Consider the following 144,179-nt stretch of genomic DNA (forward strand, 5'->3'; position numbering starts at 1 on the left):
GTAGCAATAAAAGGATTCTTTAAGGTAGACAATGCCTCAAAGTTCTTTGAAAAGCTTCTTCTTTCGGAACCATGACAGTGTACAGTATATAGATAATGATTGGAATGACAAAAGTGATTGAAAATCATTGCTTTTTATAGTCATTAGTGTTTTCCAGGACTAATGAATTGCAGCTGTTGAACACAGGTTCCCCCTCCAATGCAGTACCAGTATAACAAAATATTACCAGAGCCCTGGTGGCACAGTGAAGAAAATACAGTATTGAAGGCTAACTCTGCCCACAGCTTGGAGTTTGATCTTGATGGCTCAAGATTGACTCAGCCTTCCATCATTCCAAGGTCGGTAAAACGACCTAGATTGTTGGGGGCACCCTGCAGACATTGTAAACTTCTCAGAGAGACTGGAAAGCACTATGAAGAAGTATATAAATTTAAATGCTATTGTTATTGCTATTATTATGGTATCTGCAAAGGCTAAGTTAGGGCTACCATATCTGGACTGCCAAAATGGACAATAATGGTACATCAAAAAGGAAATAGAAAAAAAATGTGGATTTTTTTCAAACTAGCTGTGAAAAGAAACACTAGTAAGGACTTCCAGCATTAAGTTATTTGTGAAAGTTTTCAGAAGAGGCTATCCTGGAAACACTTGCTTCTGTCTGAAAAAATGCTTCTACTCTAGTGAAATTTTCAGGACTGCTGACTTACACATAATGAAATGAATCCTCCCCCACCCATCCCACAAAAGCATAAGGATAAATTGTTAATAAGGTAAAATATTTGGGGGTGATATTATCTGTTTCTAATGCAAAATTATTTAAAAATAATTATGAAAGGTTGTGGGTTAGGGTACAGAGAGATTTGAAGAATTGGGAAAAGTTGCAATTATCCCTTATGGGAAGAATTGCAGTGATAAAAATGAATATTCTACCCAAGTTTCTCTTTTTGTTCCAAATGATACTGATTTTGAAGAATGAGATCAATTTAACTGAGTGGCAGAAAGGCCTTAATAAATTTATTTGGGCAGGGAAAAAGCCAAGGGTTAAGTTTAAAATTATGCAAGATTTCCGTGAGAGGGGAGGACTCAAGGTGACGAATTTGAAATTATATTATGATGCGGTGGTTTTAACATTAGTTAGTGACTGGGTAAATTTGACAAACTCTGATATACTTCACCTAGAGGGATGGAATCTAATTTTTGGGTGGCATGCCTATTTAATATTTAATAAAAAAATGGATTGGGCTTTTAAATCTCATATCTTAAGAACTTCTTTACTTAGGGTTTGGAGAAAATATTATAAAAGTGATTTTAAAGTACCATTATGGGCTATACCTTGGCATGCAAGAGAAGGAATAAAAAGAGGGGTTAAAATGGATACGGTGTCTTACAGACAGTTACTTAAATGGGATGGTCAAAACTGGCAGTTAAAATCACGGGAAGAGTTAGCACAAGAAAATATTATTTATTCTTGGTTCCAATATAGGCAATTATTAGATAGATGGAAGATGGATTGTAAGGTGGGTTTTCTCAGAGAAGATGAAAATCTTATCAAGCAAGTGAAGGATCCAAGACAAACCCATATTAAGAGAATTTATGGGGTTTTAGTTGAATTGGATTCAGAAACGGAACTAATTAAAGATTGTATGATTAGATGGGCGCAGAATTTTGGCGAGCCAGTTCCATTGGATACCTGGGAAACTATTTGGGTGAGAAATGTCAAATTTACACAAGCACAGAATTTAAGGGAGAATTTTTATAAAATGTTTTATAGATGGCACCTTGATCCACAAAAAATGTCTTTTATGTAACCCGACTTACAACCTAAATGTTGGAGATGTGGTTGTATGGATGCTACTTATTATCATATTTGGTGGTCGTGTAGAGAGATAAAAGCATTTTGGATTAAGATATGGTTGAATATCCAGAGAATTTTTAAAAGGAGGGTAAAATTTACTCCACAATTATTTTTGTTAGGTATAGTTATTGATTGTGATACAAAGGAGGTTATATTGATGTTAAATTTGATTACAGCTGCGAGGCTGTTAGTAGAACAATATTGGAAGAAGGAATCTTTGCCTACATTGCAGGAATGGTTTCTTAAAGTGTCTCATTTGGCGGAAATGGCAAAGATTTCGGATTTCTTAAAGGGACAAACGCAAGAGAAATTTCTTGCTGTTTGGGATAAATGGATAAAATTCATACAATTTAAACTTGATATAAAAAATATTATATAGTTTCTCATAATTTTTAATTATATATACATATATTTTTCATTTTATATTCTTTTTTTTTAAATATAAATTTTTTTTAATTTTTTTTAATTAAGCCTATATTCTGCTCTGGGAGGCCCTGGGGGGGGGAAGGGGGGGTTTGGGTAGGGGTGGGGGAAGGGGGGGTTTTGTTGGGTAATGTTTGTTTTTTATTTGTATATGTTGTTTTTTTGTTTCTGTATTGTCTTTTATTTTCTGTAAAATTTATAAAACTTTTTAATAAAAAAAAAAAGGATAAGGAAGAATGTACTAATATTATATGTATCCACTCAGAAATAATCAGTGTAATTTAAATAAAAATACAACATGTCAGTGAACTGGGGAAGGACAGACCAGTTGAGCTTGCTAACTCTAGTGTCAATAATCAACTTCCACATTCTGCTTGTCCGTTTTATAGAGTCCTTTGTTGTTATTTATTATTAAATAAGCATACGTACCTTAAGTTACTACTGAAAATAATTTAACCAGGTAGCAGTAATCTCTGCTGAAGGACTGTTAGCTGGATCATTTATTTTATTTTTCAAAATAGAAAGGTATAGAATTGAAAGTATGAAATAGACCTTACAGATTTGACCTATAAAAATCTGGAGTTGTTCAGGACCATGTGAAACATCCTTAATTAACACTAGCATTCAGCAAAGGTTTTAATGTTTAGATTCATTGCAGCAGTCTTTTCTGCTGAAAATATCAAAAGCATCTTTTGAAATAAACCTTTGTACTGAACACTGCATACTGTTAAAAACAAACAGATTCATTTCTTGTTATAATTAAAGTAGTATTTAACAACTTGTACTCAATCCAATCCAGCCTTGGGTTGTGACAATCTGTAACGATTTCAGTATAGGATGTCTTATATATCTATGCATGCCTCTCCCTTCTGCTTAAGATTCTGACAAAGTAATTATATATTATATATTATGAAGTTGTAAATTCATGACATCACAGGATGGCACAGAAATGCAGATACAGCTTCAAACAACTGAAAAGACAGCAGCACAAGTATTGTTTGGGCAACTACTTGCAGGCTCCTGATATCAGAGCAATGGACTGGGCAGCTTTTCAAGGCAGGATCTGCATCAGTGAATGCCACATGGTTCAAAAGCCACATGATATAATTATAGCCTAAATGCTGAGGGAAGGCCATCTGTTTTGCGCAATATAAAGTTATTCCCAGAATTTGCCAAATCATACATCATTAGCTAAATCACACATGCACAGATCACCAAAAAGCTCCTTACCAAACAAAGATTGATAATCTTAAAATGGTAATGGTAATCACTGCGAAAGCTATTCCAGATATTTCTGTAGAGCAAGCTAGGCAGCATCCTGCACCCTATTACTATTTTTCTCAGGGCTCCCTGAATCAACGTCCTGAAATCTGTCTTAATTAACTCTGTGTTGTGCCAACTTGACAAATAACACAGAATGCTAAGTAGCCAGGACTACTTAAGGCTCACAGGCAAACTGCATACATGGCTAGCATCAAAATTCATTGTTAGACATGCTGATGTTTAAGACTCCCCACAACCATCTAAAGCACAAATGAAATAAACATTTGAAAATGAAATGAAAGACAACAAAACTGAAGAATACAGTATAAGATCCAAAACTTCAGCTATGCTAAACCATCAGTCTATTCAAATTTAAGCGACACACCGAGATACAGATGTACTGTATGTGCACACACACACACACACACACACACACGCTATACTGGACATTAATATTATACTGGACATTAGATTTCATGCAAATTAGATGCTTACAAGTACAGTGTGTACTGCCTACCTATTCTTAAACCGATTGTGTCTTTATCAAGAGTGCCTGTCAACTGAGCAGGCCTGAAATGGTATGGTGGGGGTGGTATAAAAAGTCATAAGTTAAATCTTTGTTACTTTTATAGACCTACGTAAGCAATGTGGGATACAAAATATTAATATTTTTTTAAAAAACTAAACAATATTAAAACAAAGATTACACAAAATTAAAAAAACAAAAATACATGTGTGTGTGTGCAAACGAATCTAAAATTCTATAGGGAGGGATAAAAACATTAGATAAATACAAAAAAATAGTATGTGGCTAACTAGGTTCTACAGTACAATACAAAACACTCTTAACTAACAATTTAAATACTGTACTCATTAAGATTAGTTGGAAGCACATGTCATCGTCTGAGCAGAACCTGACCTGTTGTGATATAATTACAAGCAAATGAGAAATATAAAAACAATCTGTGCATTTATACAGTAATGGTGAAATGAGGCTAGCACATATGTTTCTGTAATACAGGCACTGAAAAAAACCTACACATGCTCTGTTATTTCTGTCTGTTCAGAGTCACACTGTCTCTCTAGGAAATTTTCCTGTATTGGCCTTCAGGAGAGCTGTGAGGAGGGCATGACATCTTGCCAGTGTAAAGGTCCTCCAGTAGTTAGATATTTTGATTTTGGTTAAGTATGTCATGGGAGAGGAAGAGTACCTGTTGGATTCACTGGCAATAAAGGTTGGGGGCCTGGCTAGGTCCATTCGGGGCTATGTGTCTGCTCTATGATATTTAATAAGAGCCTTGACCTGATCATATCTCATGCTGAATAGAAGATCCAGAGAGAGGCCAAGGATGAGAGAATATCATATTATATTCTGTGAAATATAGTCCCCACTAAATTGAATAGTCCTTCAGGTTTTTTTTTCATCCTTTCAATTATGTCCAATTCTCAGAGATTGCCTAGACCAGAGGTCCCCAACCTTTTGGGCACCAGGGACCAGTTCCATGGAGAAAGGTTTTTCTGTGGACCGGAGAGTATGCATCCCGTAGATGGGGCTTTACTTGTTTGTGCAAACCAGTTGCTGACCAGCCCGGTACTGGTCCACAGATCAGGAGTTGGGGATCTCTGGCTAGACAACTCCCTGCAGTTTTCTTGGCAAAGTTTTTCAGAAATGGTTTGCCCTTGCCTCCTTCCTAGGGCAAAGATAAACTGACTGGCCCACAGTGACCTAGTTGGTTTTATGTCAAAGGTGGAGCTAGAATTTACAGCCTCCCTATCATATTGATATTTAAGAAAAAAACATAATCCTGTATAAAGTAGACTGCATATCATTGTTTTGGGCTGAGCTTCAGTTTATCTTCCTTCTCCAGTCCATTCCTGGTTTCTTGGTATGGTATAGCTCACGGGTGTCAAACTCGATCGCATCACGTGACATATTGTGACATATTGCAATGTTTTTTGCCTTTGCTAAGCCAGGGTGGGCATGGCCTGCGTATGACACATCCGGCCTGTTGGCCACCAGTTGGACACCACTAGTATAGCTATATCTACAACTGGTTCATATTTATAAACTAAACAGGTTAGCAAGGCTTTACTGTAGCACTGAGTATACCACTAGTGCTGTTCCCTAGATAGTCCCACTTTTTCATTCATTTTAAATATTAGGTGAAGTTAAGTTGTTTGTAAAACCAGCTGACTTAAGTTGATCTCAGGAAAACTAAGTAGGGTTAATAAGACTCAATTAGTATTTGATGGGAAACAACCAGGTATAGGCGAAATAAGAAAGTTGAAAAAACATCCCCAGAGAAGCAACTATCAAATAATCAATCATGAAGTCAGCAGGAATCAAACTCAAGTTTCTACCTTTAATATTATTGTAGGTATACCCCCCCCCCTTTATGGATTACTGCCTTGTCGTGGCGAAGGGGCTTGTGTAACTCAATGAAGCTATAAGCTATGCCGTGCAGGGCCACCCAAGACGGACAGGTCATAGCAGAGAGTTCTGACAAAATGTGATCCATTGGAGAAGGAAATGGCAAACCACTCCAGTATCTTTGCCATGAAAACCCCATGGACAGTACTAAAAGGAGGCAATGCCAAAGAATGTTCAAACTATCGCACCATTGCACTCATTTCACATGCTAGTAAAGTTATGCTTAAAATCCTACAAGCTAGACTCCAGCAGTATGTGGATCGAGAACTACCAGAAGTACAGGCAGGATTTCGAAGAGGCAGAGGAACTAGAGATCAAATTGCCAACATACGCTGGATAATGGAGAAAGCTAGGGAGTTCCAGAAAAACATCTACTTCTGCTTCATTGACTATGCTAAAGCCTTTGATTGTGTGGATCACAACAAATTGGGGCAAGTTCTTAAAGAGATGGGAATACCAGATCATCTTATTTGTCTCTTGAGAAACCTATATGCGGGTCAAGAAGCAACAGTGAGAACTGGACACGGAACCACTGATTGGTTCAAAATTGGAAAAGGAGTCTGGCAAGGCTGTACACTGTCGCCCTACCTATTTAACTTATATGCAGAGCACATCATGAGAAAGACAAGGCTAGATGAAATAAAAGTTGGAATTAAGATTGCCAGGAGAAATATCAACAACCTAAGATATGCAGATGATACCACTCTAATGGCAGAAAGTGAAGAGGAACTAAAGAGCCTCTTGATGCGGGTGAAGAAGGAGAGTGCAAAAGTTGGCTTGAAACTAAACATTAAGAAAACCAAAATCATGGCATCCGGCCCTCTCAATTCCTGGCAAATAGATGGGGAAGAAATGGAGGTAGTGACAGATTTTATTGTTCTGGGCTCCAAGATCACCTCAGATGGGGACTGCAGCCAAGAAATTAAAAGACGCTTGCTCCTGGGGAGGAAAGCTATGGCAAATCTAGACAGCATACTAAAGAGCAGAGACATCACCCTGCCAACAAAAGTGCGTATAGTCCAGGCCATGGTTTTCCCAGTTGCAATGTATGGCTGTAAAAGTTGGACCATAAGAGAGGCTGAGCGCCAAAGAATTGAGGCCTTTGAACTATGGTGCTGGAGAAGACTCCTGCGAGTCCCTTGGACTGCAAGGCATTCAAACCGGTCAGTCCTAGAAGAGATCAACCCCGACTGGTCTTTAGAAGGCCAGATCCTGAAGTTGAAACTCAAATACTTTGGCCACCTAATGAGAAGGAAGAACTCACTGGAGAAGGGCCTAATGCTGGGAAAGATTGAGGGCAATAGAAGAACGGGACGACAGAGAATGAGATGGCTGGATGGAGTCACTGAAGCAGTAGGTGTGAACTTAAATGGACTCCAGAAGATGGTAGAGGACAGGAAGACCTGGAGGAACGTTGTCCATGGGGTCGCGATGGGTCAGACACGACTTCGCAATTAACAACAACAAGGTATACCCCACTGGGGGAGGGGTGTTGAAAGGTACAGCTTGGAAATCACATATATCCTTTGGGCTATGGATTGATTGGGGGAAAATATTTTAGCTCAGCATAGAGTACATGATTTGAAACAGACATTCCTAAGTTTGATTTTTGCCAACTCCTCTCTAAAATCATGGACAATTGCTGCCAATCTCTGTAAAGAATTATAGGTAATTTCTGGCCTTTGGCCTAATTTCAGATGCTTTCTGGGAGCAATCAATTCAGATTTGTGGCAAGTAAGATCATCTTATTTCCAGTGATCTGCTGCACAGAGAAAGATGAGTGTGCTAATAAGAAAAAGAAATGGGATACTGGAAAAAGGAAATTTTATTATCCAAGATGTACTTAAGTTCCATCTATAATTGGCATATGGTTCCTGAAAGATTATTCCTATAGGGTGCAGCTGTCAACAGAAAAAGCTTGAAGAGAGCTTATACATTTGTATAAGTTTCTATAAATTAGATAGATGAAAATTCATTAGACTTCATATTTGTGAAAAATTATAACATTAAGTTTTTTGTATGTTGATTGAGAATCTGAAAATATGCTTCTTTTTATTATGGAAAGAAAGTTCCAGTAGTTAAACAAATTTTATCCTGAGGGTCCCTGAGAATCAAGCTTGTTATGATGACAAAATTGTGGACCAGAGGAATGTTGTGGATATAATTTACTTGGACTTCAGTAAGGCATTTGATAAAGTAGATCACAACCTATTACTTGATAAGATAGAAAAATGTGGATTAGACAGCATCACCACCAGATGGATCCATAGCAAGCTGACCGGCCATACTCAGCGTGTGGTCCTCAATGGAAGGCCATACTCAGCGTGTGGTCCTCAATGGAACTGCATCTACATGGAGGGAAGTGTGTAATGGGGTGCCTCAGGACTCTGAGCAACAGAAAAAATTAGCTACCGGTTCTGCCGAACTGGTGCAAACCAGCTGAATCCCACCACTGGCTAAAACATATAAAGAATGGTCGCTGGAATTGGGTATGTCTAGTCTAATGAAGAGAAGGACGAGGGGGGACATGATAGCAGTGTTCCAATATCTCAGGGGTTCTCACGAAGAAGAGGGAGTCAAGCTATTCTCCAAAGCAACTGAAAGGAGGACAAGAATTAATCAAGGAGAGAAGCAATCTAGAACTAAGGAGAAATTTCCTGACAATTAGAACAATTAATCAGTGGAACAATGCTCCAATACTGGAGGTTTTTAAGAAGAGACTGGACAACCATTTGTCTGAAATGGTATTGCCTGAGCAGCGGGTTGGACTAGATGACTCCAAGGTCTCTTTCAACTCAATGATGATGATGTTGATAATGATGATGATGATGATACATGGGTAACAGGCCATATCTCATCTTGTTTGAATCATTTAGAAGCTTGGAGCTTCTTCCAGGTACTAAAAATGACTAGAAATTACATTTCTTTCCACCTGGCATCCAAATATCTGAAATTTTAATCTCCCATATTTCATTTACATCTCATTTGAGAAAAAAGTCTTTTTTACCTATCTCTTTTTCTCTGGGCCTGGGGTTTGCCCTGTAAATGAATAAGCACTACCCAGAACAAGTTTTTACAAGAAACTAAATTGCCCTAAAAGTACTGCAGAAGTTTATGCAGCATACAGTAATTCATTTCCGATATACTTAAACAGAAAATAACTGATTTAGTTAAACAAAAGTGATACAGTATGTATATATTTAGATATCTTTCCTTGTATTTATAAGCCGCATATTAGGATGTACTGTGGGAAGATTCATTCTAATGCTTGTGAGAATAGTGTAATGTTTCCTACTTTCTTGTTATTCATAGCTCTTTCAAACTCTCCATATGTAGCCTTAAATATGTTGCATCTCAATTATTTCAAGTGGAGGATGGAATTAATTTAATAAAAACTACCTCTACCAATTTTGACTATTGAAAAATAAAAAAATAGTACTATTTATCCATGGGGGGGAGGGAATCCACCAGTGATGTCTTTCATATTATAAGAAAGTCTAAAAGCATTTTAAATAAATAACTTAGAACTGCTGATAACATTTTATTTTATTTTATAAGGTAAATAATAAGAGCATATTGTCATAAAATTGACTTCAAGCCATTCAAAACAGAGTTTTCCAACAGTTTTTATTATTATTATTCTTGTGTTACCTGGACAAAAAGCAAAGCAAGCGTGCAACTAAGCTTAATTAGTTATACTTGTCTAATTTCAAAGTTATCTTACTACAATAAGCTATGTCCATCAAGGCTACTCAGGTTACTATAGCCAACAACAATATTCAAATACCTATGGCCAACAAGGTTATTCAGATTACTATGCTCAACAAGGCTACTCAAATTTCTGTTAAGTATTGTTGCCCAGCCACACTTTCACTATATCCAACAAGAGTATTCAAATACCTATGGCCAACAAGGCTATTCAGGTTACTATGCTCAACAAGGCTACTCAAATTGCTGTTAAGTATTGTTGCCCAGCTACACTCACATACACTCTCAACACAGGTGATCAGGCTGTGTTATAGTGGGCTGGGAAGCAGACTCAGGGCATCCCCTGCTCCAACAAGAGTCACCTTATACTTTGGGGTCTGGGTTCAATCCAGGCTTCTCTTTATACCCAGCTTCTTTACTCAGAATCCATGTATATGGTACATCTTGCCCCAGTCACGTCGGGAGCTTCACATTCTTATTCCCTGTTTCCTGATTCCATGAAAAATGCAAATCCCTGCATTCCTTGCACCCACTAATATTCCACCTGGTGTCATCAGCAATAATTCACTCATACACGCATCCAAGATCTCCTGTTACCAGTTTTACACATATTCCAGCAACGTGAGTTTCCCAATGGGTTCATGAAAAGGCTAGCTGAGGATGTACTATAAGCCTACTACTATACACATTCTAATTATTCTAATATATTATACATTATGTATCATATTTTGTAATATATTAATAGCATATAACATATAATAAGTAACAATGTGTTACCAGTGAAATGTATTTTTGAAGATTTTGCTCCCCTTATTGTTAATCAGTCCACCCAGGGACCATTATATACAATTGATAGGATTCCAAGTGGCCAACAAATGAAATTAATTAAATTAATTTCAACTCTTAAGTAGAAAATACATCTCCTGTGAATCACTGAAGAATTGGGACTCATGAATAAAATCTGAGCCAAAATTCCTATGATGGATTCAGAAAGAGATTTAAAAAATAACAGAATAAGAGTTGGAAGGGACTTTGGAGGTTTTCTAGTCTAACCCTCTGCTCAAGCAAAAGACCCTACACCATTCTGTACAAATGGCTGTCCAGTCTCTTCTTAAAGGCCTCCAGGGATGAAGCACCCAAAACTTCTGAGGGAAGCCATTCCACTGGTTAATTTTTCTCACTGTCAGGAAATTTCCCCTTAGTTCTAGGCTGGTTCTCTGCTTGATTAGTTTCCATCCATTATTTCTTGCCTTGCCTTCTGGTGCTTTGAAAAACAGGTTGAACCCCTGTCCTAGGGTATTCTACATCAACGATGCTTCGTTTCTTTTAGTGCATCTTTTCAACTAACAGAATCCCAGTCTGTATAATTTACAATGCATTCTTACCATATTTAATGGCACTTACTCCTAAGCCTGTATATTTAGCCGTGGGCAGAGCTTTAATAAACCATTGACTGGATTTCACCAGTATGGCAAGAATTGATGTTCACTCATATTAATGTATTTGTCTTTGAGAAGAGAAGGTCAAGGAAGGTTATTATAACAGCTTCCAAAAACCTGAGATGTTACACAAAAGATGGCCAGTCTCTTCTATATTATTCCAGAGTGCAAGATATGAAATAAAAGATTTCAGTTACAGGAAAACACATTTTGTTTGATTGTTAGAAAAATATCTTTCTAACAGTAAGATCAGTTCAACAATAACAAAGACTATCCATTGTATTGGTAATAGGCTCTCTTTCACTGGGTAGGTTCAGGAGGAAACTAGTTGGAAGGATGCTCTAATTCACATTCCTGCAGCGAGCAGAATATTGGGTTCAATGGCCACATGACCCTTTCTCAGTTTGTGATTCTATGTAATATGATACAATAAAAAAAACCACCGAGTCTAACTTTCATTGTTTGGCTAGTATTCATTGCTAAGGTATTTTTCGTCAAGCTGTTCTTAAAAAAGAAGTGGCTAGCAGGTTTGCACCAAGAATTTCCCCCAAAGGAGAGAAATAATAATAGCTGTTCAAGCTAAAGTCCTCGTTAAAGAGAGAAAAGGGAAGGCATTGTCATCTTTAACCCCTTGCCTTGCACTGTCATCTTCATAGCCATTTCCTTTGCCATCTCCTAGCGCTGTCCCTGCACTCCAAAAATTTGATGTTTTGTCTGTTGTGAGAAAGTTGTATAAAAAGAACCTTTTGACGCCTTTCCAATTGCAGCACTATCTTCCCTTGGACTTTACCCTTCCAAAAATGTTTGTAACAAATTCTCTGCCATTGTAAATGTACAAAATGCTGATTAACAAGAAAGAAATAGCACTCTTTAAAAACAAATGGGAAAGGACAGCTGGGATTTCTCAAGAAAGACAAAATATTGATAATTAAATATGGAGACCTTAAAACACATTTGCTTAACTTTTGCTCAAATTCTGTCAAGGAATGATGGTTCTTAAACTAGATCAACATTGTCACCTAGTGGCCATTTAAGTACTCTGATCAGGGAAAAAATGTGCAGTTGCTGCTCCCCCCCCCCTTCCTAAAATATAAATGCAGGAGATCACAGGGATTTTTCTTTTTAACTTTGTGGACAACTCATTTCAAAATGTTGATAGTTTATTTAGCCAGCATTGACATTACATAGCTGTGCCATGGATAAAAGATAAAGCTAGTCAGGTAACATTTAGATATAGGTACATACTGGGAAAAATTGGAAAGGTGATTAATGAGCATTTTTTTAAAAAATCTGGATGAGATTCTGATCAGTGGTGCCTTTTTAGTTTCATCCAGCACTTGAAGGACAAAAGGAGACAAACATCTTCTCTCCTTGGAATGTATGAAAGATCAAAAGAAATGTTTTACCCCTTTGGAGAGACTCAACAGCTTTTGCTACATAGGGGCGGAACAAAGAGAATTTTGAAGATCCACCTTTATCAGTTGAATGCCTCAAATCTGTATTAACTGAATCATATTTTAATATCTACCACTGGCTGGTATCCTGCATCTGTCAGTGCATTGTACATACAGTACCTAGCTGCTAGGTTGCAGGTAATGATATGTTTCTTCTTCACAGGAAATACTAAAAAATGTGGCCTAATTGTGTTGTGATTGGACATTAAACCATGCTTAAATTATGTTTTTTTTATTAATTATTTTAGACATTTTCTAAAGTTAGTCCAAAAAGAACTTTTAAAAAGCCACAATGGATAGTTAACATATACAGTAATACAGGGTAACTAATGGCTTAGAGAAGGCAACATTTTTTTTTGTTTCAGCTCTATTTTATTATACATGCAAATTATAGTATTGTGCTCAAATTGCATAGCTTCTTATATAGTTACTCATGTAGCTTTTTGCACCTGCAAAGGAGAGCTATATTAACCCAGAGAACTATATAAATGCAAAAACAGATAAACAAATCCACAGCAGAGCTTACTTGTCAAAAGTTTTGTTTCTGTCTCCCAGCTGGCAACACCACTTTACATAAAAATATGAAAACTGTTTAGCATTCATACATTTTAAAACAGCTGCTCACAAAATGTATGCGATAGAAGGAATAAAAAGAGGGGTTAAAATGGATATGGTGTCTTACAGACAGTTACTTAAATGGGATGGACAAAACTGGCAATTAAAATCACGGGAAGAATTAGCACAAGAAAATTTTACTTATTCTTGGTTCCAATATAGGCAACTACTAGATAGATGGAAGATGGATTGTAAGGTGGGTTTTCTTAGAGAAGATGAAAATCTTATTAAGCAACTGAGGGATCAAAGACAAACCCACATTAAGAGAATTTATGGGGTTTTAGTTGAATTGGACTCAGAAACGGAACTAATTAAAGATTGTATGATTAGATGGGCGCAGAACTTTGGTGAGCCAGTTTCATTGGACACCTGGGAAACTATTTGGGTGAGAAATGTCAAATTTACTCAAGCACAGAATCTAAGGGAGAATTTTTATAAAATGTTTTATAGATGGCACCTTGATCCACAAAAAATGTCTTACATGTACCCTGACGTGCAACCTAAATGTTGGAGATGTGGTTATAAGGAGGCTTCCTATTATCATATTTGGTGGTCATGTAGAGAGATAAAAGCATTTTGGATCAAAATATGGTGGAATATCCAGAGAATTTTTAGAAGGAGGGTAAAATTTACTCCGCAATTATTTTTGTTAGGTATTGTTACAGATTGTGATACAAAGGAGGTTGTATTGATGTTAAACTTGATCACAGCCGCGAGGCTGTTAATTGGACAATATTGGAAGAAGGAATCTTTGCCTACATTGCAGGAATGGTTTTTTAAAGTAGCTTATCTGGCAGAAATGGCAAAGATTTCGGCTTTCTTAAAGCAACAAACGCAAGAGAAGTTTTTTGCTATCTGGGACAAATGGATAAAATTTATACAATTTAGATTGGGTATACAAAAATATTATATAGCTTTTTCATAAGTTTTATTTTTATATATATTATAGATATCTTTTTTATATATATAAATATAAAGTTTTTAATTTAATTTTTATTTTTATTTTTTTTTTTTATTATTATTATTTCTTAAGCCTATATTCTGCTCTGGGAAGCTCAGGGGGGGGGAAGGGAGGGTTTTTGGGAGGGGTGTGGGGTGGGGGTTTTTTTTATATGTATTGTTTAATTTTTTTTTCTTTTGTATATGTTGTTTTTTGTTCTGTATTGTTCTTGTTTTTTTTTTGTAAAATTTATAAAACTTTTAATAAAAAAAAAAAAAAAAAAAAAAAAAAAAAAAAAAAAATAATATAATAAAAAAAAAAAAAAATCTGGATGAGATTCTGATCAGTGGTGCCTTTTTAGTTTCATCCAGCACTTGAAGGACAAAAGGAGACAAACATCTTCTCTCCTTGGAATGTATGAAAGATCAAAAGAAATGTTTTACCCCTTTGGAGAGACTCAACAGCTTTTGCTACATAGGGGCGGAACAAAGAGAATTTTGAAGATCCACCTTTATCAGTTGAATGCCTCAAATCTGTATTAACTGAATCATATTTTAATATCTACCACTGGCTGGTATCCTGCATCTGTCAGTGCATTGTACATACAGTACCTAGCTGCTAGGTTGCAGGTAATGATATGTTTCTTCTTCACAGGAAATACTAAAAAATGTGGCCTAATTGTGTTGTGATTGGACATTAAACCATGCTTAAATTATGTTTTTTTTATTAATTATTTTAGACATTTTCTAAAGTTAGTCCAAAAAGAACTTTTAAAAAGCCACAATGGATAGTTAACATATACAGTAATACAGGGTAACTAATGGCTTAGAGAAGGCAACATTTTTTTTTGTTTCAGCTCTATTTTATTATACATGCAAATTATAGTATTGTGCTCAAATTGCATAGCTTCTTATATAGTTACTCATGTAGCTTTTTGCACCTGCAAAGGAGAGCTATATTAACCCAGAGAACTATATAAATGCAAAAACAGATAAACAAATCCACAGCAGAGCTTACTTGTCAAAAGTTTTGTTTCTGTCTCCCAGCTGGCAACACCACTTTACATAAAAATATGAAAACTGTTTAGCATTCATACATTTTAAAACAGCTGCTCACAAAATGTATATTATAGAAATACACTATGCGCTTTTAGAACTAAAAGAATCTCGTTCCCTCATTTTGTGAAACAACAAATGAGAGAAAGCATAAAAATAATTGAGAACATCATTTTCAGGAAATCTGTTATTAGTATCTGACACTTATTTTATTGAAAAACTATAGCAACAATACAAGATGTTAGGGTAAGAACTTTGATGAACAATCTATTCCAAATAGGAGATACATGTTATTATTTATGGTATACTTTCATAACAAATCAATGATGGATCAACTCTCTGTACTAAAGCTCAACTTTTTCATTAAATGCTTCTACACAATTAGAGTGGCAGTCACTCAGTCCTGCAATAGTAAGTCAATTTTTTTGTTTTTGTTTTTTTGCTTCAGAATCTAATAGTCTTATTAGTACTTCTCACTGCAATAAAATACAATGATATTAAATTAATTGCTTAATAGTTCAGTGTTTTACCTGAGACAGATTCCTTAGTTTAGCAAATTATACTACTAGGCCAACTGCAGTTTAATTTGTGCCAAGAATAAATGTTTCAATGTACTATCAAAACCAGGGCTTAATCCTGAAGAGTGTGAAATAAAACAAAGATGGATTAACATATGCAAAACAGAACTCCCTAATCAAGTAACCAAAACAGTTCCAGGCCTTCTTTGACTATAATTATAAGTTAAATTTATTGGCTTCCCAACTCCTTCTTGATTCTGGACAGCATACAATATAAACCACATAACATAATGCAAATTAAAACAATGCCATGTGGCAATGCATCTGGAAAAATAATATATGCCAATCATATTTAGAAAATATAGTTCAGAAAATGGTGCCTTAAATCACTAGGACTGAAAAACACTTCTCTTTTCACTTAACTACATAGTCATGCGACTATCATACCACAGCTGTGCTCTTGACAGGGGCAATGCAATATAAGGTAAAGGAGGAGTATATTATTTCTTTTCACTGGGTGAAAATAACTGCTGGAGTTGAGAAAGATGAAAAATGCCTGTGATTAATTTAGAGTTTAAGTAGAATGGCATTTCAATGATCAAAAAAAAAAAGGAAGAAGAATTAAGCCAATGGACTTTCCAGTTAAAGCAATGGCTGTAAAACTTGGATATTGAGTAAGAGTGAGAGACAGAAGATACATGTGTTCAAATTATAAATTTGGGGACAGCCATTAGGAATGCTAATAGTTAATAGATAGAATGCTAATACTAATAGATAGAAAGGGGAAAAAATCAATCAGCCCTAAACTAAATAAAACTGCTCCCTTGAGACAATAATCAGCAATCAGAAATTCACATCTTTGGGGTATGTGATACAGGCAGATAATGGATGAGGAAAAATTAATATGCTTGGCAAGGCTTCAGGGAAATAAAGAAAGGCAACAGACTGCACTGCTTGGGAGAAAAATCTTAGTTAAATTATAGAATACTTCATTTATTAGTACAATACAACCCTATTAAATGTTATGATGAGGTCACAGAGAGGCATATAGGTCTGCTTTATTCAAAAAGATAAAACTAATGATCTACTGGTTTTCAATATATTTTTTTCAATCCAACTAAAATCCATTTAACTGTGCTTCATTTTCTTTTGTATTTTAAGTCCTTTTTAAAATATAGGCTCAAAGCACTTAATATTTGAAAATGAAATACTTCAGGAAATATGGGCATTTTTTTGCATATTCTCCAGAGAATGACAAATTCTGTGTATATAAAATATGAAGTCTAAAAGGCAACATTTATCAGCCCTTTGGGAACTGTAGCTGCAATACAAAAATCACAATATTCTGTCAAATACAGGTATGTCTTCAGTAATCAAAAGGATATTGGCTATTACTTCAAAATCCCAATATAAATATACATACTGTACTCATTCCTATTTTCATTCAATACTTAACATTTTAGAATGTTAAATAGTCCCTAATCCATATTTTAAATATATAGAGCAGATGGTCTAGATCAGTGGTGGCGAACCTATGGCACAAGTCTCTGTGGGCATGCGAGCCATTGCCCCAGTCCTAGGCCTTCAGCTGGGTTTTATAAAACCTTTTCGCTTTAGGCCTCTGCTGCCGTGTGCAAAAAAAAAAAGGTTCAATCAATCAGTCAATTTCAACTTCTCGCGGGAAAAAAAAGATCTTGCGGAGTTGGAATTGATTGAACTTTTTAGTCCCACCCAGTCTGCTGTTACCACTGCAGCCACGCCCACCCAATGAGCCATGCCCTTCCAATTGGCCACACCCACCCAGCACCCAACGAGGCATAAGTAGGTTTTGGGTTGCAGTTTGAGCACTCGGTCTCTAAAAGGTTTGCCATCACTGATCTAGATTTTACACACTCACATACCCATTTCTGACTTTCCTTTGGAGATGTTCATATATTATTAAGATCACAATTCCTTGGACGGTTTTCATTTCATTCAACTACAGTATTACAAATCATACTAACCAAACTCTCAAGGATTGAGAAGCCACGCCCAAGCCCATTGTTTTTCTTATGTCAATTTTATAAAGCTTGAAGAGAGCTTATACATTTGTAATCACTAATCTTACATAACATACAAGTCAATAGTTTATTGACAGTATGCATAAAATGAACACTGTGCATGGAACCGGCATAATTATATGGCCATATAAATGGTACATGCACTGAATGGAATGTGTGAACGTATTTATTAATGTCTACAGCTATACTTCAGGTTTACTTTTAGAGTTAACTGCAAAACATTTGTAATAAACAATAGTGGCAAATGTTCACACCAGGGAAAACTGCAAATTTGTTTTAATTAATAATGATTAATTTGAAGAATAATCCTATAAAAACTGACAAGAAAAAAATACACCTAACTTTCCACTCAAGAAAGGTTGGCAGCCATAGATGTATTTCTTGTTGAGTAATGTGGCTTTGAGATTTGGATATTGTCATTTTACAAGGAAAATGTAAGATAATTTGCAGCACAATACACTGTATAGCGGAATCAGTATTTTTCCCTTTTATTGATAACTTTGCATTCTTGGCTAGGCACTGTTTCTGAAATTAGTATTTTAATCAAATTTTAATCAAGTTCAAAGCTCATGGATACTGTATTTGCACTCAAAATCCAAACTATTACTAGAGCTATGCAAGAGATACAGAAAAGTCCTGGCTGCTTTCTAGTGGTAGTCCAGAGTTTTGTAGTCCAAATATGGCCATTCGCACATATATATGTAAATAGGCAGATACACAGACACACATATCTGGTTTTCCATACTGAGAGGAGGAAGAGTGCACTCCAATAAACAATAGCAGCATACAATACAAATAGAGTACAGATCTTGTGATGCTAGCAAAGGTCCTATCTGTGACAGAAAGAACAGCTGACCAACCTGAAGCAACAGGCATCTCCTGTGAGAAGCTGGAAGAAACTACTACTAGACCAGGGTTGTCCAACCTTGGCAACTTAAGGTTTTGTGGATCAACTCCCAGAATGCTGATTGGGGAATTATGGGAGTTGAACTCCACAAGTCTTAGCCACTCCTGTACTACACTTTTACAAAGGTAGAGTCTAACCTCAGACACAGGCCTTGATAGTGTCAACAAGCCTGCAGAGGATTAGCTTCGAACTCCCTTATTAAAGCTTTGGAAACAAACATACTTGTAAAGAAAGATAAAATTATTGAACTATCCATCTTAGTGATGGAGAGGCATATAGAGAAATACAGATATTACCATGTAACATTTTTCCAATTTGTGAAATTTATAGCTCTGGTACAAATTTTGGCTCAGGACTCAAGTGACTCTGGAAAATATTTTACATTCTAAACCAGCCACCTGTTCCTCCTGTCCTGTGGAATGCTAACCTTTGTATCAGAGCTTCGCTAAAAATGACTGAAAACTAATACGCAAATGCATTCAGCATTATTGTATTCCCTGTACGCAAAGGGACAGCTTGTATAAAGCATGTGCTCCTTATTTATTCCAAAACTGCAAATAAAGATCGATTATAAATGACTAAGTGAATCTAATAATTAGTTGCAGGGTTGCACGTTTCCTCACTTCCGCAAGTGCTGCAGGGAGCTCATCCAGAGTATTAGAACTTATTTTATCATCAGTTTTTACACATGTTGGACTGGCCACCCTCACTATGACTGATTACATAATTTGTTTTGCCGCACCCTAAAGACAAATATATTTATCTTTGCCTCCAAGGAACTCAGTTTTGTTTACTTCGGCTATTCTTCTGGCAACCGTTACTGTTCAAAGTGTGCAACAGGTAAACCATTGCATGTAAAACAAGCATTACGTCCAATTCTAGGGAATTTAGCCATTCAAGGGTCAAGGTGCACTGCCTACACCACGCAGGTGAGCGTAGGGAGTTTCTCTAGCCGCGCTTCCTGCTCTGGGCGACCACAGAGAGATAACGTAACACGGAAATCCGGCCATCGTAATGGGCGAGCTCAGCCTCTAGCCAGGGGCAAGTCTTTCCTCCACTAAGCCCTCCCACTAAGCGCCAGGGGAATCCTGCCCTGCTCCTTTGCCCCACCCTCGACGCCTGGCTCGTGGGGGGGCGGGTGGGGGGGGAGGAAGGAAGGACGCAGGCTCCCGCCGCGCATGCCCACTGCCTCGGCCTGGTAGGGGAAGGCAGGCGGGGAAGGATGCTGAGGCCGGCGCTGCGGCTGCCAAACGGGAGCGAGGGGACCTGCGGCGGGCAGCCGTGGGAGCAGCGCCGCGGTCATGCCCAGCTCCCCGTCGGCGCCGCCCGGGCCGGACCCAGAGGAGCACTACGACTTCCTCTTCAAGCTGGTGCTGATCGGCGATGCCAGCGTGGGCAAGACGTGCCTGGTGCAGCGCTTCAAGACCGGGGCCTTCTCTGAGCGCCAGGGCAACACCATCGGCGTGGACTTCACCATGAAGAGCCTGGAGATCCAGGGCAAGCGGGTCAAGGTGGGCAGCGGGGGGCGAGGGAGGGGAGGAGCCTCGCGGCAGTCCCGTCTTATCTCCCTTCGAGGCGCGGGCCGGGCAGGTAACAGGTGTGCAGACAGAACAACAGCTACGGTCGGGGGAGAAGAAGCTGGCATGGCAACGTCCTTTTCCCGGGAGACCGAAGGGCGCCCAGCGTCTTTACCAGTCGATCTGCTGACATCCGTGGCTGGGCCGAGAATTCATCGCCAAGCCAGAATTTGCCGAAGAGTTTGTGCTTACATGGTTGCCGCTCGGATACCTTTTTGAAAAATGAAAAGAAGTAGAATTTGCCTTCCACCCTCAGTCCCCTCCCCCCTTTTGCTAAGTTCAGAAGGTAAAAGCATCAGGTACAGCATGTAAAAAAAAAAAAAAAGCCTAAATATTCTTTGCCTTTCTGGAGGTGCTCAACAATGTTTGAAAAGCCTCTAAGCTTCTTGGAGAACCTTCCAGACCTATTAAAATAAAACTCCCCAAGGAACTTTTTGGTAATGTTTGAAATTAATATGACATTACTAGTTCTTTTGTAATTTGAGTATGTCGATACATAGTTCATGAACTTGGTTTGGAGCATAAAAACTTACAACAAACTTTGAGACAAACTTCTTTACTTACTTAGGAGATGGCATCACATCTCCTAAGTTTTAAGATTTGGTTGGTATTGTATAGAAATTAGGTTGTAATCCCTGTGTGAGTAGTTTTGTCATGACATGGCCTGTAACTCATGTGAATATCCTGCTTGTGTGCTAAAGCATAAGTGGGCAGTCTGGTTTAAGTATGATTCCAGAACAGAATAACAAAGTTAGAAGGGACCTCGGAAGTCTTCAAATCCAACCCCATGCTTGGGCAGGAAACCGTATATCATTCCAGCTCTGTGGAGCACTATAAAATTAACTGGGATGGGGGGGTGGGCAGTTTTTTTGTAATATTTTAAATCAGGCTAATTTGGATTTTTTAAAAAATCTTCCTTTTTTCATATCTATAGGTATGTATATATTGTAGACATCTAGATCTGAATACATTAAATCAGTGGTTCTCAACCTGTGGGTCGGGACCCCATTTGGGGTCGAACGACCATTTCACGGGGGTCGCCAAACAACGCAGTCCGCCATTTTTTCCCCTTTTCCTTAGCTGTGCTACTCCCTTTTATTCTATTGGCTTTTGAAAGCCAATAGAATAGAGTCTAATTCTATTGGCTTTCAAAAGCCAACAGGAATTGTCCAGGCTGTCTCTGCCCTGCTGAGCCCGCCAAAAGTCCCATTCTGCAAATGGTGCTGCACCAGTTGAGTAGTGCTCGACTTACAACCGGTTGAGTAGTCCTCGACTTACGACCGGTTGGGGTCGCGGCATTAAAAAGGTTGAGAATCACTGCACTAAATATACCCCCTTCATTATTAAGGGTAGATTTTATTAAAATGGCACACTTCAGGAAAGTATTAGCATTTGCCCTCAGTACAATAAACGTGTGTTATTATAGAGAACATGAATTCAATGTACACTTATATTTAAAATAATTGTCATCTGGATCAACAACATCTCATTTACATAAATAAAGGGGAGGAACTAAGGTATCTCATAGGATTTTGTAATTTGACCTGGAAAAGTTATTGGCAGTGTGTCAAGGAGTTTTAGGATTTTAATCAACTTGAACAAACACATTGTGCAATTCCTTTATTATATAACACAGTGTACCAAAGAGGGCTATAAACCTGTTCACAGTACGGGAAAGTAAATAGAAAGCTTTTCCAGGCCTTTTGAAAGTAATCAAGAAATTTTCCAAAGACAATGTGTGCAATATCTTATAATTAGTTATTGCTTAACTCTCTTTGATTCCTGTCCTAATGTTGTAATAAGATATATAGATATTAAATATATATTTAAAAGGAAGTAGCCTTTAAATATGCTGATTTAATAACAAAATATTGAAAGGCTCAGTGTTAAAAAGGTTCACTTAAACTATTGAATCCATCCTTATTCTGAACAGGAATCCAAACTGAAATATCCATGACATCTGCTTGAATATATATTTTGAAGGAAAGTTCATCTTTTGGAATTCTGCTTTTGAATTATCACCCCGCATTTCCCTTCTCCGTTCTCAAAATGGCAGCCCTGTTTCCTGCCGCTTCTCCTCTCAGTGCTGCTATAGAGCTTGGTGCACCATTGCCCAGCTCAGACCTTCCAACTTCTCGTGAAAAAAAAAAAAGAACTCGCAAAGTTGGAAGATCTGACTGAACTTTTTCTAGTCTCACGAATTCTGTTTTCTGGCAGAACTAAGGTATTTCCAAGTCTGTATACAGGTACATCTTGCTTAACAACTGCATTTAATGACCATTTGAAGTTCCAAAGGTGCTTAAAAAGTAACTTTACTACCAGTCCTCACATTTATGGTTATCATAACATCCCTCTAGTCACGTGAATGACATTTGGGCACTTCGCAAATAGTAGACATCTGTGATCATCACAGTATCCTGTGTTCACATGATTGCAGTTTGACTGCCTCACAGCTAACTTCACTGTCCCAATTGCAGTCAGTAAATAAAGACTACCTATGCTCATTCATAATTACATGGGCTGTTGTTAATAAGAATGTTAAGCAAGACTTTAAATGTAACTGGTTATCAATGTGTACAGTCTCCAACGGATGGAAACTAATCAAGGAGAGAAGCAACCTAGAAATAAGGAGTTAGAACAATTAACTGTTAGAGTTCTAACAGTTAGAACAATTAACCAGTGGAACAACCTCCCTCCAGAAGCGGTGAATGCTCCAACACTGGAAGTTTTTAAGAAGAGACTGGACAGCCATTTGTCTGAAATGATATAGGGTTTCTTGCCTGAGCAGGGGGTTGGACTAGATGACTTCCAAGGTCCCTTCCAACATCATCATTATTGTTGTTATTATTTGCTTTATTATTTTTATAAACTATTCATTCCAGAGGCTCTAGATAGTATACAGATAAGTTAATAATATAATAGAAATAATAATCCAATAAAATACAAATCAAGCTATAACAAATCCAGTATCTCTAGTGGCAAACATATTACTGCTAATCTTGATTCCTATTCTATTTCAACACAATCCGCATTGTCGAAATATTTCACTCAGTTCATACAAACACAAGGCAGTGTTTTCCAAGGCCAGTCCTAAAGTAAATCTTACAAAAATCTAAAGCAATACCTTTGTTTAAGTGTTTTTAAGCCCTTTTTATTCATGGCTTGAATAAAGTATATTTCAGGGGTATGGGGTGCTTCAGAGCTTGTGGGAGTGCACACATAACATGGCAACTTTGAAACCAAATGTATCTTCCAGGCATTCTAATAGTACTGCAGCTGTGAAGAGCAGCTCTGTGATATATAAAAAAGAAATACAACTGCACTTGTGTGTCAGAGGTCAGCTCTCTGTACATCACAGTTATAATTGCCCTAGCCTTCCTGCATTGTGGTAGTCAGTAATGTTGGAAAGTCATGGCTGCTTATTCACCATTGCCCTCTTAAACTTGCTGCTACACTTTCCTTTGCCAAATGGATTGGGCATATTGGCTATGGCTATCCAGTGATAATGTAATTCAACTGGGTGTGAACTTATTTTGCGCTGTGTTTAGATTTTTTTTCAATCAATATGCATAAGAAAAGATCATCTGATAAGTACAATCAGCAACTTGTGATTGAAGAACTTACTGACTTCCTTCTTTTTTACTTCCTTTAGTTACAGATCTGGGACACGGCTGGTCAAGAAAGGTTTCGGACTATAACCCAGAGTTACTATCGAAGCGCCAATGGAGCTATTCTAGCCTATGACATTAGTAAGAGAGGCTCTTTCCAATCCATTCCTCGCTGGATCGAGGATGTGAGGAAATATGCAGGCTCCAATATAGTACAGTTGCTGATCGGTGAGTGTGGAAAGGTCTATTTGGTAAGCCAGAAACAAAAAGAATTATGCCTATGCATTAGGACACAATAGCAACTTCTGCAAAGGCATTTCTTCGTTTCAAAAAATAAAAACATGTCTTCCTCATTTTGGATTGGGTTGAATTACCGCATAATAATTGATGAAGCAGGAAAAATTACTTTCAAGCTCCTCTACAGTTTACTTTGTTTTCTTCAGCCTTTTATGGTTGTCTCAGTATTCCATGCTGTAAGGATCCTTATTTAACAGTATATTTTGAACAAGTCAAGCCACAAGTAAGCCTGTGTTTTCCTATCTGTTGGGATGTGTTCCACGCTTATGCCATGTTGTCCTATAGGGTATTAAGATGTTGAAAAAAATGCATGATATTGGCATTCAGATTATTCAGAATGAGATCCTCTTGGCTAGTATGCAACCGATATCGGATTCTTTAAATTAAATTTGAACTTTTTCATCTGTTGGATATCTCTGTCCCTTCTGGGCAGGTTTCTGATGTAACGACTGTCAGAAAGTGAACAAATGTAATATAAAAAATTCATTGTCATTACTTCCAGAGATAACTAAATACAAAATAAGTAATATCCTGTTAAGACAGGAATGTCTAGGTTAGAAGGGGTATAAAGCTCATTTCTTGAGCTTGAAGTATTATGTTGAAATGCAGGGTTTGTCAACATCAAAGTGGGATAGAATTATAAATCCAATATTCCCCAAAAATTAATGTTATACTTTACAGTGGCTCAGATTTATCTATTTATTTATTTTATATTTTCATCTCTTTAACCTGCTATTTTGTTAGTTTTGACTGCTACCTGTTTTTGTCATCTCCAAGGCAGCGGTAGTTATCTGATCTCTAGGCTGATTATTTGCATCACTTTTGAGGTCCTTCAACAGTTTTACCTATCCCTGCCATTGTCTTTTTCCCTAGGCCCCCCCAACCGAACATTTCCCCTAATCTCCAGAATAATATTAAAAAAATAATCTTCTCAACAATTATATTTTCTGCTAGGAAACAAGTCTGACCTAAGTGACCTTCGGGAGGTTCAGCTAGAAGAGGCTCAGAGTCTGGCGGAACAGTACGATATCAGCTGTGCCATAGAGACTTCTGCAAAGGACTCCAATAACGTGGAGGAAGCTTTTGTGAAGATGGCCACAGAGCTAATGATGAGACATGGAGGCCCCATGTTCAGTGAGAAAAATACTGACAGCATCAAACTTGACAGCAAGGATGTGGTAGAAGGGTGGGGCTGTAGCTGCTGATCATACAATTTCTCTAATTGTTACTGGAATTTAGAGCATACCTTCCCTTCTTCATTCTGGGTCTCCTCTATACATAGACACTTTGCACAAACCTTTGTGTTTTGTAAGTTAAGGGATTAACATTTTCAGCATGTTTTTAATATGAAGGAACTTTCTTGTGTAGATCTGAAACTGGCAGTCGTTCCGTAGCAATTTCTACTAGATTTTTTTTTTTAGAGGAATTAGTGCAATTTGGCAGTAAGTTGCACAGAATGAAGCTACTTCATACAAAATGGTCTGAGTGCAAAACTGCTATTCTACCATTCACTGACATCTCCATAAGGGAATTTATCAACTTGGATGACATTTAATGCTTTTATGGCCACAAGTTTTCAGACTGCCTGTTTAAACTCTTCACATTCCAGGAAAAAAAAATAAACTTACACAGGGTGACGTAAATTTTGTAATGATGTTTTAAGTATGAAATGTTAGGTTTTCTGCAAAGGATATAGCAGCTGAACCTCCTAAATTATGAAATTGTGTTTTTCTGGATACTAATGTTGCTGGTACAAGATGTGTAAAATAAGCATTTTTCTCTCTCTTTTTTTTTTTAAATAGAGAAAGCAGTAGGTATAACACTGAGCAATTGTATAATATATAGAGGTTTGGTTTGGTTTCGTTTCATATTCACCTCAGAAGACTTGATCCTGAACACATTTCAGTGGATAATAGTTCCACGGGTTTCAGTGAACTTTCTGGGAAGTAAATGCCTTTGAAAATGTATAGGGCTTTATTTTAAATAGGCTGAAAATTATAAGTTAAGATAGATTTAATAGTTTATTTTGCACAATTAATATAGATTCCGTAGTTAATATTATAGATTGCTGATTCTTGTCTTCATTAATTTCAATATGGTTAGCATACTTCAGAGAAGCAGATTATTTGAATACCTTTCCCTTCAATCTTGGCTTCTTCTTGTTTCATTACTATTGAGCATATTATAAATTATTCCAGCTAGAGGATTTTTTTTTTCATTTTTTGGTACTTTCAACAATTACCGAGTTGGCTGTTTTTGAACTTTCTCTGGTCAGTGGTATTAAGAAGTTGTTGATTCATATATGGTAAATGTTGACTTAGGTGTAGGAGATCATTGGTCATTTTCCTAAACCAGGGGTCTTCAAACTTGGCCCTTTTATGACTTGTGGACTTCAACTTCCAGAATTCCTCAGCCAGTGTGCCTGGCTAAGGAATTCTGGGAGTTGAAGTCCACAAGTCATAAAAGGGCCAAGTTTGCAGACCCCTGTCCTAAACTGAACGCTCATGGTACGGAGCTCTAAAAATCATCAAACAGTTGCTTTGTATTGTAAGACAAAATGGCTCAGGAATTCTCATTATAAGGCATATTTGCTAATTTATAAGATACTTCTTTTATATCATAGGCCCTGGGTTTCCTATTGTTCCCTCCTTACCCATTTCTTTTGCCCCTGATTTCTTCCATTATGCTACAGCACAATCTTCAAATTAGCTTCACACTATTTTTTTTTTTAGGACAAATCAATAGCATATAGAAAAAGTCTGCAATCTATTAGTCAGAAACTGCTGAATTATTTCTGCTTTGTTAATTTAAGATAAATATCCTTGTTTACATTGGCCAGTGTAAGATATTAATAACAATTGCCTTTTTTTGAGCACCTTAAACTAAGAAATGAAGAATAATTGTAATGACTGCAAATCTTCCAAGTCAATTTTTCAGTGTCCAACATTATTTCTAATGGGCCATATGCACCTGTCTGAGAATCAAAAATTTTGAATGAAATCCTTGCAGTCAATTATGTTAAAACGGGTTTGATACAATGGTACTATTATGGCAATGATTACCTCCCTGAGTAGCTATAGGCTTTCTAACAAATCTGACTTTTTTTTTAAAGATTTCTTATTTTTAAAAGATCAAATGTGAAACTAACATAATATGCTCTCAAACTTGTGAATATGCCCAATGCATTTGTCTAATCTATTTTAGGAAAATACTTAGCATTTTATGATTGGAAACAAGTTTCAGTTTAGTTAGCAGAGATTAGGATAACACTAGTTTCGGAGATTGTTTTTGTAGAATGTCAGTATGAAAAAGTTAAAACATTTAATCTGTTTTAATTTTTCCAGTATAAAGTGTCTGGCTGTGTAATTTAGCTTACTACTCAAATTTTGATTCCAATGATTATCCTGATGAATGTTTTATTGTAATTTCAGAATAGTAGCTTTAAAGGTGAATGTTTTGTAAGGTGTAGACAAGAAAGGGGCCTTAAATTCAGTTAGATGTAGTTTTGTAATTATGGTTCCATAGAAAAGAGACATGCCTGAGAGATGCTGCTTCTAAATTTTATACCAGATTTCTTCAGGTTTATTGTATTCAGCCTTTAATTCCTAAGCAGTAACTAACAATGTTTATTAACAGAACATTGGCATTAAATAGAAATGGTTGATTGTGTATTGTGAATCCAATACTATAAGCATTACTTATGAAACTGAATAGAGGCTCAGGGTGATTAATTGAACCAAACATAGATCCTAAATTCATCTCTTCATATAGTAGCTTTTATGTCAGGCATCATCAAGCCATAGGCAAGTCCTTTTCAAAATGCTGAGGTTTTGGCAAAATCCTGCACAAGTTTTTTTTTAATTGGGTTTCAGAGATAACCTTTAGGAATTTGATGGGTGCTACCTTTTAATCATTTCTATATGAGAGAGGGCTTTTTAAGACTAGTCCCTGCCATGTCTTACGCATATGTAGAAGGACAAATTTGATTTTTCAAGAGTTCTTTTGATTTCCATGAGCGTTAGATGAGAGAGTATACTCAACTCAGTAAATAAAACAAAGTTCAAGACAAAAGAACTATATCAGCTCCATTTCCAGTTGTTAAAACATCAAAAAATTGAAATAAGTTTCTTTTAAAATAAAATGTGGCATAAAATTTGACGTCATTCATCATTTGCATTCTTTTTTTTATTATTATTATTAAAAAAATTTAAGATTTTACAATAAAATTCCCTTCCCCAAACCCTCCCAACCCACCCCAATACCCTCCCCCAATCTTCCCAGAGCTGAATACAGGCTTAATTAAAACTTAAAAGAAAAAATTTAAACACCAATAAACCATAAACAAATTTGATTATAGTCATTAAACAAATTATAAAATACTTTAACACCAATATATATAGAAAACAGAAAGAGGAAGAAAAAAAGGAACAAGAAGAAGAAAAAAAAGAAAAAAGGTAATAATAATTATACTTCTAATTATACTTCTAAATAATATCTTAAACTTTAAATATAAATTATTCAAAAACTAAATAATATTGTTTTATATCGTACTTATATTGTATCATTTGCATTCTTAAGAATATTTTTTTTCAGAACAAGGAGGCCTATAGGGTTTCACTATAGCAAGTTCATCAGAAAGGATTTAAAAAATCAACAAAACAAATATATATTTTAACAAAAACTGAGCAATTACCAAAGAGGGAAATGCAAACTGACCAATATCTGTGATGATATGTTCATTTGATGAATCCTGCACCTAGTACTTCAGCATCAGTCTGATTCCAAGTGGGAAGGAAGTCAGCCTTGGGTGGACGATTTAATGGACGTGTTGGTTTAGAAATGGTTAGGCAAGTTCTTTGTTCAGGAGCTCAGTTTGGCAGAAAGGGAGAAAAGCTTTGCTTGCCAAGGGCTGCAAAGATCTCGGTCTATCAGTGACCGAAGGAATTGATGCTACTGTATTTCAAGCCAATCTGATATAAAGGGGTGCCAATAATGATTTTTTTTTTTTTAAAAAAAAGAGAATTCTGTGAATGGATATCTTTTGGGTTTTTTTGTTACATTGTTTATATAAATGTGTTTAAGTAAGTGAGCAGACTGCTTTCATACTGTTTTTGTAGGGCTATAGTTCGGTATACATTCCCAAAAGTAATTGAGAGCACACAGTTGTTGCAGAATTAACTTGCTGCGTCATATTGCTAATATGCATTTTAGCAGCTAAGATTCTTCAGTATTTTATAATGTGATGTACACTGCTTATTTATTCCCAGATTGGAAAACAATAGCTTTGCTCATAATTATGAGCTGCGTCATATTGCTAATATGCATTTTAGCAGCTAAGATTCTTCAGTATTTTATAATGTGATGTACACTGCTTATTTATTCCCAGATTGGAAAACAACAGCTTTGCTCATAATTATGAGCTGTTATGATGAGGTTGCATAGTATTGACAGTACTACCAGTTTAGATCTTTCTCCATACATACTGTACTTCAGTAATTATTATACAAAGATTAGCTCTTGCTTCAATTATTCATTGCAAGGATAAGAAAATTAAAGACCAGATTTTAGAGAACGTTACAAATCTCTCTTGGATTACTTCTGTTGAATTTCTGGTAAAAGTACAAATTGGTAACAGAATAGTGCAAGATTGTCTCGGCCACTACAAACGTTTCTGTATTTTGCAGATTTTTGTGAAAAAGGTGGCAATGATATTGCAAATGCAAATTCCAATTAAAAGTTAATCTGTTGGTCTTCTCTTTATATAAGGAGTTGAATAGGATGCCTCTCCAGGTGGTAAGGCTATGCATATGGATTCATTACAATCTTCTCCTGGGAAAGGTAGAAGGAAAAAGACAATCATCGTCATGTAATGACAAATAAAAACTTAGCTGATGTAAAGTGTGACAACCTTGGGGTTGTGGAAACGCTTGAGGATGAACCTGTGTGAGGTAGAGGCCTGAGCATAAATTTTAAAGGAGGAAATTGTCAAAACATTTAGGGACCCCATTATCAGCAGGAAAAATTCAATCAACATTGTTTTTCTTTAGTCTTTTGAGTAGAATGGACGTATTGCATGGAGAAACCTGTTTGGAAAAGTCATATTTCAAATGGATTTTTCCAGTAAAATATAAAAATAGCTACATATCATAAGGAGTGGGAAATATTTATTTACTTGCAGCAAAAATATGAATTTAAACTCCATGCCTGTTTCTTTAATGACACTTGGCTCTTCACAGCACCTTTATGTGCTGGAGTGTTGATCACTTTTTGACTATTCCAATAATGCTAAAAAAAACCTCATTGTTTTGTCATGTGGTTAGATAATACAGAAATGGCAAAGAAAATTGGCCTTTCAACATAATGTAGATCAGTGGTTCTCAACCTTTTTAATGCTGCGACCCCCCAACCGGTCGTAAGTCGAGGACTACTCAACCAGTCGTAAGTCGAGGACTACTCAACTGGTGCAGCACCGTTTGCAGAATGGGACTTTTGGCGGGCTCAGCAGGGCAGAGACAGCCTGGACAATTCCTATTGGCTTTTGAAAGCAATAGAATTAGACTCTATTCAAGAGAGTCTATTCTATTGGCTTTCAAAAGCCAATAGAATAAAAGGGAGTAGCACAGCTAAGGAAAAGGGGGAAAAAATGGCGGACTGCGTTGTTTGGCGACCCGCGTGAAATGGTTGTTCGACTCCAAATGGGGTCCTGACCCACAGGTTGAGAACCACTGATATAGATGATCTGTAGAATTAATTATGTTTATAAAGATTCATTATTTTGCCTAAATCTGTTTTTTTAACGTAATATTATAAAATAATGGCAAATTAGAGAAGCACAGTTGTCTGTTCTGATATAAATGCTACATATTTACATTCTAAATACACAGCACACACAAATACATAGGGGCGTGCATGTGCACGCACACACATAGACACATACCATCGATTTATATTTATCTGGCACCGTCTAGCATAAAACAATATGCAGGTTTCAAGTACATCAAATGAAGCATATGAAACATGCCAGATTCAGTTTGAGATATTAAATGCTTAATAATTTTACTGAAAACCATTCTCAAATTTTTAAGCATTTCAGATGATTACTTTTGTTACACAGATAGCAAACTTTATGGTCTATTTTTTGCATAAAACACAGGGGAATATGCTGTAGAAATACGACTGTAATTGATAGCATTACATATGTATCATGCAGTGTAAAACAGACTGCTTTTTCTGACAGTTTGAAAAATAAAATATACTAAATTGTGTCTAAAATTGGTTCCAGCTTTTCCAAAATAATACCTTTGAAGTCTTATGATAGAAATGTGCAGACACAATTTATGGCTTAAAATTTATAACATTTTCCGATCAATCTGAATACTAAGAAAATTCTTTAATACAACTATTGAGAGAATTAAAAATTATATAGTTTATATCCAGGTTATTCCAGACTTTATATGTTATTTTTAATTAACGATTTTATTTTCAATATACTATGATTGATTGGCAGATTAGGTGCATCATTCAATTGGTGTTGACTCTTTGTGACCCAATGGATCAGTGATTCTCAACCTTTCTAATGCCGTGACCCCATAATACAGTTCCCCAAGTGGGTGTGGCCCCCAAGTGGGTGTGGCCACCAATAAGAGGGAGTAGGACAGCTAGGGAAAAGGGGAAAAAATGGTGGACAGCATGGTTTGGCGACCTCCGTGAAATGGTCATTCGACCCCAAATGGGGTCCCGACCCACAGGTTGAGAACCACTGCAATGGATAGATCTTCTCCAGGTCTCCAATCTGGCCTTTTAGCGCTTCCAACTCTGCAGGTCTTGCTGAGTCAATTCACCTTGCCATCTGTCTTCTTGTTCCTTTCACCTTTACCACCATTATGGACTTCAAAAGATCTCAGTCTTTTCATAATGCACCCCAAAATGATAAATTGAGCCTGGTCATTTCTACCCTGCTTTCTCACCATCCAACTTTTACTTCCACAGAGCATCACCAGAAAAGGTATTTCTTGCAAGGTTCTGATGACATATGTTATCTTTGTAGATATATGTCTGAATATCTTTTCCAAAGTTTTCATTGCTACCCTACCATTGCTAGTCTTGGAATATTTCTTAACCACTGCTTCCAGCACTCTTGATAAGTCAATCCTAAAAGGCAGAAACTACTACTTCATTATTCTCATTATCAGTTTTAGCACTAGTTACTCGAGCTGTTCTCATTAGTTTTATTATTCTCATGTCTTTCAGTGTACTTGTTGACTTTCATTGTAGATCATTTACATTTTAACCTATCAGTAATGTCATCAGCATAGGGCGGGTTTGGGAGATTTCTTTCTCCGGTTTTAAAATCACATTGTAAAATCTAACCTACCTCATTATATGTGAAACATACTAGATTGAATGAATACAAAGAAAGTAAATAACCCTGTATTACTCCTTTGCCAACACAAAAACAGTTTGTTTCATCATATTATGTCTGGACTGTGTTATGTATAGGGTTTTTTTATGAGAGCAATGAGATATTCTGAGGTTCCTATTTATTTTAAACACATTTCATAGCATAATATAGTTGACATAAGTGAGAGCCTTTTTATATGCAAAATAAAAGCACATGTTTATTTTGGTTTGGTATTCCTTGGATTTTTCTACTTCCAGCTTCAGTATCTTTACCAATTATCTTTGTAAACCTATTCTTTATCTCTTTGAATGGTTCTCTGAAATTCTTTGTTAAGTTGTCCCAAATGTGCGTTTTCAAAAGGTAACTGGACTTTCTTTGTTTTTCCTTGAAGACATTTATTTTTTTCATTCAAAAAGCTTCTTCAGTCCACTGGATGAGAAGCAAAACATCTTCAAGGAAAAACAAAGAAAATCCAGTTACCTTTTGAAAAAGCACCTCTGGGATAACCTGACCTGGATGACTGAGAATCTCCATAAACATCTTTGTTAAGTTTGTTCTGGAAAATTTATCTTTCTTGACTTGGGCTTCTCTTCCCTTTTTGGAAATTTCCAATATGCATTCTGATGGTAGGTTTCTTCTGTTGGTGTTTTGAATACTATGTAAGCAATGACTGATAAGTCATTCTTTTGTTTCATTCAGTTTCCTAGGTCATATAGTACAACTACATTTTCTGCTTTACTATTTCCAGCTTTGGCATCTTAGTTTCCAGCCACAGCTGACACATTTTGTTTGCATATTCTATCAAATTCATATTGAACTTGACCATAACATCCATCAACCCCCTCCTGTTTTGCATTAGTGATTGGAGTATAATTTGGATGTCATTTTAAATGTCTACAAATCTGACTGATATTATTTGGTCATTAATTGGATTGTACCTAGGTAACTGATTGAAAAACTGTGCAGTTACAGTCTATCTTAGTCTGCTGATGCTTAAGGTGTTAAAAGTGTAAAGATTAACTTCATTTTTCATTATGTTGAGCTTTCCTGTGTTCGTATTTATTTCCATTGTTCCTATCATAATTCTGTCTTATATTTTTATATTTTTTATATTTTCTTTTTCTGCATGGAAGCACCTACAAATAGATGCCCCCAGATTTTTAATTCTTTCATAAATACCATTAAACATTAGCAATGCTAAATAGCTCTTTCTCAGTCATATGTTGAATGCCATCCAATCTGAGAGATCAACCATCATTCAGCACTTTATATTGTCTATCCATATGGCTTCCTTGGTAAAGTACAAGGCTGGCTTACTATTGCTTTCTCTTGTGCACTGTGAAACTCTGAATTTGCTCTTGGCACTAAAGTGATCATCCAACTCCAGCCTCTTGCTCTATCATTGTTGCTTGATATAGTTGCCTTCTCTCATTAGCTAGACAGTTGGATGGCCTTCATGCCTTGAATTAGTGTTCTTCGCTCACCCTTCTCGGAATACACCACTGCTACCACCATCACGAGGTCAGGAGAAAACATATATTACAGAAAATGTACACTTACATCTTAATTTAATTGTTTATAGGATGACATCTAGACTTGGCAATACAGGAAAAAAATAGAATCAACAAGTATTGGGGTTTTTTTGTTCTATGAAAGATAATTTATTTATAAAAATATTAAAATTTCAGTTAATTTAAAAGATACTGAATTTAAAAAAGACAGCTGCATTATGTATTTATTTATAATACTGTACAAAGTTACTTTAATGGAAAAATGTTAAAATTTGAAAAATGTATTTCCTCTAGCCCTTTCCCTTTGGGCTTTACAAAATGTCTGGAATGTGGAAATATCAGAAGTACATAAGTACACATGTCTAGTTATGTCTGCAACATCACTACTGCAACAGATTAAAAGAGCGTATCAGATGACATAGCAGATGATCTAATCTACATACAACCAATTATGCAATCTCAGTTTTCATGTTACATACAAGCATGTAGAACAGAAGAGACTTCTGCACACCTCTTCGCACACCTGTAAAATGTTGAGAGAAATCATATGCTTCTCATGGAGCAAGGGAAAAGAAAGAACTTTGTCCTATTTCTCCTTTTCTAATGTACAATGTCTTTTCACATCTTTGACAAAGATTTAAAAATGTAAATATAGTCAGATTATGCACCAATTTCTCTAAAGTCCTTTCAAACTAACCAGCAGAATTTATGTCTGCCTATCTTCAACCTTCCTTGGATTTCCTGACCTAGATATGATAATGGCATTGGTTCTGTGCATTGATTTCTAGTTTACATAATTATGGAGGTGACATCATCCTTTATTCTGAGTTTCAGACTTGAAGATCAGTTCCTTTTAAATCATTTGACATTTTTTGTGAATATAACAAAGTATAAGATCATAATCTGCCTCCCTCATGGTGCTTGAAATCCTAAATTCCAATTTATCTTATAGCTAGGATAGATATTTACAGTGTCATAAATACTGAGGCAATCTGGAATATTTGTGGTTACATAAAATGCTTATTAGATCATAACTTACCTCTTCCGTTGCATTTTGGAAAATAAAGGTCATGTATAATTCACAGGCATGCTTTTAATGTATCGATCACAGCGAATGGCTGTACTAAAAAATTAACATAGGATCTTCAGGTATTTGAAATATGATAAAGTGTAGAGAAGCTTGTCCTATTTCTTCTCCCAGAAATAATGTTTGAGTGATCCTGGGTTTTTAAGGTCTGCCTATTTTCTCAAGTTCTCAAATTGTTAGGTTTGTTTACTCAGTTAATAAACAGTCTTCAACTGAGGATAACCCCTGCCCTAAATTCTATAAATTAAATGTATGTGTTGGATCAAACCTTCTTTCACAGATTTATTTGTTGAATCAGAAGCTACACGGAGAATTCGTGACCAAATGTGCATCTTCATAGAGATGAACGTTCAAAGCTGATAGTGATCTTGCAGTGCAGATAAAATACAAACCTCCAGCCACTCTCAGACATCAGAGAACACATCTGTCTCTGGATTAGGATAGGATATGTAGGCTGCTGGCATTTTTTTTTATCTGGCCAACCTAGTGTCTAACTCAAAAATACAAAAAAATATGTTCTGTGGAGAAATGTAGTGAGCTTTACTTTAAATAGGGAGTTTGTGCCTTATAAATAGTTCTGCCTAAAAATGAAAGGCCACGTGTAAAATATACATTTTGTTTGCATGCCCACACACACACCAGAGTTTAACAAAGATTGGGCACATTTGCAATTGACTGATTTCTGCCATGATCAATAAGGTACAAGTTCCTTAAGATTGGTATTATTATGCATGTTTAAATACAAGAGCCAGTACTGGTGGTGTGACTGGGGCAATCCTAGTAGCATCCCTAGTTGAGTTTACATATCCTGGCTAATCTGACCTCTAACGCTGTCAGAACCTACGAGTGATAAAGGAGAGGAAGAAAGTAACTGGGTTACTCTTTATCTTGCTGTCTCTCTCTGCTCTGAAATGCTCTTCCTTTCTCAATTACTTTCCTACTTCTGAAAAGACGATTTGGAAACATATTGATGTTAGCTGTTTTACTAAGAATAAGATTTCAGCATTTATGTGTCTATTATCGCCTCATTGCTTTTAAGCTAAGCTATAACTCGATGGCAGAATCTGTGGAAAGGTGTAATAGGACAGGTGCAAGTATTGCTAGGATGGGTTCTAATGGTAGAGATTTGTGTCGATAAATATAGCATTGGCTGAAGTCTGATAGAGCACCTGACAATTTTGGAAGTGAGGGCTGTTTTTTTAGAGAAAACTTTTAATGAGGTGGGCTAATAAAGGTCCATCATACGCTCTGTGCAGTAATTGTGCCTAACTAACTGGTATAGCCTGACTTTTAAAATCTCTTGTCCTAAGGACAGGCAGCTTTTCTACTAGCTGGTTCATACACTTAGTAAGATAAAGCACCAATTCATATTGAATTCACTACTTCATTTCCAAAGGGTTTGAAGAATTCTGATATTATTGAATTGTTCTCCATTTTTTGAAAACAGTTTTATTGCTTGTAATAAGGCTTCTGGGAACAAACATAGAGGCCCATCTATCTTGTTTTCCCTTACACAGTTTACTAGAAGAGGTGAAAATAAGGTTACAAGGGAACAGAGTATCAATGTTGACATTTTACTGGCACCTATTTATGGATTTATTAAAAAAAATATTTTTAAAAACTATGAAATTACTTTTGGTAAAATATAGCAAAATCTGTAGCAAATACATTGTACTGTGTATAATTAAAATGATCATTTGGCTATTACATTGTGTCTTTCTTAATTAACCACCACCTCCACCTCGGGTTATTTAGTTCAATCAGCAAAGCAAATAAATATTGAAATCAAAAGAATTACAAGAATTTCATTCTTCCCCCGCCACCCAAAAAACCTTCTGTCCATTGGGAAAGAGGATGGATCAAGCCATGGCCACAGTGATAAATATCTTCATCACTTCCCAGCTGATTGCAGCAATAATGACTATGTCCACACATATTCTGTCAAGGATCACAGCTTTTAATAATTTGGAGGAAAACAAAATCCACAGTTGGCAGACTGAATTTTGTACAGCATTTTTATGTTTTGTTTTTAACAGTAGTAATGTGATTTTCAGCAGTCAAGAAATATGCCATGGACTAGTACTTGGTTGAATAGCAATGAAGGCCTTGGAAAAGTTGTCCATAAGTTGTCTATATTACTAAGTGTAGAATAAATCAGGTAGTAGTTTTCCTTGTGACTTTCTATGGGTGCAAAAGTAGGACTTTGAAAAAAGCGGATAGAATGAATATTGACATTTTTTAACTTCAGTATTGGAAAAGATTACTGACAGTCCCGTGCATAGCCAAGAAAATAAATGGCTAATCGAACAGATCAACCCAGAGAATTTATTTGAGGCACAAATGACACAAATCACATTTTGGACATATACAAAAATGTAGCTTTCTGCAGGAGTCTATAACACAGAGAAAAGGGATGGCAGCAAAAGGTGGCTGGACTCAATTATAACAGCAATCAGTGCACAGTTGGAAGACTGGAAGAATCAGATTGGAGAGAGATCTCCCCTGGAGAAAATCTATTTAACATGGTCACTAAGAATCAACACCAACTTGATGGCATATAATCAAAACTATTCTACAATTTATAAAAGCAAAACATAATTTTTCTATATTTCCTTTCTTATATTGGAAAATTGCTGCCAATTTTCAGCAGTCACAACTTTAAATTCAGTAATGCAACCAGGAGAGCTTTCAACACCTCAGAAAGACGGGGGGGGGGAGTGTTAAAGGCTACAAGTCTTGGGGTTGTAGCTTGCATATCCTTGATCTATGCTTTGTCATTAATCTATAAAACCCAATGGTTCTTATAAACATTAAGCCAAAACTAAACCTGAGTATGATGCAGCATGCTAATAAGCTGTTTAACGGGGGTGCTATTAAAGAATAGAGTATGTCTAAACTTGTAAATACAAAACTTGGTAGATTACTTTTTCGTATCCACCTCAGGTAAATATTTCAGATAATACTATCAATTGCCCTCATTATGATTTGTATCAGTGCTTCCCCATGAGGCACAGGATACTGGAAAAAGATGACCATCTCCATATTCAGTTGCACTATACATTGTGATAAGCCCCATATTTGATGCCATTTAAATAGCCAACACAATTGCCAACTTATTCTAATGTTTTTATTTATTTTTAAGTAGTATTTGGTTTGATATTTGTTTTCTTTAATTCTGCTGGGGGTGGGGAGAATTTTGTTTGTTTTCCAACGTTCCTTTTGGCTCTTAAAAAAATAGCTGCTAAAGTACATTACAAATATTAAATTTTACTTTGCAGGCTTCAGTTTACCTAAGAAGGAAAAATAAGATATAAGAGGTTTTATCAAAGAGGTTTGGGGCATTTCAGATATTGTTTGATAGAGCTTTAAATTCCTACTTCCCCCTGTGCATCTTGCTCTCTCACTCATTTTTTAATTGTAATTGTAATTTTACTTTTTACTGTAATTGTAGGTTATTGTTTTTAGAAATATTTATGTTTTACAGCTTTATAGCTTTTAATAAGATGCCCAGAGTCACCTTGACATGAGATGGGCAATCAATCAATAAATGGGCAACCATGTTTTCTAAGGTATCATCTTGATGTGAAAGTTGAAGTGATACTACTTATTCTGCCACTTTATAAAAATGGGAAGTTTCTAGAGTAACACATCTGCAAACTGTTTGTCCAAAATGATTGTGTATCAATAAAAGTGGATGAGAATGAAAGGACTCAGAGACCAATTTTAGAATCTACTTTTTTAATCCTATTTTTCAGATTAGTCGGTCTGAAAAAAATTGAATTTTTCATTATTCATTATCTTTGGGTGATAATGAGTAAAGCTATAAAATTGTATAGCTAAGGAAAAAGGCAGATCTCTTGTCAATTGAATAACATGCTTTCAGACAGCAGTTGCAGGAAAACAATGAGGGAGAAAAAGGTATTTCTGCTTGGCCGTGCCCAAATATAATGTGATTGTTCTTGATATCAGGACAATTTTCAATCTGAAATTTTGTATAGGAACAGAAACTAATACTCTTTTGGATTCAGGAGCTGAACTTGTACATTTAGAGACAATCCTATTAAAGCAGAGAAATTGCTTTCTCTGAACCTCTTATCTGGCACCTGGACAGTTTCATTTGGAATGTGCTTTTTTGAATAATTCATGTTTTATTGACATTAATAACATTAAGAATACCTTTAGTTCCAAATCATCGCTCCAAATATACATGTTTGTACTTAAAGAATTGTGGGTCAATTGCTTTTTATAGCTGTGGCTGAATTTCAAGCCTTAGAACACTGGAGCTGACTGACAATTGCTGTGTACTCTTCGTGACAACTATTTATAGCTGGGTTCATGTACACTACGTGGAAACCCAGTTTCTTAAGAAATCTACAAGGCTTGGAAGAATGGGATGAAGTGGACTAGATCAAGAAGGATAGGTTCAATTATGACAGCAATGAGTACACCACAGAGAAGCTTAAAATGCTGAGGTGAAGACAGATCATCCTATAAAGAATCTACCAATATTGACCTCTAATGATCAACATCATTCTGATAGCCCTTAATCAATCAATCAATGTAATACACTCATGTACACTAAAAGCAAGATTCTAATATAAAAGTATTGTTTTTAAAAAGTCAAAGCATTCAACCAATGCTTCTGGTTAAAATGATAAATCTGATCTCCCGCCTTCTAAAATAGCTTGCTGGCAGTAGGCCTCTTCAGCCCCTGAGCCCTTAATATTTAGTGACAATTGTGTGTATTCCATATTGCTACCGTGACTATAAGACACTTTTGCCTTCAACAACCTGTACAAAGCTTTGCTATACTTGTCCCCATTCTCCTGGAAAGGATGCAAGTGATGAAAACCCTTTCTAAGTGTTTTACAATTTTGTGTATATTTCTTTTTGAATTTGGTTAATTTAAAAAAGTGTGAAAATATGCTTGCAAGACTAGAAAAAAGTTCCTGGAAATAGCCTGTTTCTTCCTGTTTACCTGTGATAAACTCTTAAAGACTATAAAATATGCTTAATTCTGTTAAAATCCCTATTTTAAAAAATAGAACAGTGTCATTTTTTCCCACTCCTATAGCTATTGTCTACTCAAAAGTTAAATGTGGACACTCCCATTCAAAAAAGAAATCCATTTTATTCATAGTCACTGTGCGATTAAAAAACTAAATCACATTAAATACATTAAGTTCTAAATCACTATATAACCATTATTATTATAGCTGGGGATCAGTTGCCTCTTAAGTTTGGTTTTCAGTTCATTTTTGGCTTTTAGTTCAGATCACAGACTAATTCAGAAATTGCTTAGTCTGTAAGATCTTACAATCCAATCTACACTATGTCAGGATATCTACTGTACTTCAATGCTTTTCCCAGGGATAAAATTACTCACTTTCTTAAATTACATTGTTAGCTCATGAATAAAATGATCCATTTATCTTGTTCATTCAAAAAGAAGGGCAAACACCTTGAAAAGTGTTTGTTGAATAAAAATCCTGGTCCTATATATGATAGGAGGTAGGCTTCTTTCTCTAGTGTTCTCTAGTGTTTCACACCAAATTTAATCCTAAATACACTGCTTACAAAGCTGAGTTTGTGACCAATTACTTATTCAGCATTGTTGACAAACAGTTGTAGTGATAGTCTCCTTGAAAGATTCCTCTTGATGTTAATCTCTTCCAGACTATCGACCAGCAAGTGTGTCTTCCATTGTTCCACTGATCTTTGCACAAAGCTTCTGATGTTCCTGCTGATTTCTGTTATTTCTAGGCATTTGATTATCCAGTTATATATCAGAGTCAAGTACCAACTAACGAATACAGGAAGGTAGCAAACTCAGCTTCATTCAGGTTGGACTTCCTTCTCTTCTTTTTTCATATTCATCTATCTTATTTGGTCTCTGAACTTCTGAAGGCCCAAAGTTTTTCTATTCCCTCTACATGTAATATTATGTATATAGTCTGTGATTGCTCACTGGTTTTATTTCTTAGCTCTGTGTCCATCAAGGTTTGCATCCATCCAGCTTCAAAAAATTGCGGTTGTCTTTTGTTGATTGCCACATACCACCAGTCTTACTTCTTTGATATTTGATACCATCAGGTTCTCCACTCAGTTAGTTCTATACTCCTGCACACAAGATGCCATCCCTGTCTCTTCTATATACTACTATTTCCAACTTCCAGATCTTGTAAATCAGCATGCCAATTTCTGAAAATTGTGGGAGCTGACAGTATAGAGTTAGGTAAAACAAACTGCATTTAAGAGGCGAGTGTTGAACTGGAATGAAGTATAATCAGATGAATTTCTGTCCCATTGCTTTATTTAGTCTAGGACTCCGTAGACTCAGTTTTGTAAAGATAAATCATCAGAACAGTAATGATTGACCAAGTGATTAAATGATCTCTTCCTTGTAGTCATGTGAACATGCTACTGCTTAATGCAATAGTTTGTGGCAGTGATCTGCAGAAGACCTGGTAGTTTATTTGGAGAACATAATATCTTTCCTACAGTTACTCATATGGAGACTGTCAAGCAGTAGTAATTTCAATTGCCAATTAAAACGCTGAATTTTCTTTTTTTTTCTTTTTTAACAAGATTTTGGAAAGTTTAGCCATCTGTATACATTTCCCAGTTGTTGTTTTTTAATGAAAAAAGTAAGGGTTAAGAAAGGTTAAAAGAAAAATTGAAAGTCCAATTTTCTCCAGAATGCTTGAACATTTTCTATACTGTAAAGTTGGAAATTCAGATTCTTTTCCTGACCTGCAGCATATATACTATCACCAAGTCCGTAACTATGCCAGCATGGAAAGCAGGAGGTTTAAAAAACAAAAAAAAAAGCAGCTAAGTCTTACCCAGGTGAAACAAAAAAGACCTGAAATTTTGAAAAAGGAAATAAAAAAGAAACTAATATGAAAAGCATACAAACATACAGCTCCATGTATGTATGCCTTAAAATCACCAGAAAATTGGAAGAGTATCTGAAATAAATTAGATGAATGTGTGAAGGAGAAGAAAAACATGATGTCCAAATGAATTTCTTTGCATCTGTGTTCTTAGCAAAACACAAATCTTCAGTAGGGAGTTCCTGAAAAAGTTATATTCTTTATTATACAAACCAATGTATAAATTGATTAAATACTGATGATATTCAAAACCGGGGCAAGTAAAGATTTGCATGAAAGAGTAAACGATCGCTGTAACAATATTTAATAAGGGGACAAAGGCCATTTTAACAACAATGTATAAATAGGATTTGAAAAAAACATGCAGAAAAGGGACTAGCAGGATTTCCTATTAAAACTTAAGAGTGACACATATAAAAATATTTGGGTGAAAAGATGTACTTGCATTATAAAAGTTTGATAAAGTTCCTTGACGCAGATTCATAGCAAAAGTAAACAGGGTAAGAAAGCATGTATAGGGACTTTAATTGTCTCAAGAACAAAATGAAGAAATTATAAATAATGTTTTTTCTACTATACAGTATAATGATAGCTGCCAACTAAAAAAAACTTTAAAAGGGGATTAGAACACTGAATAAAAAATTGTGCTTTTTAAAATAGAACATATTTTACTGGACAGACTGCTGCAGTTAACAAAGTTTCATAGAATAGGACATAAAATTTACAGTTTACATTTATGAGATACATCGTCTTTAAAAATTAAAAATGTAACATTTAGTAGCAGAAGGAAGAGAAAACATTATCTTATCAGTACCTGATTGCCTTTGTGGAGTTTCAAGTTGAAACTAAAAGATCAAGGAAGGAACTGCTAAATTCTGCTGTTCAATGCAGCAAAAATACCAGGATGATTAATAATAAAACCCAAAGGGCAAAGTCTGACAGTAAACAATTTTAGGAAGCTTATTCAAAGTGGGATTTGAGCAAAATTCTATATGCTGTCCTGCAAACCCCATTCATTTTAATGGATTATGTGTATACCTGCCTTGGCAAAACCTTTCTGTTCACTTATGAATTCTGTCCTTTAATCTCAAACCGAATACACAAGAAAAGCATCAACATGCAGCTTTTGCGGTTCACACAGAGCATTGATCCAAGGGAAGGAGATGGAATAAAGAAAAAAGTTGGATAGTACAGATAGGCACATTTTAATTCCTTGGAAGAGGATACATTCAGTGCAATGTATGGAGCTTAATAGTGTGTTGTTTTACAATTTTGACTGCCAAACACATGTAATGTTTGACATCAATGATCAAATCTGGAAACTGGAATCTCTGAACTAGGAGTGAAGTCAGTATGTAGAAGACAATTCATTGAAAAGTACAATTCACAACAGTGTTGGTCACTAAAATAAATCAGGGTACAGAAAGGAGATATATGGGATATACTGTCCTGTTTTTTAGAAATGTAATAGAAACGTTACTTATACAAACATTAGTATGTTAGAGAGTGTTTGATATTAAGCACCCATCTAGATTTTTCAGAAGGAAAAGGAATCTAACAGTATCCCAAAGCCATTAGGAAGTCTTGCAGTTTTCATGTGGTGCAAAGTTTTCCAGTTGGAAGATGAGATCAACAGCAGCTTCAACATCTAACACTATGTGGTTTGGTTCTACTAAAGCAGGATCAAATCTAAAATCTCTGTGCCCATGGAAGACAGTCTCAGTAACCCTTGTATCAGAAGGCACCTCTGTGTGAGGGTTGTAAACTCCGGTGCAAACAAGAACAGAGCTACATCTTGTGGCAGTAGCTGATGCAAGTTCATTTTCCCAAGCATTCTCAATCTCCTCTTCCTGAGAAACTGTGGCAGACCTCGTGCCCCCCAGCGCTTTGGCCTGGATATGAGCCTTAGAACTTCTTCTAGAGATCTTCTCTTCAAGGTAGCGGTTGTAAAGATTAGCACCATAAATATCTGTCATCAGGTTATCCCTAGAAAGCCAGGAAAGTTGCATCAGAACCAAAATATAGGAGGTACATATATGATTATTAGGGTAGCAGAGTTCATTTTATTAAAAGTTTGCAATTTCAGTCATTTGTCTACCTCCAAGTTACAATTTGGAGAGCTTTTTGGAATGAGACATAGACCACTTTTTGTATAATGTGCCATCCCCTCTTCATGGGAAACTATACGTGTCAGAGCTCTCTTTGTGGGAATTTTACTTTTGATCCAGCACCTTTGTAAACTCAAGTCCTACTGCATGGCATTGCACGGGGCTTCTTATTCTTTTGAAGAAATAAAGTTTAAGCTATTATCATGGAATATTTGAAGAGTTACAGATAGTCTTTGGATAATGATGGTAATTGGGACTGTAATTGGGAATGTGGACAGAGGAAACAATTTGGAATGTGGGTATGGATGTGTGTGTTGCAGGTGGGCATGTGCTGTGAAATCTCTGTAGCAGGCTCCTTAGAAGAAAAAGTGGCAGAATTGACTTAAAGGAGTGATTTTTAGCCTTTCCCTGTCAGCTTCCCATTGACTTTGCTTGTGGGAAGTTAATAGGGAAGGTTGCAAATGGTGATCAGGTGACTGCAGTCACATGACTGTGATGCTGCAGCTGTCATAAGTGTGAGCAGGTTGCCATGCATTGTAATAGCAATCATGTGATTGTGGGGTGCTGTGATGGCTGGAACATTGAGGACTGCTTATAAGCCCCTGTCAAAACTTTGAATGGCTGCTGAACGAGTGATAGTTAACTGAGAACTGCCTGTATTATTTTAAGCATTTAAAATAATAAGTTTTAAAAACCTGTAATTTTTTTAAGGCTGCAAGGGTGAATACATTACAACCATCTTTTCTAATCTATTGCCAGTGGAATGTCATCTTGAAGTCATCTTCCAATTTCCTCCGTAGGGGATGACAGAAACTTTAGTTCAGCGCAAGCAGAAAACCTTGTTTTGAAGATGAGCATGTTATAGTCTCACAAGCGTTCTCAACTTGCAGCATTTCATGCATATCCCAATATCAAATTGATACACCCAAACTTTCAGATGACAATTAAATTAAAAAAAATTGACATCCCAGAATTTTAACTTTCAATTGAAAGGGTTTCTTTTCAAGCTGTTTCTCATGAGCATGAATAAAATCTGAAATGCACAAGCAGGATACGGCACAGGGCAAGCTTCTTTAATGTAACATGCTGGGATTATTACAGCTCTGCGAATTCCCAGTAAGTGGGATAGAGAAATAGATGATAAAGGAAGCTGCTGGATCATTTTAGCAGTCCTTGTCACTTAATAGGCTGCTTTTTTATTGGCAGCCATGCAATGGCATTTCATGCTAAATAGTCTCATTTTACAATAGGCAGGATTATATTGCAATGAAATTACTTCCAAAATCAATTTGAAGCTTAGTTGAAACTGTACAATTACATGAATAACCAATGATTCAAACATTCTCTCACATAGCTTTTCCAAAGTGAAATCTGTAGCGTTTGAACTGAAATTTCAAGCATGACATCCATAAACTACAAGGCAACTTTACCTGGTGCTGGGGACCAATCAATTCTATTAAGAAAACATGCACAAGACTAGACTGTAACACTTAAGCACACAAGAGCAAGTAATTTCTTTGTTAGAGGCAGCGTGAGATCTTAAAACAGCGGTTCTCAACCTGTGGGTCGGGACCCCATTTGGGGTCGAACGACCATTTCACGGGGGTCGCCAAACAACGCAGTCCACCATTTCCCCCCCCCTTTTCCTTAGCTATGCTACTCCCTTTTATTCTATTGGCTTTTGAAAGCCAATAGACTCTCTTGATTAGAATATAATTCTATTGGCTTTCAAAAGCCAATAGGAATTGTCCAGGCTGTCTCTGCCCTGCTGAGCCTGCCAAAAGTCCCATTCTGCAAACGGTGCTGCACCAGTTGAGTAGTCCTCGACTTACGATCGGTTGAGTAGTCCTCGACTTACGACCGGTTGGGGGTCGCGGCATTAAAAAGGTTGAGAACCACTGTCTTAAAAGGTTTCAAATTAAATCGCAGATTGGGTAGTGCTATGTAGAAATACGGGACAGATTTTGCTATTGACTTGGCTGTCTAGCCTGTCTCCCAAGTTAGAAAGAGCAAGAGTGAATTGGTACCCTGAAAAACATTTAGTTTAGAGATCAACGCATCCTCAGGGGCCTATTCAATACTCTTTTCAATTGTCTACCGCCATTTAACTTGGAACAACAGCTTGCCTGAAATTTAACTTTTTTTTCTGGAGAGGAAATGAGAGGGAAGAAAAGAAATCTCCTACCCAATGGCATACAATGTTTCAATAGGGCTCGTCCACTGCTTTGCAGATGCTTGAGTCCTAATGAGGTACTCTGCATAGTGGTAAGTCACTTCACTAGGCTTTCCCATCAATACTTCATATTTCAATTCTTTTCCAGTGATTTTCTTATAAATATTTTCCAAACAAACCATAAATGTTCCATGCCCAAATCTGAAACACAGAAATAAGATTTGGTCAATAAAGTTATATAATTGGCTAGGATAAAAACAATGTATTACACCAAAAGGAAAAATTTAATGTATACTACTTATCCAAATCCTTAGCTTCTCTTCTATGAATTTATAAGGCAAGATTGCTTTGATTCACTTATTCTTCTGCCTACATAATTCCCGACAGTCACTTAAAAGTTGAAGAAACTTGCCAAAACATTTGTAATTGTGTAGAAAAAAGCCCATCTGGGCAAGATAGCCTCCACAAAACATTTACAAGGCTGAATTAAATTAAGTTTACTGTGAGAACATTATCTTGATGCTTTTGCAGGACCATCAAAAAATGCTATGATCAGAATCAGACAAAAATAGCAGCTTAATTTCAAGAGAGAAAAACATTAACTCAAAAGCACAAGTTACATATCAACATCTCCACCAGATGGATCTGTAGCTGGCTAACAAACAATACTCAATGAGTAGTCCTCAATGACACTATATCCACATGGAAAGAAGTAAGCAGTGGGTACCACAAGGTTCTGTCTTAGGCCCAGTTCTCTTCAATATCTTCATAAATGACTTAGATGAGGGAATTGAAGGGGAACTCATCAAATTTGCAGATGACACCAAACTGACAGGAGCCAACACCCCAGAAGACAAACTCAGGATCCAAAAAGATCCCTATCCAACAAAATGAGTTTCAATGTTGAGAAAAGCAAAGTCTTAACATTTAGGCAGGAAAAACCAAAAGTACAAATACAGATTGGGCAAGATCTGGCTTAAAATCAGTAACTGTGAGAAAGACCTTGGAGTCCTAGTGGACGATCATTTGACTATGAGCCAGCAGTATGTAGCAGCAACCAAAAAAGTTAATACGATCCTGGATTGCATAAACAGAGGCATAGAATCAAGATCACACAAAGTATTATTACTGCTTTATAAATCCCTAGTAAGACCACATCTGGAATACTGCAGCCAATTTTGGTCACCTTGTCACAAAAAAGATGTTAAGAGTTTGGAAAAAATTCAGAGAAGAGCAGCTAAGCCGATCAAAGGCCTGAAGACTAAAACATACGAAGAACGGCTACGGGACTTGGCTTTGGCTAGTCTAAAGAAAAGAAGAAATAGGGGAGACATGATAGCAGTGTTCCAGTATTTGAGGGGCTGCCATAAGGGCCAGGTTGTTCACCAAAGCACCAAAGGGAAGGACGAGAAACAATGGTTGGAAACTGATCAAAGAGAGAAGCAACCTGGAACTAAGGAGAAACTGACAGTGAGGACAATGAAACAATGGAACAGCTTATCCCCAGAAACCGTGGGCACTCCATCACTGGAGATTTTTAAGAAGAGACTGGACATTCACCTGTCTGAGATAGTATAGATCAGTGGTGGCAAACCTATGGCACGTGTGCCAGAGGCGGCACTCAGAGCCCTCTCTGTCAGCATGCATGCCATGCCTTGGAGATGGCAACTATCCCTCTTCAACCAGCCACCTGCTAACTCACCAAGGTCCCACGTGGCCAGATGCATCCCGGCACGTCTGGTTTCCCTCCCCCCTGTCCCATCCCTCCTGGCCTCGCATGCTCTCCTTTTTCCGGGCATGACCCACTGCATCGCCTCCTCAGCTGTCAGCCAGCCATCCCCCTCAGAGGTGGCTTCTTGAACTGCTGGCAGGCTGCAGAGCCCCAGAGTGCACTGGTTGAGGGGCCAGCAGGTTGTAGTTGCTGATGGACACCATCAGCCCCCATGCACTCACTGGCCTTTGTGTCCAGGGGCTGATGGTGTCAGGCAGCATCCGCCCCAGCCCTTGCCTTGTCCCATGGCAATGGCACCCCACCCTGCCTCACCTCACTCTGCAGAACAAGCCTCCTGTCTACTGCCCCACCTGCCAGAGACCCCTGGATCTCCAACCCTGCCCACCCCCCATAGGTGTCCCTCCCCACGAGCAACATTGAAGTGACCACGCCTACCTTGGCCACACCCACCCAATCTGCCACAACCACCACAGCCACGCCCACTCAGTGGGCCACGCCCACCTGGCACCCCACAATAAATAAGTGGGTTTTGGGTTGCAGTTTGGGCACTTGGTCTCTAAAAGGTTCACCATCACTGGTATAGGTTCTCCTGCTTGAGCAGGGGGCTGGACTAGAAGACCTCCAAGGTCTCTTCCAGCTCTATTCTATTCTATTCTATTCTATTCTATTCTATTCTATTCCATTCCATTCCATTCCACTCCATTCTATTCTATTATTCTATTCATATACTGTATGTAGTAGCAGTCAACTACTATAACAGTTGCAATGGTAGTCTAATTGGCAATTCAGTTAGGTTTGACAATCTGAGCTATTCATTTACTATAAATAAAACAATTAACTTTATTATGTCTATACTTGCACACAAAAACAAGCATTCATGTGTTTCCAATGATGCTTCTAATGCATCTGAAAGTAGTATTTCCAGCCAAGCTCCTTCCCACTAAAGAAAAACACCTTCAGAGCAACTAGCATCTTTGCCTTACCTTGGGGATTGAGCTTCAGCTGCCCACATCAAATCCATATTACAAGCCAATACAGGAATATGTGGATAAGTTCTCTGATAAGGATTTCCAGGATAGCCATTTGTCAAAAGAACATCTATTATCAACTGTAAGTTGGTTTCCCACCTCACTGGCTCACCAAACAAAATAACTGCTGTTAAGATACGCACAATATCAATGTGTTACATGCGCATGATTGTAAACTATTTCCTAATGCAAAATAACAAACACACCACCTTCTGCCTTTCATGCACACTATAACAAGAATAGGCAAACTATGGTCTCAGGCTGCATTTGGTCATTGAATCTATTTTTAATCAGCCCATAAAGGCTGCTGTGATCATGTCATCAGAATTTAGCAGCAAATAAATAAATTAGCCAATGAGCTTAGCACATCTTAAAGTGCAGAAATCGTTTTTAAAGTATCACAAAAACCACTTGAGGTAGCATTAAATTGCTTTGTCCACTGATATCTAAAAGAAAATAATTACTTTGTACTTAAAGTACGTCAGTCCTTTTTCCTTTTAGAAACAGAAAAAAACACAAGAAAAAATCATAAACTGTACAAAACCCAAATTTTTATATAAACTTGGATGATTCAGTGCCAGTGGAATATAATTACAAACCTCAACAGAACTTCTGAAGATACTACTGTATTTTAAAATTCACATTACTAGTTTTTTATTAGTTTTTAAACTGCATATGAAATAGAAACTATAAGAATGAGGTTTAGCAAAGAACTAGAAACTTCACAGCTTAACATTAATGGCAGATTTATAAAGAGTGCAGATAGTAGAAAAATCAAAGAAACAAAAATGGACAACCTGTCAGTATCATTATAAACTGATATATACTATATATTGTATATGATTACTATCACATTCTTGTTCAGATATATCAGAAAAAGCTAGGAAAAATTAGCAAAATACTTTGAGAGCTATCACAAAGCAGTCCATTTTACTTGGAGTAAATTTCAGAATTAGACATAAATCTTCACATACTAACCTTCAATTTTGGGAAATTCCATTGTGGGTAAGTGCTACAAATTAAAAACAAGTTACATTTACTAAGAAAAGTATCCTTTATTAGCACAAAGAAGAAACCCAGTAAATAAGCCTCTGAACATTATGGGCGCACCCTATGTTCTGATTAAATTTCCTACACCTCTAAAAAATTAAAAATTATCATCGCAACTGTAAGGAGATGAGATACTGCCCATTTATACTTGCCTCTTAGATCTTGAATTGCCTTTTAAAAAAGCACTTTTGAGACAAATGACCTGGATGACTAAGAATCTCCATAAATATTTATCTCATAATCTTGCTGTAAGAGAAGCTCATATAATTGCTAATGTGTCTCAGAAATGACACTCCTGGGTTTATAACATAGAATCCCCTCTAATATACATTCATATTTTTTAGGCCTAATTCAATCTGCCACCAGAACTTATTCCTCCACTGTCTGACTGTATACCTGTGATTATCTGTAAATTCTTACTATTAACCCCATGTCATTTCCACATTTTCAACTGCAGCTCACTTTAGTCTGTAGAAGTTGCATTATGTTCAACAGCACAATATCACAAACATGAAGATGAAATCCATATTCATCCATTCTTGTATATGTTTTTATAATATACACATTCATTGACTTAACAAATGATGTTGAATTTCAGCTTCACAGTTAAAATTTACAATCTAAAAGGAGGAGAAGGCTAATTCAGGGTCAGGCTGATTGGGGATTATGGAACATCATATGAAAGGCTGTGGATAACTTCAGTTGTTTTACTTGGCAAGTAAATTTAACTAGCCTTCCCTCAAGACAATGCTTTCAAATTTAAATAATCATGGGAAAAGACTGGGACACCTGAAGTAAACTACTGTATATCCTAAAATTGGCTGACCAGATCAATTACTTTCAATAACCTACTGAATTAAATTATTTCTCTGATTCACAGCTTTTCTTTAGCTATATGTGCACTTGCTGCAAAATAGTGTATCAGCAACATCCATATTATAGTGTGCTTATAGTAAAGGAAAGGAACTATATAGTAAAGGAAAAGAGCAAAGAAAAGGAACAAAAAAAACCCCCCTGCATCACAAATTAACAATTACGGTACTCCTTTCTGCAAGACAAGCAAGCTATGTATCTAATTAGAGAGCTAACCATACATTGATCTGAACTCCAGATGTCAGGAGAGATTGAATTGAACAAAGCTGGTTCTGTCCAATGTTGCTGCCCTCTTTACCCTCTTGCCTACTACAATACTTGAGCCTTTGTGTTATTAGTCATCAGTAGCATTTCCTCAGTTGCTCTCTTAGCTGCTACCAAATCTGTTCTAGGATCAGTCAACATTGAGAAACTCTAAGAAAAAAAATGCAATCTTTTAAATGCTATGAATGATGTGAAGAAAGTTACTTTAAATGCATCCTTTGTGTACACAATGTGTAATTTTTGACAATCAAATTACTAGTACATGTTGCATCAAGGAAACAATAAGACTTGAACAATCAGACTTTCACCACTACATTATTGTTTTTAATTTGTGCATGTAGGGAAATATTTATCCACTCTATGTTATAATCCGAACTAGAACTAAAACCCACCTTCATATGTTGCTACTGGCAGACAAATGAACTACTAACAGGATATCAAAAAAGTAATATAATTATAACATAGAACATCAATACCCATCTGTTCCTGGTATGAATGTTGGAAATATGTCTCTCGGCACATTTTAATGCACGTTTTGTTTTTATTGAATATTGTTTTATATTAACTTGTACTTATTTTATTGTACTTCATACCACTGTATGAAAGGTCATCTGACTAGGTAGAGTGAAGTCTCCTTTTAGTCAAGCTTAATTATTGACAGTTGATGTATCCATTTGGTTTTCTTAACAGGGAAAGAGTGTTGTTGCTAAATCTTCCTGGTGTTTTTCAACTTCCTGGTCTGGACTACTTTACTGGTAGTTCCTGGTCATTTCTTACTCAATTAGTAATCTGAATTGACACTGTTTACTTTCTGAGTCTAGAAAAGGTAAGTGATACTGCCACTTTCCAAAATCTGTTCAGGAACGTATTTAGCATTTGAAAGGTCACATTTTTCTCTGTCACACTCAAGCCCCATCTTCAAAATCGGTTAAGATCCTGCACATGCACAGATGAAGCTTCGCTTGCTTGCCTGCCAGCACGGCCCAGTTCCTAACAAGCCGTGCACCAATACCTAATCCATGGCTCTGGGATTGGAGACCCCTGATTTACATGACAAGCAGCCCAATAGGCTACTGTAATTACAGACAATGTAAAAAATGTGGAAGGAATTATTAAAGAGTAAAAAGCAATAAAGTACAGTACACTTACCAAAACTTTAGGTTTTCTGTCATGATCTACCATGTCTAATAAGGGATAAGTTTCTCGCAACCTGTCAATTGTAATAGGCCGACAAAATCCAAGACTAATGACATATTGGTTATGGATAGCAATGCATCTATGATTTAATGAAAAGCATATTTGTTTTACATTCTCCAAACAAATAATACATATTCTAAGTAAAGGAAATGTTTCCATATCCTCTGGGAGAGTACATACAATATAGGGAGAGAGATAAACACAATCTTTGTTCACTCAGAACTTTATATTTAGGATTCTTACAAAAGCTATTTTTTATTCAGAAGTACAACAATGTCCAAGAATGTTTCTTATTAACTCATTATAATTTACGGTACATTCCAATTTGAAACATTTATGAGAGTTCCTAATAAATGGCCTCAAATTGATTTCTAGGAATTTTACTTTGAAAATCTTTAACTCTGCTCAGAGAAAGAAGAATTTTGAATCAATGGAATTGATTCAAGGAGTCAAGAGGCAAAGGAGATCTACTCCCCTTTCTTAGTCTGGCTATCTTTTTACATTCTGTATCATCCCATTTGAGATTTCCTAAATTCACAGAGTTCATGGGAGACATTTTTTGCTTTCCCTACAAAATGTATCTTTGGATCTTGAGAAAAAACGATACACACCACATGCTTAACTCTAGCACATTCCCCTATCGTGCACCTTCAGCCCAATGCAGAATGAACCCAGCATTTTCTAAGGATACTGCTCAGCGATGTCAAGGAGCGGGCCTTGTCCTGATACAAGAACACATTTGTCATGGTAACGTTTGAACATTTGCAAAGGACTGTGGGACATCATAACTTGGTCTTTGGAAATCTAGGACAAAGAAAAAGTGGATAATCTGTTTTCATTCTTGTACAGATGGCACATGAATTACGACCATTCGTTCAGTGACTGTTTAAAATTACAATGGTGCTGAAAAAAATGGACTTTCGACCCATGGCCAAAGTTATAGCCGTTGCATCACCCTTGTAGCCACATGAACAAAATTCAGGTACTTGGCAGCCTGTCCACACTTACGAACACAGGGGTGCTGCAATTCCCCCCACCTGCCTCTATCCTCCTGATCTATGCCCTTTTGTCCACCCTGAACAGGGTACTTGATGGCGGCAGCAGTGCTGGGGCCGAAAGCAAGTCCCAAGGCCTTCAACAATGTCAACCAGATGCCACCTAAAGGCCCAAAGCTGTCCTACTCTGTCAGCACCATTCCATAAAGCCCCAATTCCCCCTGCTACCCTGTGCTCTATAGGAATTGTCACACCCTACTTTTGCTATTTTTCTCCAGCTGCTGACAGGCATATCCAGCATATGTGGCAAAGCTGCTGCCCGTGCCAGGTCTTCTTACCAAAGCTGCCTTGTGCCATTTTCCAAGCTGGCATTTCATTATTACGATGCTTCAGAAGTTTTATTCCCTAAACTGCACGATTTGGGGACTAAGGCTTCCGAAGGTTCAAAAGAATGGAGGCCACTCTTGTGGTGCTTTGGAAACCTCATTCTGCCAGATTGCTTCCAAAAGAAACAGGAAATGTAGAACAATTTTAATAAAGCATGGCAAGACTTGTAATGAAGCTTAAGAAGCTGCCTCTATCAGTTGAAGGCAAAATCCTAAACGATACATCAGGGGTCTTCAAACTTGGCCCTTCTGGACTTCAACTCCCAGAATACCTCAGCCAGCGTGATTGGCTGAAGAATTCTGGGAGTTGAAGTCCACAAGTCATAAAAGGGCCAAGTTTGAAGACCCCTGCTATAGATAAATATATGACAATTCTAATTCACGTACTGCAGAGAAGAAAGAAAATGACAAACATTCCAATAGATGACAATGTTACTTACTGGAATTTCAAGAAGATGTGACAGCTGGTCTGCTTTCTTCTGACAAAGACAATTTCCTGCATTAGTAACAAATACTACAGGCACCAAAAGTTGTCCCTGAGAATTAAGTAGTTTTTGAAAGGCTTTTCGGGCAGCAGGAATTGGGGTCTTTCCTCGTACCAATACTCCATCGATATCAAACAGTATGCCAAAGGTAGGTTGTACACCTAGCTGAAATGGAAGAGAGGAATAAGAAAATTCTTGTTATCAACCAGACATCTTGCAATTTAGAGTCATAACATCCTTGTACAGAATTATTCTCCTTTGTTTTAAGCAACTTCATATAAATCCTCCTCCCTTTCACTGCTTATTCATAACAATTATGTGAAATTGCTGGAAGTGGTTAGTATTATCTTAATAATCCTGTGAAAGTGTTTACACCAAGGAGTATGCTCGGCTCAAGGCTATATAGTGAACTTTATAACAGAATTGGGATTTTAATTCTATTCCAGGAAACTCTTTTTCGCAATTGTAACTTCTATACTCAAGCAAGATCACCAACAGATTGCCATATTACAAATTATTATTATTACAAATTAAGTGTGGCATCTCCCAGCTCCCTTTCCCGCCAAAGGGACCCTTAGAAAATAAAATCGTGGGTGGCTGCAGCTCAGCACTTTCTTTGCCTTCAGGCATGTGTGTGTTTAGGGACTGACCACATTCAGCCTTTTGTAGGCAAGTTGATCACTTATTCTCCAATCCCACATGTACCTACCAGCTCAAAGGTGTGATGTCACTTGAAGAATGATTCTTGCCCAGAAGCATATTTCCAGCAGTTGGAAACACAACCTACAAAAAATTATTGCCCTATGCAGTTTCTTGTTTATACGTACAAAGAACTCTAATGACTGGCTTCACATATTGCTCAATAATAATGTGGGTTGTCTGGTTTAATGTGGTATGCAAACCCAGTCAACTGTAGTTTATTTGTCAAATCAAGAGTGAAAAAGGAAGAACCATCTTATTTGTAAAAATTATTGATGAATTGAATACGTGAACTCTACAAAGAAATAGCATGTGATAATACAGTCAGTTGAAGTGAAGAAAATGCTTCTGGAAAGAGAGGAACAATGTATTTGACAGAAAACCTCCCACATTCCTTTGTTGGGTATCTAGTAATACAATGTCAATGAACTCTAGACTATAAAATGTAAGATGCCAAAGTCATTAATTTGTTGTGAGCCCCAGACAGCAGACTTGTAGAAAGCAATAGGGCAGAAGCTCTTCAAATTCGAAAAGCATAATTTTACCTATATTAATCTATTTCACGGGTGTCAAACTTGCTATGTCATGTGACATGTCATGATGTATTGCGACTTTTCCCCCATTGCCGGCAATGGGGTGGGCACAGTTTTGGCATGACGCATCCAGCCCGTGGGCCAGCAGTATGACAACCCTGATCTATTTAATACAACTTGGCAAAAAAGATAAATAATGACAGTGTTATCTCCAACTATCCGTCCAAGACTATTTGTCCATTATGAGACATAAGATATTAACTAAATAACTGAATTAGAAAAAGGGATCAGATGGAGAGGAATTTTAACTACTGGAAAAAGTAAACATATTTCTTATGTTTTTGACTCAGATATGCTTGATAAACCATTTTTTCTATACAGTAAATCTTATTAGGGATTGGATTATATTAATATTTTGGCCTGTTTTAACTTACAAAACTCTTATTTTACTAAAAAGAAATATACTCTTTCAGAGAAAAATAAAAACATTTAAAACATCTGAAAATACATATTCCAGAGAACATGAATATGCAATTCAAATGTTCCAACTGGAAGCTGATGGTATAGCTAATAGAAGAATCAGCTTTTTCGGTGTATAACAATTGTACAATTACCAAAATTGATCAAGCATAAACAATTAGAAACTTCTACTGGACAAACCCTTCCATGCATGCAGGCACATGGTCAAGAGGATCATTAAAATCATAATTTGCAGTGTGCAACATTTATATTTACATATAAAGGCTGAGTCTTCCCACTGTATTAAGAGATCCCACAACCGTATTTTTTATGATTAGATATTTAAATAGTTAGTTTAGAGAATTAAAAGTTTATTTATGCCAAGTTATATACTGGTACTTACATGCCCAATTACGGCATAATTTCACTATACATTTGCCCACAAGGTGTATGGAGATTGTAATAACATGTTAGTCATTTTAGTTTATCTTTGCCCAGAAATCAGAAAGAAATTGTTGGCATAATGTCTGCATTCCATTTGCCATAACACTGATGGGAAAAAAAATCAACAGCAGTTTGAAAGGTAGAATTGATTATGTATCAAGATGGTATCAATTTTTAACAAAACCATGTACTGTAGATAGATTATCTCCAGAAGAATATGTCCCCAACCTGGTTCTTCAGGCTTTCAATGACACGCCTATTACTGCTATCAATGAATCTATTATCTTACATCTTTCCCAGCATTACTGACTTGTCCAGATAAGTAGGTCTTAGCATGTGTCCATAATATGATAAATTCAGTCTGGTCATTTGTGCCATTAGTGAGATCTCTGCTTTGATTTGTTTGATGACCTATTTGTTGTCTTGATATTCTCAGGTCTTCTCTAACACCAAACCTGAAAAGAGTCAGTACTCTTTCTATCCTGCTTCTTTAAAGTCCAACTTCCGTACAGTGTTTCAGAAAAAAACAACTTCCTGCACAATTTTGATCTTTTGAAAGGTAGAAACCTATTGCTAAAATAAGTAAAACTGAAAACAGGAGCCTAAAAGAATAGAAAAATTTCAGCAATCTAATTTTTAAATGATCACCTTGAATGTAATGATGGCTCAGATTTGTAAATGGCTGCAAGTATAAACACAATCCCAAATTTTATCTTTGGGATTATCTTTGTATATGAAAACAAACTAAATGAATAAATATTGTAAAATAAACCCATTGCAAAAGGAAACCATATAGCCATCTGATATAGCTCATTATGACTTATAATTCAAACAATGAAATGTTTCTGAAAAAAACTGAAAGTTCATGCTTTTTGCAATATTGCAACCCATCATCTTCATTAATATCAAATTTGCAGCCCAAGTTGATTTGCTCTTATTTGTGGCTTCCTTTTCAACAAGAGTGTCTAGTTTCAAACATTACTGTATTTTTCATGTACGCCAGGGGTCTTCAAACTTGGCCCTTTTTTTAATTATAAATTTTTACAATTTTACAATAAAAAACCCCTTCCCCAATCCCTCCCAACCCTCCCCAAAACCCTCCCCCCTTCTTCCCAGAGCTGAATACAGGGTTAACTAGAACTTAAAAGGAAAAACTTTTAAACTCAAATAAACCTCAAACAAATATAATTACATTCAATAAACAAATTATTAAATACTTTAACTCCATTATGTATGAAAAACAGAAAGAGAAAGAAAAAAAAGAAAAAAAACACCCTTCTTCCAATACTATCCTATTAACAACCATACCGCTATAATTAAATTTAACATTAAGATAATTTCTTTGTCGTTACAATCCTACCAATTTACCATTATAATTTATTTTATCTATAATTCACAACTTCTGTTTCTTTCACAATTAATAAACCAATCATCTCCCTAACTTAATAACATTACAAAATATCATATTTCATATAAAGTAAATTAATTGGAATCTAATCCACCATTAAGATATTATAAACTTTAAGTATAAATTATTCAAAAAAACTAAACAATATTTTCTAATATCATACTTATGTTATATAAAGTTTATCCGTCTTTCTTTATCATCACAATCAAAAACACACACATAAGTGTTACTTATACCATTGAAATTCCCTTATACATATTTAAAACAAAATATTCCTTTAAATGCTCCTTAACAAACTTGGCCCTTTTATGACTTGTGGACTTCAACTTCCAGAATTCCTCAGCCAGCATGCCTGGCTGAGGAATTCTGGGAGTTGAAGTCCACAAGTCATAAAAGGGCCAAGTTTGAAGACCCCTGATGTATGCTGACTTTCTCTACAGAAACATAAACATCCCTGGGATTAAAATAATCTAGGAAAAAGTATGTAAAGGAACCAGGATCCTCTCTGATTGTCAGCTGGATACTTCCATAAAGATACAATGATACCAAATTTGGTGTGGTAGTGCAGTTGGAAAACAAAAAGAAAATTAAAAATGGGGAAGATCAGGGCCGCAGAAAAAATAGTGCTACCCTATGAAAGAAGCAGTAGGACAACAGCTTCTAATGTTGCCAGCTGTTCCATTCTAATCCCCACCATCATGTGACTAAAAGTGCAGCATATGTAGCCTTCCATGTTCCTACACATGGAGAGCAAAAACACAGAGGTGCAATTTATTATTTTGTTACTTGAAACAGATGTTTCCAATGATCACTGCCTCTAAAAGGGCTTAAATGATTTCCACATTTTGCATATTCTTCTGATTTTGTCTTTATCCTACTTTTGCAGCAAATGTTTATCAACTAATCATTCTCAGCTTATTCCTTCCTGCATATGGATATTGATAGGATTAATGCTAGTTTGTGAATCTTAATATTTAGCTAACTCTGAATATGATCCTCCTCTAAACTTAAAGATAATGTAATTTATGTACTCTTTCCCCCAGAACTGTGGCACCCAGTATACAGTTCCTCACTTAAGGAACTACAGCAGTAGTGATGATTATAAAAAGGAGTGCTACTAGTTCAGACAGGTTACTTGAGCCCAAAAAACTGTGCTTCAATTTCAAATGTTAAGAGGATTTATATTCAACTCCTAGCCTAAAGGCTTTCTCCAGCTAGCAAACAAAGAATTCCTGTTTGGTTAACTCAGTGATGACTAACTAAAAAGATAGCACATGTTTGAAAACCAGAGTGTTTAGAAAGAAAACATTAGCAATCTTTATCATTTAAAACAAACTCTTCTCTGTATGAATTGTTTAAAACCAGGGTTAAAATGAACTGAGAATGTACAGCAAATATTTTGGAATGCAAATTCTTGATCACCCAAATCTGAGTAAGCATGTTAGCAGTTAGGTGTAACTTCTAAACAACTCATTAAATACAAGTTTTACACTACCCACGAGTACCATCTCATTATTTGGTCAGGAATGTAGACTTTTCCTGCAGCAAAAGTCAAGCCAGCTGATGTTGAATGAACAACAGTGTAAGAAAACTGACAGCAGAAGCAATCATCCGTAACCAATTTGACAGGAACACAAAGGCTGCTCCTGAGCAAAAAGTAAAAAACAGGGTCCCCAAACCCATTGCTGGCTGCTTGAAAAAGGCGTGAAGCCCCTTTTCTGAGAAAGCCACAGCTGGAAAGTAACAAATTCGGCCTTCCCTCACTGACCCGTTTCCTCCAAAATGGGGAGGCAGTAAGCGAGGAAATGAACACGACAAGAAAAGTTCTCCAACGGGAAGACCTTCGGTGTTTTAGGGTTTCTTTCCCCCCCCCCCCATACCCGGCATTCAGACTAATGAAAGCGCGCGAAGCGCTCATCAAAGCAGTACTGCCCGCGCACGGCAGAGTCTTCTGAAAGCAGATGACGCCAGGGTTTTCTCCTGCCCCCTCCCCCTCTACTCGGGTTTGAAAGAAACCCCAGTACGGAGCGAAAGAGCTCCTGCTATACGTTACAGTAACTCTCGGGGCTTGCTTGGGTTGGGGATGTCGGGGTTCAAGAGAGCGACAGGGGAAAGAGCTTCGCAAGGCTCTCCCTCACCGCATCCCGGGGCGAGAAAAGCGGGCAGCCCCTCTTACCTGGGCGCTGCCTTTGCTCCCTCCGGAAGCTGCGGGAGCCGGAGCCTCATGGCAAAGCCTGACCCTCCCCGGAGCTCCCGCAGCCAGGGCTCTCTGAAGACGCCGGCAGAGGAGGGGCAGCAGGCCTTGCATAGCGCCCGTTCCTGGCGCCGGCTCGCCGACGACCCAGGCAGCCCTCCTGCCTAGGGCTCAGAAGAACAACTAGCACCTCATTGTCATCACGGCCAGAAAACCGACGCCGGCTTCTCTTAATGCTTTTCTCCGGGCCCGCCCCTTTTGCTACGTCATCCAAGAGGTGGAGCCTGCCAGGCACCGACTTGCTTCATTCGCGTAGATACCTTCGTAGCCTCTGGCGTGTTTACTGGGATCGCTGAGAGAGAGAGCGAGAAATCGCCTGGGCAGCCGTAGAGCTCCCCGCCCGCTTCGCTTTACACATGGTTACACAACTAGTCGCCTTTCTTTTTTCGGGTGGGGGTGGACAGTTTGTATAAAGGGGCTTGTCATTTTCTCCTCTTTGCAATTTTGCCCCCGTTGGTCGGAAAAGCAAAAGAAGGAATCCTGGATTTTGGCTAAAAAGGTAGAGAGCAAGGCTATTTTACCTAAATTAGATAAAATTGTTAATAAAATAAGTATATGGAAATCTGACTCACTACCTGAAAGCAGAAATTGCAGTAAAGAAAGATTCTGTTAACTTCATTAACAATTGGCCAAACGATTTTTATATCAGAAAATCAGAGATTTTTCACAAAAATGAATGCTTGTGTTGAATCCATTTTAGAACCTGAATCAAATTAACACCAATTGATTTTTTATATATATATTACCCCTGGCTTGGAAAAAATGGGTTAGCATTTCTTATCAAGTGTGGGTAATTTTAAATCAGAAAGCCGAAAGGAAGTAAACACTTGTTCATAGCAAAGTAGTTGGGGGGGAAAAGAGAGACATAATGAAAATAGGAAGTAGAAGAAAGTGGGAGGTGGATGTTGCCAGATGGGAGACAGATGTTGAATAAAGCAATAGCTAGGACACAGAAGCAGCCACTGAAGGGAGGGATGGTTGATACTTTTCTATGGTTATGGTTGGTTAATATATGATATGTAAACAAATACATAAAATGCTCTATAACATCTAGTGGTGAGGCTATTTCAATGCATTCAAGTTGATTTTAAATTACCTCAGGTGGGAAATTATAAACTAATGACATGTTTATAAAGAATTAGATACTGGGGCTGTTTTCTGCTTTGTCTTTTTTCAGGAAGCAAGGATTGTTAGCCCAGACACCTCCATTGGAGTTTGCTGTCCACAAGTTTTAGCCTGGTGATTGGGTCCTGATAGAAAGCTGGTATGAAGAAAAACTTACTTCAGCCTGGGGTCATCCCTACCAAGTCCTCCTAACAACTGAAATAGCAGTTTGAAAGAAAGAAAAAGGGTGGAGCCAAAAGAGTGGAAAATAATTTCTGGAGAAGACCCACTGTGAATAAAAATTACCAAAAATTGATGTGGTCATTGTGGGGGTGAAGAAATAATAGCCTGGGTTTGTTTGTGATTTTTCTCATTGCAGGAGTAGCAGCTTTTTGGCTGTTTTGATCTGAGTGGTGACCTATGTTATTCCATCCAAGGATTCCAGAAGAAGCTGTGGACCTCCACATTCTACAAACTTCTACATCAGTGTTTCTCAACCTTGACAATTTTAAGGCATATGGACTTCAACTCCCAGAATTCCACAGCCAGCAATGCTGGCTGTGGAATTCTGGGAGTTGAAGTCCACATGCCTTAAAATTGTCAAGGTTGAGAAACACTGTTCTACATAATGTGTTGGTTCTGTGATTGCAATTGAGTTACTGAATGTTGTTGTTGTTATCACTGTTGTGATTGTGGACCAGTCTGTCCCTGTGTGAAGGACCTTGTAACATCGTAATAGTGGAGGATTGGTTAAAAATATGTAAAGGTCTGACATCAACAGAGACTCTTTATCCCACATACCCAATTATAGGAGAAATTGAAATTTAGACAGCTGAAACACAACCTGACCTAAATTCAGTTACATTGGGAGATAGTGATATTCAAATTCCACGGGATGTAGAATGGATAGATTTAAGGTGTATACAGGCTAATCAAACATACAAATCGAATGGCCTGGGAGAACCGATTAGCATTAGAGATGTTGTTAGCAGAGAAAGGTGTTTCTGTAATGGTAGGAGAAAAAGGATGCTGTACTTTCATTCCTAATAACACAGCTCCTGATGGAACTATAACTGGGGCTTTGCAAGGGTTAACTATTTTATCAGAAGAATTGGCTACCAACTCTGGAGCGGACACTTCAATAACAGGAATATTAGAATCATGGTTTGGGAAATGGAAGAATATACTGGTGCCACATCACTTCTTTTATTGCCCTTTTTGGAGTTTTAGTAGCCTTGGGCTGCTGCATAATCCCCTGTATAAGAGGACTGGTACAGAGATTAATAGAAATTGCCATTACTAAAAGAATGCCTTTAGGAGAACCCCCACCATATAAAAATGAGGAAATGATGTGTCTGAGGGATAATGATGACGAAGACCAACAGGAAAGTCAGATACTGGAAAGTCACAGAGAAGTAGAACAAGAACTATCAGAGTGGATGTAAACTCCTTTATAAGTGGGATCACTATAGCTTAGGCTTGCTTGCCAACTTATTAGTATAAATTGTAACCCATATATGCAAAGTGTATTCTTGAATAGCGTTTGCATATTAAAGTCTTTGCCCATCTTTCCAAGTTACACAATTTCATTTACTATTTTTATCATTTATATAAAACTGGTAATCACTGTTTTTCTCTCATTTCTCTTTATATTGTATTATTTTTGAAATTTATGCTCCTCATTGTATCATACAATACTAATATATGTTCAGTTTCTCAGTCAACAACCTGGTATTATCTGCATACAAAGTACACTTATAGACCGAATCAATGCATATCTATTGTCACTATAAGCATCTCTGGTACATTTATCTATAAATACATTCAGCAAGTAATGAACATCACACATCCTTGTTTTATTCCCTGCCTAGAGTTGAACAAGTCATTAACCATTTTATTTATTTACATATATGTTGTTGTAGGACTGGCAGACTGGGGGAGGGGTAAAAAGAGGGATCAGTTTAGATGTAGCCATAAATGAACTAAGTCCCACCCTACCTTGATTGCTATCGAACCTTATCTAGTTCTAACCAAGTGTTGACTGTTACTTGGAAAGACTCTTCTTCATAAATTGTACCTTCATGTGTAGATGTTTTTTTCTCCGTTCCTGACATACTTCCATCATGTACTGTTATTATATTTAGCAAACAACCACAAACTCCGCTCATCTCATATCTCTGCAAAATCAACATAGATACATTTTCTTTCATTCTTCAGGCTCTAAATAACCCATTTCTTTTGTACCTGTTTCACCTACACCTACCCATTCATTTCAGCTAGCAATATAATGTTTCTCTGGATTGCATTTATTTAGAATACCATAGTTTTTCCCAAAACTCGTATCTGGTTCTCCCATTATCACCATTCACACTAGAAAGTAAACCCAAAGATGCTTTTTCACTCGGCAACTGGACTTCAGTGAAAAACATTGAAGACATTTCACTTCTTATCCAAGAAGCTTCTTCAGCTCTGACTGGATGGTGGGGAATGGAAGGGTTTTTATTCCTTGCAGACAGCTGGTCATTTGCATTTTTTAGAGTCGTTGAGGCCACCTGAAGCTTTATGTATGTCATCAGAGTCACCTGAGTAGAGCAAATGGGTGTGGAGCCTGCTTGAAACTGTTGGAGATAGATGATGTTGTATCCCTCCCCCTTTGTTGAGGAGGGCTGTTTAATTTTGACATAGATGGCCTTTTTGACCCCTCTTTCAAACCAGCAGTCCTGTCAAAAATGTGGACTTTGCTGTCTTCGAAAGAGTGGCCTTGTCTTTTAAATGCAGATGGACTGCTGAATCTTGTCTTGATGGGTTTGCTTTCCTATGTTGTGCCGTGCGTTTATAGAGTGGTTGTTTTCTTTCCCCAATGTACAGATCTGCACATGGCTCACTGCACTGTACTGCATATACCATGTTGCTCAGTTTGTGTCTGGATGCTTTATCCTTGGAGTGGACAAGTTTCTGTCTTAGTGTATTCTTGGGTTTGAAGTGTGCACATATGCTGTGTTGCCTGAAGATCCTCCTGAGCTTTTCCAATATTCTTGCAATATAGGAGGGGGTGAGACCAAGGTGGGCGCCAGGGCCTAATCTACCGGAGGAGCTTCACCAACCCTCCCAGGCCATGTAGGGCCCCCTCGAATGGCACAGGCTGCCTGGGGCCTTGGGGGCCAGGCACCTGGCCCAGTCCTCAAGTTCCCAGAGCCCCTGGCCTTGCCTAGCCCTGCTTTCCTGGGCGGCTGCCCAGCGCATCCAGCGGGCCAAATGGTGTGCCTCCCCTCCTGCGCCTCTGCCTGTTACTTGGAGGGTCGGCCGAGCAGCCACAGCACTCAGATCCACCTGGCAGGCTGCGGCTGCTGCTGGGCATCGCATGTTCACCACCTCCTGTGCGTGTGCCCACTCTGGCTGGGGTGGGCCGGAGCTGGTCCTTCACCATCCCCGGGCTGGCCCCATGGGCCACATCTGGCCCACAGGCCTTGAGTTTGACATGTCTGCTCTAGTGCATCTAATTCTCAGAGTCAATCTCACTTACTATGGTGGAAAGGGTTTAAACCTTAAAGAATTAGCTTTGCCAATAATGTCTGCTTTGCCAGTAATAGGTGCATTTGCATAAAACTATAATATTATATTATTTTTCTCTCATTCCAAGTATTGAAATTTTGCTTCAAGTTTATATATAGCTGGATACTATGCTGATTGTATAAAGTATATTTTAAAATTCCATTCTTGTCAGTACGATATAAAGTATATTAAGACAGATTTGACTGGTATTTAAAAATATTTTGTTTTGTCTTACAATTGCTAAATATTAGCATCCATACTTGTTGGTTTGATAGTAAAAAATGGGTCACATGATATAAATTGCATGTTGCTGTATGACTTGGACTAATTATATAATAATGTACTGTAGTTGTATATCATTGTAAAAAGCCTATGATAAAAACACTCATAAACCTCTGTTCCTAGAAAATTAATTTTTTGTACACATACACACAAAATTTTACATAGAATGTGTGATTTTTTTTGTTTCAGTTATTCATCTTGTTAATATTCATATATTCCTAGAATTCATACTATTTATAAATTACTATATTCACAGCGACAAATTTTAGTATTTTTAACAAAAGCAAAGAACAATTAAATGTGCATAAAGTTTTACTAAAAAATGAGAGATTTTATAAACAGTATTTACAATTTTACTTGCTGAAATATTCAGCATTTCAAAACCCAACCAAGTGAGTATTTTCTCCATTATCATAACACTTAGTTCCATATTAACTATATAGAACATTTCAGTTTTCTTGAAAATTCAAAATTAAATACCGTTACTAGATACGTTGTTACTAAGGTAAAATTAAAAAAAAAAAAACAAAGAGGAAAGTAGGTAGACAAAGATAAATTCAAAGCAGGCTGGCTATTTAGAACTCAAAGGGGGAAGCTAAAAATGAATAAACTCCCATAAATTAGGATAGTGAAAATGTGTAATAAAATGTATTTTGGAAAAAAAAAACCTCTTTCATTCTAGAACTTGCGAAGTCTTATTTCAGTAGAATCAAGAAGATACTGATTCTGTAGAATCAAGATTATCTGTGGTTTTAAGATAGACTATCAAAAATAGAAGGAGCAATTACTATAATCCTAGAAGTCTTTTAGCTTCTTCACTTTGAGCCAGAAGAGCTTCACTGGCGTATTTTTGAAGAAGTTCCATCTTCTTTCTTCGGACGAGAGCTTCCTCAATCTGTTAAGTGAGCAACATTCAATTTGAAAACTTGCAAATTGGAAATTCTTTAGTAAAAGTAACTTAAGAAAATGACAGCATGATAACAGAATTAATTACTTAGATCAAAAATTACTTTGCCCATAGAACCTAGAACCTCATTTAGTAAAAACAATGCAAGTTACAATACTATTTTTTCAGAAATGAGTATAAAAATTAGTAAATTGTTCAACTGCAGCACCTTGCAAACACACTTACAAAAAGTGTTCATACTATGCAAACAATCAAAACATAACTTGCCAATTAGATAACCTACATTTTAATTGTTTGCATTGTATGAATACATTTTAAAGGTTCTAATTTCCTCACTAATACACTAGTGAGCCTAAAGATTATACAGATCTATCCTTGTAATGGCAAATCAAGTTTTCATATCAAAGGAAAGAAGGAAGGAAGGAAGGAAGGAAGGAAGGAAGGAAGGAAGGAAGGAAGGAAGGAAGGAAGATAATGACAATGAGGGAGGGAAGGAAAACATAATGAGGAAGCCAACAGCAGGAAGTTAGACGTTCATTCTACTCTCATGGTCATTCTGTTTTCTATATTTAGGAAAAAGACGATCTTTAAAAGAAAGACCCAACAGGGCAGAGGTTGTCTAGTAATGAATTAAATTCCTAATGAAGAAAGTGGCATTTTTACCATCTCTCCCTTTATTTCCAAGCGTACGTGAATACCCAACTATCAACAGGAATAGCATTTAGCAATAGCTCTTAGACTTATACCGCTTCACAGTGCTTTACAGTCCTCTCTAAGTGGTTTACAGAGTCATCATCTTGCCCCCCAACAAACTGGGTCCTCATTTTACTGACTTGGGAAGGATGGGTAAGCCTTGAGCTGGTGAGAATTGAACTGCCGAACTGCTGGCAGCCAGCAGAAGTACCTGAGTACTGCATTCTAACCACTGCACCACCAACGCTCTATTATAGTATATTCTGAGGAAATCCTCTTACTTCGAAATGTACTAATTGTTTTGCTGCAACTAGTGCACAAATCTACTTCTTTCAAAGTTAAACTTCTTGTATATCCTTTCTTCCTTCCTCATTAATTCCTCTCTCTTTCTTTATCCTTCCCTTTCACTTTTTTTTCCTCCCTCCCTCCCCCACCTTTCAAAGTTATGCTTCCTGTATTCCCTTCATGTGCAAGTCCTTACCTCCTGTTGTGATGGTACTGGGACGTGAGCAATAAACTTCTGCTGACTATCCTCACCATCGGTTTTCGTTCCATTTTCTTCATCAGACTGCAAAGCGTTGAGAAAATGTTGAATTAAAAGTTTGCTTAGCAAATCATTAGAACTTTGTCTCAAAATAAATAATTACTTGCTCCCCTGACTGCACTTCAGCCAGAGTCCAGCCAGAAATCAGAATTAATTATATTCATGGTGTATAACAGTGTTTCCCAAACGTGACAATTTTAAGGCATGTGGACTTCAACTCCCAGAATTCCACAGCCAGCGTTGCTGGCTGTGGAATTCTGGGAGTTGAAGTCCACATGCCTTAAAATTGTCAAGTTTGGGAAACACTGGTGTATAAGGTAGCATTGAAAAATGCAGGTGTGTCCAATTGTGAATATGTAGCTGCACATTTATAATTAATGTTTTTTTATCACTCACGTAGCTGCACATTGTTAATTGTTAATCTTTTTATCACTCACTCTGTTAAGTATATAGTGCAGTGTTTCTCAACCTTGACAATTTTAAGGCATGTGGAATTCTGGGAGTTGAAGTCCACATGCCTTAAAATTGTCAAGGTTGAGAAACACTGATATAGTGCAATATATAGTTTACTATGCGTACTATATAATATATAGTATAAAATTGGAAACATATAATACCTCGTTGTCATTTACTGCATAGATGTTTTCTTCCTCCTCCTCCTCCTCTTCCTTGTCACCTCTTGCGAGATGTGCTGCTTTCTCTGCCTTCCACCTTTCCACTGCTTCTGCAATAACTGGGAAAGCAAAATAGCCACATTTGAAAGTTGTATCGAAAACCGCAAACTACTAAGATATAGCACAGTGATGGCGAACCTTTTAGAGACCAAGTGCCCCAAAACTGGCCCCACCCCTGCCATGCCCAACCCCACTCTGTCCCAGCCCCTGCCCCGCCCACCCAGCCACCCACCACTTCCATGGCCCGCCGCAGATCGTTCAGGCAGTCCAGCAGAACCATGGCAGCCATGCCCTCCGTCCGTACCCCACAGCATCATCTGCGTGCAATGGGGCACGAGGGCAGAGTCTTGTCCCTGCTGCCTGGCCGCCATGTCCTTGGCTGTGCGGCTCCGTGTGGGCCGTGCTTGGGGGTGAATCTCCTCCAGGGGGGGCTGCTGGTGAGGAGGGGGCTGCAGGGGGAGGCAGGGCTGGGGTGATGGTGCGCATGCTCACAGAGAGGGCTTTGAGTGCCGCCTCTGGCACGCGTGCCATAGGTTCGCCACCACTGATATAGCAACTACTCATCATTATAGTGGACATTCTGTTTATCTCTTTAGGATAAGTAAATATTGACTTGTTATTGAAGTTTGTTTGCTACCTTAATTATTTTTCTATGTATGATATATATATGCTTTGTAGATGATTATGGGAATATTTAATATTCACTCTGGTCATATCAGAGTGTACCAACTTTCTTTCAAAAGATGACCCAGCGCGTCACAGGGTTGCTTAGTTTTATATTTACCCCCTAAAATATAAGCAATTGTGCAACTCAAAACTTATAAAAGGGAAAAGATCAATACTGTGGTGGTTGGAGAAAAAGACATTTGTAAGCTGTAAAAAAAAGGGGGGGTGTTTATAATTTTATTTGTAATTAAGACTTATATAGTTGTTCAATTCAACACAGACTCTGGGTGACATATACATTTAAAAGCAAATGCTTATACTGAACAAAAAGTAAATGTGATAATAAATCTAACTCTAACATACCCAACCCAAAACATAAACTAGATCGGTACGCCAATGCCAGAATTTGGAGAAAAAAATGTAAGTTTTCAGAGATCATTTAAAGCCTTGCAGAGCTAGAAGAGTTTCTCTTAATAGGACCTATTAAACAAATCAGTGAATATCTGAAAGAACATAATATACCAAATGAACAAGAACTTTTAATAAAAGAAGGAAAATATGATATACTGGGTATAATTGAGACCCAATAAAGTAACAGTTGAAAGGTACATAATTGGCATTATGTACCTTTTTTTTTTCAAAAGGAAGAGAAACAGCAGAAATGGAGGAGTTGCACTGAATATTAAAAATACCCATGTCTGCTTAGAAATCCAAATTAATTAACTTGATGAAACAGTACAATGCATCTTGGTTAAAATTAGAGAAGGAGCATCTATACAGGCTTAAGCATTTTAGATTTGAAGACAAAAAGATTATTTGGAAGATGTGGGAACATGAATCTAGCACCATTTTTCAATTCCTTAGGCCAAATGTTTTATTGTCTAAGATCAGGTAGCAGATAAAGAGGGCAGCCATGTGGTCCCAGGAAAAGGTGCTGCTGCTTTAAGGAGTTGAAGACAGGTGTTCGCACCCTTTTGCTCTTTATTCTAGCAAAAGCTGCTAGATTCAATGACACTGAAGCATAATAGCAGGTTGAATCTGTCTGCGTTACCTTCAGATAGTACTTCTGATTGCTAATGTCTGGTTTAGGAGACAACATATCCCTATTTTTAAGAAACAAACAAAAAAAAAAGATGAGTGGGGCGAGATCCATGAAATTATAAATCAGTCTCACATGAGGACCTCGGAAGACTCTTGCATGAATTATAAGGAGACTGACCCATATGCATCTGAAAAAGCAACGATCTTGGATTTATCTTAAACAAGTCTCACCAGGTTAGTCTTATCTCATGTTCTAATTGGGTAACTTCCTTAGTAAACTGTGTAAATTCAACAGACATAGTTTCTTGATTTCAGCAAAAAATTTAACAAAGTATCCTCTGACACCATAACTAACAAACTAGTTATACTGGGCTGGATGGCATGAAATAATATACATAGCTGGAGTGAAAACTGTACTCAGAGCTTTCTAATGTTTCCTCATCATACTGCAGTGAGGTATTCAGTAGTGTTCGGTCCTGCCTCAAATGGTACTAATAGGTTTAAAGAAATGGACTGCAGGAAATTAAATGAAATTTAACAAAAACAAATGCCAATTTCTTTGCTGAAGAATACATATGCACACAAAGGTATTTGCATAGATGTGAAAAGAACCTTAGAATAATAGTTAATTGCAAAATGAATTTATTAGATCTAATTCTGAGTTCCACACTATGAAGGATTAGACTGAAAGACAACGAGCATGATCCAGGAACGAGAAATTAGTTCCTATGAAAGGAAATGGTAACATATAGCCTTGACAAGACTGGGTACAAGCAAAACCTGCTCTCTATCAATCCGAAAGTCAAAATATAATAATAATAGTAGTAGTAAAGTTGGAAGGGACTTTGGAGGTTATCTAGTCCAACCCCCTGCTCAGGCAGGAAACCCTACACCATTTCGGACAAATGGCTGTCCAGTCTCTTCTTAAAAACTTCCAGTGTTGGAGCATTTACTGCTTCTGGAGGCAGGCTGTTCCACTGATTAATTGTTCTCACTGTCAGGAAGTTTCTCCTTAGTTATAGGTTGCTTCTCTCCTTGATTAGTTTCCACCCGTTGCTTCTTGTCCTGCCTTCAGGTGCTTTGGAAAATAGCTTAATTCCCTCTTCTTTATGGCAGCCCCTGAGATATTGGAATACTGCTATCATGTCCCCCTTGTCCTTCTCTTCGTTAAACTAGACATACCCAATTCTCGCAACCGTTCCTTATATGTTTTAGCCTCCAGTCCCCTAATCATCTTTGTTGCTCTTCTCTGTACTCTTTCTAGAGTCTCAACATCTTTTTTACATCGTGGTGACCAAAACTGGATGCAGTATTCCAAGTGTGGCCTTACCAAGGCATTGAAGAGTGGTATTAATACTTCACGTGATCTTGATTCTATCCCTCTGTTAATGCAGCCTAGCACTGTGTTGGCCTTTTTGGCAGCTGCAGCACACTGCTGGCTCATATTTAGGTGATTGTCTACTAGGACTCCGAGGTCCCTCTCACAGTTACTACTATTGAGCATGGTGCCACCTATATAGAATAATGGGTTTAAGATATAGGAACATAGCTTTTGGCAGAAAAATCCTAACATTAAAGTAGACTGAAAATGGAATTAGAATCAAAAGAGAAGTAAGCTCCCTTTCTCTTGGTGCTTCAAGTGGTCTATACAGGTACTGCATCTAAAGCATCTGTTGGAAGTGTTTTAATCTGGATTCCTATATCTAGCAGGGGACTGGATTAAATGCAGCAAGTCCTCAATTTACAAGCACAATTGAAACCCAGATTTTAGTTGTAAGCTGTTGCAGTCAAAACTCAGGTTACAACATGACTGGACTCTATTTTGAGATTGTTTTTACAGTTGTTAAGCCTGGCACCACTATCGTTAAGTGAATCATATGGTTGTAAATCTGAATCTATGTTATCCAAAGGGTGTTTTTTGCCAAATGTGATCATGTGACACTAAGATGCTGCAATCAGTCATAAATTTGAGCCAGTTGTCACCTGCCTGAAATCATGTGGGGTAGTGCAGCAGTCATAATTTGAGGATGGTTCATGAGTAAAATTCCATCATTACTTTGGATGGTCGTTAAGTGACTGGCCATAACTCAAGGATTATCTGGGGGTCCTTTCCAATTCCACAATTCTTTAAATCCATCTCATCTTATTATCTGTGTAAATCTTTGAAACGCAACAGTATTCTGAATTCAAAAGCAACACAGCAAAGCGCTCTGTTGATAAGAAGTAAGTTCTGCTAGGAGATCACTCACATTCACTTATAGAATTTTAACAAAATTAAAAGAGGCAATTTAGTTATTTCCTTATTTCAAGTCATTTAGTTTTATTTAGGCCCGTTCATTTTTAAAACACATGCATTAATTTCCTCTGTATGCATGTGATAAATGAGGATCCACGTTCTGGAGTTAATTACCATGACAGCAGATTCAGCCAGGATTACCAATACATGGCAGCAGCATTTACCGGTACTAAACTGCATTAAAAACATCTGACTCCTTCACAGAAAAAGGCTATACAATACAGGCATTAGGCTAGAAAATAAGGGTCATTAACCTTCCAATCTTGTTTATCAGCCATGGTACTGAAAATGTTTGGTACAAGAGATTATGTTTTAAAACTAGATGCAAATGTAGAGAACCAGTTTGGTCTACTGGGTAAGGTGTGTGGCTAGAAAGCGCGAGACCATGAGTTCAAGTCCTGACTTAGCCATGAAAGCCAACTGGGTGACCTTGGGGCAGTCACTCTCAGCCCAACCCATTTTACAGGTTGTTGTTGTGGGGAAAATAGGAGTAGGAAGGTGTGATGGATATGTTTGCTGCCTTGAGTTTTTTGTAAAAATAATAAAGGCGGGAAATACATACATACATACATACATAATTTTTTTCCATAACAAAAATACTGTGAAATAGGTTGAGCTAAGAGAAAGTGACAGACCCAAAGTCACCCAGTGAATTCCATGGCTGAAGGCAGACCACAAGCTGAATTTCCCCACTGCTAATCTGACATCTAAACCACTACGCTGTGGGTTGTATTAGTGGGGGAGCTGCACCTTCAGGTAGAACAGTGGTTCTCAACCTTTCTAATGCCACGACCCCATAATACAGTTCCCCATGTTGTGGTGACCCCCAACCACTTATACATCACCGGGTGCCAGGGGCATGGCCAAACAAAAGGGGGAAAAATGGCGGACAGCCTTGTTTGGCGACCCCCGTGAAATGGTTGTTCGACCCCAAATGGGGTCCCGACCCACAGGTTGAGAACCACTGAGGTAGAATGACAACTTCATGTTCTCCTTGGAACAATGAAGAAACTATTTGTTTTCTTGGTATCCCAATAACAAAGAAAAGAACAGTGAATACAGAGATAGGCTTGCAGGGAGCTATCAGCAGTCGGGGACCAAGACTATTTGCTTGCTTTAAGTCTTAACAGGTTTTCTGTAGGATAGAAATTCTACCGCTTGCGAGTGCTTCAGGAAGACCAAGAGCTTCCTACTTATTTAAGATAGGTCCGTTTGGTCATAAAATGCTACTTCTCCATCCAGTGTAGTAATTAGTAAGAATCCCTTAACTCACAATTTAATCATGAATGAATAAGTGGGTCTGGCTCACTCTCAGCTGAGTGAGGACATTTTCAGTCTACTTAAAGCAATTCTTTTCAAAATGCAGCAATGTGCATGATCCATTGAATGAAAAGATGAAGTAGTAGTAAGCTTTTGGAATTTATACCTCTACTGAAAAATTCTATTTGAAAATCTGGACATATACATCTGGGATAAACCATCAAGATATTGAGATTCTGCTGATGTACCGCTATCTACTACCCAACACTTCTTTGTATATCTGAAGTGACCTTTAAATTGATTGTGCTTACATTGTCTCCTTCTAAATTTAGTGTATTGGGGGGACATCTAATGTTGGTGTCTTATCAACAGGAGCAGTTGGGGATTTAATGATTTCCAAAATGTTTAGGAAGTGTACTCTCAATTTAATTTTTGGTGATCAAGATAAATTTTTGTTTAAGAGTTGGCAGAATACTCTCACAGATAAATCATTCCCATGAAAAACTGAAAATAGAAAGCTCCATTAAGAACTTTAACTCACTGGAGACTAATGAACTCTGGAGTGTTCTAAGGCAGGGGTGTCAAACTGCCAGCCCGTGGGCCGGATGCGTCACGCCAAAACCGCGCCCACCCCATTGCCGGCAATGGGAAAAATGTTGCAATACATCACGACACGTCACTTGACGTCGCGAGTTTGACACCCGTGTTCTAAGGAGTTTTCTGTTACTACAGCTGAGCCTCATCTTTTTGTGGAATGGAGTATTCTGCTCATACATGGGAGTTAAGAACTATTTGTGCTTTGACATCTTGCTAAAAATACATAGAAGTTGCAGATTAAAGCTATCACTGCTTCACGCTAATGCAAGTCTTACTGCAAGATGCCAGTAAAGCTAATGACAGTGAGTGACATGATTATTCAAAATCTGATGAATAATCTGATTTCTAAATTATCAAATGAACTTTCAACAGATTCCAAAAGTACTTTACTTTTTAGAATGGGACATGATGGTCGTACATACTTTAAATGCAAAAAATTTGAGTTTAAATTCCTAGCATTTATAATTCTTTTAGAAAGTTATCTAGCAACCTGCAATAGAGAATACAACAATTTGGTAGCCAATTTTGTTATGAATCTGATCAATGTCTGGAACATAAAACAGCCAAAGCTCTTGATACGATTTCTCCCAACTGATCTTGCTTTTAGTTGAGTCCTCCAAGTGGTTAAGTAACAGAGGAGATCCCTGGAGTACCATGGAGTAAGAGGAAGACTGAATCTCACAGAATACAGCTATAAGCTCATATTCAAGAACTGGAATATTTAATACAAGTCATTTCTGGCTACCAAAACCCAGAATAAATGCTATTATCAAAAAGCCAACAGTTATTTCCTATACCTTTTTTTTCATGTTCCTGTTCCAGTGGTTCGAGGACACCATCATCCTCATCTCTGTAGCCATAGTATTCTGCATCAATAGCTTTCATGAGTTCAGCTCGAGTTTTCCGTGGAGGAGGAAGGGCTAATGGAACAAATTAAATCGTTTCCAAAAAATAAAACAGAAGCATAAACGAGCAAATTTTAGGTCACAGGTTCAATTAAAAGTTTACTAGTGCTTGTAATCAACTTAATCAAGCTAAAGGACTTCTTGGACAGAGTACTTCTTATACTTATTTTTACTTGAGTCTCTTCTCAAGATACAATCAAACTCTCTTCTTTTTGGATGATTTGAATAGTGCAGCTGCTGTGTTTGCTACTGTTATATAGATACCCATGTTCTATCATTTTATCATAACCTGAAGTTATCTAAAAAAGAATTAAGATGTTGCACCACCCATGCTATTTCATAGAAACCTTCCCATTTTTAAATGCACGGTGTCTTATATTTGTTAAATTGAAGAACTGAAAAACTGAACTGAAGAAGCTTCTGGATGAGAAGTGAAACATTTTCAAGGAAAAAAGCAAGAAATTCCAGTTGCCTTTTGAAAAGCATCTTTGGGACAACCATGTCCTGAATGACTGAGAATCTCCATACACATTTGACAAATTTGGTTATAATCATTTTGAAATAGTCCAGAAAGGCACCAATTATTTATTATGGAATTTATATATTTATATTGTGGAAGAGATAAGAAGTAAAATAAAAGATAACATTACAGGCATTCCTTGGGTTAAGAATACATTCCGTTCCTAACTCTGTCTTTAACTCAAATTTGTACATAAGTTGGAATTTGTACCTATGAACAAGGACAGCATTCTCCTTTTTTGAGCTGATGAACTGCTGAAGCCATGCAATATTTTTATGAACCCCTGAAACTGTGCATTTTTAATACCCACAAACTCTGTGTTGTGGGCCAGATGCATCCTTTCCCAGATAGGGAGGCTCTCCACTCAGTCATTCAAGGGGCCATCCTTGAAAAGTATCTATAATCTTCAGCTGGTGCAGAATGCAGCTGCACAAGCTATATTGGATGCTCAGAGAAGGGCACATGTAACACTTGTGTTCCACAAACTGCACTGAGTGCCAGTTTGCTTCTGGATCCAATTCAAGGCTTTGGTTTTGTCTTATAAAGCCCTACATGGCACGAGGCCAGGCTATCTATGGAAGTGCATTTGTCCCATCACATTAGCCCACCAGCAGGCCAGGCAGGGAAGATATGTTGCAGACCCCATCAGTTAACACACTCCAATTGGCGGGGTCTACAAAGAGAGCTTTCTCTGCCATTGCCCCTGCCCTGTGGAATATTTTCTTCCGCTGGAGGTGAGACAGGCCTCCGCTCTCCTGGACTTCCGAAAAAGAGTTAAAACATGGCTCTGTGACCTCACAGGAGTAGCTCAAAGGAATATATAGCCATGGGGCTGTTTGGGGCCCCGAGAATCCTCCCTTCACCTTTTTAATTAACTTTTAACAGGTCTTAATAATTCTTGCCTCCTTCTAAAATTTTAATTCTAGCTTAATCATTTTTATATACTATTTTTTATATTTTGACGTTTTATTGTATAGTTCCTCTTTGAGGGAGATGGGCGATTCAGAAATGCAAAAAAACCCCCCAAACAAACAAATAAGAAAACTGTGTAGCTTCAGTGGTTCATCAGCTCGAGTAAGAACATTTTTAATAATAGGCAGCCCGTTGTTAAGTATGGGTTGTCTGTAAATCTGACTTTCTTAATACAGGGTCTGCCCATATTGATTCTCTGCACCGGAGCAGATAAACTATTGTAATCATGCTTAACATTATATGGTGGGCCAAGGAATGTAAAGACAAGATTGACTGATTAATTGATTAAATTTCATTCATTTCTAAAACAACTCTGGCTTTACAAGATCAAAAAACAGGAAAATAAATTACCTACATTTTATCTTAAAAGAACTTTAAGCACACAAACATTTACATGCAATGTATTACCATTACAGTAATAGTCCAATCAACATGCAGATACTTACGTTCTTTTTCAAAAAGCTCTCGAACGCCAGGTAGGTCTTTAGCTGCTCCAAAGTATTTATAACCTCTGTTTCCTGGAACTTCTTTTCCTTCATGGTCAAGCATTTTAGGGCCAATTCTCTATAAAATGTTTTATTTAAAAGGGAGATGAGCCGTAAATTTAAAAAAAAAAAAATCCCTATCTATCTCTGTAGACAAAATTTTAACCAACTGATGTGACCAGGATCTGCCCAAATTGTACAGGGGAGTAGTCAAAGAAATTATTTCAACAGGGAGACTAAAATATTTGAACTTGCAATTTGTCTGAGTGGTTCTTTTATCAAATATTTTATTAGCAACTTTGGAATAATACATTTATACTTTTTGCACCTCCTCACAGGGATTACTGCATACTCACTGCATAATCAGGTCCTCCCAGCTCCTTTATACGGACCTCCCAGTGTCCCTTCTCTCTTAGGAGTTTGTTAATTTCATCATTCAAATCACGAATTCTGAATTCACCTAAACCAGCTATTTTTAAAGAAGAAAATACAGTTTATCCTGTGGTCTTTTCAAACCGAAACAATATTGTTTTCTATCCTGAAAATCTCTGGGAATTATAAAAGAGCTATCATATTGCTTTACTCCTTTCAATAACTGCTTCTGGATAATGGCCCTCAAATTATTTAAAAATTTTAGTATGTTTTAAATAAAAAAGGCAAATCCTCTCAGATGAATTACAATTTAAATATTTATATAAGTTTGCTGAACAGTATCAGGCCAAGGAGGATAGAGGGAGAAAAGGGTAAAAGAGCACATTTTACAGATATTTTTGAATACCGGCATCAATTTGCCCTCATAAAATTGGTACCATACTTCTTAATTAACAACTAGGAAAAGGTGCAGATTTAAATATTACTGAAAATTAGATTCTACAATTGCAGAAGGATACTAAGATTACTCCCATCATTAGGAACTTACCATTTTGAATTTGGGCCACTTTCTTGGAAATTTCACCAATAATCTTTTGAAAAGAGACAATAAGCTACGGTTAGTTCTTTTCTTCGAAAGAGTAGCAAAGTACTGTTTTACACTGTGACATCTCATGTTTAGAACTATAAAATTCTTGGTTAATATCTGAGCTTGGTAACATCTTTTCCAATTAGCAAATTTTATTAAAATTTTATTTGCGAGCTGCTGCTCATTTCATCAGATGCAATATAATCAAATATCATATACATAGCTTTCCTCCTGTACTGGTTAACATCTGTACCATTATTCCACTTTGTTAAAGTCTGCAATGTTTGACTGATAGAAGGGAGGCCAATTATTTTAGTGACCACATGTATAACACCCAAATGAGGTGATTTTAAATATTAAACATTAATTAAAAATATTTCCTCAACCCATTTATACTGCTTAGTTTAAAGCGCTAACAGTAACTACAAAAGTTAAATGTTTATATTTTAATTTTATTGCTCCATTTGAATATTGAAAAAGAATTGGCTGAAAGAATAAATATAAACAATACCTTTAACGTCACATTAAATTTTAGTTTTAGCCATTTGTGCTTTTAGTGTACCTGAACAGCTAGGTGACATTTTATATGTTAATACTGAATATATGTCCAATGCAACACAGTTCGTGTTAATAGAATCCACCTATTTTATTTATTTTGAATACAAAACAATTCTGGATCAAAGCCACTGTCTTTTAATTATTATTCTGGTTTTCTTTATTAAACAAAATATCTGTATTTTACCTAATTCATCAAGCAGTTGCCCATACATCTTATGCCATCTGTCAGACTTGAATATTTTTTGTTGTTACTATAACTAATATATTTGTTATTTTACTGTACTTTAACCACAAGACCTCTCTCCCATAAATTAAGCTATTTAATTCATCTATTTGTTCATCTTCCCTATGTATAAAATAATATGGCTTTCTTATATCACTTGTGTTTATGTCATGTCTGAAGTATCTGTTCTCTTAACAAATTTGTGTACACAGAGCAGACACCCTTGGATCTAATGATATTTTAAATACTTACATTTTTTTCACTTCCCAATAGTGCACTGCAATATGGCGGTTTTGTACCTCAAAGTAGGTGACATAACAATATTTCTTTAAGCCTCTAAAGAAAAGGAAGTAGAGGTAGTCCTTGAGCTACAACCGTAACTGGAACCATAATTGCTGTCATAAAGCAATGTGGTCCTAAAGCATGACATCACATGACCACATTGCTTAGTGATAGCAATCTAGGCAGTTCTGGTTGTTGTCCTAACTCAGGCAAGTGGGCCGTTAAGTGAGAAGTGGAAGGAGTTTCTAGTAAAGAAGGCAAGGGTGCCACAGGGAGAGGGGTAAGACCTTAGGAGGCTCAGCACAGGCTGCACACAAGGGAGTACTACAGTGCAGTGTAAACTCAGGAAGGCTGGAGAAAAAGAGCACAGGGGACATATGTGCATGTGAGGGCAAGGAGGCTGGGAAAAGGAAGCGCAGGTTGCATGTGAGAGCAGAGAAGAAAGAGATGCAGAGTACGTGAAGCTTAAGGAGGCTGGGGCAAGATGGCACAGGAAAACCAAAGAAAGAGTGTGTGAGGTCCGTGTGAGTGCAAAAAGGCTGGAGAAAGAGGATGCGAGATGCGTGCATAGGAACCTGCGAGCAAGGTTGGGGACAGAGGGCACAGGGTAAATGCAAGCAAAGAGGCAGAAAGGAAGGTGTGGTGATGTGAGTGAAGGCTGGGGATAGGGAAGACTTATCTGAGTGGCTTGCAGCCTTCCCTGCCAGCTTCCCCATTGACTTTGCTTGTGGGAAACCAACAGAGAAAGTCACAAATGGTGATCACATAGGCATGGAATGCTGCAACCAATCACAAGTGCAAGCTCGTTGACAAGTGCTTTAATTTTGTTCGTGTAATCACAGAGACGCTACAACAGCCAGAACTTTGAGGACCAGTTGTAAGTCTCTTCATTCAGCACCGGCACAACTTTGAATGGTCTCTGAACAATTAGTCATAACTCAAGGACTACCAGTAAAAATATACAAACAAACTTAATTTTACAGATTTAAATTTGATACATGATCTCAAAAGAAAAATACCTGTCGTCTCCATTTCTCAGCTTTGGGCAATTCATTGCATTCTGATGCAAGGAAAGGTCTTCTTTCCTATTGAAACAAGCAAATGCATTACCACTATCCTAGCATTAAGCTATGTACTTTCCAATAACTTATTTTTGTTTACTTACATAGCTGATGTATATACTTTCTTACATCCATGACAGGTTGGATAGAAACATAATAGCTATATTAACTTAACAATCAATTGAAAGAAAACTTTGTTGCATAAATGTTAAAATTAAGGATCACATGGCTATCTAATGATATGGGTATGACACTGAGTTCAACCCGTGATGATAGAATACTGTATCAATGGACAGCCATGTGATTCTCAATTTTAATTTTTATGCATAGATCAAAATGTCAAATAGCTGATTTTCTGCTAAGAAAATTATTGAGTTGAAAGTGAAAACATATGACTATCTCTAGTTGGTTTCAAAAAATAAATTTATCAGAATGTTGAGTGTTTCAGAGATGCTTGATTTCTATAAAGCACATGACTTTGGCTTACAGTACTGAAACAAAGGCTGCTCTACAAGAGACTAGTCTACATTATTAGAAACTTCCTGTGCATCATTCTCAATTTTTACTTGAACATTTTGTTTTTTTTTATTTTTTTTATTAAAGAGTTTTATAAATTTTACAAAAAATAAGAAACAATACAAAAACAAAAAACATATACAAATAAAAAACAAACATTACCCAACAAAACCCCCCTTCCCCCACCCCTACCCAAACCCCCCCTTCCCCCCCCAGGACCTCCCAGAGCAGAATATAGGCTTAATTAAAGAAAAAGTTAAAAAAATTTATAAAAAAAGAATATAAAATAGAAAATATATATATATATATAAGTTAAAAATTATGAAAAAACTATATAATATTTTTTATATCAAATTTAAATTGTATGAATTTTATCCATTTATCCCAAACAGCAAGAAATTTCTCTTGCGTTTGTCCCTTTAAGAAAGCCGAAATCTTTGCCATTTCCGCCAAATGAGACACTTTAAGAAACCATTCCTGCAATGTAGGCAAAGATTCCTTCTTCCAATATTGTCCTACTAACAGCCTCGCAGCTGTTATCAAGTTTAACATCAATATAACCTCCTTTGTGTCACAATCAGTAACTATACCTAACAAAAATAATTGTGGAGTAAATTTTACCCTCCTTTTAAAAATTCTCTGGATATTCCACCATATCTTAATCCAGAATGCTTTTATCTCTCTGCACGACCACCAAATATGATAATAAGTAGCGTCCATACAACCACATCTCCAACATTTAGGTTGTAAGTCAGGGTACATAAAAGACATTTTTTGTGGATCAAGGTGCCATCTATAAAACATTTTATAAAACCAAATTGTTCAAATCTTATGTTATAGTTTAGTGGTTCTCAACCTTTTTAATGCCGCGACCCCCAACTGGTCGTAAGTCGAGGACTACTCAACTGGTCGTAAGTCAAGGACTACTCAACTGGTCGTAAGTCGAGGACTACTCAACTGGTGCAGCACCGTTTGCAGAATGGGATTTTGGCGGGCTCAGCAGGGCAGAGACAGCCTGGACAATTCCTATTGGCTTTTGAAAGACAATAGGATTAGACTCTATTCAAGAGAGTCTATTCTATTGGCTTTCAAAAGCCAATAGAATAAAAGGGAGTAGCACAGCTAAGGAAAAGGGGGGGAAAATGGCAGACTGCGTTGTTTGGCGACCCCCGTGAAATGGTCGTTCGACCCCAAATGGGGTCCCGACCCACAGGTTGAGAACCACTGTTATAGTTAATGGAGATTTATATTACTTATTTCAGATCTGTCCCACAAATTATGTGGGATCTTATTTATTTATTTTCATTTTTATTCAGCTGCAGTCAACTCGTCTAGTAGTTCATACAAGAAGTTTTAAACACTGACAGATGTAGAGATAAAATAAAAACAGTTAAAACACAAGCAATCTTGCATATCTTCTTTGTTCTGAAGAAACTTTTTAGAACCAATTTTGCATATGTCATAAATCCTAAAGTTGCCTATTTCGTGATAAAATTTTGCTTCGTATTTAGCAAAATGAATATGCCACGAGAAGATCACCAGCATGAACAGAATGACTATCTGCAGAAGCAATCTTGCTTAGATATGAAAATTGCTAAATATTTTATTTTGTTCCTTTTTTATTTATTATATTGAATTTCAATCAATGACTGCAATAGTGCTTTCATTTAAATCGCACATGCAAAATATATATAACATCTACAAAGCTGGGAAGAGAAGATAAATGTATATATTAGAACATTACATAGCAGCTAACTTTAGAACTCAGTTTAATGTTCAGGTATCACATTATTAAGCCAGGGCATTCTCCACATGCATACAAACAAAGCAAGAAGTCTCTAAATAACCAGTTTCAAAACAATATCAGCACAAGCCAAATTATTTCACAAATAATCCTGATGGAAAAAGCAACACCCTGAGCCTTTTAAAGAGGTATGGCCATCTTGATAATCTGAGCAAGTTGGGAGAAGTGCTCTATGAAGTGCTCCTTCAAATGGTTTGCATTGCCCAAACACTAGCACATTAACCATAGTGATCATTACCACAATTTAATCAGGAACTTTGTGATATATATTGTGAAAACGTTGAACGGCTATTTACAAAGAAAAATATCTTGCCAGTCCCAGCTTTTTGGGGTGAAATTGAGATAAAATAATTTCATATCAATCAGCCAAGATTAACATCTGCATTTCTAGATTGAATTGCTAATGTTATTTTCAAGAGCCCATTTGTATGCCTTCTCAATGGACAGTAGTCTCTGTATTTAAATGTATAGTTGTTTATATATGTTTAACCATGTTGATACCTTAACTTTTCCTTCTTCTAGCTGAGCTTGGCGAAACCTTGCCAAAGCAGTCCTAAAAGGAAGAAAATTTAGTTCAACATCTGTTGTTTAAAAATGATTTACAAACATCAATTTAGATGATTGGTACTGGGTAAATAAAGAGATCAACGTATTTCTGTAAAGCAGTTTGCATTGATTATCTGAAAAGTTGTACAGACTTTAGTTACTAAACATAGAAAAATGACTTAAGATTATAGTCGGAACCTTTTAAAGTAGAACCTCATTGTTTTAAGTTTTTTAAAAAATGTCCTTGTTCCTTAAAAAATATTTTAAATATAAAATTCTAAATAACAGACAAATATCAAATCCTCCCATTATATGAAGAAAGAAAAACAAAATTCACAATGTGATTAAGCCTTATAAATATAAAAAAATGAAAGAATGCCAGGATCTTACCGGGCTAATTCTTTCATATGTTCTGTGCTAGATTATCCAACAAATTTAAGCTTTCAATACACCTTTTAAACTGTATTTTGTATTCTGTAAGTTTATTTTTCTCTTTGGAAATGGAGATTAAAAACAACTCCCCACAAAGACATGTTGGTCTACATTGGCCTACAAACCAGTCATATTTTCTTAATCAAAGGACATTGAAACTACAATACATGTGAATATCCTGTTTTCTCCACTAGTATTTGGAGGGAAGTGGGATTTTATTTAAGATATATAGTGGTTATTTCCCTCAATCATTAAAATGCATGTGTAGAATAAATATAGCAATTAGTTCAACTGTTAAAAAACAGGCTGACAATTTCTCAGAATTAAAAAAAAAAACAAAATTCAAATTTACTTACATGGCCTTTTCTGCATTTCGAGCCTTAAAGAAGGGAGATAATTGTTATTTGTTTTAAATGAATACTAATAAAATGAAGTTTGGAGAAATTTTACAAAAAGAAATAAAAAATCCTGTTAGATTAATACAGTATGAACATCCAATACTTCCAGTGATAAGAGTTGCAATTATAATTTCACATATGTGGCTCTTCAGAAATAGATTTGATCATTACTAATTATTGAGTTGTGAGTTTATGTTCCAGCCATTCATGCTGTCACATCTGATGTGAAACTAAGGAGTTTGGTCTAGTGGCTAAGGCACCAGCTAGAAAACAATGGCCATGAGTTGAAGTCCTGACTTCGTCATGAAAGCCAGCTGGGTGACCATAGGCCAGCCACTCTCTCAGTTCAATTCAACTCACAGGGTTGTTGTTGTGAGGAAAAATAGGAGGAAGGTGTGCATGATATGTTCACCACTTTGAGTTATTTTTGAAAATAAGGGTAGGATATAAATAAATGAATAAAAAAAACTAAATAACTAAAGACATTCCCTATTGGTCTAATGCAGGGGTGTCAAATTGCCGGCCCATGGGCCGGATGTGTCATGCAAAACTGCGCCCACCCAATTCCCGGCAATAGAAAAAAAGTCGCGATACATCACATGTCACGTGACGTTGCGAGTTTGACACCCCCGGTGTATTGGGACAACTGGATTGATGCCATTCTAGCAGTCAACCATAACATGATCAGGTATCCAGCAGAACATAATAGTGCACAGAACTAAAAATCATCAACTAGGAATATGAAAAACATCCAAAACAAGCAAATAATTGTGCTTGTGATACTCATGACAGAACTGGTTTGTTTGTTTTTTAAATCTAGAAATAACATAGTTGATAGTTAATAAATTGCAGGATTCAAAATGAATTTTATTCCTGCAATTTTAAAAGAGTAATAGCCTGGTTCCAAAAGAAAAATAGCATTAATGAGTGTGTGTGATCCACAGAATAGTGAAATAAAATTGCTATGAAAAATCCAGTTATACACAATTTTTTAAAGAATTCAAGGGCTATTATTAAACAGTACTGGACACTAGTTACTATCCACTCATAACAAAATTAGTGTTTTAAAAATATGTATTTATCTTGCTGCACTCTTATATGTTGGCAGGTCAAATATTATATTGAGCTGCTAACTCTGCACAAAACTACAGATTTTCTGCAAGCAATCTTCAATTGCAAGTCTTGTATTTCCCTTCAGACCTTACAGACTCATTCTTATACACTTGAATCTTCTCCAAATCTAATCCCATTATACAATGGTATAATTGTGTAAGACAGCTAAGGACGATAACTTCTGTTCGACTCTCTCCCATGCACTTCCAGAAGAGTGTTCCTTCACATGTGCATGCCTAACCCCGGCCATATAAAAACGAGCAGAAAGTCAAAAGAGTCATGAAGACAAAGCACAGGAGAAGCTATTCTGGAATCCACGATCCAACACGACCCTCGCCTCCCACCCACTCACCATGGTTGCAGCCGCGGCAGAACACGACGCTACCCCAAAACGTGACGCCCAGCCGGAAACGTATCTTGAAAAACACGGCAACCCGGAAGAGATTGATCTGTAACCGACGGCACTAAGTTCTCCTGCCTTGTACTCCTTAACAGCGACTTCCGGTTGTCTGTTGAAGTTTGAGTAGACTGCCACGAATAGGCAGAAGTGCTAATAGCGTATATAGACTCTTATATAAGAGCTCTGATATGCTTAAGAGATTTCGTCGTATCGCCTCTCATTCTAGCACTGATTGATGTTTTCCAAGCAGGACCCCTATTCGTTTTTCGGCCACTTCCTTATATGCCATCTCCCGCCTAAGAGCGAACCGTGCGGGGATTGTCAGGAGTAGCGGAGTTAAAATTAAAACTTGGGGGAATTGGCGGGCTGAGATTTACAGAAGTACCTGCCTCTGAAAAAGGGAGTTAGGAGAAAACTTAAATAAAGGAAAAAGGAAAACCTTTGCTTGTTGAAAACCTGCGATGGATTATCTTTGTTTCTGTTTCTCCTTTATCCTTTTTAAAGTAAAGTTAAATTTACTGTATTCTATAAACTTACTTTTTATTTGTACTACTTTTGTATTTGTGTGGATCAGAGATGCTTTCATGTAAAAAAACAGCGTAAAAATGCAGTGTTGTTGCTTTTAATATCTCTATTAGTTGAAGCTTTATAAACAAGTGCAGGTTTTAAGTTTCCAAGAATTCTTTACTAGTCATTCTGATTAAAAATCCAGCTTCTAATCGTGGATCACTGAAACAGAGGCAACGCTGTAGTTATTGGATTAATAGAAGGTACTTTCAGATATAGTTGAATGATAAATGGCTCTAAGCTTTTTAACTCGCAGGGTACGAAAGTAAGGATCCTGCTCTCATAGGTAGTGTACTATTTTTCAACAGGTTCGTTTCCTGATTCGTCACTAATTTAATGTTGGTGTTCCAAAATCTTCAACTTTTAGGTGTGCTGCATTTGTCATACTCTGGGTGACTACACTCTATAGTGGTGAGATGCTTTGGTATGTAATCAAAATTTAAGGACTATTAATCAAGATAGAGTATATAACGTCTTTGCTAGACAGAGCACATAAAGTTTTAGATTTAGTGGCCTCTCTTAGCAACAATTACTTTAGATAAATGATCTCTGTATCTGTTGACCAATCCTGCACATTGAAGATTTTTTCTTTACTGTGGCTGCTTCGCATAAACTGCTTGCTTCAGATCATACTACAAACCCTGTAAAGGTCAGGGCTTTGACTTGGTCATTCCAAAAATGCTTCAGCTATTCATTCATCTGTAAGATTTAGTTGTTCTGGACCTTTCTGTTGCAATCACCAAGTCATTTAAACTTCAGACCATTGATTTCCCTAACATTCTTCTGTAGAGTATGCTGATGCAATGCAGAGTCTAATACTCTCACTGATTTCAAGCAGCCTTGATGCAGAGGTTGAAAAAAACCCCAAATCATTATCCCATAGGGATGGGTTTCTTTTGTTGAAATTGTTTCATTTTTTTCTAAACATACAATTTCTCATTCGTGACACAAAGTTGTTTTTATCTGTACTCAGAAAATGTTTCTAACAATCTGCCCCATCACCCAGGTTGTCCTTTGGCAAACATATTTCACTGTGCTTTTTAGAGAGCAGTGGTTTCCAATTGGATGTTGTCCAAGTGAATTCTTGTTTGCTATTTTTCTGGTCTCATTAACACTGACATGAGGCAATATGAGTAACATGCAAATTGTTTGCTATTATTGAGGATCCTTGTGAATTTCCACAGTTGTATCTTATTGGGATAACTTGCTGGACATACCATTTGTCAAGAAAGGAGTGATGGTGTTGCACCACTTTCTAGTCCTGGTTTGGCAATGGTTAAAATGCAGTACTGCAGGCTACTTCTAGCTGATTGCTGACTGCCAGCAGTTTGGCAGTTCAAGTCTCACTGGCTCAAGGTTGAATCAGCCTTCCAAGATCAGTAAAATGAGGACCCGGATTGTTAGGGCAATATACGGTCAACCGCTTAGAGAGGGCCTGTAAAAGCACTGTAAAGCAGTATATATGTCTAAATACTATTGCTATATTTTTCAGTGTTTCACATACTTCTTGAATTGTTTTCCCATTTAGGAGATAGTTTTTTAAAATCAGCTCTTTTGAAGCACTGGCTGGATTTTGTTCTTATGATTGCTCACCAGTCAATGGACCTGGCAGCTGAGTGTGAGGAATCAGATGAGGGGCCTGGAGTGACATCAGAGGAAGGCTCTGAGGAGCTCCAAGACTTAAGTCTGACAGGGAGCCTAGCCCCTCTACTTATGCTCAGGCTGAGACACAGCTGTGCTGGGAGCCTGAGTTGAACAGTGATGAAGAACAATTGGGAAACATCCAGGGTGCACGAAAATGCTGGCAAGAAAAGAGAGGACAGAGGAACACAATAGGGCACCTCCAAAGGCAAAGGAGAAGACATTAGGAAGCCATGCCTTGGCTGCATAATAAAAGAGAAGGTGTGGGAGGTGCTGGTTGCCAAAGGCAACCGTTCATGTTGAGGCCTGAGTTTCTGTGAACTGTGTTTGTTTACCTTGGACTGATTCAGGTGTGAGAATAAAAGGGGTTGGTTTTTTCGTGTGGTTTCTGCCTGCTTGTTGGAAGAGGGGTTTCTCCTTGTGAGCATAACAAGGACTCTCATAGGCTGGGACAGAACAGTTCTATTGCTTGTGTTTGCATTATATTGAATCCCAATATGAAGTGGTCACTCTGGCCCAAAGTTCAACTCTGTCTATCACTTCTTCTCTATTTATAAGGATTAGGTCCAGTATAGTTTTCCCTCTAGTTCCCTCTTCTACCTTTTGGATGACAAAGTTGTCAGCTAGGTTGGTTAGGAATCTGTTTGATCTCCCACTTGCTGCAGAATTTTGTCTCCCTGTTGATATCAGGGTAGTTAAAGACTCCCATTACCACTGTGGTATATTTCCTACATAGTGCTATTGCTATTTATGTGATTGTGAATTGATGGAAGCGAAATTCTTTAGCAGTGACTTTATAGCCTTCTCCATCCTCCTCATCCTCAACAACCATTTTTCTGTGGTTGAGATCTCTTTTGATCAGGGCATGATGCACTTTCAAATCTGAATTCTGAGGAAAACATGATGGCAACCAATATTTTTATATGAGAGAACAAATGTCACAGATCAAGTTCTGATAATAAGTCACAATACTGCTAGTCAGTTCTAAAAGATTGATTTCAGTCACCTATGTAAAACAATATATAAATTATAAAAATTACATGGTGCATCTATACTTTGTTTTATGCAGTTTTACTTTGTTGTAACTGATAGCTTTAGTTTGATTTAAGCAAGATAGATACTGAAAAACAGAAGAAGAATGGAAAGATACTGTCTATGTCCTCAACAGTATTAAACTTTCTATGATTTCAGTATTCCTTCCACCATTCCACCAGTGGTAAAACTGCAAGCTTTAATGTTCCCAATGCACTTTTTTTGTCTAAACATTCTGAATGGTAGCTTACTTTACTTACAGGAGTAAATAAGCATTCCTAATTATATCACAGTTGTCACCTAAGAGAAAAAAAATGCAAATGCTGTTTCTGAAGTGATATATTTAACAAATTCTGCAGTTTAAATGATACAGGAATTAACTTTGTTTATACATTTGTAGTACAATAGTCAATTCTTTAGCTTTTTTCTACATTTATCTATGTAATATTATGTAGCTGAAAAATAAACTCCAAACCAAAAAAAACTTCAGTCAAACTCCCCTTCCTCCTCCAGCTTTATTGATAGTTTAAAATTACATTTCTATATTCTAGGACTTCAATTGCTTTTACCATCTGACTTTAAAAACTGATTACAAGCAAATGAAACTCAACAATTGTCTAAGTGATATAGTATACAAAAATAACATCTTGATTTCTGTGAAAATGCAGTTCTTTTCAAGTCCTGAATAGCTCCAAATTGTGTATACTCAAAGCACTGATGTTCTGGGTTTGATTTAGTTTGAAATATTTAATGTTTCCCATTCCCTTGTTACCTCGCATTAGACATTCATTTATTGTATTACGGTTACTTCAATTTCTCCCTCACTCTTGTGGCCATTAACAGGCATGTGCATTGTTTGTTTGTTTGTTTGTTTATCCCACTTCGCTATATGCTTTTGGTAAGGCCTGATATAAATACTTGGTGTTTTAACTGTTACTGAGGTCAGACAATCCAAGGCCATTATTGTAATATAATTAATTACTGTGGAAGTTCAGACACTTCCAGCTTATTTCCTCCTGCATGCGATCACTTCCATGGAACCCAGGGAGGCTTTGCTGGTCTGACTTAACTCTTTCCACTCATCCATCCCTATTCACCAGTGGCACGGAAAGGGGGTTCTTTAACAAAGCATTATACATAACACCTCTACCAAACTAAACATAAACATTTTTTTGTAGTTAAATGCAGAAAGTCGATTTTTCCACCCCTTTCCTCCTTTAACACAGCAAGTAAAGCTCACTGGCCTGGGAATAGCCTCTATCTGCCAACCTTTGGCCAGTGAAGAGGATTCAGAGAAAAATAATACAACCATCAATCAGAAAAAGGAGGGGCGACAAAGGAAAACAGTTAAGCTGTAGCCTCAATTGTGCATTCCCGTGCAAGGTGTCCTGACTCCCCACACCGATAGCAGTTGACTTCACTAGTCTTGCTGCAGTTGATGGCTACATGGCCAGTTTCACCACACCTGAAATGAGACAAAACCAACATTAGCCCCACAGAGGCGGTGCAGAGAGTATGAGGATGGCTGAAAAGATTATTGGCAGTTCCCTCCCTTTCATCCAGGACATAGCATAGAAGTGTTGCTTGAACAGGGTCCGCAAGATTGTCTGGGACACTACACATCCTCTTCATGACCTGTTTTACTTGTTACCTTCTGGGAGGTGGCTTTGTGGTATCTGAAGCAGAACATCCAGATTCAGTCAGTTTTGTTTCATATAGTATTAATCTTGTGAACTCTACAGCTTCCTCCTTTCATTATGTATTCAAGATGGACAGTGATTAATATTTATATATTACTTATATGTAAGGGTGTAGGTCTATACATATGTTGCATATAGTATGTTTAAATGTGTGTTGTTTGCACTTTTGAGAGCAAGCAACTAAATATCATTTTTAATGTGTGCCATTGAACCCACAGTAAAAAAATGACAATAAAGGTTATCTATCTATCTATCTATCTATCTATCTATCTATCTATCTATCTATCTATCTATCTATCTATCTGTACATAAACTTATGCAGCATTTATGACAATGTAGTTTCTGTGGATTTAAACGTATTGCTAGTCAAGAGAATAAATGTCCCATACATTTTGCGGTATTAATATCTATACTGAACATTAAAATACAACATAGCAATTTTAGCATTCATAAAATTCTGGGTAGAGGTTACAATAAAGGATCTAAATTAAAATCATGGGATGCTTGCAGGAACAAGCAACTGAGGAAGCTTCTGCATATTGGTGTGTTAATCAGTCCTTTTGTTCTGAAACATTAGGATTAATGCGCATCTTACCGGTAGTATTAAAACCAATGTTTACCTGTAGCATTTGACTTTGGTGCAGTCCTTCTGAATGTGTCCAAATTCCCCACAAGAATAACACTTTTGCTCATCTGCATGATCACAGTCACGAGCCAAGTGGCCAGGTTTGCCACAGTTGTAGCAGCACTGCTCTCTCTCTCTCTTGGGTTCCTTGCAGTCCTTCGCAATATGGCCACCTCTACCGCAGTTATAGCAGGCTTCCACAATAAGAGAAAGAATATAAACAAGACTATAAAACCTTGATAGCATTGTGGGACATGAACTTAACAAAGCTTAACTGTTATAATGCATTTATTCTCCATTGTTTATTAATACTTACCATCCTCCTGAAGATCACAGTCCTTGGCAAGATGGCCAGACTCACCACAGCGGTAACAGATGTCTGGAAGTGATGATGACATAAATTGGAATCCTGTTGAGAAAGATATTAGTTTTTCAATGAATGTAGCTACATGTATCAAGTTAAATACATATAAGACTATAATCCTACTTTATTGCTATTCAATCTTGCATACAGCAAAAAGGAAGAGAATCATTAAAGTAGATGTATGGATTCAAATTCATGAAAAAAATTATTGGTAGGGATGATACCTCTGCCACGGCTTCGCATTCCACGGCCACGACCAATTCCAGTGGGGCATTCTCGAGCCCAATGGCCAGTACGCCCACACTTGAAGCACTCGTTACTGCTCATTGCTCCAATTAGGTTCTCTAAGCAAGAGGAAAATATTAATAAAAACAATTTAAGTATTTGTGTAAAAATGTTTTTATCACATAGATTTGAAAAGAATCAACTTTACATTTATGACAATATGTAAGATGTCAAACAATGCTTAAAGTTAAAATCTGTAGATTAAAAATAATTTTAACAATTGCAACTGTTTTTCAATTACTTAAAACTATTTTAAAACTGTGCAGTAAAGTTTCAATTATTTTTTCAGATTTTTCCTATTCACCCAATTAGTTATCTCAAATTACACAGTTAAATATTCTACATATCCACATATAATATTCAATGGTCTTTTAATCCACAATACAACTTCCAAAGGGGAAATCAACTGTATATAGAATATTCGCACAAGCACATATAAGATATATTGACATACACAATTCCAAAACATGTATTTCCCCAAGATCTGCATGATCCCCACTCTATTTTTAGAAGGGCCAGGAAGACCTGGTTCTTCATCCAGATCTTTGGTAGTAGAAAATAAGAGCTCTTGCTTCATTTCATCTGGTCTGTCATGTCATACTTGCCTTTTTTTTTAATCTTTAATGTTAACTGAGTCAGGCAGCATATATGTTTAATAAATAATTGGAAGCTTCCCTGAAGCAAAAGCATAACCTGAGAAATATGTGGTACCCTCCCCCCCAATCCACAGCATATATACCCCGCTCCTTCTGGTTATGTGCTTTTTGCTCCATGTCATAAACAAGAGATTATTTAGAGATTCTCCAAGTTTAAGGACTAGATGCATGCCTTAGCTAATCATTTTCCCCCTACCTTCTTTATCACCAGATTCAAAGAACATGTATACTTCCAACCTTCTGTTTACACTGAAACAAAATTTGTTATTTTTGCTTAATAGTCCAATACAAAACAGACATACACATTACTATTGAGGCTCAAATCAAATAATCATGTGTGAAGATGTAATTGCTGCCAGTAGAAAAAAAGAATCATAAAATAACTGTACTGAAAAAAGCAATATTTGGAAGCATGTAACTCAGTTCATATTGTTACTACATAATTTTTCTAGGGAAAGGCCATTTCCATTCTCAAAACATTATGTCAGAAGACATATGTCCATCAAGTTAAATAAAAAACTTAAAATTTCCACAATCATGCTTATTTGTCTTTAAAAGTTCTGTCTCAAGTTGCATTGATTAATATTGGTTCTTACTTATTTCTGAAGTGGACAGAGGTGTCAGTTTAACATGATTTAAAGTAAATCAGACAGCAAGGACATGGATAGATAAAACAGGTGGAGGCCCACTTAAAAATAAATATAAGGAATGTGGGAGTCTAAATTCTTCCCTTGAATATGACTCGCTGCAGTCTAAGTGCAGTGACTTGAGCCTGACTGGGAAAAACCACACTAGAAAATCTGGTAATGTCACCTAGGCATCCTTTTAATCCTGAAAGATGACAACCAAAATCTTATTTTAAAAATGTAATCTAGGGAGCAAGATGGTTTGCAAGTATTAACTGATCCAAAAATATTCAAGTTCCCACTTTCATAGTTTCTAAACTACTAGATCTATAATAGCCATAGCAACAAATGTTAACAAATGAATAAAAATGATTGCTTTGTCTATTTCTACCATTACAAACCTGAAATTTATTCAGATTTAAAAGAATCACATTCTTGTTTAACTGGTTTGTCTCCTTTAAGTTCCACAAAATGGTTGATGACACCAGCTATGTATCTTCCATAGTCAATTACTCAAAATACCAAACTGCTCTAAATAAGAATAGGTACGCATATTTTCACTTTCATAATGTTCAAAGATCTTGATTTACTATTGAAGTTATTTTATTTTAAGAATCCTTAAAGTTATCCTTACCAACTCCCATTTTTAGAGTGATTATTTAGAATGAAAGTAAGATAAAGCCCTTTTTACAGACAACAGAAACAATGGGTTAAAAGTCTATGTAATCCATTTGACAGCTATCTAGAATATAGCACAATCCAGGCTATTAGGTTAATTTAAACTACCTCCCCCCATAACTGTCTTTTATTAATGTAATTTTACTTTTCTCTTCTTTGGTTCCTCCTACTGCCAATTCATCTCATCCCATTCTTTTTATTTGCTGCTTCTTTTCATTTCTTTGGGGTTCCTATTATTTCCTTACTTTCATTTAATCTAATTTCTTCATTCAGGTTCATTGTTATATTTTCCAGTATAGATGCTCAGTGTATCTGAAACAAGACCTACCTAAGAAAATAACATACATATATACATCAGTAACTATTATATAAAGTTTCCCTTGTGTTTTGGTGTAAATTCTAAGTATGAAATTAAGAAAATTTAGATGCTAAATAAAAATATCTGTTCAGAAAACAAATAATATTCCAATATTGTAAACTGTGCCAACATATTAATAAAACTTTTGATTTAAAGTAGTCAATATTGGAAACACTCAGGCCTGCATAATAGATTGTTTTATCTTCCCATTTCTACACACATTCTTCCAAATATCCTAATATTTTTCTCAATTTCCAAAACATATTTTACTACCTTACCAATCAGTTGATTTGACAGAAATCCACAAATATATATTTTGTAGAAACTTACTTTGATTACTGACAGTACTTATATTAACTTCTGGGATCTTTTAACGTTACTATATGTTGCCAATCAAGAAAGAATATTCACACATTTTCCACAGTAGCAAACCAGCTGAAACCTATCATCCTCATAATTCAGAGGATTTACAGGTCTCCATGTATACTTAAAACAATGTCCTAATAATTCTTTTGATGCATCAGCTAGGTATCTTCCTTATAAAAGGTATGCTTTTCTTCAAAATGATTGTTTCCAATGCTTTTCACACAGTTTCTAAGTAATTTTACTAGTTAGCAACAGCTATTAAAAATGCCAGCCCAGATGGAACAGCACAGATCTGACAAATCAAGCAGGTTCTTCAATTGTTTCCCAGGTAGTTTTAAAGATCAACAGTCATTCTATATATAAAACTTATGTTTGCTATTAGTGTAAAGGCACATCAATTAATAATAATAAAGTTGGAAGGGACCTTGGAGGTCATCTAGTCCAACCCCCTGCTCAGGCAGGAAACCCGGCCTATATCATTTCAAGTTGTCTTGCTATCTCCATGTTGAGAGCCACAGCACTGCTACTGAACAGTTGTGGTATGGATCTATTAGTCTCCCTTATAAAGGACTTTGCTTGTTTTTCAGCAATAAAAACAGCTTGTCACAAGTTTACTAGGGAAACCAATGAAGCAGCATAATTGCCACTAAAAATAATCAACCTGCTAAGCCTGTGGGGCAACTTTTTGTATTGACAATTTATTCAAATAACTGCAGAGCGGGTCACTTTATAATTAAGGAAGCAACTATTATCCTTATTATCCATCAATAGCAACTTTTACCTCTTTCCCAAACTGAAGCAGTAACATATTTTAGTGGTATAGGCAATGTTTTCTATCTAGCTGATCCATTTTAAACATCATAATTATTGTAAAAACCATGTAATTTTTTTCACTGAGGGTGCAATTTCTGTTACTATTATTTCTTTTATTAAGAAGTAAATCCCACATTTATAAAACTCATTGAATCTCAAATATTTAATTCTGTTGTATCCCTGTGATATTTTCTAGCATAAAGCTATTATAGCCAACATACACAAGCATGCCATCATCTTGTTATCAAAGGATCTGCAGTCACTACTAAACAGATGTTTTTAGGCCAACAACAGCCTTAATCCAGTCTTAAATTGGACATCTAATATTCTTACCTCCACTGCGTAGTTGTGGCTATCTAGCTTCCTAAATTAAAATAGGAAGTAGTATTCCACTGTCACTTCTATTTAAGACTTTTATTACCTGGTAATATTTTTGAAACTGATCTCTTAAGGTTGCATTCATCTTGACTCATCTCCATTTTTCTCCATTCTATTCCTTCGAAAACCATAACCAATCCGAGTAATACAGAATGCTACAACTAAATTCTTGCTTATCTCTTACTGATTCTACACTTTAATTTTAGAACAGAGAGTCTGTCACCCCAAATCATCCTGAAATCTCCCAAAAGCTGACTGCGGCCGGGACCTTAAAGGGCAACTGAGATATACGAATTTTCCACCAGATCGGGCTTGGCTTCGAGACAAAGACGTTTTAGGATCGGGAGTGCTGCATTTCACTCTTCCTCAGTAACATACCAGTATCAATAAGCGACAGAAAGGCCGAAGTGAGTTAAAAGGGCTACTACCCGCCAATCCCGAAAATGCTGGTTAAGAATTAGGCAGGCGAACACGTGGAGGCTGCAGGTCACATGGAGGCTGTGGCGCCACCAGGGAGAGCCAGCTTTCCCGAGACAAGCGAGTCCGGAAAGCAGCTTTAGATATTCGTTTCAGCCTCGCTTTCTTTTCGTCAAGTCACAAGACCTATTACGGCCGCAGGAAGCCTCTCTTCCAAGCGCACGCGGTCCGCGTAAACTTCGTATCCCGTCGCCCTTGATTCGCATTCAGGGCCGGGGGGGATGGGGGAAGGCGGCGATCCTTGCCGCGAATAGGACTTGCCTGCTCCCTTTTCCTTGCAACTCCAGGATGTCCCGCCGCGGCCACCAGGAGCGATTTACTTACCGCCTCTCACAGAAGGCCGATCCACGATGGGTCGCCGATATCCCGCTTACTTGGAAATAAATGCGGGTAAGGCTGGGCTTTTTTTTCCCGCGCAGTAGGCCGGAACGAGCCAGCGCCCTCCTTCCCTCAACTCACTCCGCCCACAGAGGCCCCACCACCACCACCACCGAATTCGCAAGCCTCTCCGTCAGTTCGGTTACCTTCCGCGAACTTTCGTTCCCGTCGACGGCTCGATCCGGAATGGCCGCTCGGCTTGGGATTTTTCCTCCTTAGTCCACGCGCGAGATCCGACTAGCCACCCGCTACCGTTGAGTCCCTGCTGGCTGCGCCACACGCGGTTTGCACACGACCCCACACACCCGCCCTGCCGATCTGCGCACGGCTCTATCCCGACCGCGGGGCCAATGGCAACCCGTGAATGCTTTTGCGTAGTCCATCGACGACACAAGTAGTACTGGCCAATCGGCACCGTGGAAAAGGGGGAGGTGTCCGCCTACCGGAATATCCTCCAGTATTCTTCGGCCTAAACCGAGGGGAGGGGCTGTTACTGGAATAACGAGGACGGTGAGGGGGGGGAGAGTCCAAATAGCTTTCTCGCACGCGGCTTATCGCGATACTTAGCGAGCGTCTGCGCGTCGCTTGTGAGGCAGTGGCTGCCGCCCTGTTGGCGCACCTGAGTCGGCGAAAACGACATTTGGCAGCAGTGCTAGTGACGCGTTCGGAGTAGGATTGCCGACGCAGCGTCAGTTGTGCTTCGTGATGCTTTTCGCAATGTCCCCATGTGTGAAATGCCCTCTTTGCCTTGTTGGGATCCTTTTACACTATTTGGAAGCGTAGGGAGTTTTAAAGCTACCCAATTCTGTGAAACTGAGATCTGAATAAATCTGGAGCGCTGCCTGATTGCCATGGGGAATCTTTGGTGTCAGAAAACAAAAAAGAATCCTGAGACGTGAAGCTGCGGAAAAAAGCTGCGATTCGGGGGTTTCCCGCTGCCCTTTAGTCCCTGAAAAGCTTTTATTTGTACTGTATCTGAAGTTAAAAATGCTCTTGCAAAGAAAGATATTCAAAAGTAGCATCCTTCTCAAAAACAACTATAATTACTTGGAGAAGGTAGTGCAATATTGGGACATGAATCATCTGAGGAACATTTCAGGCAGCGGTAGAAGGATGTGAAAGTTAATCAGTTTGAGCATAGTTAATTTTGTATAATGTTCTCAAATTTTAAATCAAAACATAATTTTACTCCAGATACACCAGCTCAGTTGAAGACTGCTGTAATGCCTTGCATATTTTTATATGCTATAAATAGAGATGGTCTCATTTAAGTGGTATGAGAAACCACAAACTGGATTAGGAACAGAATCATTTAAAAGTGCACAGTACTTTTCTTAAAAGTAAAGCTGTAAAACTATCAGATTTTACAAGGTATTTTTGTTAATGTAACTTTAATATCTTGATGTTTTATTATTTTAACATTTGTATATCATTAAAATTAAAAAAAAATAGTCTTCCAACTATCCAGATATCAACTGGGAGACAAACTCTGCAGCAAGCGGGAGATCAAACAGATTCCTAACCAACCCAGCCAACAACTTTGTCATCCAAAAAGTGGAGGAGGGAACTAGATGTAAAGCTATACTGGACTTAATCCTTACAAATAGAGAAGAAGTGATAGAGGAAATTGAAGTTGTTGGAACCTTGGGTGAAAGTGACCATGTCATACTGGAATTTAATATAACACAAACACTAGCAACAGAAAACAATCCAACCAGTTCTTAAATTCAAAAGAGCTGACTTTAACAAACTCAGAGAGAACCTAGGAAAGATCTCATGGATGAAAACTCTAAAGCAGAAAACAACCTTGGAAGCATGGGAAATTCTCAAAAATGCAATCATAAAAGCCCAGACTAGCGCAATACCACTGAAAAAAAACAAACAAGAAATTCAAGAAGAAACCAGCATGGCTGCACAAAGATTTCTCTCACAAACTGAAAGACAAAAAGAACAAATACAAAAAATGGAAAGAGGGGCACATAACTAAGGCTGATTGTCAGCAGATAGCCAGAACATCTGAAGATGAAGTCAGGAAAGCAAAGGCTCAGAACGAACAAAGACTTGCAACAGAAATCATGGATGATAAAAAAAAGTTTCTTCCAACATATTAACAACAAGAAAAAAGTCAAGGAAACTGTAGGTCCACTAAAGAGAGAAGATGGCAAGAAAATAACAGGCAATGGAGAAAGCAGAGCTGCTTAACTCATACTTTACTTCACACAAAAAGAAATTATAGCCCAACATACCCAAAAAAACCACTGCAAAAGACAAATTAGTAACAAAAAGTAAGCAAGAAAATGGTAAGAAAACACCTATCCGATCTTGATGAATATAAATAACTGGGGCCTGACAGATTACATTCCAGAATTCTGAAGGAGCTGGCAGATGTTATCTCAGAACCACTGCACCATATTTTTCAAAAATCCTGGAGCACAGGGGAAGTACCTGAGGATTGGAAAAGGGCTGATGTGGTTCCCATCTTCAAGAAAGGGAAAAAAACATGCCCAGGAAACTACAGACCAATCAGTTTAACATCAATACCTGGGAAGATCCTAGAAAAGATAATCAAAAAACAGACCTGTGATCAGCTAGGAGCAAACAAAGATAACTAGTAGCCAGTACAGGTTTATTAAAAACAAATCATGCCAAACCAATCTTATTTCATTATTCGATAAAGTGACTAAACTAATAGACCAGCGAAATACTGTGAACGTAGTATACTTAGACTTCAGTAAGGCATTTGATAAAGTAGACCATAACCTACTCCTTGATAAGCTAGAAAAAGGTGGAATAGACCAGGGCTTTTCAACCAGTGGTATGGGTACCATCTGTGGTACATTGGCACCTGGCAGGTGGTATGCGACCATCCTAGAAAAGTAGCGGGGGAGGGGAATGAGCTGAACCGGTGGCAGCACTGCACAAGCTTGAGCAAGAGGTGGCTGGAGCTGCAGGGCTGTCAGGGCTCAGCGGAAGCGCCAGGATCAGTGCTGCTTTCGAGCTGATTGGTGCTTTTTTGGGGCTGTCAGGGCTCAGTGGAAGTGCCAGGATCAGCACCAGGCTCCAGCTGGAGCTCGGTGCTGATCCTGGTGCTTCTGCTGAGCCCTGAAGAAGCACCAATCAGCTGGAAAGCCACACTGATCCTGATGCTTCTGCTGAGCCCAGAAGAAGCGCCAATCAGCTGGAATTGCAGCATCTCCAGGGTCTTGTGATTTACATTCAGATGCTTGGCAACTGATTCATATTTATGACGGTCACAGTGTCCCAGGGTCATGTGAAGTGACCAAAACCTGCTGCAACCACCCAGCAGATGGGGGGAATAAAAACCAAACAACCCCCCACCCCACGCCCATTGCCAATCCTCAATAGAAATGCTCACAACAATGACATCCTTGGACAGGAGGAAGAACGCCACTGGGCATTGTCTTGCTCGGCTGTGGCTTGGGGGGGGGGGCAATTTTTTCAGTGCCATTGTAACTTCGAACAGTCACTAAGCGAACTGTTGTAAGTCGAAGACTACCAGTACTTTATCACTTTTTTCCTTTTTTTTTTTTTTTTTGGTTATCAGGTTTTTGACACCTTGCTAGGCGACTGGTGGTACTCGGATGTTGTCACATCCTAAAAGTGGTACAATGGGTGAAAAGGTTGAAAAGCCCTGGAATAGATAACATCACCACCAGAAGGATCTGTAGCTGGCTGGCAAACTATACTCAATGAGTAGTCCTCAATGACACTACATCCACATGGAGAGAAGCAAGCAGTGGGGTACCACAAGCTTCCATCTTAGGCCCTTCAATATCTTCATCAATGATTTAGATGAGGGAATTGAAGGGGAATTCATCAAATTTGCAGATGACACCAAACTGGCAGGAGTAGCCCACACCCCAGAAGACAAACTCAGGATCCAAAAAGATCTTGACAAACTTGAACAATAGGCCCTATCCAACAAAATGAGTTTCAATGTGGAGAAAAGCAAAGTTTTACATTTAGGCAGGAAAAAATGAAAGGTACAAGTACAGATTGGGCAAGACCTGGCTTAAAAACAATAACTGAGAGGGATCTTGGAGTCCTAGTGGACGATCACTTGACCATGAGCCAGCAGTGTGTAGCAGCAGCCAAAAAAGCTAATACAATCCTGGGTTGTATAAACAGGCATAGAATCAAGATCACACAAGGTATTAGTACCGCTTTGTAAAACCCTAGTAAGACCATACCTGGAATACTGCAGCCAATTCTGGTCACCATATCACACAAAAAAATGTTGAGAGTTTGGAAAAAATTCAGAGAAGAACAACTAAGATGATCAAAAGCGTGAAGACTAAAACATACGAAGAACGGCTGCAGGACTTGGGTTTGGCTAGTCTAAAAAGAAGAAGAAATAGGGGAGACATGATAGTAGTATTCCAGTATTTGAGGGGTTGCCACAAAAAAGAGGGGGTCATGTTATTCACCAAAGCATCAGAAGGTAGGACAAGAAACAATGGTTGGAAACTGATCAAAGAGAGAAGCAACCTGGAATTAAGGAGAAACTTCCTGACAGTGAGGATAATTAAGCAGTGGAATAGCTTGCCCCAGAAATCATGGGCACTCCATCACTGGAGATTTTTAAAAGAGGATAGACAGTCACTTGTCTGAGATGATATAGATTCTGCTTGAGCAGAGAGCTGGACTAGAAGACCTCCAAGGTCCCTTCCAGCTCTATTCTAAAAAGTAGGAGTGAATTAATACAGAGGAAAATGACCTCTTTGTTCAGGAATGAGCAAAAAGGCCATCAAGATATCTTGGCCATTCTAGCTAGTGAATTTGTGATCAGTATTGTGAGACGTTTTATATCAAAATATATTTTATTTTTTATACTGTTTCCATTTTCCATTAAAACATTAACAAAAGCTATAATGGGCTGAGAATCAGTGACTCCAGTAGATAATTGACAGTCAAGCTGAAACTAAGTTAATCAAGTAAAATTAGCAAACAGGAAATCTTTTACTCAAACTTCCTCAAATCCCCAAATAAGTTACCAAAACCTAATCTACATATCAAAGGATAAGGTCTGTTAACACAAATAGAGTTAATTACCCAGCAGAACTGCATGTTCACAAGTATAATCATCGTAGATGACATATCTACATACACACACACACACACACACACACACACACACACACACACGTCCCTCAAGTGTCACCCAGAATCAGCACATAGACACTTCCATACCCAGGACAAGCGCCCCTATAAAATTGTGTCACTGTCCCCCATTTCTTTGCAGCTGACCCTAAAAGCAAACTGTCTCAAAGATGCTTTTTCCTGGATGACTGAGAATATCCACAGACATTTAACTAAAGGCAAACTCTTTGCCTTTAGGAATAAATATTTCTTCTTTTCTCATAGCTGTCTGGATCTCATTTTTATTTTTGCACAAGTTGAAACCCCAAATTATTCTGACAGTATTTACAAGGCTGCTGAGATAATCCTTGTTTGAAATAACACAGCTTGCCATTCCAAGGCTATATACATTAGTGCCCCTTAACATTGAATGGGGCCCCACAGATTTTCCAAAAGATGTCACCACAACAATGTTCATTGTGACATAAAAATAATCATATTAAGTGAATTTAATCAAATTTATGAGTTTAGCCCTTCAACTGCAGTAAATCAGCTGTCACTGAAAACAATATTTCTATGTGGTTAGAGTTCCTCATTGCAGACATCAGCCATGTGAAGATTACCCAAGTGCCAATGTTAGTTTCACTGTAAGGGTCATATTTATATCTAAGAAAGCCTTTGGCATAATAAATACTGTAATCTCAGTTGTTTATTTCAGAAATGAAGTGCAGTTGCAAATGTGAAAATGTTTTGGCAGTATATATGCTACAACTATTATGCAGTAGATCAGAGGTGGCGAACCTATGGCACACGTGCCAGAGGTGGCACTCAGAGACCTTTCTGTTAGCACATGCGCCACCAGCAGCAGGTCCATCAGGCTGCCACCACTGCCCGGAGCAGGAGCCCAGCACAAAGGAGGCAAAGTGGCCGACTAGCAAGCTTGAGTAGAGGTAGTAGAGCAGAGGTCACCAACCATTGTTGATTGGCAGACTGAAAGAAAAGGGAGGGGGAAGCATTTTACATGCGTGCGTGCACACACGGGGCCGCGAACATGCACACGCTGCAAATTAGGCGGGGCTAGTGCCTGTGTGATACTAGTCCTGTGTGGTGAAGCGCCTTGTATTTGCACCCTGTGGCACAGCGGTGGCGTTTTTGCACCCCTGGTTTTTGCGTGCCAGAGGTGGCATTCAGAGGTGCCTCCCTGCCCCCCCCAAGGGCACCACAATGCTGATGGGCCCCTGGCACTTTGTGATAAATAAGTGGGTTTTGGGTTGTGGTTTGGGCACTCAGTCTCTAAAAGGTTCGCCATCACTGCAGTAGATGAATAGGGGTATAATAATTTAGAAAATGTTTTGACTGGATGCTAAAAAGTATAAATGTACAGTTCCAATTAATATTACATTATGTTATTGTTAAATTATGTTTGGTGATTAAGCTATACTACTTTGTACTCACAAATATAGCAATGCATTTGGGGTGAAGGTTAACATACCTCTTTAAATCAGCTTAAACCCATAGTTTCTGTTCCTCAAATGCTCTTTTTTATATGAGATACATTGACATCTTTAGTATGAAAATGAGGCTCTGATAAAATTTGATCAGCATGTAAATAATTTTCACCTTACCATCATTCAAAACCTAGTCCAATTCTTCTGGACATTTCTCTTCAACAGTACATGCATATTCTCAATTATTTCCACCCTAGCAGAACTGAGTGGTAGAGTTGGATTTATATACAAATAACCACTAAAAGTTTAAGCACTGACTAATTAGCAACAGTACATCATGCCACAGTAATGCAGATACAGGAATCAAATTTTGTGAAAAATTCCAAAGTGAATTCTGCCTCCCTATTTATTTTGATACTACTATTGCAAAATTAATAATTTGTGATCTTTTATGTAGCTATTCACCCAAGATGGTATATATACCATACATTATCAATATGCCATTTGTTTTAGCTATATAATTTAGAAAGATTATGCGGTGTTCTATATTATACAAATGTAATAATTACATTCTAATTATTTTCAGTATAGAAAGAATAGCCATAACAATGTTACCTGAGAGATAGTGTAGTAGAAAAGGTTGATGGTAGTCTAAAGATTAGTTGCTAGAATTTGAAAGTGATTTTTAAGGCATATATGACAGAATAAAGCATAATAGAAGAGTGTGACATCATAATGCCAGAAGATTGTGCAGAGAACTTTAAAAATTGCTTCTGGAATGCCTGCAGATAGTAATTTGGGGCATAGTTATAATCCACAGTGAGAAAAATGGAACAGTTATACTATCACATATTGAACCATTTATTATATTAAAAGCACTTTCACCATTAATCAACATGAAATACTGTAACATGTCTTTTTTGTGATGACCTAATTACTACATATCACACACAAATGTATATAATAAAACCTAATATTATTACCATAACCCTCATATGACCATTTCTAGAAATTCTTCAGTTAACAGTTACACTTTTAATTGACCCTTTTTTAAAATATCAAGAATACTGAAATGTTTTCCCTTCGGACCAGTCTTCCAATGTAGACGAGTGAGACTGCCATCTCAGACGACAGATCAGGAAGGTCAGTGGATTATTATTCTGGCAAGAGATGTCTCCAAGAAGTCTGCCTACCCCAGTGTCCATTGTCTTGGTCTGGGAAAGTGTCCCTCAGAGGAGAGGCATTGGCCAGGGAAACTTTCCCAAATCTCTGCTTTTCCCACTGCTTAGCACAGAAGTTTTCAGACTGAGGCAGTGGGGTGGAGAAAAGTCTTGGAAACCTACACATTTGAAAGATCTGTACACCTATTTCAATTTATCTTTCAAAGGAACTTTTTGTATCAAAGAGTCACATGGGTTCTAATAACTCTGATACAGACATATTCTGACTGTGGAGTCTGAAGGTTATACCAGAAGAAAGATAGGAAACTGGTTTTTGAAATTTTTTTTGTTGTTGTTGTTAATTGCGAAGTTGTGTCCGACCCATCGCGACCCCATGGACAACGTTCCTCCAGGTCTTCCTGTCCTCTACCATCTTCTGGAGTCCATTTAAGTTCACACCTACTGCTTCAGTGACTCCATCCAGCCATCTCATTCTCTGTTTGAAAATTTAGTATACACAAATAATGTATATTAACTATACTTTCACTAAAAAGTAGCTGGCCACTGACAACATGGCTGTATTCGCACACTGAGCAAACCTAGGCTTTGTTCAGCTTTTGTTTATTGATTAGGGAAATAATTGTTGGATTTTTACCACATGCTGAGCCATTAGCAAGGTTTAGAAACCACAGCAACTAGCTTCATTAAACTTACTAGCCTCTTTTCTTGAGAGCTCAAAATATTACATATGTGGGTCAACCCTCAGTTTAGTCACACAATAACACCCTTATAAAGGAGAATATTTGTAGCTCAGGGTTGAAATAAGGGGTCATGGGTGCTTCTGAACTTGGTGCTCTCTAAGCTGTGAGATAGGCTAGGGCAGTATTGCTCAGCCTTGGCAATTGTAAGATATGTGGACTTCCTCCTAGAATTCCCTAGCTAGCAGTTCAGGGAGTTGAAGTCCATAAATCTTAAAGTTGCCAAAGTTGAGAAATACTGGCTAAGGTGAGAGAGCAAATGATCCAAAGTCACTCAAGAAGTTCCGTGATCCAACAGTAACTTGAATCTGGGTCCCTGATCCAAATTCAGCACCATAGCTATCACACCCTTTGTGGACAAAGTAGATAGGTTATAATATAACCCTGCATCATAGGTTAGTGGGTTTCTTTGGAGCAAGAATTGGATGGATGCAATAGAGAGCTCTCATGAGCTGCTGTTGGGCTCTGTGGGAACTCTCCCTTTGAAATACAGTACAGTATAGGGGGTATCTTGCTCAATAGTAGTAACTGTGAGAGGGACCTCGGAGTCCTAGTGGACAATCATTTCAATATGAGCCAGCAGTGTGCTGCAGCTGCCAAAAAAGCCAACACAGTGCTAGGCTGCATTAACAGAGGGATAGAATCAAGATCACGTGAAGTATTAATACCACTCTTCAATGCCTTGGTAAGGCCACACTTGGAATACTGCATCCAGTTTTGGTCACCGAGATGTAAAAAAGATGTTGAGACTCTAGAAAGAGTACGGAGAAGAGCAACAAAGATGATTAGGGGACTGGAGGCTAAAACATAAAAGGAATGGTTGCTGGAATTGGGTATGTCTAGTCTAATGAAAAGAAGGACGAGTGGGGACATGATAGCAGTGTTCCAATATCTCAGGGGCTGCCACAAAAGAACAATTAATCAGTGGAATAACTTGCCTCCAGAAGTTGTGAATGTGCTAACACTGGCAGTTTTTAAGAAGAGACTGGACAAACATTTGTCTGAAATAGTATAGGGTTTTCTGCCTAAGCAGGGGGTTGGACTAGAAGACCTCAAAGGTCCCTTCCAACATTATTATTATTATTATTGTTGTTGTTGTTGTTGTTGTTATTGTTAATATGAAATGGTAACACTTAAATATGAGCCAGCAGTGTGCACAGCAGCTCAAAGGTGTGCATCATGTATGTGTTTCACTTTGAGAGCGGGCAACTAAATTTCATTTTTGATGTGTGCCGTTGTGCCCACAGTAAAAAAATGACAATAAAGGTTATCTTATCTTATCTTATCTTATCTTATCTTACCTTACCTTACCTTACCTTACCTTACCTTACCTTACCTTATCAAGAGCCAATGCAATCTTAGGTTGCATTAACAGAGGGATAGAATCAAGATCATGTGAAGTATTAGTACCACTTTATAAAGCCTTAGTAAGACCCCACTTAGAATACTGCATCAGTTTTGGTCATCATATTATAAATAGACTCATACCCACAGGTGGGGTGTGCATAGTATTCTGTATAGTGCTTGGTGGAAGAAATGGTGTTGTACACTCTATTGTTGACCAGTAATTGCAGGAAGCTTTGTAAACAGAGAACACTGATCTTCCTTTCTATATTGATTTCTGACTTGAGAGGTAAAATCAAAATATACATATTTCAATAACTGTGGATATAGGTGCAGTTCTGCTAGTTTGCAGAAGATACCAATAATGCATGGGACTATTGTAATTCAAATCTGTCAGATTTCAAATTTGTTTTGTGAGTAGATATTGCAGCTTTTAAGACAAATAAATGTTTAATGAATACATATTCATGCTCCTTTGCAAAATAAATCAATGAGAAATGCTGCCTAATAATTTAAAGCAAAGATGGAATCAGTATTTAATTGGCTGATAAACACATCTCTTTAATGCATCTGAAAGCAGGTAAAGCCGGTTTGTTCCACAGGAGAAAAAAACAAAGCAATCTGTTTATTTGTGTTTAAATAAATGTTTATGTTCAGGTAGATTTGTAAGAGAAACTCAAATGACATTCACCAGAATATTGAGGTAGACCACTTTAACTCTACATTTAAAAAATAGCATCAAATTAACACTTGCTCTTCAGCATGTTTCCCAAAAAGTAAAACAAATCAAAATAAAACATTTTAGCTATAGTTATATGTACACCTATCTATATAAAATTGTTTAAGTAGAATATATAGAATTTATTACTGTGGGCTACTTAGTACACAGACTTATTGTAACTGAAACTCTTACTGTCTTTCATATTCAATGTCCCAACATAACATTGGAGATATGAATTTTTGGAGCAATTTATAAGTAGGTTATTAGTCAAACAGCTAGGATTTTGACACTAGAGGTTATAACCTCAGTGAAAAATAATGTAAAATCAAGGTCTTCAGGGTTGTCAGTCTTACTAGGTCAGGGGTAGGCAACCCAAAACACTCAAAGAGCCACTTGGACCCATTTCCCACCAAAAACAAAACACCGGGAGCCGCAAAACCCTTTTGATATCTAAAATGAAGATAACACTGCATATATCCTTTTCTACCTTTATTATAGGGGTGTGTGTGTGTGTGTGTGTGTGTGTGTGTGTTTGTGTGTGTGTGTGTGTATGTATACACACACACACATTAAAAATGAAAGTAAAAATATGACTCTTGGGAATATCCATACTATTAAAACAATGATCACCAAGAGAATGCTTTAAGAGAATAAAATTACATACACACAAAGGTAAAAAAAGGATATATGCAGTGTTATCTTCATTTTAGATGTCAAAAGGGTCTCTCTCTCTCTCTGTCTCTCTCCCTCCCTCCCTCTCTATCTGCCCTTGGTCTACCACTCTTCTTCCCCCCCCACACACACACTCTCTCTCCCTCCCTCCCTCTCTCTCCCTCCCTCTCTCTTTCTCCCCCCTCTCCTATCTGCTGCTCACCTGGCAAGCTTCAAGCTGTTGTCCAACAAGCTCAGGGGTAGAAAACCTCGTCTCTTTTATGACTCACGGACTTCAACTCCCAGAATTCCTGAGTCAGCCTAGCTGGGCTAGCTAGCTCTCTCCTGCTCTTCCTGCTTCCTGTTTCCTGCAGAGACGCAGGAAAGGGAGGAGCTCCGTCCAGAAAGCTTTTCAGCTCCTCGGAGAACACTGTGAGTGCACTCTCTTTTACACACACACACACACACACACACACACACACAAACACATACACAAACACACACACACACACACACACACACACACAGAGAGAGAGAGAGAGAGAGAGAGAGAGAGAGAAGCAGGGAATCGCAATTGCCTCTCTCTGTCTCTGTCTCTCTCTGCAAAGGCAGAGGAGGCTGGGAGCCACATGGGAAGGCTCAAAGAGCCGCATGCGGCTCCGGAGCCGCAGGTTGCCGACCCGTGTACTAGGTAGTTCAGATAGGGGACATGACCAGATAAGCTAATTCTACTTCATTATAACAAGGTGACCAACCGTCCTCCTTTAGGGAGGACAGTCCTCCTTTTGTAAGTTCTGTCCTCCCTCAAAAAGTGTCCTCCTTCATGTCCTCCTTTTTGATATTTGAAGACTAATCTGCAGGGCTTTTTTTTCCCCCTCATAGAATGCTCAGAACGGCGTTCCGACACCTTTTTTTGATGTTTTTTTTTTTCAACTTTTGCGTGAGCTGTGCTACTCCCACTATTGGCTTTCGAAAGCCAATAGGAATTGCTGCTGAGCGTGCCAAAACACCCGGCTGGCAAACTTTGCACATGCAAGTTGTCTGCATTATTGTTGCAATGAATAAAATGTTTCTTTTATTTACAATATTTTTTTCTTCAATTTATTTGTGTCCTCCTTTTCATTGTAAAAAAGTTGGTCACCTTAATTATAAGGTTATGTTAACAGAATCTTACAAGTCTGAAAGTACTTCTGGCCCCTTTATTGCTCAATAAAATAGAGAGAAGTTCCCTTAGGATGGGCTTCAGCATGAGTCTGAAAGTACGGAAGACTAAACCTCTGGTCCTGGTGACTGACCCAAATTGGAGGACTGCAACATTATCCCGGGAGGATCTCTTCTGAGCCTTTTGCCCTGCCCACATTCCTGCTATGGGCTAACCTGCCTTTTATCTGACTTTTTCCTTGGCTGTGTCTGATTGTTCTGCCTCCCAAGCTCATTCCCACACACCATTACATCAGCTGAATTGAATCAGATTTGACAAATGGTAGAAATGCAGAAAAGAGATTGATGACTGATTTGTATGACTGGCTTTCTCTCACAGAAGTACAGGCCACTGACAATTTCTCAAGAAAAGGAACACATAATGTTGTCATCTACCTGCATTCAGCCCATGTGGAAGGCAATTTGCCCCAGTCTTTTTCTGTTACGCATCAAAGGTGGCATTTCTGACCTATGCTGGCTCAAGCACTTATTGGACTTAATGTCACTGGAGGCATGCTCATACACACATGCAGACAGTTCAAAAAGATATAGACTATAATTAGTTTATAATACATTAATTATAGCAGTGGCAGGAAGGATGTGCATACAGTTGCGTAGACAGTCTCAAGCAAGTTCCCAGCAGGCAAATTCAAAGCAGTGGCAAAAATGACATTGGTAAATCATCAGCCAGCCCTGGTCCAAAAGAACAGTGTTTCCACAAGCAGGAATTCAGACAGAGTGGTTGTTCCCAATGAGGAATTACTTGTTAGCAGTGGTTCTAAAATAGAGTCCCCATTTGGTGCAAGCGATTACTGGTGAGAACCCCTTGCTTGCAAGGCGTTGTGCAGGTCTCCTTTGTGCTGCTGCTCACTCAGCCCTATGTGCAGTCCTGGGTCAGATCCCTCATCTTCTGCTGCTTCCAGTGCTCTACATATTCTGCAGCAAAATCAAGCAAATGAGGTAAGTAGCTGAAGAGTGCAATTGCAGGAAAAGCATAAGACTCATACATTGTGTTTAACTGTTGCTTTCAGCTCCTTGTGATGCCCAAATCTAGCTAATTGTAGATTATTTAATAAATATTGACTAAGCAAACATGTGTTTAACATAATGTGTGAATTAAGCCTAAAGGTTCTGGTGCAAATGTAGTTATATGGAAGATAAGTATTACTTAACTTTACTACAGTCATTAACCAACACGTCTCAGTAGTTTTATCTTTTCCCCAACATTAGGCACAGTATTTTGGAGCTAAGGATTGGCAGGAGAAGGGCTTAAATCTTTTCTGACCTCCTTTTTATTTTGAATTCCAAATTTCTTTCCCTCAAACTAAATCCTTCCAAAGAGTGGCAAATGAATATGCTGTATATTCAGAAGTGCTTACAGAAAATTAAAAGGGACTAGAAGCAAATTAATTATCCATTGATGAGTGATATACACAAATAATGGCCATGTAAGTATGGTGAATGAGCATATCATGAGAGTTCAGCCACCAAGAACAAAGCAAGAAAAACGTAACATCTAGAATTTAGAACCTAAATTCTTTCTAATATTTTTTCAGAATTGCATATTGTTGCATGCAGTTGCTAGTTTGCTATATTTTCTTTATAGTTACCTGAGGAAGTGAAGGTGGTGACTGATGATTTCAGAATTCTGAGTAGTTTTCTCACTATCCCTCAAATATGTTTTAAATAAACTTCAACAGAGTTTTAACATCTACAAGATTTTAGGCAGAAGCAAATTTCTCATATTTTCAATTATGTATTCTAGTACTAAATACCTTCTGATAAGGATGCATCTTTTAACCTGTCCCCAAAGAAAGTATAATTTCAGGCCAGTGATGGAAGAGTACAATAGGCATTATTAAGAAATTTCCTTTTTCTATAATTCCACTGGCATCACATTTCATGCTAAGACACACATTTTAAATATATTTTAAATATATTTAACTAACACTGCTTGTACTACTGAAATTCTTTGCATACTTAAGAAAAGAGCTGATGTAGTTCCCATCCTCAAAAAAGGAAAAAAAATGGATCCAGGAAATTACAGACCTATCAGCCTGACCTCAATACCTGGGAAGATCCTGGAAAAGATAATCAAACAACGAATCAACGAACACCTAGAGGCAAACAAAGTCATTACTAAAAGCCAACATGGGTTTGTCAAAAATAGATCATGCCAGACAAATCTTATTGCATTCTTTGACCAAGTGACAAAATTAGTGGATCAGAGGAATGCTGTGGACATAATTTACTTGGACTTCAGTAAGGCATTTGATAAAGTAGATCACAACCTACTACTTGACAAGATAGAAAAATGTGGGGTAGACAGAACCACCACCAGATGGATCCGTAGCTGGCTGACCGGCCGTACTCAGCGAGTGGTCCTCAATGGAACTGCATCTATATGGAGGGAAGTGTGTAGTGGGGTGCCCCAGGGCTCTGTTCTGGGCCCAGTACTCTTCAACATCTTCATCAACGATTTGGATGAAGGGATAGATGGGGAACTCATCAAATTTGCAGACGACACCAAGCTGGCAGGAATAGCCAACACTCCAGAAGACAGGCTTAAGATACAGAAGATCTGGACAGACTTGAACACTGGGCACTAACTAACAAAATGAAATTCAATGGTGAAAAAAGCAAGGTTCTACATTTAGGCAAGAAAAACCAAATACACAAGTACAGCATAGGTGGCACCATGCTCAATAGTAGTAACTGTGAGAGGGACCTCGGAGTCCTAGTAGACAATCACTTAAATATGAGCCAGCAGTGTGCTGCAGCTGCCAAAAAGGCCAACACAGTGCTAGGCTGCATTAACAGAGGGATAGAAATCAAGATCACGTGAAGTATTAATACCACTCTTCAATGCCTTGGTAAGGCCACACTTGGAATACTGCATCCAGTTTTGGTCACCACGATGTAAAAAAGATGTTGAGACTCTAGAAAGAGTACAGAGAAGATCAACAAAGATGATTAGGGGACTGAAGGCTAAAACATAAAAGGAACGGTTGGTAGAATTGGGTATGTCTAGGTTAACGAAGAGAAGGACAAGGGGGGACATGATAGCAGTATTCCAATATCTCAGGGGCTGCCATAAAGAAGAGGGAATTAAGCTATTTTCCAAAGCACCTGAAGGCAGGACAAGAAGCAACGGGTGGAAACTAATCAAGGAGAAAAGCAACCTAGAACTAAGGAGAAACTTCCTGACAGTGAGAACAATTAATCAGTGAAACAGCCTGCCTCCAGAAGCAGTAAATGCTCCAACACTGGCAGTTTTTAAGAAGAGACTGGACAGCCATTTGTCCGAAATAGTGTAGGGTTTCCTGCCCGAGCAGGGGGTTGGACTAGATGACCTCCAAGGTCCCTTCCAACTTTACTATTATTATTATAACAACTAAACCTCAAGTCTATTAATGAAGGTCAAATGGTCTGTTGATGCTATTTTTAGAGTAAGCTCAGGACAGCCCTGATAATGATCTTGCTTGAATCAGGCTAATCACATTTTCCATTTACCAAAACATGATTCACTGAAACAAATGGATATATCATGCACAAATTATATCAGTGTTCAGTTCAAACTCTGAGTTTCCTCAAGCAACATTCTTATTTAACCAGGCTTAATTAAAAGCTTTCTTGGAGTGATCATCTATGTACAGGTAGCCCTTGACTTAGGACCACTATTTTTTTAGCTGAATGTCACAATGAAGGGGGAAATTTGCCTACAGATTAATACCTTACGTGACTTTTGGTAAGGCATGGTGAGCTTCAGAGAGAGCAACTCTGGCAAAAACTAAAGAACCAGTGAGTAATCCAGTTCTTCAGAACCTCTCCAGACAAGGAGAGAGCAGAAGATCATCCACATATCTCCAGATTGTTACTTCTCATGAGAAGATGGCAGGCAGCCCCATGGGGATGAGTGCCAGGAGACAAAAGGTTTAATCATCAAGGTCATAGCTGCAGTGGAGCCTTTTAAAAGACACTAGGTGCCCTAACCTTACCTCTAATCACTTTATCTGTAAATCTCTTCCTGGCCACAGAACCTGATTATTTGGGGGACTGTCTGTCTCCAGTCCTTTCAAACAGAATGGGTGTGTTCCAGGGTGTTTCACTTAAATGACATGTTGTAGGACAGTGATGGCGAACCTTTTAGAGACCGAGTGCCCAAACTGCAACCCAAAACCCACTTATTTATCGCAAAGTGCCAGGGCTGCATCAGTATTGTGGTGCCCTCAGGGGGTGCATGGGGGCGTGGCCCATTGGGTGGGTGTGGCTGCAGTGGTCACGGCAGACTGGATGAACGTGGCTGGGGCCAGGGCGGTGGGAGCCAGTCCGTCGCCATCTCTGGTGCATTCCTGGGGCCAACACTGCTTGCTTGCTCACTTCTTGCCCCATCGGTTCCAAACACCATGTTCTCACTACTCTGGCGAACTCTGCTGGGGCATCGGCGCACGTGCCCACAGAGAGGGCTCTGAGTGCTGCCTCTGGCACATGTGCCATAAGTTCGCCACCACTGTTGTAGGACCAAGGAAGAGTGTCTTCTTAATCACAGCCCTTGCCCTTTGGAACAACATCTCCCCAGGTATAAGTATAGCTCCCAGACTCTAAGGGTCCTGGAGGTCCCTTAAGGTCCAGCTCTGCTTCCAGACCTCAGATGAGGGTATCTGTGGAACCCCTGGGGAGTCCTTTTCCTGAATGTTGGGCATACTACCGTATTTTAGTCTGTATAGTCATGTTGTTTTAATTGTGTTTTTAAAACACCCTTTGGTTATATTGTAAAGTTTTTTCTGAAGTTGGACAGCCTTAACAATAACAACAACAATAATAATGACATCAATTGAGTACTTTCAATTTAACCACATCTCAATGGAAACCACTGGGAATCCATATAGACTCCATTCCATGGTGCAGGCTCTGCAGAATTTAACTTGCAGCAGGCTCATTTCCCCAGTGGGTATCCTTATAAATTGAACAAATACATATTGTCAATTGTTATGATGTTGGGCAGCTTTATTAACTTAATACAGACAGACATAAAGGAAATTATTGGCATCTGTGGACCTGGTTAAGTAAAGCAGATTGACAGTACCAAGTAGGGAAACCTAACTCCTATAAAATTCAGCTTAAAAAATCTATAGAAGCATTAAAACGTGTACTAGCCTTATTGCTGAGATAGTACTTATTTATGACCTGTGAGAAGATTCATACAAAGGGCTATTGTGAGAAAAAATAGAACCTCTATGTATTCCATCTGGAGTTCCTGAAAGAAGGGCTGAAAACAAAGGCAATTAATTGACCAATCACATTTATTTGTTTGTTTGTTTGCTTAATATATATGCTACCAAGCTCATTCTGCAAACCAGAGTGGTTTAAATTAATTCAATCCATATATATTTCAGTAATTAATAATGCTTATTGTGAAATTACAGGTAATCCTTTACTTGCAACCACAACTGAGCCACAAAATTTCCATTCCTAAGCAAGACAGTTATTGAGTTGTGCCCCATTTTATGACCTTTTTGCCACAGTTTTTAAATGAATCACTGCAGTTGTTAAGTGAATCTGGCTTCTCCTATTGACTTTGCTTGTTGGAAGCCAGCTGGGAAGGTTACAAATGGTGATCACATGACTCCAGGATAGTGCAATTGTCATAAATACATGCCAGATGCCAAGTGTCCAAATTCCAAAACTGGTCATAAGCCACTTTTTCCAATGCTACTGAAACTTAGAACAGTCACTAAACAAATAGTTGCAAATCGAGGACTACATGTATATTATAGCAGTATCTAAGGGACATTCTAAGTCAAAAGTGTTCTGCCTCAGCTGAATATTTTTTATTCACACCCTTCCCCCCATAAACAGCATTTAGGATTGTTTTTATTTGACAGCAATTAAGCAAACATTGCTCTCTGTTAATTTTGTATTTACCAAGTGATGTATTCATTTCAACTCCTATATATGCCTACATTTTTTTCCTCCGTGGAAATAAAGACCTATGATTTAGGTCTCTTTTGCTGTTCAGAATTATGGCTTGAAAGCTTTTTCATCTTGTAAAAATATACACATGTGTGTTGTCAGGTCACGCTTAAAGTTATTAACTGGTATAGGATACAGTGCTTATATTTTCAGGAGATGATATTTTTATGATCCCTAAATGTTAATAATAATCAGTGCTTTTTTGTAAGAAAAAAAGTGCCAGAACTTACATCTTATTAATCTTTTATTTACCTTTCGCACATAGTCAATCACTGTACACACACCCACACACATCAGTTGTGTAATGAAACATAACGGTTGCTGCCCGCAGTAAGCATTCAGCATGCAACCACATGACCAATCACAAACCGAGCCGTGCCACAAGCCAGCAGCGCCATCACAACCAGCACGGACTTGACACACCAGCAGCCCCCATGCACTGTTTTAATGATTTTGCTGCCAACCTGCTACACTCAACAGGGCAATTCAAGTTCACATGGACCAAATATCAAATTTTCAAAAGTTACTTTTAAAACTTGGAAAATCCGTTGAAAAATGGTGCCGGAACTCTGTTCCGGTGTGTTCTATGACAAAAAAAGCACGAATAATAATAATAATAATAATAGTAATAGTAATAATAATAATAATAATAATAATAATAATAATAATAATAATAATAATAATAATAATAATAATAATAGTAAAAGCCCTGCAATCAAGAACAGTACAAATTATGGCTATTTCAAGACTCTTGATTATATACAAACATTTTTTAAAAAAGGATTGACTAAAAGAAATTAAACATGGAGAATATGGTTACTGGCTAACAGATCTTCAGTGCATTGCACGCTAGAAAAATTCCGTGTTTTGGCCTGAATGACTTTTGTACATTGCGTTTCTAACAGAGGTGCTGTCTTTCTATATTTGAATGGCTCCAAGATTAAATCAAATGGAAATGATGTGACTTTGGCTCAGAGTTAAGTTCTGCTTCAGAAATTTTCCCTAGCATGTTGTATAGAATGGGTGGCATTTCAGTAGATCTGATTACAAGTTGATCTATTTCTATTTTGTCATTTGTCTTCTATTACATTGCACTTGATCTTTGCTATGTCAGTTGCGAGAGGCAGACTCTATCAGTAATTTAGAAGAGTGCCTTAAAATCATCATACATTTAATTGCTTACTAATATTGATTATACTAGAATATTATTCTTTTTCCAGGGAACCCTCAGTTCCATGCATGTTACTACCACCACCAACTATAAGAGGCTGGTTATAGATGCAGAAGACTCTTCTTCCATTCATTCTTCTACATGTTGAATTGGCATAAAAGTATGCTGGCATAATTTGCCTGATGGTCAAACCCTATTCTGCCTTGGGTGACAAAACTGGTGGCTGGTGCTGTCCTTATAATTTGAATGCTGGACAATTTAAAGGCAATGATTGTTGGATTCCCCTGGCTATGGTCCCTTCCCATCCAGAATGACCTGCCAGCAGGAAGGGCAAACACCAATTGCTGTCCTTCACATGCAGTTTGGGATTGAAAGGCAATGGGTGGGTGCCTGGGATAGAGACTTAGCCATTTTTTTTCAGGCTGCTCAAGCAACAGGTCACAGCATAGTACTTCTTTGCACTAAGGCTATTTCTGAGGATGAAACTCTTCAGAAAGAATATGATTTGTTTAAACATGTCTAGACTCATATCCAAAGCCAAGCTGGCTGTTAGAGCACACTTGTAATGGGGGAACATAAACAACATGGGAAAGCTTTCTCAGGAGCTGTTTCCCTTTCACCTCTCCACTGCCCATGCTGACTGACTGTGCTGTCAGTCAAGTGTGAGATGAAGTGGGAGGGAGCAATTGATAAATATTGCAAGAGAATGCCACTATTGGCAGCTCCTAATTTCAGGCTATACCCCAGTTAAAGGGGAAACAGACAAATTCTTTTAATTTCACATCAATGTATGTCCTCTAAAAAGAAACATTAGCAGCTCAACGCCTTATAGTTAGGATGTGAAGATAAATTTCTCAACCTATGTAATGTGATTCTTGGTGAAATCAGAATTTGTATCTTAACTTTTCTGCATTCAAATTTAAATTAGTTACACAATACATTGAGATGCTTTCACATCTCAATGTATTACCTTTCTTTCCCTCTACGGCAGTGCTTCTCAAATAGTGGGGCGCACCTCCCAGGGGGGGTGCGAGGCTCCGTAAAGGGGGGCTCGTTTGACCTCGGCAAATACTGTCATATTGGATTTCTAGATCGGATCATCCGACTCACTCGCAAGCGGCGTCCCACCCGGCATTGGTTGCCTAGCAACTCTAGAGCTGAAGAGAGGGAGCAGCGCAGCGCGAACACTGAAGATTGTCCCAGCGCAGCCCCAGTAGCAGCCCGACGCGGAGGACAACATGACCGCCAACGCACGTGACACATGCAAAGGACCCGATTGGATAGACATGATGCTCTATCCTGATTGGCCAAACCCACCCGTGTGACTTTTAGACCCGGAAATCGGTCCTCTGTACAGAAAAAAAATACAGGTCTCAGCTACACATTAAGAAGGAGCTGAGAGTTGCTGTGTCCTGCTTCAAACCCCGCTTCGAAAAGCTATGCATTGAAAAACGTGCTCATTGTAGCCATTAATCCAGACATCACCTCTGATTAAAAAATCAGCTCAAATTATTTTATATATTTTTGTTTTGCAGGTTAAAGTTTTTTTTTTAATATTGTGCTCCTTTAAATCTTTTCTGCTACAGTTAATAAAGCTTTCTTTGTTGTAAATTGATCCACATTTCTTTCTTTTTTTATTCTCATATACGTTAATAAGGATACAGTGTTATGCAGAGGTGTATTTATAACAATTTTATAGACAAATGATACTATTTACAGTCGGGCGGGGGGCACGAAATGTTTTCTTCTTCCTAGGGGGGCATGACAGAAAATAATTGAGAAGCACTGCTCTACGGTAAGTTCATAAATGTTTTTTGATGTGTCACTCATAGAGTTAATGGAAAAAGACATGTCAGTCACACTGGCAGGCTGGGCTCGGTGCAAATAAGTTGCATGTTCTCCTATCACCGATGGGTAAATGAGGAAGCCAAACAGTGTAACTGTCCCTCCTTCCTGCCCATTTTTTTTTAATTTTAGAGGTAATTATGGTTCAGATACATCAACAAAACAGCTCCAAACTGGTTTGTAGTAATGGACAGAGGCAAGAGTATGAAATACAATGTGGGTAAATAGAATTACTACTGCCATCACTGGAGAATGTTTGTGGGGAGGGAAAGATTTTTCATTCAGGCAGCATGACATCTGCAACATATCAGAAGATTATGTTTCATTTTGATTAGGGAAGAGGATATTTTTCTTTCATACAATCTGAAGATTTTTAATTTATTAACTATAAACTCCCTGCTAATGTTCCTTTTCAAAGAAGTCATAGGTAAATAACACTCATATGTTGTACTATCACTCAGAAGTGTCTTTGCTGATCACAGAGTTGCTTTCAATCAAGTTCCTGGCTTGATACTAAATGCCATACAGGATGCAACTCTTGATAAATATATTTAGTGCAAGAATTAGGAGCTTAAGGAAGAAATTCAGCAACTGCCAAGGGAAAGGCACAAGCCATATTTCCAGCAGAAGCAAGGTTCAATTTTTGCATCTTTCTCTCCCCTCTCCCATCAGTATTGTGGAAGGAACAATTAGCATCTGTGTCTTCTTGTAAAATGCCGTGGTCTCAAGCTGTTTCCTTCTGACCTAGCCAGATCTGATCCTCGCACAGATGTTTTTATGGGTAAAATAAGTATATTGCTGGGAGAAAGACCCTTCAATCTAGTAGTCAAGAATAACAGCCAGTGAAAATATAAGAAGTTATTTTTCTTTATCCATTTGACTGTCCAGGTAGAAAAAAAACCTAAATATCAAATTATTATGAATTCACACAAGCCTCAGATATTCACTTGAGTGAACATGATGTATTTTATTCATATCCCACAATGGTGGGTTAGGTATAAGATTTTTCTTGATCGGAGACCTGGGCTTCTGCGTTGACATTAGTGCTATTGCAAGGGATGATAAAGCTAGTAGATAATGGGAATCAAAATGACAATTCTATTGTTTGCCATTAATAACATTAATAGTGCAATATTACAGATTTCAGTTCAGAAGCAGTATTGAGTTTCATGCAATGTATCTCAAGTAAATGTGTAGGATGAGGCTAATGGGGCCTTGGAAAGGTCACTCTTTTTCAGCTTCATAGAGTAGTGGTGATACAGAAAGAGTATTGATAAGTATCTTGCATTTAAATAGATAATTAAATAAAAGATTTTATAGAACAATTTGCCGTTAGGAGTGGGGATGTGGGCTCATTCTTTCAATCCCAGAACTCTTACTTGAAAGTAAATGCCTGGAAAATTTTATGATTAGAAATCAGAAATATTGTCTAGCCAGCAGAGGGAGCTAATGGCTTGTATCTCTAAAATCCCTCTTCAAAATTTATTGTAAATGAAGGAAAGGTAAAGCATAGAATCTGAGAAAAAGCTGAAAAATAAAAGAACATAATTTCCTTTCTAATTATGGGGGTTGCCAATATTTTTCGTGTTAGTTATCAAATTTTAGGTAAGCGCAGCGACAGGAATAAAGCTTGCAGAAGAATGTAAGATAATCCTACATCCCTAACCCCACAGAGCATTGACAGAAAAAGTATATCTATATAAAAGAATCTTCAGTGAAACATAGGGAAGTCAGAAACCAATTTAAGTGATACAGGTCTGAACTATGCTTGGCACCATTACCCTATTGCCCCCATGTTGCATTTTTTTGAGAATGTGCTCTGGGATTGTGACTGGAGATATGCAGACTTAGGCTCATGCAGACCTTTTAGAAAAGGGAGTTCTTGCATACCAAGACATTGCATTGTTTATTTATTTTATTTATTAAATTTCTATGCCGCAATCTCCCCTACAAGGTGACTCTGGGTGGCCATTGTTTAATACTGTAATCTTTCCTTGCCTTGTATATCTGGTGTTCTCCAGATATGTTGGAGGGTGTAACTCTTTATTCCTTTATTCCTATTCAGCACAACCAGGAATATGGGAATGTTGCCTAAACAATTGGGGGGCACCAAACCTGGGGCAGACTGGTGTGGGATAATACATTGGATGATACTGCCGAGAACTATCTTCAGGTTGTTGTAAAAAGCAGGATCATACAAAGGTCAGTTCCCATCATTGTGCTATGCCAGTGATGGCGAACCTTTTAGAGACTGAGTGCCCCAAAACCAACCCTCCCCCCGCCCTGCTCCCTGCCCCGCCTGCCCACAGGGTCATCCACTGCCTCCACGGCCCGCTACTGATTGCCCAGCCGGCCCAGCAGCGCCATGGTGGCCACACCCTCTACCTGCGCCCCGCAGCAACATCTGCATGGAGGGGGTGTGAGGGCGAAGTCTTGTTCCCGCTGCCCAGCTGACATGTCCTTGGCTGTACTGCTCCGTGCTGACTGTGCCTGGGGGCAACTCTCCTCCAGGGGACTGCTCGTGAGGAGGGGTCCCTGAGAGAGGTGGGGCTGGGGCAAGAACGCATGTGCCCACAGAGAGGGCTCTGAGTGCCACCTCTGGCACGCATGCCATAGGTTCACCACCATGGTGCTATGCTGTATGATTTATTTGGCCTAGAATATTGTGTGAACCAAGCCATTACAGCTTAATCAACAAGACATAGCAAAAAGAAATGATAATTTTAGTGCAGTGTGTGAACCAAACCATCAAACTTAATCTGATCTCAAACCCCCAGCTTTAATAGGTTAAGAAGAATAGCTTAAACTATGTCTCAGGTCCTACAGGAAACTTTTGCAAATGAAGGCGTATGATCAGTCCTCAACAATTATTCAATATATGGGCATTGTGGTGGCAGTCATGACTAGACGGTAATTATAGCCAGGTCACAGTTGTGACCAGGAGGGCTTTTTTTACAGCTACCAATTGTGCCCCAGTTACACCAATTCCTTGACCAAAATGCCTTCCTCATAGTCATTCATGCCCTAAACACCTCCTGTTTGACTGTTGTAATGTGCTCTACATGGAGCTGCCCTTGAAGCTTCAGTTGGTTCAAAATGCAGTTGCCTGCATAGCGCTGTGCATGTCAAGATTTTCACTTGTGTCAAACCTTTTGCAGGCGCTGCATTGGTTACTAATTTGCTTCTGGATGTAATTCAAGATGCTGATTATCACCTTTTAAGCCTTACATGGCTTGGAACCAGGTTATTTGAAGGACCGCCTTCCTCAGTTACATCTATCCAGACTACCAGAGTGAGAAGACAAGGTATGTTGTGGGTCACATCTATGAAGGAAGTACATCTTGTGGACCAAGGAAAAGTGTCTTCTTTGTGGTGGCTCTTTCCCTTTGGAATACCATTCCCCTAGAAATAAGTCTGCTTTCCACCTTGATACTTTTTCAGAAGGCCCTGAAGACATGGTTCTGTCAGCAGGCCTGGGGACGCTAGATTGATATGGAGCCAATAAAGTGACTGATGTGATTTGTGGTTGCCATCACAGGGGGTGGTACATGATTTATGGATTCTTACATTGTGAAATTTTAATATTGTAAGCTGCTTGGAGTTACCATCTGTGAATTGGGTGACCATATAAATAAATAAATAAATACGTAAGTAAGTAAGTAAGTAAGTAAATAAATAGTGGTAAACAGGTTTGAACATTATAGAATGCTATCATATTTGAATCTATAAAAACTGCATCAAATATAGTAGGGAAAGCTTATTGCCAGTATAGTACTGCTACTCAGAATCTGAACAGCTGTTCCAAGGCTTCATGTTTCAATCATGGGGCACAGCCCTACTAATTAAAAGGGAAGCAACTCTCTATCACTTAGCCAATTAACTCCAGCTTATCTGATATGTGTACATAAATTTGCATGTAGAAGCAAAGATACATCTGAAACCAAACCTGGCTGGAGATAAGGAGAAACATACTGTAGAGCAGGGGTCCCCAACCCCAGGTCTGTGGACCGGTACCGGGCCACAGCATACCAGCAACAAGTCCACACAAACAAGCAAAGCCCCATCCGCAGGATGCAGGCAGCACACAAAACCATGCCCCCTCCAGTCCGCAGAAAAACCTCTCTCCACATACCCGGTCCCTGATGCCCAAAAGGTTGGGGACCTCTGCTGTAGAGTGATGGTCTGAAGTAATAACAGTGCCAGAGAAGATCAAACAAAAGAACATCTTACATCTTTCCATGATTACAATCAGTGATCTCTTGCACAAACAGAGTAAGGAAAGCTCAAGTTGCTTGGAACTTCCAAAAGGAAAGTTTAGAAAGAGATGAAGAATTATTACAATTAATTAGATAGTAGTAATCATCATGGTGACCCAAAATAAAAAAGTATCAACATAGTAAAGAATGACAGGTTCCTTCCCCCAAGAGAAGAGGTATGTATAGGATTCTACTGAATGGCTTTACACTCAATGACTTTACTAGGTTTAATTTTTCTCTAAGTTGTGTTCAATGTATTACTGCAAAATATTATCTTGTCAGTCTGCCTTCGGTATGCTCTCAGCAATTAACTATAATTAGCTGAGGTCCAAATAGCTTTTATTTATTTATTTATTTTAGAAAAGAGGCATTTAGTATATAAATAGGACCAACCAGAACATTCATATATAGAATTAGTACACAGTGTATGTGCCAATCTTATTCTAGGCAGACATCACAAGTAATAGTGGAAAAAAGCCACATTTCTACTGAGTATAAATTCCTTTCTATTTTCCAATAATACTGATTTAGTATCATATTCATAGTGAAGTCCTGGATGCTTAGGAAATGAAGTAGTGTAATATTTCAATATTGCTTTATTAAAATGTATAAAATAGCTTTGGCTACAGAAAGACCTACAAAAAAATCCAGGTTCTGCACAGAATATTCTGTTTGTAACCTCTGTAAAATTGCTAACATTCTTCTTAATTTCAAAATGTAGTGTATTCTAGCCCCAGATTTGTTGAGCTGTATTAAACCAGGTTTAGAAACTCAAATCTATTTGGGGCAGTTATAAACTGCATTCCAGAAAAGCTATCCCCACATGTGCTGGGAGTACAACTCCTTAAATCTTCAAACAACATGACCAATTACTCTAGAACAGGGGTGCCAAACTGCCGGCCTGCGGGCCAGTTGCATCATGTAGAGGCCGCGCCCACCCCAGTTCCAGCTATGCAAAAAAAATTGCGATACATCGCAACAGGTCATGTGATGCAGTGAGTTTGACACCCATGCTCTAGAATAACTACTTTCTAAGTTGGAATGTTTAGACAACATACCAATCAGGAAAGCCAACACTTTTTGCCAAGCCCTGGTTAAATGTATATAATCTGTACAGCTATATAATGTACTCCATTAAAAATGACACAGTATGTGGAAAACTCATTCCACAGTAAGGAATCACTTGTGTTATAGTACAGGTCACTTCAAAATACTGGGGAACAGTGTTATCTACATTTTAACACATGCACAGGACTTGCTTGATGGATATAGGATGCATTTTCTTGCATATTCATCTCAGTGCTTCATTGTTAGTTATTACTAGAAAATATGTTCATTTCAAATCTCTCCCTAGTTTAACACAATAAACTATACATTTTATTTTCTGTATATTACAATCCCAGGGTTTTTTTCCCCCCTGCAAAGCCTACCAAGTGTGAGAATTACATCTCATTAGAAGGATACAGTACCAATATGAAGTGGAATCACAATGATAATTTAAATACTGCTGTATCGGAGCTTCCGGTGGGAGGCGACGGCGATGGCGGCTAGCTTTTAGCCGTCCAGCTGGGGAAGTGTCAGAGCCGCGGAGCGCAGCGCGCATCAGCTGGCCCGCGGCTCGGAAATCCCTTCCCGGGCAAAGGGAAGGGATAGAGAACGCAAGAGTAGAGGTAGAACCCCTGAACCCCCTCTGGATTTATTTCTAGAGGGGGTGAAAGGAGTGTTCCCTCGGAGCTCTTGCTGATCTCCGCCTCCCAGCTGTTTTTGCTTCCTAGGAAGCAAAAGAAACCGCCGCTTCTATCTCCGTGTTTACAGCATTTTGGTGAGTAATTTTTAAACGGACGGAGCAGTTTAAAGGATTTTTTGTTATATTTTAGGTGTTTATTTTTTTTATCTTTTGATTTTTACTATTTTTCCTCCTTTTCTTTGTTATACTAGTGAAAGGACTTAAGATGGCGTTTTGAAAGTGTCGGAGTTTTTTTTTCCTTTCTCTTTTGTTTTACTTTCCCTTTTTAAGGACTGTTTTTTGCTTTTGCTTTTGCTTTTGGCTTAGAATTTTTTCTTTTGAATTGTTTGCTCTTTTATTACTTATTCTTGGGATTTATTTTGGACTTTTAATGATTATAGTTTGTCTCTTTTTAAAAATTCTTTTTTTCTTTTTTTCCTCCTCCCTTTTTGGCTGGAGGGGAAAGGGAAGTGACAATTGTGCTTTTTAAAATGGCTTCAAAGAGGCAGCAGCCTTCCTCAATACCCAAGGTTATTTCTTCTCCTATAACTTCCACTGCACAGCTACAACAACAATCTAAACATGCACCACCGGCTCAGCCACCACCCTCCCCTCCTCTACCTGGACTTTCAGTACAAGAGGTTAGAGGCATAATGGGAGAGATTGTAGTTCAAATGAGAGAGGAAATGACTCAATTTGTTTCACAGATTAAATCAGAAATTAAATCTGATCTCAAAGAAGAGATAACGGGGATAAAGTCTAAATTGCAAGAAAATAATAATGAATTACGACAAGATATACTGGCAGCTGTTTCAGGTTTGGCTACTGTGGTGGTTAAGCTCGATGCAAGGCTTGAGGAAGTGGAAGACAAAGTTGACTCTTTAGATGACAAAATTCAAGACGTGGAAAGGAAGGTGGACTCCTCACAAGAAGATATTTTGATGTTTCAGTACAGACAGATGGAGTATGCTCTGAGGATTAGAGGCCTCAAGGAAGATATGAATCAAGATTTGATGGAGGTGGTTCTTAGTGATCTGGCGCTGGCTTTGGATATGGATAAAGGAGAATTACAGAGAGAAGTAGAAAAAATTTATAGACTCAACTCCTGGATTGCTAAGCAGAAGAATTTGCCCAGAGATGTGGTGATTTACTTTACAAAGAAGTCCCTGCGGAATGAGATTATACAAGCTTTTTACAACAAAAGATTTCAGATTGCCGCCCAAGATGTCATCATTCTAAAGGAAATCCCATCTAAAATTTTAAGAAGTAGGAAAGACTTTGCTTTTTTAACCAATGAGCTTAAAGCTAGATCGATGCCATTCAGATGGGAAATTCCGATGGGTATCGTTTTGAGCCATGCTGGGACACGTTACAGATTGAACACAGTTGACAAAGCTAGAGATTTCTATACTTCGGTCCTGAGTGCAGGCTCAACTTCATCTGGTCGGAAATCTTTGAGTGGTAAGGAACCTGAGCAGCAATCTGAGGCACTAGATTTGGTTTCCGCAGGGATGATAGAAGTGGCAAAGCAACGCCAAACAGAGGCTAAAGAGCAGAGGATGACTCGTGCAGCCTATAAGCGTAAAGAGAAAGAGCAACGTAAAAAAGAGCCCAAAGAGAATTCTCCTGGAAGTGCATCACCGCCGGTGGGAGGAGCAAGACCCAAGAGTTATGCAACACACGCAGCTCTGTCAGAGTTTGATGGTGTCTTCTCCAGGCTGCGTGCCAAGGGAGATGGCAAAGTTTTTGACCTGGAATGTTAATGGATTGAATTCTCCTCAGAAACGGAAAAAAATCTTTTATTATTTGAAGCAACATACCAATGATGTTATTTGTTTACAGGAAACTCATATTCTACTTAAAGATCAGAAATATTTAGTTAATGCTCGTTTGGGATCTCATTTTATATCTCCTGCACCTGGGAAGAAAGGGGGAGTTGTTATATATGTTAAACAAAACCTGCCAGCTTGTCTGGTAGAATCAGATCCCCAGGGGAGATATGTGATGATTGAACTTGGTATTTATGGAAAGAAAGTACTTATAGTTGGACTTTATGCTCCAAATCAACAACAGGAACAATTTTATAAACAGTTACACCAAAAAATAACTTTGCTTGATTATAGATCAGTGGTATTAATGGGTGATTGGAATGGTGTCTTAGACACACAAAGGGATAAGAAAGGTTCCTCTCCTTTTCTTAAACAAGCAAGGCTACCTAAAGCCTTTTTTGATATGAAAGAAGACTGGGAATTAAGGGACTATTGGCGGGAACGTAATCAAGAGGAGAGAGACTTTACTTTTTTTTCTGACAGACACCAATCTTTTTCAAGAATTGACTTTTTCTTGATTACCACGGATTTGTATAATAAAGTAAAGAATGTAAAGATTTTTCCTAGATCACTGACGGATCATAGTCCAGTTTGGATGGAGTTGATTCAAGAGAAAGAGGAAAGAAGATCCTGGAGAGTTAATGAAAATTTGTTTAGACAAGAGAAGAATGTTCAAAAACTAAAGGAGTGTTTAAAGGACTATTTTGCTTTGAATATGTACAAGGGGACTTCAATGTCAATGGTATGGGATGCAGGTAAAGCATTTATGCGCGGTGTTTTGATAAAAATGAATAATTTTTATAAGCGAAATCAGATTCAGAAACGTAGAGAACTTGAAGATGAAATTAAACTAAAAGAAAGGGCTTTGATTCTAAATCCTTCTGATGAAAGTACTAAAGAATCTGTAAAGTTATTAAGGTCACAATTTAATATGTTGATAGCAGATCAAGCTGCAACCAATTTATTATTTATGAAACAAAATACATTTTGTAATGCTAATAAGCCGGGGAGATGGTTGGCTTATCAATTAAGAAAGAAACAGAGACAGAGAATAATAGAGAAAATAAATTATAAGGGTAAACTAGTTTCTCAGAAGGAATTAATTAAAAAATCTTTTTTGGATTATTATCAAAACCTATACAAATCTACTAATGTACAACTGTTAGATATAAATAAATATTTAGCTGAGGCAAGTTTTCCTAAACTCACTGAGGATCAGAAATATGAAATTAATGGTTTAATTACTAAGGAGGAAATTGCCTCAGCAATTCAACAATTGAAATTAGGGAAAGCACCGGGTACGGATGGGTTAACAGCTGTTTATTATAAAGCCTTAATGGAGGAGATGATCCAACCATTAAATGATCTTTTTAATGGTATCTTACAGGGTTTAGAGATTCCTCCTTCATGGCGTAGTGCTTTTATATCATTGATTCCAAAGGAGGATCAAGATCTTACTTTACCAAAAAATTATAGGCCTATATCTCTTTTAAACGTGGATTATAAGATATTTGTAAAAATTTTGGTAAATAGGCTTATGAGGGTGGTGCATCATCTTGTGCATAAAGATCAATCAGGGTTTATAACAGGAAGGTATATGAAAAACAATGTTAGACAAATTATTAATTTATTAGAATACTTAGATAAGAACAACCAAGTTCCTGCAGGGCTCATATTTTTAGATGCTGAAAAAGCATTTGACCAACTGAATTGGCATTTTATGCTAAGAGTAATGGAAGAAATGAATTTTGGTGAAAACATATTACAAGCTCTTAAGGTAATATATCAAAAACAAACAGCACAACTTATTGTTAATGGAGGTTTGTCGGAGGTTTTTACAATAGAGAAAGGTACTAGACAGAGGTGTCCTTTATCGCCATTGTTGTTTGTTTTAACATTGGAAATATTATTGATCAAAATTCGAGACTCTCAGGAAATTAAAGGAATATATGTTAATAAAAAAGAATATAAGTTGAGAGCTTTTGCGGATGACTTGGTTGTTACTTTGTCGCAACCTGATTATTCTGTAGTAAACTTATTACAGTTGATTCACCATTATGGTTTGGTCTCGGGTTTTAAGATTAATGTAAATAAGACTAAAATTTTACCTAAAAATATGTCGAGTCAGGAGAAGCAGATTTTGGTTAACTCGACGGGTTTTGAGATTGTTAATAAGGTAAAATATTTGGGGGTGATGCTGTCTGTTTCTAATGCAAAATTATTTAAAAATAATTATGAAAGGTTGTGGGTCAGGGTACAGAAAGACTTGAAAAATTGGGAAAAGTTGCAATTATCCCTCATGGGAAGAATTGCAGTGATAAAAATGAATATTCTACCCAAGTTTCTTTTCTTGTTTCAAATGTTACCAATTTTGAAAAATGAGATTAATTTAAATGAGTGGCAGAAGGGTCTCAATAAATTTATTTGGGCAGGTAAAAAACCAAGGGTTAAGTTCAAAATTATGCAAGACTTCCGTGAGAGGGGTGGACTCAAGGTACCAAATTTGAAATTATATTATGATGCGGTGGTTTTAACATTAATTAGTGACTGGGTAAATTTGACAAACTCTGAGATACTTTATCTAGAGGGATGGGATTTACTTTATGGGTGGCATGCCTATTTAATATTTAATAAAAAAATAGATTGGGCTTTTAAATCTCATATTTTAAGAATTTCTTTACTTAGGATCTGGAGAAAATATTATAAAAGTGATTTTAAAGTACCATTATGGGCTATACCTTGGCATGCGATAGAAGGAATAAAAAGAGGGGTTAAAATGGATATGGTGACTTATAGACAGTTACTTAAATGGGATGGACAAAACTGGCAATTAAAATCACGGGAAGAATTAGCACAAGAAAATTTTACTTATTCTTGGTTCCAATATAGGCAACTACTAGATAGATGGAAGATGGATTGTAAGGTGGGTTTTCTTAGAGAAGATGAAAATCTTATTAAGCAACTGAAGGATCAAAGACAAACCCACATTAAGAGAATTTATGGGGTTTTAGTTGAATTGGACTCAGAAACGGAACTAATTAAAGATTGTATGATTAGATGGGCGCAGAACTTTGGTGAGCCAGTTTCATTGGACACCTGGGAAACTATTTGGGTGAGAAATGTCAAATTTACTCAAGCACAGAATTTAAGGGAGAATTTTTATAAAATGTTTTATAGATGGCACCTTGATCCACAAAAAATGTCTTACATGTACCCTGACGTGCAACCTAAATGCTGGAGATGTGGTTATAAGGAGGCTTCCTATTATCATATTTGGTGGTCATGCAGAGAGATAAAAGCATTTTGGATCAAAATATGGTGGAATATCCAGAGAATTTTTAGAAGGAGGGTAAAATTTACTCCGCAATTATTTTTGTTAGGTATTGTTACAGATTGTGATACAAAGGAGGTTGTATTGATGTTAAATTTGATCACAGCCGCGAGGCTGTTAGTTGGACAATATTGGAAGAAGGAATCTTTGCCTACATTGCAGGAATGGTTTTTTAAAGTAGCTTATCTGGCGGAAATGGCAAAGATTTCGGCTTTCTTAAAGCAACAAACGCAAGAGAAGTTTTTTGCTATCTGGGACAAATGGATAAAATTTATACAATTTAGATTGGGTATACAAAAATATCATATAGCTTTTTCATAAGTTTTATTTTTATATATATTATAGATATCTTTTTTATATATATAAACATAAAGTTTTTAATTTAATTTTTATTTATTTTTTATTTCTCAAGCCTATATTCTGCTCTGGGAAGCTCAGGGGGGGGGAAGGGAGGGTTTTTGGGAGGGGTGTGGGGTGGGGTTTTTTTTTTTTTTTTATATATGTATTGTTTAACTTTTTTTCTTTTGTATATGTTGTTTTTTGTTCTGTATTGTTCTTGTTTTTCTTGTAAAATTTATAAAACTTTTAATAAAAAAAAAAAAAAAATACTGCTGTATCAGTCCCAGGGGTTCATCTTCACATCTTGCGAATGTCAGCACAGGATGACTTGTTAGGCTTTTATAGAGGAAATATTCTCATGCTATCAGCTTCATCTCATCTCCAGCTTTGGCTGAACTACCCTAAATTGATCCCTATTTGTTTCAATTTTAAAATTCTCCAGACATAAGTCTTGATCATTTAGGATATCTGGCTGGTTGCAAGCCATAAGGCTAGGATCTGCCTAGCTCAGCGGTTCTCAACCTGAGGGTCGGGACCCCATTTGGGGTTGAACAACCATTTCATGGGGGTCGCCAAACAATGCAGTCTGCCATTTTTTCCCCCTTTTCCTTAGGTGTGCTACTCCCTTTTATTCTATTGGTTTTTGAAAGCCAATAGAATAGACTCTCTTGAATAGAGTCTAATTCTATTGGCTTTCAAAAGCCAATAGGAATTGTCCAGGCTGTCTCTGCCCTGCTGAGCCCGCCAAAAGCCCCAGCCTGCAAACGGTGCTGCAAGTTGTCTGCAGCGAAGGCAAGCTGTCTGGAAGATCCACCCCTCCCTGCTGAGCAACTACTAAAAATGTAAGTAAAAGAGGGCCAGGGGTGGGAGGTGGGAGGCTGGCGGGCGCAGGTAGGGCTGCTGGCGTACATGGGGCCCGGCGGGTGCCTTACCTCCCTTGGGCTGGGCCAGCTGGTGGCCCAGCCGGTGGTCGGCCTGAGCCATCTCTGCCACTTGCCAGCTACGCCTCGCCGGCGCAGGGGGCGGCACCACGCATGCGCGACACTCCCGGGCAGGGAAAGTCCTCAACTTTCAACCGGTTGGGTAGTCCTCGACTTATGACCGGTTGGGCGTCGCAGCATTAAAAAGGTTGAGAACCACTGGCCTAGCTCCTATTATTTTAGGCTGCTGGGGACACATCTCCTCATCTCCAGTCACCTAGTACTGATCTTGGTGGCTATTTTGGCTCAGGTGTTGGAGAGATGGAGCATTTAGAGCTATCTGTCCATGAGTATGGTCAGGAGAGTTATGCAGACTTTTTGTGAACCAGGAACTAGGAGCCTTGCTTTTAAGAGTCCTTGGATATATGTGTGTACAGATGTGTCAGTGCTGTTGAACACTTCTGCCTTTTCATCTGCAGGCCTGTAATGGAGGGCTGCAGATACCGTTTCACTTCTTTTTCACTTAAGCCACTACAAACTTCAAGAGCCCCCCCCCCAATCATTCAGAATGCCTGGAAATGCGCCTATTGTGAAATTGATTAGAAAGAGGTGAAACTAATCTCCTCCTCCTCCTCTTGAGGCAGGACAAACATTAGGAGTTGGACTGATATGTCAGCCTGTTTTATCCCATACAATCCTTTTATCAGAAAACAGCTTTCATTCTCATCATACATGTTTTACCATTGTTATATTGTGCTGAGTAGTGTACAAGATATGTTACTCAGAGCAGTCTGGGAGTTCTTTCCCTCCTTAGCTTGACTATTGCTTTTCAGGTTACTTATAAAAAACACAGTTTCAACACCATCAATAACTCTAGCACTAATTCAATATCATCTGTTCCCATTTGTTGTGATTTTTGTGTATTTTTCTCTGGGAGCACCCATTTGCATACTGACTCTCTATCATGAAAGCTTTGAGGAGGAACGTTTACAAAACATGATGAATTCTATTTTACAGGGAGGAAAAATGCCAGAGATTTGAAAAGAGACCAGTATAAAATTGAAGGACAAGATCTGAATTTAGCAGGAAACTACAGAACAATATTACTATTGAATAATAATTATAATATCTTCATAATGATTTTGACTGAGAGTTGAAAATAATTTTGCAAAAATTTATTCAATGTAGTTTTTTTTACCTAAAAGACAGTTAAAGAATAACAATAGAACCATATTGGATATTTGGGGTATTTTGAGCAACATAATGAAAAATACGTATATATGTAGGTCTTTGGTTATTCGGGTTTTCTCCCACGTCAAATTGGAAGTGTCTTGTGTTTTCAGCTTCTTGCTCCTAGCCTGAAGATGACGAATGGGACTTTGGCAAAATCTCGCCAAGACACTTCCAATTTGACGCGGGAGAAAACCCGAATAACCAAAGACCTACATACAAACACCCGCGAAAATCTCAGAATATATATATATATATATATATATATATATATATATATATATATATATATATATGTGTGTGTGTGTGTGTGTGTTTTCTGAGGTTTTCGCGGGTGTTTGTATGTAGGTCTTTGGTTGTTCGGGTTTTCTCCCGCGTAAAATTGGAAGTGTCTTGGCGACGTTTCGACGAAGTCCCATTCGTCATCTTCAGGCTGGTGTTTTCAGCTTCGTGCTTCGAGCAGCAATGTGTGGTCTTAGCTGTTTCTTCCTTTTAACTGCCAGTGGGGGTATGAACTGATTGGGTGGGAGCTTGGCTGTGTTCTGATTGGGTGGAGGTGTGTTCTGATTGGTTAGGGGCTTGGCTGTGCTCTGATTGGCTGGGGGGTTGGCTGTGCTCTGATTGGCTGGGGGGTTGGTTGTGCTCTGATTGGCTGGAGGAGTGTTCTGTTTGGTTGTGCTCAGGTTAGTCTGAGTTGCAGGGGGGTTTAAGATTTTGGGCTGCCTTGCTATTTTTTGGCTTCGCATTCGTGGTCGTGCCTCATCTTCATGGAGGGTGTCAGTTTGCTTCATGTACGGATTGGAGGGGTTTTAATTTTCATTAACCACTTTAAACCCCTCCAATCCATACATGAAGCAAATATATATATATTTGTTTTCTGAGGTTTTTGCGGGTATTTGTATGTAGGTCTTTGGTTGTTTGGGTTTTCTCCCGCGTAAAATTGGAAGTGTCTTGGCGACGTTTTGACGAAGTCCCATTCGTCATCATATGATTGATGATTGTTTTACCCAATGGCAACTGATTTTCCCTGGAAGGGAAAAATGAACCCAGAGGAATCAAAATAATAGAATAACAGAGTTGGAAGGACCTTGGAGGTCTTCGAGTCTGTCCCCCCTGTTTGTCCAATCATTTTCTTTGAGGTGTATTGAATCTGAAAAACTAGATCAGGGGACGGTGCCTGAGGCACACGAAGCAGAGCAATTCCTATCAACATACTTTTCTGCTGACTCAAGGTCTGGGGGAAAGCATATTAACACAGCAGACGTAAGGGAGAGCCCTGAGCCACTTATGCTGTCTTGGCCTTGGGACAGGAGTGGCAAATAATGGAATTTGGCTTCATGTGATTTACTTTGTATGCAGGTGTTTTACTACATAAGAAGCAGGAGAGAAATTAATGAAGCTTTTGGATTTCTTTTGAAACTAGACCAAAAATGTGAAGGTAATGTCACTGAATCAGAGCAGTCTGCTGTGGGGAAACAGGATTACTTCTCATTCTTCTTTCTCCATGGAGTCTACTAATTGCTGCCTTTTAAAAAAAACACAAATGTGTCCTTAAAGAAAACTGACACTCACTTAACCTCTCTGTAATGCAATGTGGGACAAACTGAAATTGTGCTAAGCAAGGGATAATGGAGTGAAAAATCCATCAAGCTCTTTTGATTGAAATAAAACGTTTTCATATTCCATTTTCTTGATTCGTGAAGCTATATAAAAACTGATTAAATAAATAATACATGATACAGTTTTGTCAGAGAGTAGAATATGCAGTCTTCCAGATTCGCTGCAGCAACCAGACTCATTCCAGGGAAATTGGAAATTTGACATTAGCATCTGAAAAGCCATCGTTTATCCATTGTTGTAGAGACCATTTGTCTGCTTCCTGAAAAAACAGAACTTATTTTGTGTGCCTTATAGTTGGATGACCCTATGTTCTGAGAAGAATATTTCCATAGTCAATAGAAAGTGGAAATGTTGGGAACATAGCACTGGATTCCTATAAATTAGATTATTTCTCCACCTGGTTTGTTATTGTCTTTGCAGTACTAACTGTGGATGATGGCAGCTCTAGAATGTGTGGAAAGATTGCATTGAGAAAGTTCATCTGTATGATTGGACAGTGGGTTTTTTTTCAGTCGGGCTCAGCTCTGCTGACTATCACCAGGAGGAATGGGGCAGTAGAGTAGTATTATGTATTTTTATTTATCCAGTTTTTAAAACCAATCATCTCCCTCACAAAAGGACTCTACATTAAGCATTGCTTAAATTAATAATCAACGGAAATTTGCAATCCAGGTGCTGAGGAGGGAATCTTAATAAGCATAAGTAAATGGGAATGAAGTCATGAGATTGCATCTTATTGTAGCAAAATATGGAAAGTAAATGGCTATTTAGGAAATTGTATATCTCATCAACCCTTACCAATATTTGGCTCAGAGTTAAAAATTTTATAGTATCATTTTCCATAAATAAATTCAGAGTTGCAAAATGATCTGAGTATAAAAGAAAATGTTGAGCTAATAGTCCACAATGTGATTAAACAAATATAAGAATTCAGTTGCCATGTTGAAAGAGTTATGCACAACAATCCCTCTGAAAGCAGTGTGTCTATGGATTTATATCAAAAGAGACAAAAAGAGAACATTGAAGAAAAATGGTTTTGTTAAATGATTGGAATGAGAAGTTGTGAATAATGGTGAATTACATCACTACATCTGTCAGAAGGATTCTTCCTTTTAAAGCAGGGGTGTCAAACTGCCGACCCACAGGCCAGTTGCATCATGGGAAGGCCCCGTCCACCCCACCTCCGGCAATGAGAAAAAGGTCACGATATGTTGCGACACGTCACGTGACGCAGCGAATTTGACACCTGTGTTTTAAAGCATTGAACATCATCAGCATAAGCAGGGGGGAATATCAGAATGCTCCTGCCCCCATGAAGAATGCTTTGAAAAGAAATAATATTCCAATACTATGTTTAGCAACTATTCATCTTGCTCCCAGAAAAGAATACCCAGATATGGTTTCTTTGCAGGACTGTGCAATGGAATGTTGCTACTTTATCATATATTTATAACCTCACAACTGCCCAATTCCACGGATATACCTGCATGCCAAGTCATCAAAGGATGAAGGCTACCACGCCCATTTTACCAATCTGAATGCAAAGAATCAAAAATAAATGAAGACAGCTCAAGATGAGCAACAAGCCATCATTCAGAATAGAGGCAGCAGAATGGCCTTGAAAAATATGCCTTTTGTGAAGGTTATTTTCTTTGTGAAGGTTAAGCCTTGATTCCCTGCCCCTCCCTTTTTTATTAGTGCCAACAAGATATTGTGTTTGTTGAATTTCAAAAACCTGTTGTCAAAGTCCCTCACAAAGTTCCTATAAAACATCAGAAGGGAAGGGATAATCAGGGCAATTGTCCTGGATTGGCAAGTACAGTAGTTGAAAAAATGGTAGAAAATAGGAATACTTGGGCAATTCGTAGACCACTGAAATGCTCCAAGTGGGTGTTCAACACTAAGGTCACAATAGTTAATTCAATCAGTTCCATTGATTGGGTATCTCTACATATGGTTTAAACACTGACCCCAATCAGTCAGATCTCAGGCTTTCTCACCGTGTGGCCTTTTAGAAAGGTTGGGTCTGAGTTCCAAAACTTTTCATTCACTATGGCCATTCATCCTACCAGCATGGGATTTTGGAACTGTTAGTCCCAAAATATTTAAAAGGTGTCCCTGGAGAAAAGAACACACCATCTTGAAATAAATATCATGGTAAAATCCATCTCTAAGTGAAGACACAAATCCTATTGCTGGGGAGTGCGTTTTGTGGGGTTCTCGGCTATCTCCAGTGTAGCAACTAAAAAAAAAAAAAATAGATTTTCCCACTTGATGCTCAAAACCATATATCCTGATGGATGTGAAATAGTGACTTGATTTTGCTAAGATACAATTTTCTCTCCCCTATCAAAGCATTTAGTCTTATTGCAATATGCTGTCAGGTCCCCTAATCTTGATTCAGCACTGAATCACATTTCTCCAGATTTACAAGCTTCTAGGCTAAAATTCAGATTAGTTCTCTCAGGCACAACTTGGATAAATAATAATATTTATTGTAAAAAAGAATGAATCCAAACAAAACAACTGACTGGCCACTGCCAGTGTAGAGCTGTAAGCAGTTGCTGGCCTTGGCCAAGTGTGTTTACAAATCTGTTGATTCTAGTCTGAGAATCTCTGACTCTCAGATTATTTTTCATATATGAATTTCATGCCATTATATTTGAAAAATTTAAAAATTGCATGGTATCCTTCAAACTGACCATAATTATGTGAAAATTTGCCCTGTAAATGCCTATTTTTCAAGAAGCAAATAATATTTCTGCACTATGATGCATCTTATTCACTGCAGCTTCATGGTGCTTTGTTATTAAATCACCTTAAAATACGTGTCTTGCCACCGAGTCCTGCACATTTAATTAAAAGTAAGAAAGTACCCATTTCTTCTTCAAAGAGACAAATACTGCTTACTAGCTTTGTGCAGGAATGATGACATGTCTTACAGAAGGACCATGATGATAACAAAAGATGATCTCTTGAAAGGAAAGTCAGGAAAGGAATGCTGAAAGAATAGAATGATAGGCTGAAAGGGAACATGGATGTATTCTAGTCCAACCCCCTACTCAGGAATCCTTATACCATGTTGGACCAATGGATGTCCAATCTTTTCTTGAAAGTCTCCAGTGAAAGAGCACCCACAACTCTAGGAGGCAGCCTGTTCCATTGATTAATTGCTCTCACTGTCAGGAAATTTCTCCTTAGTTCCTGATGGGATTTCTCTTTAACAATTCCACCCATTGCTCCTTGTCCTGTCCTCAGGTGCTTTGGAGAATACATCAACACCCTCATCTGTTTGACCGCCTCTCAAGTCCTGGAAGACAGCTGTTGTATTATCTGTAATCCTTCTCTTTGTTATGCTAGACATACCTAGTTCCTTTAACCATTCCTTGTACGATTTAGCCTCCAGACGCCTTATCATCTTTGTTGCTCTTCTCTGCACTCTTTCTAGGGCAGTGGTTCTCAACCTTTCTAATGCCGTGACCCCATAATACAGTTCCCCGTGTTGTGGTGACCCCCAACCACTTATACATCACCGGGTGCCAGGGGCGTGGCCAAAGAAAAGGGGAAAAAAATGGCAGACAGCCTTGTTTGGTGATCCCCGTGAAATGGCCGTTCGACCCCAAATGGGGTCCCGACCCACAGGTTGAGAACCACTGTTCTAGGATCTCAGCATCTTTTTTGTATTCTGGAGGCCATAAATGGACACAATATTCAATACGTGGCCTCTCTAGTGCAGTAAAAAGTGAAATTATCACTTCTTGTGATCTTGGCATTATCCCTCTGTTGATGCAACCGAGGACTGCATTGGTTTTTTGGCAGCTGCAGCACACTTCTGACTCCTACTTAATTGGCGGTCCACTAGGATACCTAGATGACTAATGAGAAAGCTGCTGGATTGCTGGCAAACATCCCTTGTAAATTCAGAGTCCTTATTGGTCATTAAACCAGTTAGAATTTTTGAACCAATACCAGTAATTCTTTTTCCCTTGTGCAATCAGGTGAAGTACAAAGTGTATCTATGACATTTGAACAAAAAGTCAACAGATGACAAATATTCAGACAGTTTAATACAGTGTGAGGCTAGATTAGGTAATGGAAAAACCACCTGATCTAATGCAGAAAACAATGTTTGCTCCTTAAAAGGTTTACAACTCAAACAGGTCACAGCTCGCAGTAGTACTCTGAATAGAGAGTAAATGCTACTGAGTTCAGGGGAGTTTACTAAGAGGAAACGGTACTATCAGGACATTGCAATACATCTGCTGCCTCTGGATCAATATATGGTCACATCAGTCAAAAGCTGCACAAGCTTATCCAACACAATTCTAGTTCTCCTATTTCATGTATCTCCCACTGCTAGAAAACTGTCTAAAGTGGGGAGGGGAAGCTTATCTTATTTCTTTCTACTTGCCTCCATTAGTGAGAGCACATTAGTCTTTGAAAAGTCACATCTCTTTGGAGCTGAGGCTAAGAAGCTGTCAATTAAGCAGGCAAAGAAGGTGATGGATTTGAGATGTGATCATTATATGTTATTCTCATTTCTCCTCCCTGGGCTCTCTTGCTACAAATGTTTCTATTGCAAGCATTAGTTTGGGGAGAACATAAAAGGTCACAAATAACCATTAAAATATAGGGAGCCCTGATGTGTGGGAGTGAGGATTAACACTTACACTCCACAGCAGAAGCTTGGTAGTATCTTTTCTGAAAATATTTTATCTTTCAAAATAATACTAACTGTATGTGTATGTATGTATGTATGTATGTATGTATGTGTGTGTGTGTATGTATGTATGTATGTATTTAATGCATGTGCCATCCATCTCACTATCCAGTGACTCTGTATTACTTGCAATGCCATAAACAACAGCATAAAGCAATTAAAAAGTTAAAAACATTAAAACATTGGGCACCAAAATTTAAAACATTAAAATTAACAATGTGGACAAAATGTGAGTTAGACAGCATCACCACCAGATGGATTTGTAACTGGCTGACCAACCACACTCAACGTGTAGTCCTTAAATGGAACTGCCTCTACATGGAGGGAAGTATGCAGTGAGATACCCCAAGGCTCTGTCTTAGGTCCAGTAATCTTCAATATCTTTATCAATGATTTAGACAAAGGAGTAGAAGGGGAAATCATCAAATTTGCAGATAACACCAAACTGGCAGGAATAGATAGGCTCAAGATACAGAAGTGTCTTAACAGATGTAAAGTTCTTCATTTAGGTAAGAAAAACCAAATGTATTGGTATAGAATAGGTGGTACCTGGCTCAACAGTAGTACCTGCAAAAGGAACCTTGAAGTTCTAGTGCAGCGGTTCTCAACCTGTGGCTCGGGACCCCATTTGGGGTCGAATGACCATTTCACTGGGGTCACCAAACAACGCAGTCCACCATTTTTCCTCCCTTTTCCTTAGCTGTGCTACTCCCTTTTATTCTATTGGCTTTTGAAAGCCAATAGAATAGACTCTCTTGAATAGAGTCTAATTCTATTGGCTTTCAAAAGCCAATAGGAATTGTCCAGGCTGTCTCTGCCCTGCTGAGCCCGCCAAACGTCCCATTCTGCAAATGGTGCTGCACCAGTTGAGTAGTCCTCGACTTATGACTGGTTGAGTAGTCCTCGACTTACGACCGGCTGGGGGTCGCGGCATTAAAAAGGTTGAGAACCACTGTTCTAGTGGATAATCACTTAAATATGAGACAAGAGTGTACTTTAGCTACCCAAAAAAAAAAGCCAATACAGTCCTAGGCTGCATTAACAGAGGGATAGAATCAAGATCACATGAAGTGTTAATATTTTATAATGCTTTGGTAAGACCACACTTGGAATATTGCTTCCATTTTTGGTCGCCATGATATAAAAAAAACATGTTAAGACTCTAGAAAGAATCTAGTGGAGAGCAACAAAGATGATTAGGGGACTGGACACTAAAACATATGAAGAACTTGCAGGAATTGGATTTGTCTAGTTTAATGAAAGGAAGGACTAGGGGTGACATGATAGCAGTGTTCCAATAGCTAAGAGATTGCCACAAAGAAGAGGAGTCAATCTATTCTCCAAAGCCCCTAAAGGCAGAATAAGACACAAAGGATGGAAACTAATCATGGAGAGAACCAACCTAGAACTAAGGAGAAATTTCCTGACAGAACAATTAACCAGTGGAACGACTTGTCTCCATAAGTTTTTAAAGAAGAGATTGGACAACCATTTGTCTGAAATGGTATATAGGGTTTCCTACTTGAGCAGGGGGTTGGATTAGAAGACCTCCAAGGCCCCTTCTACTCTATTATTCTGTTAGAATGGAATGTCTCTTTTGGGGCCCCAAACCAGTTGGCAGTGAGGCTTTCAGGACCTTTCTGAAGGCCAAGAGGGTAGGCCCCAAACCAGTTGGCAGTGAGGCTTTCAGGACCTTTCTGAAGGCCAAGATCTCACCTTGAGGGGCATGATGTTTCAAAGAGCGGAAGGCATGCCAGTAAAGGCTCTTCCCCTGGACCCAGCTAATCGCAATTCCTTCGCTGACGGGATCTGCAGCATGCTTCTTCTGCTGGAGTGAGTGGGGCAGAAGTTCCTCAAATCCCATAAAGGGATTTAAAGGTAATAACCAACACCTTGAATTGGACCAAGAAGCAGATCAGCAATAAGTGCTTTTAAGTGCTCCCTTGTACAATTTTAATTTTGGAATCTTATTTGATTTTATCAGTTGGATTTATTGGATCTTGCCTTAGAATTAGCTTTAAATCTAATCATTTTCAATGAAAAGCGGGCTTAAAATGTTATCAATAAATAAAAGAAGTAAGAAAATAGAATTGCTATAATGAGTTGTTGTGGTTTGCTAGAAGTCCTGCAAAGTTGTCTATCTTGTTGCTTTTCTTGATATTATGGTGAAGTTCAAGTCATCAACACCTAAGAATGTAGCCATTGCTGTAAGTCTCCAAGACTGAGGAACATGAAACTTCCTCCCAGGTCAAAGTAATTGTCTGTTTTCTCTACTTTGATTACCAATAGCTCTCCAGAGCCTTAGTAGCAGGAATCTTTCCCATCACTTGTTATTGGATCTTTCTAAACTTGGGGATAGATAATTATCTGTGGTCCATGTACCTTCAAGCCACTTTGTTTCTTTTAGTCTCCATAGTCCTTCAAAGATGGTCTTGAAATTCAATGGCAAGCCAGTTATAATGGTAGTAATGGCTCAATTTTCCACCAATTTCCAGCAAGAAGGCAAAAACTGTGTTGGGCTTCTGATAACCTTAATACCTGTATGTGTTTTTTTTAATTAAGGTAGGGTTGGGGGGGGGTATGGGAAGGGGATTTGTTTTTGTAAAATTTAAAAAATTTTCAATTAAAAAAAAACAAAAAACCTTCTAAGTTTCCATAAATTAAATATTGCCCATACTCATCTTTACATTTTTTTGGCTGCCAAAAAATAGAAGTCCATCTCCAGCCACAAACTTTATCCCCCTCACCCCATTTTAGTCAGAAATCCCACAGGATTAAATCTCAGACTTCCTATGCTTGTGCTTAGTGAGCTATGATCCCAATCTGTGGAAACTTCTGTTGGCCTTTCCTTATACTTATTTTGGAGAAGCTTCTGTAATGTTTTGTTTTTTCTGTGTTAGGCCAAGTTGCCTCTATGAGTCATCCATACCAAGTAATAGATTGAGGATTAATGGTCTTTGTGTTTTCAGAGCTTGGAGTGGTACTTTGCCTCTAAACCCTAAATATAGCCTGATTCTAACAACCCCTAACATTAGCTATGCATTTGATTCATAACTTCATTTTGTGACTGAGTTTGAACGTCAGCCCTCCTGGTCTAAACATCTGACCTAATGTGTGGATTTACTCATTTGTTCTCCATCCTGTGTTTTTGCAACATTTTGCTTAAGTAAACATTCTGGAGGGCTTGCGAGTACACACATTATTTTGTGACATTTTGAGTGTACTTAATAAAGGCATTACTCAAGTATGGATTTTGGATTCTTTTCCCATAAGCCTTTTATTGCTTTTCCTGAATTACTGTGTTTCAGCTGCTAACTTGGAGGGATTTTGTTAATGTTTTATTGTTTATGGTTTAAGTATAGTGGATATGTTATTACATTTTTATGTAAACAGGGCTGAGTATAAACTTTGGGGTCTGGGAAAAATATGTAAATATTATAAATAAATATAAGTATACATTCCCAGCCATTTTCCCAAGCTGTGCCTTTCACTCTAGTGTGAAACTTTATCTGGATCAGAGCTGTGACTCTACCCATTAAACAGAAAAGGGTTAACATAACTTGGATGATAACTTTTAATACCAGAGAGCTTTCCAGTCTAATAGCTTGCCTACACGTTCTCTCTCTTCTACTAACACAATCAAACTAAAAAACAGTCAGAGATACTATTTGGGTCACTGGTGCCTCTCTGTTCCCCACTGAGGCCAGTTTCTTAAGCACTGTAGCTGTTATTACATTGCTCTTGCTCGTGTTTATCAATGTCTACAATCCCCTCTCTTGCTTTTAGCACTCTCCATGCAGAAGGAAGGTCTCTCTGCAAAACCCCCATATCTGTTTACAAATGTAGAAGGATGAGTGTTTCTCAGAGATTTGTTTCAAGGCCCTGTTTATTGGTGGGGGTAACACAGCACCTAGTAATGGAGGTTATAATTAACCACTCTCATATGTTGCTGTAGAGCTGAGGAATTGCTGTTTATATTAGAATGCAAGATTCACCAGCATTCTAAATATTTACACATTCAATGTTTATGGCCTTTTGGGGCTTCTATTGCTCATATAAATCAACTGTGCCTTGATATTTATGAACAGAGATGCAACAAAAGGTTCTTCTGAAAAGTCTTCATTTTTCATTTTGATCCAGAAGTGCACCCAGTTTTTGCTGATTGCAAGGCTTTCACACTTGTGGTTTGGTTATTTTTTACTGAAACCAACAGAGGACATCTTCTAGGTGAGAGAATGCTGGGCACAGATGTCCAGACAAAGTCAGAAGAAAAATAAATCCCATGTAGAGGAATACACCATTCCTTATGCAGCCTACTGGTTGCTGCCTGCAATCCAGAGATAGCTTTTTCCACGGGGACAAAATCTCTGGCTGCTCTGGAAGATGTTTTTCCCCTCTGATTTTGAAGGAATGCAGGGTTATATGCTGCCTCTGTCCCTTTTGTCCTTGTGGGAAGCTGCCTGCCAGCCATGCACTTGTGTTCCTAATGAGTATGAGTAGGTGAAATAGAAAAGCAAAGGTGGAAATGTAAGCAGCAATCTCCACCTCAATGTATCAGCCTGAATATCATGTAGTTTGCTTCCAAATAAGCATGTAATCCTGCCCAGTTAGCTTTCTAAAATGGGATTGAATCTGGCAGAGAGGAGTTAATGTCAGCCAGAACATTAAAAGAAGGGATAGGCTGAATTTTGTGTCAAAAATATACCATTTGCTTGTGGCCATCAGAATCATTCACCACAAGCAGAATATGAAATTTTGGTCTGCTGATGGCTCTATTCCAACTTTTTAGATGTTGGAAATATTCCAATATTCTCCAGTATTCTCTCCAAATACGTCGCACCACAATCTGCAACCACCTAAACCGGCAATCCCATTAAAAACTAGGATAAAAAAGTAAAGAAGAGTTTTAATCAAAGTTAAAAGAACATATAAAAAAGCAGCAAGTACTGACAGGAAAGATATTATAAAAATGTGATAGAAGGAAAAGGCAGGGTAATAAACACAACTACTCAAAATATTTTATTGGTTTTTTTAAACAAATTATTAGAAATACTAGAAATCAGATCTATGCTTGCTGATGTCATGTTATTCTTCAATTCTTTTCCAAAACCTGGATTTTGTATACTTTCAAGAAAATGAAAGAATCGTGCTGACAATGATTAAATTAACACAATATTTGAAAGTTTCATCAAATCTGAGCTCATGATCTTACAGATAGATATGTTCTTGGTGCGCAGTTATTGCTCTGCTATAGAGCTTTTTGAAAATAAAGGCATAAATCATTTTAAAGGAGATATATATATATATAGAAAATAGATGAAAACCAACCAGATACCCTAGGACAGGATGAAGTATTTACTTATCTCTCTTGGGAATAAACCCAGTGGAAAAAAGTGAGATGTACTTTTGAATAGACAAGCATAGTATTTTATTCTATATATGAACAAAGTACAAGTTCTTGCAACCTTCAAACCAAATCTCATTCATCTTCAGATAACCTCTAGAATAAGTAATTTATTTGCTAATTTTTGTATCTGTCAATTTTGCTTATATCTTTGCTTCCAATGATTAGAGCGTTTTCAAGGGTAATTTCTAGTTTGGAAGAAACGTTTCCCTTAAACCATTGGAGTATATTGCAGGGAGAACAGAATTTGAACTTGTCCCAGTTTGGCATCATGTGACAAGGTTGTTTTGTTCGTGGCCTTTGGAAGGTCAGATCTGCAGCTGTATTTGACAAGCCAAAGATGAAGAAATGGACTGAGCTCATACAAAAGCAGAAACTGTCCTGCTACTCCGAGTTCCTCTCTATAAAAGATGCTTTGAGGCTGGGATAGATAACATGGTGCTCACTGATACCTGGATTATAACTTTATATCCCTTGCCCTTGAACATGTTAACTCAAGCTAATGGGCATTTCTCCAAAATGGATGGAGAGCATAAAATTGTATTTCTTTCTTTCTTGCCTACGTTGCAGGACAACCTAGATGCACAACTGGCTTTGGCCAAATCTCAGTTCTGCTCTCTTATTTCCTATAACTTGAGCAGTTTAAATGAGTAATAGCAAAAACACAATCATTGCACCTACACTTTCTGCTTGGTTCTTCTATCTTTCAGAACCTTACTTTCTTCTGCTAAACCTTTGAAACTTGCATGTTGGTCCGACCCACAGTAATTTTGAGAGACTTAGAAGTTCTTTGGGAACCCATCTTCTAGTTTCTCATTCCATTATGGCAGTGCTAGGATGGGAAGATACCCAATGCTTAGACAGCATCAATTGCTCTGCTAGAATTCTCCCCCCTGCATATACTGGCAAATCACCGCGCTGTAAAAAAGATGTTGAGACTCTAGAAAGAGTACAGAGAAGAGCAACAAAGATGATTAGAGGACTGGAGGCTAAAGCATATAAGGAACGGCTGCTGGAATTGGGTATGTCTAGTTTAATGAAGAGAAGGACGAAGGGGGGACATGATAGCCGTGTTCCAATATCTCATTGGGCTGCCACAAAGAAGAGGGAGTCAAGCTATTCTCCAAAGCGCCTAAAGGCAGAAAAGAAGCAACGGATAGAAACTAATCAAGGAGAGAAGCAACCTAGAACTAAGGAGAAACTTCCTGACAGTTAGAACAATTAACCAGTGGAACAACCTGCCTCCAGAAGCAGTGAATGCTCCAACACTGGAAGTTTTTAAGAAGAGACTGGACAGCCATTTGTCCAAAATGGTATAGGGTTTCCCCTATGAGCATGGGGTTGGACTAGATGACCTCCAAAGTCCCTTCCAACATTATTATCATCATCATCATCATCATCATCATCATCATCATCATCATCATCATCTCCAACATCTGGAGCTGCTTTAGCTTTCATAGTTTCCCTCCATGAAACTACCATAGTTGTTGATGTAAAATGGAGGTTTCCATTCCTTTTATTTTGCCCAGGCCTTCCCGCCAGTACCCTCAGTGAAGTCCTGCTTGAG

The 144,179-nt window shown here is 37.9% G+C and overlaps 4 protein-coding genes across 7 annotated transcripts; 1 reads left to right on the top strand and 3 right to left on the bottom strand.

Moving 5' to 3' along the window:
• Positions 1-19,839: 19,839 nt before the first annotated feature.
• LOC120307625 (ras-related protein Rab-43) lies at positions 19,840-28,313 on the top strand. Its single transcript, XM_039342551.1, has 3 exons — positions 19,840-20,179; positions 23,898-24,081; positions 25,105-28,313. The coding sequence occupies exons 1-3, from the start codon at positions 19,970-19,972 to the stop codon at positions 25,353-25,355; spliced, it is 645 nt and encodes a 214-aa protein (XP_039198485.1). The 5' UTR covers positions 19,840-19,969; the 3' UTR covers positions 25,356-28,313.
• A 4,338-nt stretch (positions 28,314-32,651) lies between these two features.
• LOC120307626 (haloacid dehalogenase-like hydrolase domain-containing 5) lies at positions 32,652-60,225 on the bottom strand. 3 transcript variants are annotated; one of them, XM_039342553.1, is made up of 9 exons: positions 60,056-60,225; positions 54,292-54,501; positions 53,162-53,274; positions 52,423-52,516; positions 50,065-50,098; positions 49,042-49,213; positions 46,339-46,527; positions 42,860-44,031; positions 32,652-42,227 (listed from the first exon to the last, which is right to left on the bottom strand). In XM_039342553.1, the coding sequence occupies exons 1-8, from the start codon at positions 60,185-60,187 to the stop codon at positions 43,620-43,622; spliced, it is 1,356 nt and encodes a 451-aa protein (XP_039198487.1). In that variant the 5' UTR covers positions 60,188-60,225; the 3' UTR covers positions 32,652-42,227; positions 42,860-43,619. The 3 variants fall into 3 exon arrangements, with proteins under 3 accessions (XP_039198487.1, XP_039198489.1, XP_039198488.1); XM_039342555.1 differs by lacking the exon at positions 32,652-42,227 and having other exon boundaries at positions 43,232-44,031; positions 49,042-49,189; XM_039342554.1 differs by lacking the exon at positions 32,652-42,227 and having other exon boundaries at positions 43,232-44,031; positions 49,042-49,210.
• A 4,962-nt stretch (positions 60,226-65,187) lies between these two features.
• Positions 65,188-85,071, bottom strand: LOC120307627 (pre-mRNA-splicing factor ISY1 homolog). Its single transcript, XM_039342556.1, has 11 exons — positions 84,875-85,071; positions 83,368-83,390; positions 82,535-82,586; positions 79,672-79,737; positions 77,551-77,593; positions 76,988-77,100; positions 76,593-76,710; positions 74,547-74,669; positions 67,833-67,948; positions 67,153-67,239; positions 65,188-65,966 (listed from the first exon to the last, which is right to left on the bottom strand). The coding sequence occupies exons 1-11, from the start codon at positions 84,875-84,877 to the stop codon at positions 65,859-65,861; spliced, it is 852 nt and encodes a 283-aa protein (XP_039198490.1). The 5' UTR covers positions 84,878-85,071; the 3' UTR covers positions 65,188-65,858.
• Positions 85,072-88,486: 3,415 nt separating this feature from the next.
• LOC120307628 (CCHC-type zinc finger nucleic acid binding protein) lies at positions 88,487-96,185 on the bottom strand. 2 transcript variants are annotated; one of them, XM_039342558.1, is made up of 5 exons: positions 96,013-96,185; positions 91,076-91,195; positions 90,804-90,896; positions 90,483-90,681; positions 88,487-89,627 (listed from the first exon to the last, which is right to left on the bottom strand). In XM_039342558.1, exons 2-5 carry the CDS (start codon positions 91,176-91,178, stop codon positions 89,510-89,512), a joined length of 513 nt encoding a protein of 170 aa, XP_039198492.1. In that variant the 5' UTR covers positions 91,179-91,195; positions 96,013-96,185; the 3' UTR covers positions 88,487-89,509. The 2 variants fall into 2 exon arrangements, with proteins under 2 accessions (XP_039198492.1, XP_039198491.1); XM_039342557.1 differs by having other exon boundaries at positions 90,483-90,684; positions 96,013-96,184.
• Between the last annotated feature and the right edge of the window lie 47,994 nt (positions 96,186-144,179).

The sequence above is a fragment of the Crotalus tigris genome, unplaced genomic scaffold (genome assembly GCF_016545835.1).
Source record: "Crotalus tigris isolate CLP2741 ecotype Arizona unplaced genomic scaffold, ASM1654583v1 scf7180000017799.356649, whole genome shotgun sequence".
In the NCBI taxonomy this organism is placed as follows: Eukaryota; Metazoa; Chordata; class Lepidosauria; order Squamata; family Viperidae; genus Crotalus; species Crotalus tigris.

What these genes read in the sequence shown, in the direction of transcription:
- LOC120307627 (XM_039342556.1), bottom strand. An exon ending in CGAAATGCAGAAAAGGCCAT is followed by an intron (nt 82,587 to 83,367) that starts GTAAGTAAATTT and finishes TCTTCCTTTTAG; the next exon opens with GACTGCTTTGGCAAGGTTTC. An exon ending in TGGGAGGACCTGATTATGCA is followed by an intron (nt 76,711 to 76,987) that starts GTGAGTATGCAG and finishes AACATTTTATAG; the next exon opens with AGAATTGGCCCTAAAATGCT.
- LOC120307628 (XM_039342557.1), bottom strand. Translation starts at nt 91,178, where the DNA reads ATGAGCAGTAACGAGTGCTTCAAGTGTGGGCGTACTGGCCATTGGGCT. An exon ending in AATGCGAAGCCGTGGCAGAG is followed by an intron (nt 90,897 to 91,075) that starts GTATCATCCCTA and finishes CTTTCTCAACAG; the next exon opens with GATTCCAATTTATGTCATCA. An exon ending in ACCAAAGTCAAATGCTACAG is followed by an intron (nt 89,628 to 90,482) that starts GTAAACATTGGT and finishes GTCTCATTTCAG; the next exon opens with GTGTGGTGAAACTGGCCATG.
- LOC120307626 (XM_039342553.1), bottom strand. Translation starts at nt 60,187, where the DNA reads ATGCAAGGCCTGCTGCCCCTCCTCTGCCGGCGTCTTCAGAGAGCCCTG. An exon ending in CACATCTTCTTGAAATTCCA is followed by an intron (nt 53,275 to 54,291) that starts GTAAGTAACATT and finishes TCTTTGTCCTAG; the next exon opens with ATTTCCAAAGACCAAGTTAT. An exon ending in GCTGAAGCTCAATCCCCAAG is followed by an intron (nt 46,528 to 49,041) that starts GTAAGGCAAAGA and finishes TCTGTGTTTCAG; the next exon opens with ATTTGGGCATGGAACATTTA.
- LOC120307625 (XM_039342551.1), top strand. Translation starts at nt 19,970, where the DNA reads ATGCCCAGCTCCCCGTCGGCGCCGCCCGGGCCGGACCCAGAGGAGCAC. An exon ending in TCCAGGGCAAGCGGGTCAAG is followed by an intron (nt 20,180 to 23,897) that starts GTGGGCAGCGGG and finishes TACTTCCTTTAG; the next exon opens with TTACAGATCTGGGACACGGC. An exon ending in TATAGTACAGTTGCTGATCG is followed by an intron (nt 24,082 to 25,104) that starts GTGAGTGTGGAA and finishes ATTTTCTGCTAG; the next exon opens with GAAACAAGTCTGACCTAAGT.